Here is a 119,156-nt window from a genome sequence, read left to right as displayed (position 1 = left end):
TATGTTGTGCCAAAGGTATGATTAAGGATCTTGAGATGGGGAGATTATTCTTGAGTGTCCAGGTGGGCCCTAAATGCAATCACATGTGTTCTTACGAGCTAGGCAGAGAGAGATTTCACACAGAAGAGGAGGAGGCATTGTTGCCACAGAGGCAGAGAGTGTAGTGATGTAGCAGCAAGTCAAGGAGTGCCAGCAGCCATCAGAAGGGGGAAGAGGCAAGGAGAAGATTCTCCCCTAGAGCCTCTAGAGGGAGGGTGGCCCTGCTGACTGCATGATTCCAGGGATACTGATTTCGGACTTCTGGCCCCTAGACCTGTGAGAGAATGAATTTCTGTTGTTTTCAGCCACCAAATTTGTGGTGATTTGTTACAGCGGCCATAGAACACTAATATACCAACATTTATACTAGTAAGTATACCGATGTCCTCACTCCTGAGAAGCAGGACAGCTCTGAGGCATCTTCCACATTGTCTCCAGGAGTCTACAAAAGGGTTGAGCCCCACCTGCAGAGGTAACCTACCCATCAGCCCACTCTGTTACTGGCCTTCTCTTCCCAGTCTCACTTCCCCACTCTGCTATCAGTGGTTCCAGGTCTCTCCTTCAAGATAAACCACCTACTCTCAAATCCTTGTGTATTAGTTTCCTGGAGCTGCTGTAACAAAGTACCATAAATTGTGTGGCTTAAAACAACAGAAATTTATTCTCTCACAGTTCTGGAGGCCAGAAGTTGGAAATACAGTAAAGGTGTTGGTGCAATTGGTTCCTCTTCAGGGCTCTGAGGAAAAGTCTATTCCATGCATCTCTCCTAGCTTCTGGTGATGGCTGGCAATCCATGGCATTCTTTGGTTTGTAAATGCATCACTCCATTCTCTGCCTCCATCTTTACATAGCATTCTCCCCATGTCTCTGTGTCTTCACGTGGCCGTCTTCCCCTCATATAAGAACACTGGTTATATTGGATCAAGGACCCACTCTGATGACCATATCACAACTTAATTACATGTGCAAAGACCCTATTTCCACATAAGGTCACATTTATAGGTACTAGGGATGCGAATTTTAGTATCTTTTGTGGGGCACACAATTCAACTCATAACACCTTGACTCAGGGTCAAATTTGGGGACCCCCAACCTAAGACAATTATCACTTATGAAGCACTTTTTATATTTCCCTAAATATAATTATCTTACTTTATCCTCAATAATCTTATGAGATAAATATTGGCTCCATTTTAAAGTTAATAAATCTGAGGATTAGATATTATAGTGTAGTCAAGTCGGTGTTATATTAGGTGGGAAACGTAATAAGATGCCAGTCCCACCAGTGGGAGTGGTCTTCAAAAGAGATCAAATACCTTAAGCTTTTTTTCTCTAATCTGCAATATTATAGATCAGGAAACAATGAGGGATTTTCCTAGGGTTGTGATATATGTTCTTTTCTATTTAAGACTTTTGTTGATAAATTAAACTTCTAAGACCTGACGTTTCCTCTTTCTTTACTTGCATTGGCTGTTCAGATCCACTATTTATTCATTGCTTTCCAAAATCTGTGGGGAAGGGGAAGTAGATTCCATGCACAAAGTCATGTCCAGTTTCTGATACTCTCTTTGGCAGCAATAGTTGCTCACTCTCCTCTCTGTACCAGACTCTGCTAGGAGCTCTCTGTAAAACAATATTCCGTAAAACAAGGACACATTGTCTCAGCCTCTGTGCTAAAGCTGCTGGGAAGTATGCTGAGCAGGGAAGAGACTATAGAATGAAACTAACATCTAAGGTATCCTGTATATCATTTTCACACCTCTCACAATGCTGCCCCTGCTTATTGTAATATTTTCTACTCCATCTATCACCAAAGGTCAAGTCCTTCCCCTGGTCACAAGTCTGAAAATACTTCCACTTATGGGCATATCCACATACACTCCGAAGACCTGTTTAGGTGGCATTTATGCTTCTGATTGCTTTCCTTCATTCTCCAAGCTGACGCTGCTGATTATAATTAAAATCCTCTCGGGTGAATAAATGGATACATAACTGAACTAAGTGGATATTTATGAATAGATTGATGAGAGGTCTGGATGATCCAAAATATCTCCTCCAACATCTGTCACATCAGAAAGAAGTAAAGATCTGACCCTGAGCAGTCCCTCTCTTGGGCCCATTAGGAGCAAAATGACTTTTTAATATTCTGTTTAGGACTTTTCCAGAAAAAGAGGAATGGGTGGCTTCTGGAGGTGGCAAAAATGGGAAGTGGAGGCGGGGAAGGAGGTAAGTGAAAGAGGCTCCAAAACAGCTAGGTTTTAGACATAAGACGTGTGTATGTCATAACATGATGATAATTTCAGTAGGCATATGAGTTATCTATTTCTTTTTTTTTTTTTTTTAATTTTATTTTTGGCTGTGTTGGGTCTTCGTTTCTGTGCAAGGGCTTTCTCTAGTTTCGGCAAGCGGGGGCCACTCTTCATCACGGTGCATGGGCCTCTCACTATTGCGGCCTCTCGTTGCGGACCACAGGCTCCAGACGCGCAGGGTCAGTAGTTGTGGCTCACGGGCCTAGTTGCTCTGCGGCATGTGGGATCTTCCCAGACCAGGGCTCAAACCCGTGTCCCCTGCATTGGCAGGCAGATTCTCAACCACTGCGCCACCAGGGAAGCCCCGAGTTACCTATTTCTGCTTAACAAATTACCCTAAAATTTAACAACTTAAAACAATAATAAACATTTATTATTTCACACAGTGTCTGTGGGTCTGGAGTTTAGGAGTGGTTTATCAGGATGGTTCTGGTTCTGGAAGTTGCAATCTAGCTGTTGGTCAAGGCTGCAGTCGTATGAAGACTTTACTGAGGCTCAAGGATTGACTTCTAAGATGGCTCATTCATATGGCTCTTGGCAAGAAGCATCAGTTCCTTACTGGCTGTTGGCAGGAAGCTTCAGTTTCTCACTACCATAGGGCTGCTTGAATGTCTTCATGACACAGCAACTGGCTTCCCCCAGAGCAAGTTATCCAAGAGAGCAAGAGGAAAACTCTAATGCCTTTTTAAGATCTAGTCTTGGAAGTCATCACTTCCACTGTTCAGTTTCTTAAAAGTGAGTCACTTAATTCAGACCACTCCTAATGATAGGGGAGTTAGAGTTCACTTTTTTCTTTTTTTTTTTGGCTGCGCCGTGTGTCTTGTGGGATCTGAGTTCCCCAACCAGGGATTGAACCTGTGCCCTTAGCAGTGAAAGCGTGGATTTCTAACCACTGGACTGCCAGGGAATTCCCAGAGTTCACTTTTTTGAAGAGAAAATATAAAAAAATTTGTGGACATATTTCAAAAACATTAGTTTTGGGTTCAGTGAACATTTATTGAGCATCTTTACTGGGACCTGAGTAGGCACTGGAATTAAAACACAAGTTATTATCACCCAAGACTAAAGAAGTCAGAATTTTTATATAGATAGACAAGAGACAATTTTAGAATACAGGACATTACATGACTATGATAGGATTAATGCTGAATGCACATGTAGGTGAGATTTAAATCATGGACAGCATGAGGGACTGATTTTTCTACTGAGCAGACAATAAAGGTTATTTTGTAACCTGTAACCTGTGTAACTGCCCATTCATAAAACCTTGTAGGACCTGAACTGAGAACGAAATACCAAAGTACAGAAGTAGTAACATATTCCATCTCTTAACCCCAGACACTTAGGTCATTACTTTGTATCTACAAATAATCAATAAATATTTACTGTTTTTTTGGATTAAATTTAACTGATGAGTTAAGATGAATTCTAGGTATAAATTTATATACCCCATTTGCTTTTTGTAGATTTTGATTACTATGGCTCTTCTGGATGTTTTCTGTTACATATTTCTTTGACATGGTCAGCTCTTTTCTCTAGAATTTAGAGCAGTCACAGGGGCACAAACTAGAGGCTCATGGGCCAGACTGTGCCAGAGGAATAGTTTTGTTTGGTTAAAATTGTGTGTGCGTGTGTGATATTTTTCACTGATTTTTTAATGCCTTTAGGTGGGGCATACACTCAGTATTCAGTCTTGGTTCCCCCACAGGCCCCACTACTTCCTGTTGTCTGATATCCATCAGCCTTACTGGTCCCTAAAGACACTTGAAATGTGAGACCCATGCATCTAGATTTTAAATCTCAGGATGGCACTGCATAATATTAGTTCAGCCTATTCTTTTTTTCTTTTTTTTGAATTTTTGACTTTTATTTTATTTATTTTTTTATACAGCAGGTTTTTATTAGTTATCTATTTTATACATATTAGTGTATATATGTCAATCCCAATCTCCCAATTCATCACACCGCCACCCACCCCCCCGCCACTTTCCCCCCTTGGTGTCCATATGTTTGTTCTCTACATCTGTGTCTCTATTACTGCCCTGCAAACCAGTTCATCTGTACCATTTTTCTAGGTTCCACATATATGCATTAATATACGATATTTGTTTTTCTCTTTCTGACTTACTTCACTCTGTAGGACAGTCTCTAGACCCATCCACGTCTCTACAAATGACCCAATTTTGTTCCTTTTTATAGCGGAGTAATATTCTACTGTATATATGTACCACAACTTCTTTATCCATTCATCTGTCAATGGGCATTTAGGTTGCTTCCATGACCTGGCTATTGTAAGTAGTGCTGCAATGAACATTGGGGTGCATGTGTCTTTTTGAATTATTGTTTTCTCTGGGTATATGCCCAGTAGTGGGATTGCTGGGTCATATGGTAATTCTATTTTTAGTTTTTTAAGGAACCTCCATACTGTTCTCCATAGTGGCTGTTATCAATTTACATTCCCACCAACAGTGCAAGAGGGTTTCCTTTTCTCCACACCCTCTCCAGCATTTGTTGTTTGTAGATTTTCTGATGATGCCCCTTCTACCTGGTGTGAGGTGATACCTCATTGTAGTTTTGATTTGCATTTCTCTAATAATTAGTGATGTTGAGCAGCTTTTCATGTGCTTCTTAGCCATCTGTGTGTCTTCTTTGGAGAAGTGTCTATTTAGGTCTTCTGCCCATTTTTGGATTGGGTTGTTTGTTTTTCTAATATTGAGCTGTATGAGCTGTTTATATATTTTGGAGATTAATCCTTTGTCCATTGATTCATTTGCAAATATTTTCTCCCATTCTGAGGGTCGTCTTTTCGTCTTATTTGTAGTTTCCTTTGCTTTTCAAAAGCTTTTAAGTTTCATTAGGTCCCATTTGTATATTTTTGTTTTTATTTCCATTACTCCAGGAGGTGGATTAAAAAAGATCTTGCTGTGATTTATGTCAAAGAGTGTTCTTCCTATGTTTTCCTCTAAGAGTTTTATAGTGTCCAGTCTTACATTTAGGTCTCGAATCCATTTTGAGTTTATTTTTGTGTATGGTGTTAGGGAGTGTTATAATTTCCTTCTTTTACATGTAGCTGTCCAGTTTTCCCAGCACCACTTATTGAAGAGACTGTCTTTTCTCCACTGTATATCCTTACCTCCTTTGTCATAGATTAGTTGACCATAGGTGTGTGGGTTTATCTCTGAGCTTTCTATCCTGTTCCATTGAACTATATTTCTGTTTTTGTGCCAGTACCATATTGTCTTGATTACTGTAGCTCTGTAGTATAGTCTGAAGTCAGGGAGTCTGATTCCTCCAGCTCAATTTTTTTCCCTCAAGACCGCTTTGGCTATTCGGGTCTTTTGTGTCTGCATACAAATTTTAAGATTTTTTGTTCTACTTCTGTAAAAAATGCCACTGGTAATTTGATAGAGATTGCACTGAATCTGTAGATTGCTTTGGGTAGCATAGTCATTTTCACAATATTGATTCTCTCAATCCAAGAACATGGTATATCTCTCCATCTGTTTGTGTCATCTTTGATTTCTTTCATCAGTGCCTTATAGTTTTCTGAGTACAGGTCTTTTACCTCCTTAGGTAGGTTTATTCCTAGGTATTTTATTCTTTTTGTTGCAATGGTGAATGGGATTGTTTCCTTAATTTCTCTTTCTGATCTTTCATTGTTAGTCTATAGGAATGCAAGAGATTTCTGTGCATTAATTTTGTATCCTGCAACTTTACCAAATTCATTGATTAGCTCTAGTAGTTTTCTGGTGGCATCTTTAGGATTCTCTACGTATAGTATCATGTCATCTGCAAACAGTGACAGTTTTACTTCTTCTTTTCCAATTTGGATTCCTTTTATTTCTTTTTCTTCTCTGATTGCCATGGCTAGGACTTCCAAAACTATGTTGAATAATAGTGGCGAGAGTGGACATCCTTGTCTTGTTCCTGATCTTAGAGGAAATGCTTTCAGTTTTTCACCATTGAGAATGATATTTGCTGTGGGTTTGTTGTATATGGCCTTTATTATGTTGAGGTAGGTTCCCTCTATGCCCACTTTCTGGAGAGTTTTTATCATAAATGGGTGTTGAATTTTGTCAAAAGCTTTTTCTGCATCTATTGAGATGATCATATGGTTTTTATTCTTCAATTTGTTAACATGGTGTATCACATTGATTGATTTGCGTATACTGAAGAATCCTTGCATCCCTGGGATATATCCCACTTGATCATGGTGTATGATCCTTTTAATGTGTTGTTGGATTCTGTTTGCTAGTATTTTGTTGAGGATTTTTGCATCTATGTTCATCAGTAATATTGGTCTGTAATTTTCTTTTTGTGTAGTATCTTTGTCTGGTTTTGGTATCAGGGTGATGATGGCTTCATAGCATGAGTTTGGGAGTGTTCCTTCCTCTGCAATTTTTGGAAGAGTTTGAGAAGGATTGGTGTTAGCTCTTCTCTAAATGCTTGATAGAATTCACCCATGAAGCCATCTGGTCCTGGACTTTTGTTTGTTGGAAGATTTTTAATCACAGTTTCAATTTCATTACTTGTGATTGGTCTGTTCATATTTTCTATTTCTTCTTGGTTCAGTCTTGGAAGGTTATACCTTTCTAAGAATTTGTCCATTTCTTCCAGGTTGTCCATTTTATTGGCATAGTTGCTTGTAGTAGTCTCTTAGGATGATTTGTATTTCTGCAGTGTCCGTTGTAACTTCTCCTCTTTCATTTCTACTTTTTATTGATTTGAGTCCTCTCCCTCTTTTTCTTGATGAGTCTGGCTAAAGGTTTATCAATTTTGTTTATCTTCTCAAAGAACCAGCTTTTAGTTTTATTGATCTTTGCTATTGTTTTCTTTGTTTCTATTTCATTTATTTCTGCTCTGATCTTTATGATTTCTTTCCTTCTACTAACTTTGGGTTTTGTTTGTTCTTCTTTCTCTAGTTCCTTTAGGTGTAAGATTAGATTGTTTATTTGAGGTTTTTCTTGTGTCTTGAGGTAGGTTGTATTGCTATAAACTTCCCTCTTAGAACTGCTTTTGCTGTGTCCCATAGGTTTTGGATCATCGTGTTTTCGTTGTAATTTGTCTCTAGGTATTTTTTTATTTCCTCTTTGACTTTTTCAGTGATCTCTTATTTAGTAACGTATTGTTTAACCTCCATGTGTTTGTGTTTTTTACATGTTTTCCCTGTAATTGACTTCTAATCTCATAGCGTTGTGGTCAGAAAAGATGCTTGATATGATTTTAATTTTCTTAAATTTACCAAGGCTTGATTTGTGATCTATCCTGGAGAATGTTCCGTGTACACTTGAGAAGAAATTGTAATCTGCTGTTTTTGGATGGAATGTGCTATACATATCAATTAAATCTATCTGGTCTATTGTGTCATTTAAAGCTTGTGTTTCCTTATTAATTTTCTGTCTGGATGATCTGACCATTGGTGTAAGTGAGGTGTTAAAGTCCCCCAGTATTATTGTGTTACTGTCCATTTCCTCTTTTATAGTTGTTAGCAGTCGCCTTATGTATTGAGGTGCTCCTATGTTGGGTGCATATATATTTATAATTGTTATATCTTCTTCTTGGATTTATCCCTTGATCATTATGTAGTGTCCTTCCTTGTCTCTTGTAATATTCTTTATTTTAAAGTCTATTTTATCTGATATGAGTATTGCTACTCCAGCTATCTTTTGATTTCCGTTTGCATGGAATATCTTTTTCCATCCCTTCACTTTCAGTCTGTATGTGTCCCTAGGTCTGAAGTGGGTCTCTTGTAGACAGCATATATATGGGTCTTGTTTTTGTATCCATTCAGCAAGCCTGTGTCTTTTGACTGGAGCATTTAATCCATTCACATTTAAGGTAATTATTGATATGTATGTTCCTATGACCATTTTCTTAATTGTTTTGGGTTTGTTTATGTAGGTCCTTTCTTCTCTTGTGATTCCCACTTAGAGAAGTTCCTTTAGCATTTGTTGTAGAGCTGGTTTGGTGGTGCTGGATTCTCTTAGCTTTTGCTTGTCTGTAAAGCTTTTGATTTCTCCATCAAATCTAAATGAGATCCTTGCCAGGTAGAGTAATCTTGGTTGTAGGTTCTTCCCTTTCATCACTTTAAGTATATCATGCCACTCCCTTCTGGCTTGTAGAGTTTCTGCTGAGAAATCAGCTGTTAACCTTATGGGAGTTCCCTTGTATGTTTTTTGTCGTTTTTCCCTTGTTACTTTCAATAATTTTCTTTGTCTTTAATTTTTGCCAATTTGATTACTATGTGTCTTCACGTGTTTCTTCTTGGGTTTATCCTGCCTGGGACTCTCTGCACTTCCTGGACTTGGGTGGCTATTTCCTTTCCCATGTTAGGGAAGTTTTCGACTATAATCTCTTCAAATATTTTCTCTGGTCCTTTCTCTTCTCCTTCTGGGACCCCTATAATGCGAACGTTGTTGCATTTAATGTTGTCCCAGAGGTCTCTGAGGCTGTCTTCATTTCTTTTCATTCTTTTTTCTTTATTCTGTTCCGCAGCAGTGAATTCCACCATTCCGTCTTCCAGGTCACTTATCCGTTCTTCTGCCTCAGTTATTCTGCTACTGATTCTTTATAGTGTATTTTTCATTTCAGTTATTGTATTGTTCATCACTGTTTGTTTGTTCTTTAATTCTTCTAAGTCTTTTTTAAACATTTCTTGCATCTTCTCGATCTTTGCCTCCATTGTTTTTCTGTGGTCCTGGATCATCTTCACTATCATTATTCTGAATTCTTTTTCTGGAAGGTTGCCTATCTCCACTTCATTTAGTTGTTTTTCTGGGATTTTATCTTGTTCCTTCATCTAGTACAGAGTCCTCTGCCTTTTCATTTTGTCTATCTTTCTATGAATGTGATTTTCCTTCCATAGGCTGTAGAATTGTAGTTCTTCTTGCTTCTCCTGTAGTTCAGCCTATTCTTACTCTCCATCCCAAGGGTGAACTGTTTTCAGATCAATCACTTTTGGCTTTAGGTCAAAAGTAGTGTTTTGGTAGCCATCTCCCTTTTTAGCTTAGTATCCCCTTGCATTCTGCTAAACCCTTGTTTTCTCTCCATCTCTTTTTTCCTTTCCCTTCTATTCAGCACTCTTGGTGAATATTCCCCTTTTCCAGTTTCTCTCAATCCCCACATCCTAAATGGTATATGGAAAAAAGCATGAACATTAAGGGCAGAAAGACTTAGTTTTTACTACCTTTTAAAATGGGGGGTTTCCCGGGGCTTCCCTGGTGGCACAGTGGTTGAGAGTCTGCCTGCTAGTGCAGGGGACACGGGTTCGAGCCCTGGTCTGGGAGGATCCCACAGGCCGCGGAGCAACTGGGCCTGTGAGCCACAATTACTGAGCCTGCGCGTCTGGAGCCTGTGCTCTGCAACAAGAGAGGCCACGATAGTGAGAGGCCCGTGCACCGCGATGAAGAGTGGCCCCCACTTGCCACAACTAGAGAAAGCCCTCGCACAGAAACGAAGACCCAACGCAGCCAAAAATAAATAAATAAATAATAAAATTTAAAATGGGGGGTTTCCCTGGTGGCACAGTGGTTAAGAACCCACCTGCCAATGTAGGGGACACGGGTTCAAGCCCTGGTCCGGGAATACCCCACATGCCACAGAGCAACTAAGCCCGTGCACCCCAACTACTGAGCCTGTGCTCTAAAGCCCATGAGCCACAACTACTGAGCCCGTGTGCCACAGCTACTAAAGCCCGCATGCCTAGAGCCTGTGCTCCACAACAAGAGAAGCCACCACAACGAGAAGCCCACACACCACAGCGAAGAGTAGCCCCTGCTCAGCACAACTAGAGAAAGCCCACACGCAGCAACGAAGACCCAATGAAGCCAAAAATAAATAAATAAAAAATAAAAAAATAAAATGGGGATAACAATACTTACCTGTTAGTGAGATGGTGTATAGCACCTGGCATGCAAAAGGTGTGGTAAAATTAAGAAACAGTCCTTCCTTCTTTATGGTAAATAATTTCAAGACCTTCTGTGAGGGTATTTTCATAGTTCTTCCACTTTCTCTTTTGCAATCTTTATTCTTGTCAGTTCATTCATTTACCCTTTTATTAATTCACTTATGTAACAAATGTTAACTGGCCTCTTACTCTCTGTCAGCCAGTGTCAGGGCATGAGAATGAGAAATACCATCCCTGCCCTTGTTGGGCTTTGGTCTACCAGTGGGAAGCAGATATTAATCAAAGAACCACACAAATAAATGTAAAGTTTTCTAATTCTAAAACGTTTGGTTGTAATTAGTGCCAAAAAAAGAGAGTATACAGTGTTAAGACCTATTATATTAATAAAAGGGGGATGTGGCCTCATCAGAGAGGTCATAGGAGGCTTTTACTAAAGAAATGCTGACTGAGCTGAGATCTGAAGGAAAGAGGAATTAACTCTGTGTGTGTGTGTGTGTGTGTGTGTGTGTGTGTGTGTGGTGGTGGTGGTCGTGATTAGAATTTTTAGCAAATGGAAACAGCATATGCAAAGCCCTGTGATCCAAGGGAGCAGAGGCTTATTACTGGTCAGTTTGCTGCTCTCTTGCTTTTTCTTTTTTTCTTCTTACTTTCTGCCATTCTTTCTTTTCTTTCTTTCCTTCCTTCCCTTCTTTCTTCTTCCTTGAATGCAGAGAGTTAACACCTTCCTCAGTTCTTAACACATTATCATCATTCATCCATGCAAAAACTCTGTTACATTTTTTTTTAAGATTTTAAAAAATTTTATTTATTTATTTATTTTTGGCTGCGTTCGGTCTTCGTTGCTGCACATGGGCTTTCTCTAGTTACAGTGAGTGGGGGCTACTCTTCATTGTGCTGTGTGGGCTTCTCGTTGCGGTGGCTTCTCTTGCTGTGGAGCACGGGCTCTAGCCACGCGGGCTTCAGTAGTTGTGGCACGTGGGCTCAGTAGTTGTGCCATGCGGGCTCTAGAGCACAGGCTCAGTAGTTGTGGCGTGTGCGGGCTTAGTTTCTCTGCAGCATGTGGGATCTTCCCAGACCAGGGCTCGAACCCATGTCCCCTGCATTGGCAGGTGGATTTTTAACCACTGCACCACCAGGGAAGTCCCCTGTTACATTTTTTATTTATCAGTATACTCAGTTTTATCCCCTTTTAGCAATTCCTTTCTCTCTTCCATATGCAACCATTTTAATACAGATTTTAAAAATTCATGTTCTTGAAAAAGGCATATGTGTTTTGTATGTATGTGTTATTAACTTATGTAAATGATATTGTATTATTATTCTCATTTCTTTTTCACTTGGCACTGTTTTTAACATAGTTGTTCTGTGTATATCTGTGTATACTAATCATGCTCTGTATATATCTAATCTGTTGTTACTATTTGTTACATAGTTCTTCATCTTGGTTATTATATATTTACTCCAATTCAGGATTGTCTCCAATTCTTTTCCACCTCACACAAGAACAGCAACAACAACACTCGCACACTTTAATGAGCGTCCTCTAACATATCCTCTTAGGGACGAGTGAGAAATTCCTTTGAAGGGTATAACCAGGAGTGGAATTGCTGGATCATAGGTTATGCAAGTACTTGATTTGACAGAGTCATGCCAGCTGGATCACCAGAATAACTCAGTTATCAGAGGTTTTCTGTTTTATGGTTACCTCATCCCCACTGCTCTCCAACAGAGCATCCTAGAATCTTCTATTGAATTCTATTTTCTCCTGTATCCCTTTTATCCTTCACACATCCATTGTGAGCAAGCCACTGGGGTTCTCCTCTCCCCCAGTAGCCTAGATCCAGAGCCAGTTTATCACATTCCCCTTCAGGAATTTAGAACACACCGTTGTATACTAAAGACAATTGTCATCTTCTTAAGGAGGTTTCTGTTTACTTTTCCTAAATATTTAAAACCCTGTGCCCATAATCTGTATACTTCTCCATGATCCCCTTTCAACTCACAAATATTTCTTAGGATTATCTAATCACTAAGGTGGACTACAAGCAGGTTGGACAAAGAAATTTTTGACTTAGTCTCAAAAGAAGAAATGTAAATGGCTAATATGGGAGTGGGGTGGGGTGGGGGAAGGAGGTCCAGCTTCATTAGTAGTACTTTTCTTTCTTTTTTTTTTTTTTTTTTTTTAATAAATGTATTTATTTATTTATTTATGACTGCATTGGGTCTTCGTTGCTGCGCTTGGGCTTTCTCTAGTTGCGGCAAGTGGGGGCTACTCTTCATTGTGGTGCATGGGCTTCTCATTGCGGTGGCTTCTCTTGTTGCGGAGCATGGGCTCTAGGCACGTGGGCTTCAGTAGTTGTGGCACGTGGGCTCAGTAGTTGTGGCCCACAGGCTTAGCTGCTCCGCGGCATGTGGGACCTTCCCGGACCAGGGCTCGAACCCGTGTCCCCTGCATTGGCAGGCGGATTCTTAACCACTGTGCCACCAGGAAAGTCCAGTAGTACTTTTCAAAGAAAAGTAGTTTGAAATAATTAAGAGAAGTCCTTTTACTGATATAAAGTTGGGGAGTTTTTTAAAGAGATATTATCTATCTTTGGTGAGGTTTCAGGAAGATGGGCACTTACACACAATGCTGGTAGGGAATGTAAAACTGTACAGCCTTTTCACAAAGCAATTTGAAAATGTGTATCAAAGGACCAAATAGTGACTTCACAGTGCAGAAAACTGGAAGGCATCATCTTGACTAAGTTATTAAAGTTAATATCACAGGTATTGGGATAAACCAGTATTATGCGCCTCCTGCTACAATGCTTGAGGACACAACATCACTTAGGTAGTATTCTTACTAAAAATGTATAACCTGAATTGAATTATGAGGAAACAATGAAACCAAACCTAAACTGAGGGATCTTATAAAACAACTGGCCAATCTTCTTCAAAAGTGTCAAGGTCATTCAGAGTCAGCTACATAATTTACAGAGCCCTGGTAAAATTCAAATGTGAAATTTTCAAAATTTCTTTAAAAATGATGAAGAATTTCAAGACAACAATAACAGAGCATTAAATCAAATGTGCAGGGCAGGGCCCTGTGCAACTGGATAGTTAGCCATGAAAGACAAAGAAAGACTGAGAAACTATCCTGCATTGGAGGGGTAGAAGGAGACATGAAAACTAAAAGGAATGATTGATCCTGCACCAGATCAAGGACATTAGTGGGACATAATGCAATATTTAAGTAAGGTCTATAGATTAGGTAATAGTATGATAGCAATGTTTCATTATTTTGATAATTGTATTGTGGTTACGTTAGATATTAATATTTGGGGAATCTAAATGAAGAGCGTATGGAAATACCTTGTGCTGTTTTTGCAAATTTTTGTAAGTCTCAAATTATTTCAAAATAAGTAAAAGTACAAGATGTGGGAGATCAGTGGGCATTGGAGTACTCACTGAAATTGTCTTGAAAAATAGAGCTTATAGCTGGGTTTTGTGTACCTTTATTTATTTATTTATTTTTGGCTGCATTGGGTCTTCGTTGCTGCGGTGAGCTTTCTCAAGCTGCAGTGAGTGGGGGCTATTCTTCGTTGTGGTGCGCGGGCTTCTCATTGTGGTGGCTTCTCTTGTTGCAGAGCACGGGCTCTAGGTACGTGGGCTTCAGTAGTTGCAGCGCACGGGCTTCAGCAGTTGTGGTGCACAGGCTTAGTTGCTCCGCGGCATGTGGGATCTTCCTGGACCAGGGCTCGAACCCGTATCCCCTGCATTGGCAGGCAGATTCCTAACCACTGTGCCACCCTGGAAGTCCCAAAGCTGGGTTTTGGATAATGGATGAGAATTTAATGGATAGAAAGGAGATTTTATTGGACATAGGAAAAAAACATATAAAGGAAAGCAAAATCTTTGGCTTTCAAGTCTAATTAAAAAATAAAATGTATATTTATATGATTTCCCCTATTATTCCATTTCTGATAAATTTTCCTGAGAAAATAGCCAAAGATATGTACAGATATTTATATACAATGAATCAAATTGCACCAGTGTTTATAACAGTAAACAATTGGAAGACATCAAAATGTCCAATAATGGGGTTGGTTAAATAAGCTTTTATTTCATCCACAGATTAGGAAACAACACAGCAAATTAAATCATCTATAAAAGAGTATTCAATTAATATTGAATTTGATTAGTGCTGGGTAGAGGGATTGTGGCTTTTTAAAAGTTTTTCTGCTTATGTTTTATTGCAAAATGACTTCCTGTTATACTTTTGTTATCAACATACAGACATCACTGAAAAAAAAGAGAAATATTTAACCTACTTCAGGTCTGGCCCCAAACGTTTCTGAAAATACTAACACTTAACAAATGTTAGTGCTCCTTATAGTGAATTTATGTAAAACCTCTCATTTGATTATAGCAGTACCAACTATTTGCAGAACAGGTCATTGTTTTTGTAAGTCTGTGCATAGTCTTTAAATGTAGGCTTGTAGATGCTTTTTTCTCCAAATGTAGCTGAATGCCCTCTTGCAGCATAAAAAATGTTTGCAACTCTTGCTTCTTCAAAATTCATAGCTATGACATGTATTTGGAAGTGCTTTTCAGACTATTCTTTTAAAGAATTGCCATTTAATCAATTTAAAAATATCATAAAAAGGAGAAGTATAAAAATCCAAAAAACTCCATCATTCTCTTTTCATATCTATCCTTTTTGACCATTATCAAGCTAGAGATGCAGATTTTATATGTCATTATAATTATGATATGCAATTGTGTATCTCTACCTTTTATTTAATATTATTTTGTAAAATTTCCCCATATTTCTGTATTTCTATCATTTTAATTATCTTCATAATATTTCACTGATACACCTAGTTTTTCCTACACTTCCCATATTATTGACAATTTAAGTAATTTCTAATTTTTAACTATTAAACATTTTGTTACAGGCATCTTTGTATAGCTTTTATTTTACTCTCTTGAATTATTTCCTTTTGACAGATTCCCAGGAGTAGGATTGCAGTGCCTCTTGATATGTGGTATCAGTTTGCTTCCCCAAAGGATCAGTATGCATTTCTAGAACATCTCATCAGTCTCTTGGTTTGTGGCTGGCCCGCTGTGGTTTACCAAACAGCAGCTGCTTTGTGATCTTACTATCATTCATTCCCCACATGTCTCACCCTTCTGGTTAATCTGCAATACACATCTTCTCAATACTTGTTATCTAACTATAACCCACAACCTTAGTCCTAGTCACCTTCTCTTACCGGCTGAGGCTTTACCAGGCATGCATGGAATTTAAATTATTTGTGGAAGTTGAGGATGATTTCAGCAGCAATCCAAGTCACATAGTCACACAGAAGATTGTTTCACAGAACTTTTTTTTGGATTTTGATACCAAATTTATTCCACATCTTGTCAGCCAATTTTCAAATGGACATACCACAATTTTGTTTAGTCAGTTTGTCATCAAAGACTCAGTTTTCAGATCTGTATATAGTGAGGACAACCTATAGTTATTTTAGGTTTCACTAGTGCATACTCATACAAAACGAACCATCTTTAGGTTAAACATTCATCCGTGGACAATGAAATTGCATGTGTTTAAGAGTGTAGTTTTACTCACCCATTTATTCATGTATTCTTTTTTTTTTTTTTTAAAGGAATTCCTTTATTTTTATGGCTGTGTTGGGTCTTCGTTTCTGTGAGAGGGCTTTCTCTAGTTGTGGCAAGCGGGGGCCAATCTTCATCGCGGTGCGCGGCCCTCTCACTATCGCGGCCTCTTGTTGCAGAGCTCAGGCTCCAGACGCGCAGGCTCAGTAATTGTGGCTCACGGGCCCAGCTGCTCTGCGGCATGTGGGATCTTCCCAGACCAGGGCTCGAACTCGTGTCCCCTGCATTGGCAGGCAGATTCTCAACCACTGAGCCACCAGGGAAGCCCCATGTATTCTTTTAATAAATGTTTATTGCTACTATGTGCTTGGCACTGTGGTTGATACTATTGCTAAGAAGGTGAACAAAACAGCCGTACTCCCTCCCCTCGTAGAGCTTGTAGTGTAGTGTGTGTGTGTGTGTGTGTGTGTGTGTGTGTTTGTACAAATGCCAACCAAGTATATTTATATATATATATACATATAAAATTATAGCTGTGATACTGACTACAAAGAGAAAAGGTGCTATGAAAGCATATAACTAGAGTCTAAACAATTGGAGCGGAGATCAGAGAAGGCTTCTCTGAGGAGGTGACATTAAAACTGAGTCCTGAAAAAGCATAGGAGTTAATCAGGTTAACAAGGTGGGGAAGAGTCTTCTAGGCAGGGGGACCAACATGCACGAAGACCCTTAAGGAGAAGGGGCTGAGCACATAATTTCAGAAACATGGAAAATTTGATGTGTCTGAAAAATGATGAGTGAGGAGAAAGGAAATGAGAGATGAGATTGGAGAGGTAGATAAAAATCAGCATAACACAGACCCAGGTCATCATGGAGAACAACCTAGATATAGAAGCTTGCACAAGGAGCTTTGTAGTAACTATGACAAAAAGAAGACCAACGCAACTGAAGTTCAGGGGGTTTAGGAGAGAAGTGGGAGGGGAGACTAGACAAGTAGACAGACCATGAAGAGCTTTGTAGGCCATGAAAAAGATTTTGTCTGTGGCCTTAAGAGAATAGGAAGCCACTTACATTTGGATTAAGGAAGAGGAATCCTCCCAAAGAGTACTTAGAAGAAACAGCCAAAATGCAGGAGAAAAAAATGGAGACGATAGAGAAATGAAACCTAAGGAAAAAGTGTTTCTTTTAAAAGGCTGAAAGGTTAATATGAAGGTGACTAAAAAAGCAGGGCAGTGACATGATCAGATATGTGTTTATTAAAAAGTGCTCCGGGGCTTCCCTGGTGGCGCAGTGGTTGAGAATCTGCCTGCCAATGCAGGGGACACGGGTTCGAGGCCTGGTCTGGGAAGATCCCACATGCCGCGGAGCAACTAGGCCCGTGAGCCACAATTACTGAGCCTGCGCGTCTGGAGCCTGTGCTCCGCAACAAGAGAGGCCGCGATAGTGAGAGGCCCGCACACCACGATGAAGATTGGCCCCCACTTGCCGCAACTAGAGAAAGCCCTCGCACAGAAACGAAGACCCAACACAGCCATAAATAACTAACTAAATAAATAAATAAATAAAAATTAAAGTTCCCTCCACTCCATCATCAAAAAAAAAAAAGGTACTCCGGCGGGACTTCCCTGCCGGTCCAGTGGTTAAGACTTCGCCTTCCAATGCAGGGGGTGCGGGTTCGATTCCTGGTTGAGGAGCTAAGAACCCACATGCCTCACAGCCAAAAAACCAAAACATAAAACAGAAACAATACTGTAACAAATTCAATAAAGACTTTAAAAATGGTCCACATAAAAAAAATAAATCTTAAAAAAAAATGTACTTTGGCTGCAGCATGGGAAAATGTTTGAATGTGGCCCCAAGTGAATGTGGAGAGACCAGTTGGAGGGTAATTCTGTCACCCAGGAAAGAGATGATAGTAACTTAGTCTGGGTGGGTAGACAGAGTGTGAAGTGAGTACATTTAGAGGATATTTACATTAGATCCTTAGACCTTATCCATCTTATAGCTGAAAGTTTGTAAGGGTCTCTCAGCTGTCTAATTTCAGAAGATCTAATGTAAAACATGGTGAAATACAGTGGATAACATTGTATTATATAATTTAAAAAAAGATATTTAGGAGGGTAAAACAAACAGACTTTAGTGACTAGTTGGTACATTAGCCTTCTAAGGCTGTGATAACAAATTACCACAGATTTGGTGGTTTAAAACAACATAAATTTATTCTCTCACAATTCTGGAGACCAGAAGTCTGAAATCAAGATGTTGGCAGAGTTGGTTTCTTCTGAAGGCTCTGCAAGAGAATTCACTTCATGCCTCTCTCCTAATTGATGGCACCATCAGCAATCCTTTGTGTTCCTTTGGCTTATAGATGCCTCACTCCAATCTCTTCCTCCATCTTCACATGGCCTTCTTCCCAGTCTCCATGTCTCCACATGGAGACACTCCATGTCTTCTCTTCTTCTTTCTTTTTTTCCCCCACTATTATCACTGTTTGATTTTTTTTAATTTAAATTTTATTTTATATTGGAGTATAGTTGATTTACAATGTTGTATTAGTTTCAGGTGTACAGCTAAGTGATTCAGTTATACATATACATATATTCATTCTTTTTCAGATTCTTTTCCCATGTAGTTTATTACAGAATATTAAGTAGAGTTCCTTGTGCTATACAGTAGGTCCTTGTTGATTTATCTATTTTATATACAGTAGTTTGTATATGTTAAACCCGAACTCCTAATTTATCCCTCCCCAAAATATGGAACACTTCATGAATTTGCATGTCATCCTTGCGCACGGGCCATGCTGATCTGCTCTGTATCATTCCAATTTTAGTATATGTGCTGCCGGAGTGAGCACTCCTCTTTTTTCTTTTACAACGACATCCATCACACCTATTTATTAGCTCTGTTAGGAGAGGGAGTATGTCTAATCCAGGATTATCTCATTTTGGGAGCCTTATCTTAATTATATCTACAAAGACCTTTTTCTAAATACAGTCACATTCACAGGTACTTGCGGTTGGGACTTGTATTTATCTTTTGGGGGGACACAATTCAACCCACTACACCTGGATAAGGGGATAAGAAAGAGGGAGGTATCAAGGATGACTCTTGAGTTTTAGGTGTGTGAACTAAAGTACTGTCATTTGGTGAGATAGGGAATATTATAATAGGAGCAGATTTGGAGAAGGCAATTATGAGTTTAGACTTGGACATATTGGGATCAAGGTGACTTTGAGACTACCAAGCAGATATATTGGGTACACAGTTGACATATAGGACCTGGAGAAACTGAGTGGAGGGTGGTGGTATGTATTAAGATGGAGAATGCTGGAAGAAAACTAGGAAAGACTCATTTTAGTCATGTTATGTTTATGATGTCTAAAAATATCTCCATGTAAATATCAAGAAGGCATTTGGATTATAATGTTGGACCTGTAGATAACAAATTCAAGAGTCCTCAGTTTATAGATGATCATCTAAATCATGAGATTGCCGAGGGTAAAGGGGGTTGAATAAGAAGAAAAGAGGGTTCAGAACTATTCCATTAGGAAATTTCAGCTAAAAAGGAAGAATTCTCTCTTCCCTTGAGGAGACTGAGAAGTAGTGGCCAAAGAAGTAGGAGGAAAACTTAGTATGGCAACAATAGAATAATGAAAACTGAGGAAAAAGAGTGTTTCTTTTAAAAGGTTGAAAGCCAGGTGAAAGAATGTTTCAAAATGGAGGGAGTGATTAACAGAAAAATCAAGCAAGATGGAGACTGACATTTTTCCCTTAAATTAGGGACAGGGAAGTCATTGATGAGAGTAATGAATTGTGGACAGAAGCTAGAATGGAGTAAATTGGGGCGGGGGTGGGAGGTGACGAATGAGAAAATAGAGACATCTTTAAAACGGTATTTTTTGGATATAAACTTACAAAAAGTTATAAACATTAAAATAGTACAAGGAACACATATATCTTTCCCAGATTTGCCTACTGTTAAGATTTGAAAAAATTTTATTTAAGTATAGTTTACAATGTTGTGTTAAGCAAAGTGACTTGGTTGTCCATATATTTATTCTTTTTCACATTCTTTTCCATTATGGTTTATCACAGGATATTGAATAGAGTTCCCTGTGCTATGCAATAGGACCTTGTTGTTTATCCCACTGTTAACATTTTATCCCATTTACTTTATCCCTTGTTCTGTGTGTATGTGTGTGCATGCATAATTTTTTTTTCTAAATCATTTGAGGGTAAATTACGTATATCATGGCCTTTTATCCCAAATACTCCAGTGTACATTTCCTAAGAGCAGAAATATTTTCTAACAGAATATAGCAATTATTAATTATAAATATCAATTTTTACATTGACACCTTTACTTAATACACTGTGCTGCGACTTCCCTGGTGGCGCAGTGGTTAAGAATCTGCCTGCCAATACAAGGGGCACGGGTTCAATCCCTGGTCCGGGAAGATCCCACAGGCCGCGGAGCAACTAAGTCCGTGCACCACAACTACTGAGCCTGAGCCTGTGCTCTAGAGCCTGCGAGTCACAACTACTGAGCCCGTGCGCCTAGAGCCTATGCACCACAACAAAGAGCAGCCCCTGCTCGCTGCAACTAGAGAAAGCCCGCGGGCAGCAACAAAGACCCAACGCAGCCAAAAATAAATTAAATAAATAAATAAATTTATGGGAAAAAAAATCCACTGTGCTTATGACAATTGTGTCAGATGATCTAATAAAGTCCTTCATAGAATGTTTTCCTTTTCTCTACCTAATACAAAACCCAGTTTAGGGGCAGGTATTGCATGTACTTGTCATATTGTTATATTTAATCTCAAGCCTGTCCACAGCTTTTCTTTGTCTTCTATGATACTGCCTTTTTTTGAAGAATAGAGTCCCCCCATTTCATTTTTTAAAATAGAATTTTCCTCATTTTAAGTTCATCTGATGATTTTGTGTGATTAGACTGAGGTTGTACATCCTCGGCCACACTGTATCCTTCTCAGGGTATCACATCGGGAGGTGCACAATGTGTAAACATCTTTTTAAAGAAGCTCGCTTGTTCAGGGAAGGAGAGAGATAGGTTGTAGCTATAAGGCAGCATTTTCCAACCTTGGCTATAAATTAGAATGACTTGAGTGGCTTTTAATACAAGTGTAAGGGCTCCTCCTCCAGAGATATTGACTGAATTTGTCTTGGGTGTGGCCCAGACATCAGCATTTAAAAAAAAAACCTCCCTAAATGTTGCTGCTAATGTGCAGCTAAGTGAGAAAAAGTGTATGTGGGTGTTGATGATGGTGATTTAACATGATAGAAGGTTAAGCTTTTGAATGCTATTTGGAAATCCAGTGTAACAAGAAAAAAAATGATGACTAAAGAAAGGAGCTTTGAGGTCTTTTTTGGAGGCCTTTGTACTCTCCTTGAGTACAACTGTAGCAAAATAATAATATGGGATAGTGGTACCATTCTTCACTCTTCAATAACGAGAATTGGGTCATACACATAGAATATGACTAAATATGTGGGGTTTTTTTTAAAGGAAGGAAATTCTTTTTAAAAAATTTTTTATTTATTTTATGTTTGGCTGCGTTGGGTCTTCGTTGCTGCGCACGAGCTTTTCTCTAGCTGCGGCAAGTGGGGGCTACTCTTCGTTGCAGTGCGCAGGCTTCTCATTGCAGTGGCTTCTCTTGTTGCAGAGCACGGGCTTTAGGTGCGCGGGCTTCAGTAATTGTGGCACGTGGGCTCAGTAGTTGTGGCTCATGGGCTCTAGAGTGCAGGCTCAGTAGTTGTGGCGCATGGGCTTAGTTGCTCCGTAGCATGTGGGATCTTCCCAGACCAGGCTCAAACCCGTGTCCCTGCATTAGCAGGCAGATTCTTAACCACTGTGCCACCAGGGAAACCCTAATTACGTGTGTTTTGAGAATTTCTGTGAAAGTCAAATTTCTCAGAAATGTAAGAATCCAGGTATACCAATAGTTTTTCATATTTTAATATTATTAATATTAATTAATATTTTACAGCAGAGATTAAGAATATGCCTTCTCATCATAATGATTTCATCTGATTTATAGGACTGTACCAGGATATATTATTTATGCCTGAGTTGTAGTAACGTAATATGGTAACAAAAGTTTTTGATGTCAAACCCTTAAGGACCACAGAAAGGATATGTTACACCTTGAAAGCAGATTTTTGATTTTTTCTTTGTAAGATAGGATATGATACTACTTATCAGATAAGTCGGAAACTTTTATTGTTGAAAGTGGGACATATAACCACTAATCACTAAGAAGAACCACTAACATTGTTTATTATGCAATACATATTACTGTAGACAAAGTTACAAAATATAAATATGTGTCAATTTTGAAGTCTGCACTGATAAAATAGAAGGGTTGTATGGGCTATTATGGTTCATAAAACCTGCTTCTATTGACCGTGGGAGAGAAAGGAGTTGAACAAAATAAACAATTAGAAGAAACTGTATTTTAAAAAGAGTATGATTTCATAGAGGAAGAAATAGAGTGGTTGCTTGAAAAAAATAAGTTAACAAGTTAGGGAAGTTTTGACAGCAGGAAGAAAATTGCAAGGATAAATTCTCTAGGCATAGAGGAAAAAGGTTGAAAAGACAAACGATTGAGATTAGATTCTCTTAGCTACCCTCATCTTTACCATCGTACAACTATACTTATGTCTAGGTATCTCCTACATTAACTTAAATTTTTTTATTGGGGTCAAATTCACACAAAATAAAGCCATTTAAAAACGTGCAAATTTAGCTTTTTCCAGGCGGCGGGGACAGAGGTGGGGCTGGCGGGTCCGCGCGGCCTTGGGGCCAGAGCCCGGGTCCCCGCCCGCCCCAGCGCCCGCCGCCGGCCGGGCCCCGCGCCCTGCGCTTCCGTCCTGGGTCGCGGAGCCCGGAGGCGCACCCGGGTCCGCGGGAGAGGCGGGCGCAGAGGTCGCTTGTGTTGCGGGGGGCGGGATGCGGCGAGGTTCCGGCGCCTCCGCGGAGCATCGCGGGCCCGGGGCTGGGAGCGCCGCAGCTTGCTATGCTCTCTGCACTTTCCCAGCTCTGAAGCCTCGAGAACACGGCTAGGCAGCAGTAGTTTAATGGGGAGTTTGCCTGCTGGGAACTAGGGGCCTGCTGGGGTCTCAGCTCTTTCTTGGCTGGCCCCGGAACACGAGGTTGCCAGGCGTGTGACAGCAGCAGGTAGGAGTGAGCCGCTGGTGCAGTGATGAGCAGGAAAGGAAGGACACTGGCGGTTGGCCTGTGAACCTAGGCAAGAATGACCAGCCAACACAATCCAGACCGAGGTCCATGGGCCCAGCTCGGTCCTGTGCGGCTGGTCAGTGGAATAGACCTGCAGGTGTGGCTCTTGTCACTCTAGGACTGGCTTCAGGACAGATCCTGCTGATGAGCCCAGGGCACAGTCCTCAGTTCTCCAGGAGAGTGCGCCGGAGTGGAGCCAGGGGCGTGTGCGCGACTCAGCACGGTGGCGACGGACGTCCAGTCTGCCGGCAAGGGCACTGGGGAGCCGGGGGAAGTCATGGCCTTGGGAATCTCCTCTGCTGAAAAAGAACCTGCGGGCTTATCAAATAACTTTTGTGGGGAACATTGGTGTGTTGAAAGCAGTTCTGTGTGCTTTTGCCCCTTGGTGTGGATCAGCAGTGCTGAGGCAGCAGGCGTGACACAGAAGTGTGAGAAGAGACCGTCTGGAATCCCCAAACTCCAGGGAAACTAGAGGTGACAGCCAGCCTAGTGAAGAGGACAGGAGTTGGGGGCCGGTGGCGGTGGCAGCAGCCCAGCAGGTGCCCCTCGTCTCAGGGTCCTAATCCTGGCTCCAGCTGGGTGGTCAGGGGAGCTGCAAAGTCTTCTGGGCAAGCAGAGCCCACAGTCCTGAGCTGTTCTTCGCTGTGTTTGGGTCATCTCCCCCCATCCAAGGGGAAAAATCTAGATGAGGTTTAAGAATCAGTGCTTTAAGAATGTGGATCTCATAGTTGAAACCTTGGAACACGTGTTTTCAGCACAAGGCATTGCAGTGAACGGAAGGATTTAACGCCTTTTCAAGGAGGGTGTCTCCATATGGGCAGAACTAGAGAATAAGTGGGTCTTAAATAAACAACAACAAAAAAAAAACGTGCAATTTGGGACTTCCCTGGTGGCACAGTGGTTAAGAATCCGCCTGCCAATGCAGGGGACACGGGTTCGAGCCCTGGTCCGGGAAGATCCCACATGCCGCTGAGCAACTAAGCCCGTGCACCACAACTACTGAGCCTGCGCTCTAGAGCCCGCGGGCCACGACTACCGAGCCTGCGTGCTGCAACTACTGAAGCCTGCGCGCCTAGAGCCTGTGCTCTGCAACAAAAGAAGCCATCGCAATGAAAAGCCCGCGAACCACATTGAAGAGTAGCCCCCGCTCTCAGCAACTAGAGAACGCCCATGAGCAGCAATGAAGACCCAACGCAGCCAAAAATAAACTAAAAAAAAAAAGTGCAATTCAATGGCATTTAGTACATTCACAATGTCATGCAACCGCCACCTGTATCTTGTTCTAAAACATGTTCATCACACAAAAGAAAACCCCATATCCATGAGGCATTCCTGCCCTATTTATCCCCTTTCCTCAGCCACTGACAATCTCCAATCTGCTTTCTTTCTCTATGGATTTACCTATTCTGGACAGTTCATATAAATGGAATTATATAATATGTGACCTTTTGTGTCAGGCTTCTTTTACTTAGCATAATGTTTTTGAGATTCATCCACTTTGTAGCATGTACCGGTACTTACTTCCTTTTTATGGCTGAGTCTGTTGTGTGTATATATCACAATCTGTTTATCCACTCCTCTATTGATGGACATTTCGGTTGCTTCCATCTTTTGGTTTTTATGAATAGTATATGAATTGCAAATATTTTCTCTTTTCCTATATTAGCTTTTCCACCTGTGTCGTGGAGGTCATTTCTTCTGAAAGATCTTGATACTAAATGTATTGCTAACCATGCCCTTGCCACTTAGTCTTTACTTAGGGCCTTGAAAAATGCTCATTATAAAAGACACTTGACGTTTCTTAAACTGGGTGCTAGGTACATGGATGACCATTTTATTTACACATTTTAGTTCTCATATATAGGTTACATTCACTCTTTTGTGTGTGTATATATATTTTAAACGCTTGACAGTGCTGCTTCCTCTAATTCTCCATTCTCCTACTGCTGTCCGTTCATTGACATACTTCTAGAATGAGCTGTCTATATTTGCCATTTCATTTTATCCACAACTAGTGCCTCTTTAATCTCTCGCAATACAGCTTATTTGTCCATCCTGAAATAGCGACACCTTTGAGTCTCTGCCCCACCTCCATCTTTAGTCTTTCTTCCTAGATGATGCTACTCATGACTCACCTAGTTGCATTATGCAGATGACTCTTCAATCTGCGTCGCTAAACCGAAGCCCTAACCCAAGATTTAGAACTCTATATGCTGGATATTCTTACTTTCTTCTTATTACTTACTTATTACTTACTTATACTTATAAGTATAAATATTACTTTTTACTTTCTTTCTTATATCTACCAGATATATTTCTCCTATTAATCAAGTTATTTCCAATCCAAATCCTTATTTCTTCAAACCACATCAGTTTCAGTCTCAAGAGTTTTGTAGTAATTTGGCTGGTTCCTCCCTCTTCAGTCACTCCTTATATCGGATCAGTTATCACATCTGATTTCTACACTTCATTTCCACTCATTGATTATCACCCCATTTTAATCCATTTTCGTGGGGTGCTGGAATTATTTCAATAGCCCTCTCTGCCTGACTCTACTTCCTCTTTCTCCTTAAGTGATAATGGAAATCTTTAAGAGGGGGCGATATGATGAAACGTGGTCCTAGATAAGAAAGATAACTCTGGTAGTATTGGGGAAGATGAAGTGGAGAAGGAAGAGTTTTGACCTGAGGCCAAGAAACCCTTAATTGTGGCAATGGAGCGGTGGATATAAAAGCGTAAAGTCGACTAGCGACCAATTAGAGCTGGAAGGACTTACATCTAACATACTGTATTCTACTCCCATAAATTAAGTACGTCAAGTGAATTTTTGCTAAGCGAGCCATACCCGTGCTTCTGTAAGGACCGTCACGTTCCGCGTGGGCCAACCAGCCTCCGTCATCCAGACGCCGGATTCCAGATTGGCAGTTGGAGTGTCACGGAGCGCGTCTCTCTAGCTACCGTCTCTATGGTTCATGGAATCTCCAGGTCGGGGCTTGACCGGTCTGGCTTTTGCGCGTGCGCTAGCCCAGGCGGGTGCCCGCCCTCCCGCAACAGCCCGAATTCCCGGGAGGGAGGGGCGGGTCTGGGAACGCTGCGGCGGTAGCCGCTGCTGCCCCAGCACTCAGGGCTCTTCCCGGACCGAGCCCGTGCCGGGGAGCTTCCGCCGCCTCCTCGGGTGGCGCTCACCCGGCCCCAGATGGTGGGTCCGGAGGATGCCGGAGCCTGCTCGGGAAGAAACCCGAAGTTGCTCCCTGTGCCGGTGCCTGAGCCCGCAGGCCTGGACGGGAAGATGATTCGGGCCACGGGCGGCTTTGGCGGAGGCGCCGGCGCTGTGGAGACTCCGGAGGAGGAGGAGGAAGAGGAAGAAGAGGAGGAGGAGACGCCGCCGCCTCAGCAGCTCCTTAGGCGTTATCTCGCGGCGACCGGGGGGCAGCTGGAGCCCGGGCTGTGCTACTGTCCGCTCCCCCCCGGCCAACCCCGCGTTCTGCCGCGCTCGGCAGCCCCGCACTCGGACGCCTGCTCGCCGGACGCGGTCTCCAAGCACCGCGGCGCGGAGGCGGCGGATGCCCGCGCGGCGCGGCACGGAGGCATGACGAACGGGGACTCGGGCTTTCTGCCGGGCCCGGACTATCGCGACCTGGCCCGCGCCGGCGGCCGGGAGCCGCGCCACCGCCGCCTCCGCCCGGAGGGGCCTGGCGACGAGGGCGCGGACGGCGCGGGCAGCCCGTCCGACTGGGCCGCGCCGCTCGAGGACCCGCTGCGAAGCTGCTGCCTGGCGGCGGCGGACGCCGAGAGGCCCGAAGACGCGGGCAGCGGCTCGGGGGGCAGCCTGGCCAGCAGCGGCAGTGGCAGCGAGGACTTGGAGCAGCCGGGAGCCGGCCCCGGGGGTCCCGAGGAGGGCGCGTCGCCGGTCACCTTGGCCGAGAGGACTAGCGGAGGCGCCGGCGCCGAGTCGCGCCTCGTTTTATCCGACGTTCGCTTGAACTCTCGGAACACATTCGAGGTGAGCCGCCTCCAGAGCGCCCGCGACCACCTGCCGCCGTCGGGGCCTCCGGTGCCCTCGCCTGCCGCGGAGCAGGGCCCCGTGGGGACCTCGGCTTGGGCTCGACGGAGCGGCGGCTTCGCCGACTTCTTCGCCAGGTACAGCGCAGACTGCGCCGGGGTTCGGGGAGGGCTCGGGCCGGGAGCTGGCGTAGAGCGGCGTGGAGGCTCTCGCTGGCGTCCGGATTGAGCTTTGATTTTTCACCGGGGGAAGAGGAACTAGGTCTGCATTGTGTATCGGAGAAGTTGTGAGCGCGGGGAGCCAATCTTTCTGTTCCCCTGTCCGCTGGACGCTCTACCTGCCATTCACACCTGTTTTCTGTGTTTTCAGGCCGGCGTGCTAGTGCCTTACCTACAGTTTTCCCTCTTCCGGAAAAACAGACCACCTTCCTCGTCCCCATGTACTACAAAGGATTAGGGGCGGGTGGCGGTGCGGTGCGGTGTGTGTGTACGGGTGCGGTTGTGAAAGAGAAAGGGAAGTCATTTTGCAGAGCTATTTGCGTGGAGTCTAAACCCATTCAAGTAGTTTGGGAATTCTTAAAAGTAGAGGTGGTTGTGTTTCATAGCCTTTAACAGCTTGTTTCAGTGGCCATTATTAAAATGCCGTCAGTTTGGTGTTTAGAATTTGATCGCGGCCTTTAAAGCCAAATTACTATGGCGCTTTATGTAGAAAATCCCTCTTTACTTTTACCAGATAGGCCTCTACTTTTTTTCAGCATCTTTTTAATTTTTTATGGTGTTGTATATGTGATTTGACCTGCTATTCTTGAAATTAAATTACGGTGCTGGACACTAAAGGTTTCAGAGTGGGACTTTGATAGGGATAAATATGTCGTTAGAAAATACTCATCTTAATGTACATTAATGAAAAAGCAATTTTTGGGTCAGGTTTTGACACGCTTATTTTTTTTTAAGTCTCTAGGAAAACAGGAAAGTATTCCCAACTTGTAAAACTCTCCCTTTCAGAGTTCTTTCTCCTTTCTCTTGTGTTTTTGTTCCCTTTTCAGGGATCTTGACAAAAACCAGAAGTAAAAGAAATAAAGAATGCGACTCAAGTTTTAGAGGATTATACAGTTAGTGTGCATATTTGTAGACTCACAGGCACAGTTTTTTGATTAATATTTCTTACTCCTTTTTCTACTTTATTAACTTTTATTTTTCCTGCTTGCGTAAATTTACAAGTAAATTATGAAGTTGTTTAAATCAAGATTGGGAAATCCTAATTATGTGTTACTCATAGGACAACATATATAGTAGTGAGATCTGTATTTGTGCCTACAATTGCAAAGATATACTTAAAGCTTGTAGTGGCAATATTTTAAATGCACTTAAGGGGGCTTCCCTGGTGGTGCAGTGGTTAGGAATTCGCCTGCCAATGTAGGGGACACGGGTTCGAGCCCTGGCGGGGGGAGATCCCACATGCTGCGAAGCAGCGAAGCCGATGCGCCACAACTACCGAGTCTGCGTTCTAGAGCCCGCCAGCCACAACTACTGAGCCTGCGTGCCACAACTACTGAAGCCCGCGTGCCTAGAGCCCGTGTTCTGCAACAAGAGAAGCCACCACAATGAGAAGCCTGCACGCCATAATGAAGACCCACCGCAGCCAAAAATAATAAATAAATAAATAAAACTGCCTGACAGCTGACATCAAAACTTGACCAATAAACACCCAAAAGTTCCACAAGGTCACAAGTTAAAAAACTTAACACACCTTAAGTGCTTTTAATTAATTAATTAATTTATTTATTTATTTATTTATTTATTTTTGGCTGCGTTGGGTCTTTGTTACTGCGCGGGGACTTTCTCTAGTTGCCGTGAGCGGGGGCTACTCTTGGTTGAGGTGCGTGGGCTTCTCATTGCGGTGGCTTCTCTTGCTGTGGAGCACGGGCTCTAGGCGCACAGGCTTCAGTAGTTGTGGCACGCGAGCTCAGTAGTTGTGGCTCACGGGCTGTAGAGCGCAGGCTCAGTAGTTGTGGCACAGGGACTTAGTTGCTCCGCGGCATGTGGGATCTTCCCAGACCAGGGCTCGAACCCGTGTCCCCTGCAATGGCAGGCGGGTTCTTAGCCACTGTGCCACCAGGGAAGCCCTTTCAGGCAGTTTTACACCTGAAAGGGGCTGTGGAGAGCACTAATTCAACCAGTATACCCAGAGTACTTGCGCTGTGCCACCCACTGGGAATAGAGATGGTTTGTGCAATGGTCCCTGACTTGGAGGTGGAGTGCAGGCTAGTGGGGATTAAGTTTGAAGACAGATACATTATATATGTATTGCAATATTCAAACAATAACAAGGCAAATCTGTTATAAGAGGCTTTCACATTGACAGCAGGCAGGAATTTTTATATAATTTAGAAAATTTCTTTAACCTGTAGACTGATAGGACTTTAATTAGCATGGTAGTTGACATTCATATCATATGCTTTTCACGTGTAGCAGAGCACTGGGTAGGAAATCAGTAAACTTAGGTCCCCTGAAGTTAATTTATGTAAGCTTCGTTTTTGAGATCTGAATGTCAAGATTCTAAGCATCATTGCTTCCTTCATTTAACATTCTTGGGAAAGAGCACAATCAGACAGAGGCATAATTTTTCTCTTAACATTTAGTCAAACCCTTAACTGGATTCTGAACACCTTAAAGGCAGAGACTGTGATGTTCATTTCTGAATCTACAGTACCTAGTGCTAGTATGAAGAATCCCATTCAGATTGTGTTGAAGTGACAATTTGCATGGACTCTCCGTTTTTACTCTTCTCTAGGTAGTGTAATTTTGAACAAATCGTCCATCCCCGAAGAGAATAATCAGAAATTTCCCTTGTTCCTACAACCTAAGAGTGTTTTTTCTTCCTGTGCACAGTTGTCATTCTCAATTCTGAAACCCAGATGAGGCCTTCCTTTGGGGATATCTTGTTCTAGGATGTATTCCTGTTCTTGGTGCAGCCCCTTCCCTCACTTCATTTTTTGGTGAGGAATCTCACTGTCTAAAGAGAGTAGTTTAGTTAACTAGTAGCAGAGCTGGGATTAGAAACAGGATTTCTGATTTTCAGTCCAGGAATTTGATTATAACTTCTGTTCACCTGTGACTCTTTTCTTTCCCGCCTGATTATCTCCATCATTCCCTTCTCCTTTCCACTTCCTCTCTTTCTCTTAACTGGGCAAAAAATCTATAACAGAAATAGTTTGAAAGAATAGTTTCATGTTTGTTTTAACCTTTTACAAGTAAAGAGAGGGGACCATTTTATAGCAGTATATCTATTACTACAAAAATATGTTCAATCAAGACACATCATTGACAGGAGCTTCATTGAGTAGGGTAGAAATCATGTAGGAGAAAAAGGAATTTGGTCCAGGATGGGACAGCTCTCATCATCTCCTGCTTGCCCTCCCTTCTAGATGAGGTGAGTTCTATTTCAGTCCCTGTTGGGGGCTTGCCCTAGCTTCACACGGGTATCTCTCTGTGTTTATGGTGACTTGATTACGGGAGCCCTAGAAGTAACATTCCTTTAGATCCTTGGCCCTTTCCTGTCTATAAAAGTTTTGAAATGCTAGGTGAGTACCACTACTGCCACTGTCACCAACTTAGCAGTGAGAAGAAGATGAAAGCTAAGAAGCAAATCTCTTGTGTTTTCAGGCTAGCCTTTGTTTCTTAAAGATCTGTTTTTTTTTTTTAATTAATTATTTATTTATTTATTTATTTTTAGCTGTGTTGGGTCTTTGTTTCTGTGCGAGGACTTTCTCTAGTTGCGGCGAGCGGGGGCCACTCTTCATCGCGGTGCGCGGGCCTCTCACTATCGTGGCCTCTCTTGTTGCGGAGCACAGGCTCCAGACGCGCAGGCTCAGTAGTTGTGGCTCATGGGCCCAGTTGCTCCGTGGCATGTGGGACCTTCCCAGACCAGGGCTCGAACCCGTGTCCCCTGCATTGGCAGGCAGCTTCTCAACCACTGCGCCACCAGGGAAGCCCAAGGATCTGTTTATTACTCTGTTTTGAAAGTGAAGTAGCTTTAAACCATTTTTATGTGTCCGTTAAGCAAATTCATGTCTTAATTGTTTTCAGACTAGAGTGGTTTATTCTTTAAGTCGATACACTCTTAATAGGTGTATTTTTAAAAACCTTTTAAATAGATAGATTGGGGGTTTGGGATTGACAAGTACACTCTGCTATATTTAAAATAGATAACCAACAAGGACCTACTGTATAGCATAGGGAAATCTGCTCAATATTCTGTAGTAACCTAAATGGGAAAAGAATTTGAAAAAGGGTAGATACATGTATGTGTATAACTAAATCACTTTGCTGTACCTGAAACTAACACAACATTGTTAATCAACTATATTCTAATATAAAATAAACATTTTTAAAAAGCTGTTTAATACTTTTGAGGCTTGTTTGGATTGCACTGGCAGAGTTACTGTTGTTTAGAAACACGCAAGTATCTATCTGTGTCTCCTGGTAGTGTTGATAGTTTTTTACAAAATTTTCAAGATGAATCATAAGAATTCAGTGGCTTAAAAGGGCATAGCTAAGGTAGGGGAAAAAATACTGAAGGTTTTTTTTCTTTTATCTGAAAAGATAGACTTTATAGATTGTGGAATCTATATAGACCTTTATAGATTGATTTTATAGATTCTGGAACATAGAGATTCATGTAGCTTTCCCAGTAATTATCGACTCTGAAGCTTTCTAAACATTGTTGCACAAAATTATTTTCACGGAGCTCTTTTTATTATGAGTAGCTGAGCAGGGAAGACTAGAAAGGCTCATTTAGTGATTTCTTTTCATATATAGGCAGTCTCCAATCTCCCCAATAGGAAAATTGTTGAGAATATACTTTTTGTGATGATATTGAGAATAAAAACTTTCTAAGTTATAATTTTTCTTAAGCTTCTCAGAAACAACGAAATTTTCTCTCCTACTCAGAATTTAGTTGGTGAACACTAGTTGATGAAATCATTATTCACCTGAGCCATCATTGACCTCCGACAGATAGGGCTCCTTTATTTGTTTAACTACAGTTTTAAGACCAGTTTCTCAAAAACTCCCTTCTTTAACATCTCAATAAAGAAAAGGCAAAATATCCAACTTCTGATAAGTTTTAAGAGATTTTTATAGCTCCCCAAAACAAGCAGTTCTTTAAAACAGGTGTGGTATGATTATAAGGAGAATGAAGAAATATCTTGCTGTAAACATTGAATTTTTGTTACTACAAGAGATTGTAAAAATAAAGGCTAAAGTATTTGTCTCATTAATGAAACTCTCTTGGACATTACTTATATATTAATAACTGTATATTAATATAATTACAGTGTTTAAAATTTTAGAAAAGCTGGAAAGAATGTGTAATCAGTTGCTCTAGAATAAAAATAAGGGTCCTTTAGGATTTTAGTGTTGTGAAGCTACCCATTATAATATTAGATTGAGGAGCTAATGGCTGAAGAGTCTTTTGTATCTTTCCCCTGTTTCTGACCCTTTTTCCCCTCTCAGATCCAGTATTTTCTTAAAGAAACCAACCAACCGCAAGACCCTAGATATCTGTACTAAACAATTGGCAATTCAGCATTGGTTCAAGGACTTCATGGTTAGAGATGTGATCATCTGAATATAAATTAGCTAGAAAGTACTGGGAAACTCCAATTTTTGGGGACTAAGTTAGTTTTAATCGCCCAAACATATTATTTTGTTTTTGTTTTTGTTTTTGTTTTTAATTTATTTATTTATTTATTTTTGGCTGCGTTGGGTCTTCATTGCTGCGTGCAGGCTTTCTCTAGTTGCGGCGAGCGGGGGCTACTCTTTGTTGCGGTGCGCGGGCTTCTCATTGCGGTGGCTTCTTGTTGCGGAGCACGGGCTCCAGGCACGCGGGCTTCAGTAGTTGTGGCTCGTGGGCTCTAGAGTGCAGGCTCAGTAGTTGTGGCGCACGGGCTTAGCTGCTCTGCGGCATGTGGGACCTTCCCAGACCAGGGCTCGAACCGGTGTCCCCTGTGTTGGCAGGCGGATTCTTAACCTCTGCGCCACCAGGGAAGTCCCCAAACATATTATTTCGAAGTGCTAAGCTAAATTAACATTTTAACACTAAGCCCCAATAAGCAAAGCAGGCTATTGTTCTAATATTAACTTGGAGTTAACTTGTTCGGTAGAAATTTTCTGAACTGTTCAAAATGGGCATAGAGATTTACTTTTTATTTTTTAAAATACTTTTTGTTTAAGAATAGTTTTATATTTACAGAAAAGTTGCAAAAGTACTACAGAGAGTTCTGGCATACCCCTCACCCAGTTCCCCTGTTGGCAGCATCACATAACTGTGGTACATTTGTCACAACTTTTATTTGCTAGCCATCACCTAGTAAGGTGGTATTAATTTAGTATTGGAAATGAGTTAGACATGGTAATGAGTTGTTCTTCAGGTGATCTAGAGCAATGGTTTTTAAAGCTTTTCAGTTCAGACTATTTGGAGCAACATTTACTAGATTTAACAACCAGTAACTATTTGTTGTATAAGTTTTTTGGTTTTTTTGGTTTTTTTACATTTTATTTCTTTCTTTTTGGTTGCGTTGCGTCTTTGTTGCTGCGCGCGGGCTTTCTCTAGTTGCTGTGAGCGGGGGCTACTCTTCCTTGCGGTGCGCGGGCTTCTCATTGCGGTGGCTTCTCTTGTTGTGGAGCAGGGGCTCTAGGCACGTGGGCTCAGTAGTTGTGGCTCACGGGCTCTAGAGCGCAGGCTCAGTAGTTGTGGCGCACCGGCTTAGTTGCTCCACGGCGTGTGGGATCTTCCCGGACCAGGGCTCGAACCCGTGTACCCTGCATTGGCAGGCAGATTCTTAACCACTGTGCCACCAGGGAAGCCCTATAAGTTTTTTTTGATTTTTGAAATATTCCTGTGACCTAAAGGGTAAGGTTTATTTTTTTATTTTATACTCATTTGCCCAGAGTCAGATAGTTAATTAATTTAAAAAAATCAGAACTAGACATAGATATGATTGCCAGGGTTTGGAGCTAATACATTGATTTCTGTGAATTATAAGAAGTTTATGAACAAAAACATAGCTTTCGGTGTAGTGAAAATACTGTTGTCTTGAGAAATAAGAAACTTGGCTTTTGTCCTAGGTAGTGTCTTTTCTTCTACCATTAAATAATTGTGTGATCTTGGGCAAATCATTAAATTTCTAGACTTCAGTTTACCCATCTGTGAAATTAGGAGATTCAGAGTCCCTTTCAGCTCCAATACACTGTGATATTGCACAATTCTCTTGCATTCACTGTTGTACACCTCAAATATTTGTTGGCTAAATACTACAAATGTGAACCAAGTTAAAGAGGATGCTTAAAAAAACAGCATGTTTTTTCATCTGTAAAATGAGAAGGTTGCCAGAGATAGAAATATCCCCTTCAACTCTAGATTCTACCTTGAACATTTTCTTCGGTAAAGGTCTAACTCTGCCTCAGAGTAATCATGCTAAACATCAGTGATCTTTGTTTAGTTTCCCATATGCAGAGAGGACAGACCAGCAACTCTCATTTTTTTTCTTTAGAAAATTCTAGATTTTTTTTTTCTTTAAAATTTCTTTGGAGTAGGAATAGGGTAATAAGTAAATTCTAGTTAATCAATGAACTGGAATTTGAGACTTCTAACTTCCAGACCATGAGTTATTTCTCAAAGTTTGCCAGTGTTCCACTTCGGAGGACTGTTCCTAGCCTTTGTTGTACTTCAAAATCACCTAAAAGCACATTAAAAAAAAATTGGATTCTCCAGAATCCACAACCCCTACTTAGTTGGACTCAGGGGACTTGCTTTTGGCAGGTGGCATCTTCAAACTGTAGGATATAATGTAGTGGTTAAAGATGCTGGTTGTGGAGTTGGACTGCCTGGCTTTAAATAAGCTTACTAGCTGTGTAATTATGGACAGTTACTTGACCTCTCTGGACCTTAGGCAACTCATCCATAAAATGGGAGTAATAGTGATACCTATCTCATGGGATTGTCATGAGGGTTAAATAAGATAATATACTAAGGGCCTTGTATTTATTATCTGGTATATAGTGAGGATTCAAATGTTATTCATACCACGGATGACCTCCACAGTCCCTTCCCCAACTTCATCACTGAAATCAACTGGTTTAAAGAAAGGGAGAGACTGGAATGAATTTTTTGTGTACTCCCTGAAGAAACATTGCACAGTTTGTGTAGCAGATTTTAAAATAATTTGTGTTGGGATTGGATGGGTGTCAAAATGGATTCTGGTGTAGTGATATAAAATTTCCAGAAGTAGTGAAGCTTCACCTAAAAAGCAGATCTGAGAAGAAACTGAAAGGAGAGAATGTTGAGAAAGATTAAAAATGTTTGCATCTTTTATTGTATTAAGGAACTTTTACGACAGGTAGAGACAACTTTGTAAGTTTAAATTCATGAAATGTTTAACTTGGCTTACTCATACATTTCATACTTAGTATTTTGTGGTAGGAAAGCTTTGAGGAAAAGTGAAAACATTTGGAGATTTTGAGGTGATACAGTTGTTACCCATCTATGAATGTATTATTCAGAAAGGGAAAGCCAGTCCTTTCTGAGGCGGCTTATTTATTCCTAGGAACCCTGTTAGCTACACTAAATGTTGTCCCCAGGGAGTGGTGGTTGCTAGTTGCTTAGACCCTAGGATGGTAATCATTAAACGTTAGTGTTAAAAATCACCTGTGGTGTGGGCTGTGGGGGGGGCGTTAGGAATGCACATTCCTTGAGCCCCCTTTTTGATTTAGTAGGTCTTGGGTGGGGCCCGGTACGAATCCAGATATTTAACAAAGATTCTCAAGTGATTCTGATGCAGGTGGTTCCCACACTAGAATTAATGAAATACATTTGACCCTTGAAAAACAGGGGTTTAACTGCGTGGGTCCACTTATATGTGGATTTTTTTCAAGAGTAAATACTACAGTCCTACACCGTCCTCTGTTGATTGACTCCCTGGATGCAGAACCACAGGTAAGGAGGGCAGACTGTAAAATTATACTGGGATTTTTGTCTGTGTGGAGGGTAGGTCCCCATAGTCCCTGCGTTGTTCAAGTATCAGCTGAAATTATTGATAGGCAGGTCTCCTCAGGTAATAACTGAAAGAAGGTACAACATAACATTTATAGTTTAGATTGCTTTATTGATTTAAAATTGGGTCATGTTTAGGTACTATGTAATTGATGAGTATAAATAGAGATATAGTAGAGAACAGGTATAAAAACAAATGTAGAAGTATTTTGCTAACTTTCACTAGGTTAAGAAACTGTCTCTGCCTAATTAAATCTTAGTTTCCTTTTTATTAGTGGGAAAGGTCTTTTACTTTCATTTTATGTAGTTTAGATAGCCATGCTTACATGTTCTGTGAAAAACTTTAACTCACAAAACCTTACTCAGGTCTCTTCAACATGGAGTCATAACTTTACTTCTCCTTATTTATAGTTTATCAAAAAGGGTATTAGTTTTCTGTCCTTCTGCTGGGTAGTTGTAATTCTTCTCCATGCGTTTAAGAAAAAATCCTGCATGTTGTACATGGCTTATTCCCCTCCAGAATTTGCTGCTTCAGCCTTTCTTGCACTTCTTATTTCTGTGGCCAAAACAAGAAAGAGGAAAAACCATGTGACTGTCTGGGTTTTCAGCAGGCTCTTTCCTGCAATTAAGAGAAGTTTACCTAGGAAACCAAGCTATAAGTTACGTTCCTACTTAGAGCTAGTTTGAGAGTAAACTTGGTAATGCGTTTAATTTACCTTTGAATTTTGCTTTTCAGTTTCTTTTTAATATGAATTTTACTTTGGGATACATTTCTTGGTTAAAAAATACTTCCTTCTGCCTGTCTCTAACCTCACACAGATTAAAACATTTTAGGTTTGGAACTGAACATGATAGTTTCGAAATCAAATTCTGTGCTGTGTTCTCATATTTTCCCCAATACTGTAATATACAACTACCCATCATACACTGGGCATTATTTAGAATTTCCAAATCTGGTTTTCATCTAGACTGTTTGTAGTCATTTTCTAGTCAAGGACGGGAAATACTTTTCTGTTGCTGTCCCAGGGAAAAGTTATTCAAAGACTATAACAGTTTATTAGTTTTTGTTGTCATTATTAGAAAAACATAAAATGCTCATTACCTGCTTTCTAAAAGCAGGACAGGGAATATAAAATAAAACTAAAGATAAATACTTTGTTTCTGTACTATACCAGTTAAGGTGGTAAGAAAGAAGATAAAATTGGGAGGGTGTGAAGGTTCTGTTAGAGAATGAGTTTGAAGAGGTTTGTATAGAGAAAAATTGCTGGAGAGAATAAATGTTAGCTGGAAGTTAGCTCTGTACTTTGGCCTGTGGGCTTCAGAGTATTGCCACAGATTATTTACATATTTATTTTTCTATTCTGCTTACTTCAATGCCTTTGTGGATGTTTCTGGCAACTTCTTAAAGATAGCTGCTGTGCCTCTTCTTCTTAACTTCCCTAATATCCCCATCCCCTCATGGCTTCTTAACAGGTTATATCGTGCAACAGAAATATTTTTTAATGACAGGTTGTGTATATCAGGTTTAATTTAGACTTTAAAAGTTTAGGTTGTTAGTATGATAGATTTATGTATTGAAAAGTACATGTATCAAAGTGTAAGATAAATGCAATATACAATATTACAGAATGTATTCTTACTTGAGTTCAAGTGCTAAAAGGCAAACTTCTCCTACAAGCACCATGGTAAATCTAGCAAACAATTTAAATGTCTCACCCATGAGAAGAAAATTGTTCATTATCAGGAAGATATATTGTGTAGAAATTTAAGTTTTGAAGTAAGTTATTAAAGTTTAAAATCAGGAAAAGGTCTCAATTGAATAAGTAGTTTCTGTGTTTTTGAAAAGTGATAAAATTTAAGTTGCTTTTTTTCTTACATGGTCCTTGACACTCCTCACCCCACCCCTGCTGAATTGACTTTTTAACTTCATTGGTGCTACCTAAAATTAGTACCAATGGGTGTTGGGTGTTGTTTGGAAAACAAAAGGTTTGTTGTGATTCTTAATTGGGTGTTGAGCACCAGAATTTGTTATCTAAAGACTAATAAAATAAAGCTTTTGATACACAGTTATTATATAGGGTAACCAGCACGATAACTGCACATATAACTAGAGGGTGACGTCCATCTTTGTGATATACTTCCAGAAGCACATTAATGCTGTTGAGGATACAGTACTAGGACAGGGATTAACTTTCAAAATTGGTTATACTAATAAAATAACTGAGAATTATACTGCATGAAGAAAAAATTTTAGAACATAACCACTATAAAATGTTCTTGATTAAAATAATAACTAGCTACGCATTTTAATGAAGAGGTAAGATTGTTTTGCTCTTGTATGAGACCACCAAAATCTTTTGATTTAGTTGTCCATTTGATGGAAACATCATAACACCCAGTGGAAAAAAAGACAGTAGTTACCTTGGTCAGGAGAGGTATTTCAACTATGCTGCTGGAAGATAGGTTCTATCATGTATACCTTCAATTCAGGAAGTACTTCTAGGTCAGAGGAGCAAAATGTCAACAAAACAAAAATAACAACAACAACCCTAGCGCTAAGTGTCTGCCTCTTTATTGTTAGAGAGTTTAGGCACCTAATAGATGTGGTTTAGCCTCTGCTTCAATTTTTTCACTAACAAGGAGCTCAATTTCCTCAATGCAGCCTATTGAGAGTATTAATTGTTAGAAGTTTCTTTATGTCAGAGCACAGTGTATCTCTTTGTAATGTTCCTGGTCCTAATTTGCCCTTTAAAGCCACAAAGAACAAGTCAGTTCTTTTACATAATTACAATTCATAAGATTGCTACTGAATCTTTTTTTGTTTTTGGACCCTCCCAGCTAAGCATATACAATTCTTATGAGTTAGTTTACGATTTTCTTACCATTTATTATTTCAACAGATGCCATTGAGCCCTATTTTTTTAATATATATATATGTGTGTGTGTGTGTGTATATATATATATATATATATATATATATATATGGCATTAAGGAAATTAGATTAAAAATATTTTATTAACAAACTTAAGATAGGAGAGTCATATAAATCAGTACTTAACCATATTACCTGATTAGTGTTATAAAAGAAAATGCAAGGGTACCTTAGCAGCACTGAAGAAGGAGTGATTAACTTTGGGATGAGATGTTAGGGAACTCTTCACAGTAGATGAGACATGAATGCTTGGGGTTTTTTTGTTGTTGTTTTTTTAATACCAATGAGGAGGGTTTGGATTGGAATGAGGGTGAAGCCAGTATAGGCATACAACAGCATAGGCAGAATTATACATGAAATAGCACAGCACTTTTGGAACTGTAGAGACTTACAAGTATGACCTCACCTTAGGGCTGGTGAGGTAGAGTGTCAAAAACCGAGGCACAAAGGTTGGGGCTAAATTATGAAGGAGTTTGTGTGACAGAACTAAGCATTTTGAATTGGTTCTGTGAGAGGTGGCAGTCCGTAGGACCTTTGATGGGTTGGTTTTTTTGTGTGTTTTTTTTTTAATTTTTTATTTATAGTTTTTATTTTTGGCTGTGTTGGGTCTTCGTTTCTGTGCGAGGGCTTTCTCTAGTTGTGGCAAGCGGGGGCCACTCTTCATCGCGGTGCGCGGGCCTCTCACTATCGCGGCCTCTCTTGTTGCGGAGCACAGGCTCCAGACACGCAGGCTCAGTAGTTGTGGCTCACGGGCCTAGTTGCTCTGCGGCATGTGGGATCTTCCCAGACCAGAGCTCAAACCCGTGTCCCCTGCATTAGCAGGCACATTCTCAACCACTGCGTCACCAGGGAAGCCCTGAAATGTCTTTTTTGCTCTTTTGTCTTTGCAAAGAGACATAGAACCATATATATGAACCATATATATGGAGCCATATATAGGAACACAAAGATTTATTGGATTAAAAACTTTTTAAAAAGTACGAGAACTTACATAGTCAAATGATTGGAACCTTTGTAGTGATCACTCTGGGAGTAATAGTATCATTTCTCAAAGTATTTTTGGTACCTTTCTCTGAGGGATGTTTCTGTTGGAGAGAAATCAGTTGGGCCAACGTTAAGATAGGACTGAAGAATTGAACGTTGGAGGGGAGTCACAGCTGAAATACATTAGGAAGCCAACTAAGCAAGTTCACTTGTATGTTAACTATAGTAAGTACTCTAATATTCTAGATGTAAGAGATTCATGCCCAGGCAAATTATTTAGACACATAATGTGTAAATAGTAGAGGTTTGTGTAAACAAGCATAAATTATTTCACCTCTGGTACTCTTCTGAAGCATTAAATAAAGTCAGTGACTTGGGGGTCTGTCACCCTTGAATTTGGTCATCTTTGAGTAGGTATAGCTGTATCAATTTTGGTGAAGCCTACAGCTCTTTTTAACAGGGTGTTTGCAAAACAGTCCATATTTAAAGGACTAACTTATATAGGTTGTGGTAAAATCCATAATACAGCATCTGTAACCGACAGTGTTATAATATAAAAGAAATGTTGAACTTTATAAGTATTGCCTTAATGCTGTTGACAGTTTTGAAGTATACTTTTTCCACTTGTGAAGTAAGTATTTTCTTTTGCTTTCCTAATTAGTGAAACAAATTACGTATTTTCTCCTATTCTGTGGCTTGTCTTTATACTTTCTTGATAGTGTCATTTGATGTACAAAAGTAGAAATGTTTTGTTTTTTTTAACATCTTTATTGGAGTATAATTGCTTTACATTGTTGTGTTAGTTGCTGCTGTATAACAAAGTGAGTCAGCTCTATGTATACATATATCCCCATATTAGAAATGTTTTAAATTTGGTATATTACAGTTCTAAGTATGTGTAACCAACTTAGTTTTTACTATAAAAGGTAAGATGTATGTGGCTATCCAGAGCATAGAGGCAAGAAAGTAGGGAATGTGTGAAAAAGAGTACAGTTTGGCTAATATGTTAGAGTTAATTAGTTTTAAGGAACAGAAGCCAACTTAAGCTACCTTAAGTGAAGGAGGGTTTATTGTAGGCATGTAATAGGCACCTTGTGCACATTCTGAAGATAGAAAATAAAGTATACCCGGGCTACAGAGTACCTGGAATAATGGTTTCTCTGCCTTTCGGGGGATGCTTGGTTTTTCTCATCTCTATTCTGCCTCTTGGTTGTTCAGTGCATGGTTTCTACCTGCAAAAGCCCTTTACAGCTGTCCCAACTGCACATGATTTATCAGTTCAGGCATTTACCATCATTTGACTCGATCTCTAAGTCTTCTGTTTAAAAATCCTGGGAATCTGATTGTCTCAGCCTACATATGAATTTGTCCATGTTTTATCAGCAGTCCAATTTAATTAGTACTGAGTGAGGGTCAAGACCATGAGATACAAATATGGCCACTTTGGGCTACTGCTTCAGTCAGGGTTGGGGCAAAGGCAGTGTCGAAGTGGGGAGTGGGTTGCAGGTATGCTAAAGCCACATGTATTTCTCCTAGTTGTAAAAAGGGTAGTAGGAAATAATGTTGGAAAAATAATTTGGGTCCAAATTGTAAAGAGTCTTTAATGCTAGGATAAAAAATTAAAACTTTTCCATGGATATTAGAGAGGGTTAAGGATTTGGGGGCAAGAAATGAGATGCTCTATTCTTTTCTGCTTGTGCTTTGAAGTTTATTCTAGCCATAATAAGATATATGTCATTCTCCTCCTCTAATTTTCTGTTTGTCTGAATCCTCCCTTGTTCATTCAGCAAGAATATTTGAGCACAGACTGTATAGCCGGAAAAGAAGGAGCTAGAATAAAGCCTTTCTGGTAAAGCCAGCGATGATCACATTGCAAACATATATGCTTACGATGTTGATACTAGCAGGGAGCGTGAGATGAGGGAAGCAATATTTATTCCTCTGGCACTGAATCTGGCTTGTAAGTCCATCTTCAGGCTCATTTCAGTGCTTTACAAAGGTTGCCAGTGGAGGGAGGGGTAACGACAAAGAGGTAACATGATGGAGTTTTTTCAGGGTGATCCAAGTGTTCATTACCTCGACTGTGGTGGTAGTTACACAAATCTATACATGTGGTAAAACTTGTAGGACTGAATGCCAAAATAAAGACAGCCAATTTTTATTGTGTTAGTTTAAAAAGTAAAAATTTACTGAGTGTTTAAATACCTTATATGCAGGGTATTGTGAAAGTTAAACAAATCCTGTTCTCAATGCACTTACAGTTTAAAAGTAGCATTCAGATCAGTATTTAAGGTAGAAAGTGAAAAGTATGAGAGAATGATTTATAGAAGAAGTGGCTTATGGGGAGAAAGGTTCATAGAAATAATAGCTCCCCAGACTGCACTCTTCCATTAGACTAGTGTTATAGACTGAATGTTTGTGTCCCCCCTAAAATTCATATGTTGAAACCTGATCCCCAGCGTGATACTATTTGGAGGTGGAGCCTGTGGCAGGTGCTTATTAGGTCATGAGTGTGGAGACCTCATGAATGGGATTAATGCCCTTATAAAAGAGGCCCAGTGAGCTCTCTTGTGCCTTCTGCTGTGTGAGGACACAGTGAAAAGACTACGGTCTGTGAACCAGGAAGCCGTCTCTCAGCAGACAGTGAATCTGCCAGTGCCTTGATCTTAAACTTCCCCAGCCTCCATAACTGTGAGAAAGATGTTTCTTTTGTTTATAAACCAGCAAATCTATGTGTTTTTTTGTTGTTGTTGTTATAGCAGGCATGAAGGGATAAGACAGCTAATTTGAGGACAGCAGTTATTTTTTTCTCTGTAGCCCCCAAATTAGCAGACTTTCGTTTATGTGTGCAAGCACAGCACTAGGATACAATGGTGAACACAGAGCTCACAGTCTAATGCATTGGCAACATCATAGAGCTCACATTCTAATGCAGAAAATGACAACTAGATAAATTTTCAGAATTGTTTTGGCTATTCTACTTCCTTTGCCTTGCTACATCAATTTTAGAATCAGCTTATCTATATTTACAGATAATCTTTGTTAATTAACTTGGGGAGACTTAACATCTTTACTGTGTTGAATCTTCCATACCTGGAACACAGTATATTTCTCTGTTTATAATTTTGGTCTTTTTTTATTTCCTTTATCAGAGTTTTGTAGCTTTCAGCATACACATCCTGCTCATGTTTTCTTAGATTCATATCTAAATATTTAATATTTTTTGGAGCTATTGTAAATAATATATTTTTTTAAATTTCAGTTTCTAATTATTCACTGCTAGTACTATATAGAAATATGATTGATTTTTGTTTTCCTTATATCCTGTAACCCTGGTAAACTTACTTACTAGCTCTGGGAGCTTTTCTGTGGATTCTATGGGATTGCTTATGTAGACAATAGTGTTGTCTGCAAATAGCGAAAATTTAATTTTTCCCTTTCCAATCTGTAACACTTATTTTTCTTCCCTTACTGTACTGGCTAGGAATTTCATTATGATTTTGAGGGGAGTGATGAGAGCAGACATTCTTGTTTCCAATCTTCAACACATTTGGTCTTTCACATTTAAGTATGATGTTGGCCGTAGGTTATTTTTGTAGATGCCCTTAACTAGGCCAGAGAACTTCTATTCCTAGTTTTCTGTTTATTTTTTTTAATCAAGAATGGATTTAGGATATTATTAAATGCATAAGTTGATATGATCATGTGTTTTTTCTTCTTTAGACTGTTAAGATGGTGAATTACATTGATTTTTTTTTTAAACGTCTTAATTGGAATATAATTGCTTTACAATGGTGTGTTCATTGATTGACTTTTGAGTATTGAATGAGCCTTGCATTCTTGAAATACATCCCACTTGGTCTTTACATATTGTCACTTTTGATTTTTTTTCACTTAAAAAAATAATAACTTTTTTGAGATATAATTCACATACCATACAACTCATCCATTTAAAGTGTACAACTCAGTGAATTTTACTCAATTCACAGTTGCGCAACCATCACCACAATTTTAGAACATTTTTATCACCCCCCCCAAAACTGTGTATTGATTATGAAGATTAAATACATGAAAAGATATCTTTTATTGTAAACAAAAACACTAACATAGTTTTATTTATATGAGAGGCATTAGTGGATAAGTATTCACACGTGGCTAATTTTATTCATCATTATCTGTTATCTTGCTTTTCTTTCCCAACTTTCTCTCTTTTTTTATTTTTTGGTCACGCTGTGCAGCTTGCAGGGTCTTAATTCCCTGACCAGGGATTGAACCCAGGGCTATGGCAGTGAGAGCGCCGGTTCCTAACCGCTGAATTACCAGGGAAGTCCCCCAAACTTTCTCTTAGAGGTTAAAAGATGTCTTACCCCCTGGTGACTGGAATATTTTGCTCATATTTTGCTGATGTTGTTCCTTGTTACTGCTCATGTTCTCCTAAAAGTTCTTAACTGTATCCTTCCTCTTTTGTTCTAGTGGTTTCTGTCTTTCCTCTGAATGTCTTAGGTACTACACTAGGCTTAAAGCAACGGAGTTCCTCTTCATGAGGCCTTTGATACATGATGTAATTTGTATGTAGCAGAAAAGCAAGAATATTTTTATAATTACCTTTCCCCCCCTTAATTGTATTCAATTGTGTTTTCCCATGCAAGAAAAGAATAAAAAGATTTCTATCAGTAAGATATTGCCTGAAACTTATTTACTAAAAGAAATAAGATATACCATAAGGTAACTTGCTGACATGAACACAGGAGAAAGAAGAAAATAATTTATGTATTTGAACTGTTTAAATGAATATCAAGAAGCATTTTGGCAACGTGTAGGATGAAAGAGAATAGGCATAGTTGTGAAGCTCTTGTGTCTTGATTGTTTTGTGGAGGACATGAACAAGATAAGTGTGATTAAAAAGAAGAGGAACTGTGTGAAGAGATCTGGCTCCAACACTTACTATTGATGTGACCTTGGGAAGTGGCTCGTGAACCTTTCTTGAGAGTGGTGGGGTGGCACACTGAATACTTGGAGCATTTGATGAAAGCTATAGACAGTTGCCCAAGAAAAATGTTCGTGAGTACATCATTTACTTCAAATTGTGCATACAGTTTGAGGAGGCTCATGGACCTCCTCTACCCTGTTCATGTAGGTTCATTGATTCTTTTTTTTTTTTTTTTTGGCTGCGTTGGGTTTTCCTTGCTGCGCATGGGCTTTCTCTAGTTGCGGCGAGCAGGGGCTACTCTTTGTTGTGGTGCGCAGGCTTTTCATTGCAGTGGCTTCTAGTTGCAGAGCACAGGCTCTAGGCGCACGGGCTTCAGTAGTTGTGGTACGTGGGCTCAGTAGTTGTGGCGCACGGGCTCTAGAGCGCAGGCTCAGTTGTGGCGCACGGGCTTAGTTGCTCTGCGGCATGTGGGATCTTCTCGGACCAGGGCTCGAACCCATGTCACCTGCACTGGCAGGCGGATTCTTAACCACTGCACCACCAGGGAAGTCCCAGGTTCACTGATTCTTGATGACGAACCTTTGACCTGGTTACAGTTGAGGCCCCTGGCAGCTCAGTACTTAAAAAAAATTATAACCTTACTTTCAGCATTGAAATTCTGGGGTTTTTTGACAAAGAATAAATTATACTGAATTCTGTCCTTTTCTGATAGTCCTGATCTATGGCAATACTTAGGTTAATTAAGCAGTGTGTATTAAATAAAATTCTCTATTATTTTTTGATTTTTAGGGTTTGTAATAATGACAAAGACAAAATCCATAAATGACCCGAAAAAGAAAATTCTTGGAATTAATAAAAAAGCCTATCTGGCAAAAAACAAAACAAAGCAAAAAAACCACTTTTTTTTTTTTCTTTTTGGAATTTTGTCAGCTGAAAGTCTTTTTCAAGTGAAAAATGATTGAGGTTTGGAAAGAATGTAAGTAATCTTCATGCCAGATCTTTAATCCAAAATACTCAAGGGTAGACAAAGTACTGCGTTTTAAAGAGACAGTACTTATACTTCTTTGAATTAATTATGTAGTCACTGTGGCATTCCATGTTCACTAGATAATGTTTTCTTTTTGGCCTTCTGTTATACTTTGGGGAAACTTAAGTACAAAGTCCAGGAAGCTGCTGTGTTTTCAGAGGTCCAACTTCTGCTGAGACAGAGTTTGAAGATCAGATTATGATTTCTAGTTTTTCAAGCTGATTTTACCCTCTTGATTAAAGTTGAATTTTTTCCTGTTTGGAAAAGTATTCTAACCCCTTTTTAATGTACAACTACATTTAAGTGATGATTAGAATTTATCTAATGAATCTAAAATGTTAAAATAGTTATATATATGTAAATGTTAGGCAAAAACAGTGTTTTTTGTTTTGTTTTGTTTTGTTAGAGGTGACAATATTATTGGCAGTAAGAAGGTTCAGGATTCGGTAGTCAGAGTTTTCTGTAGCTGTGTTAGATTCCACAATCTGAGAAAATATGGAGTTTACATGTCTTTTACTCAGATATATAAGTAGGTTTGCCAATTCTTAAAGACCCGAGTACTGGAGATTCTACTTTAGAAATGATGAGCAGAGAACTTACATGGTGTGAATAAGTTTTGCCCCTTTTTGGTTAGCTTTATCCTTTAATAAGGTGTAGTATGCAAGTGGTCTGACTCTTTTATATCATCTGTAACTCTTTCAGTGCGGTAAAAGAAATGAAGAAATCTTAGAAAAATGAAACAGACACAGATAAGTGAAGCAAGTATTAACAATCAAGAGCCATTCATCAACCTTTATTATAAAAACCACTAAAGAGAAGGCTTGGCCTTTTTTTTTCCTTCCTCTTTCTCTTCTAATCCCCGCATCAGTTTTTTCTTGGTGTGTCTCTTTTTTTCTTTATGTTTTCAGCAATAGAGAAACATTGAACTGCTGTTTCTCAGCTGGTGCAACAGATTTTCTCAATTTCTTTTTGTTATGAAGAGTGGACACAAGTTAGTGGAGAGAATGGAAGATAGTGTGTTTGTATCTCTATGTGTGTAGATGGTTGTGTATGTGAACATAGTGTTGATTGGAGTGGAGAGTGACTTTAATGGGGGAAAGATGGATTACCACTACCATTCCCTATTCCTTATATATACTGACAAAATGTGTCACAGAATGAAAAAAAAAAAAAAACCGAACAAGAAAACATAGTTTTTAATATTTCCAGTATATCTGAAGCAATAAGACACCTTTCAACTTATAAAAATTTGACTTTTGGGGTTTGGGGAGAACACCTGTTTATCAGCCCATCTGGGTTTGGAATCAGTTGAGAAAAAGATATGGACACAGACAAATAGGACCTCAAAACATCATACTCATGAAATCTGGGTTGAAAGACATGCCTTTGGGTGCAGTGTGCCTCCTGATTCTTCAGCTGAATTAAATGTATCCAGCTAGTCTCTAGCACAGCAGGCCTTTCCTGTGGAGGTGGGGGGCAGAGGGGTGCAGAGGAAATGACCTGCGTATTAGAAAAGTAGAGCAGACTGTATCTTCTCTGCTGTTTGGCAGCAATGTCTGTCACCAGAATTTTATCCCCTCAACTGGGGATGGATAAGGGGGAAAAGAGAAGCTAGGAGTGTCCCTCTGCCCTGCCCTTCCCCTGAAACGTGAAACGGACAGAATGAATGACTCTCTCTCAACACTGCCGTGTAAATCTCATTCATACAGTCCAGCTCTACCTCCAGAATTCAAGAGAAAGAATTGTCCTCTTTCAGGTGTGGGTGCTTGAACACATTTAGTTTGTTTTGCAAAGAAACCTTTAGTGTTGCTTTAAATTTAAGACCTTTGACTGTCTTGGGGGGTGGGGGATAGGAAAAAGGGGTGGACGAGGGAGGGAGAGAGAGAGAGAGAGAGAGAGAGAGAGAGAGAGAGAGACTCTTTGGTTTGAAAAGGTGATGGTGAGGAATCTAGTCCTGCATATTTATTTGTATTGGGACCTCAACTTTCCCAGTCCCCTGATGGTGGATTAGGAGGGACAAAGGATTGGGCATGAGAAGGAGGACAGAGTATGGCACATTTTTAGTCTATTTATGTACCTTTTCATTGTGTTTTCCCCTTCAGATTTAATAAAGTGGTATTTCTCTTTGTAGGCTAACGAGTAGAAGCCCATTTGATCTGTAATGCTGTTTTAAGATAATTCTGTGTATTTGTAACAATATTTAAAATTTTTCATTGCAGATGTATATGCCATTTAGCTACATTATAAATAGTTTTTGTGGCAAGGGATAACCTGAAAACCCAATCCAAAATTTCTTAGTGGCATAAGAAATTAATGTGAAACATTATCTGATGGCCTTTCTTTGCAATTGGATACCTGTGGGTTCGTATTTCTTTTATGGAAATCTCTTATAATAACCAAAGTTACTGGATATGTAAATATAAGGTATTTAGCTTTGGTTTGTTTTTATGACTTAATGAGAGTTTAAACTTCATTCTGAACTTATCATCATTGTAATATTGTGCTATAATACATACTGGAACCACACTTTTTATTGTGGAGGCCATCTATTTGTTTTTTGCTTTTTTCCTTTGTATCCCTGCCAGTCATAGCAAGATTCTTCAGAAACTACATCCATTGAAAGACCTACTGTTGTTTGATTTAAGTAGTTAGTATTCCTTGATTTTAACTTTGGAAGTCCAAAATATTCTTGTAAATTAATTTTGCACATAAACACATACATACATGCATAACTTTTTTTTTAACGATGCAGAATAATTTCTAAGAGTCTTTACTCAAAAATTTGTGTATATTTGGCATTTTGGCTATGATTTTATTTATTTATTTATTTATTTATTTATTTATTTATAGCTGCGTTGGGTCTTCATTGCTGTGCGCGGTCTTTCTCTAGTTGCAGCGAGCAGGGGCTACTCTTTGTTGCGGTGTGCGGGCTTCTCATTGCGGTGGCTTTTCTTGTTGCAGAGCACGGGCTCTAGGCACTTGGGCTTCAGTAATTGTGGCATGTGGGCTCAGTAGTTGTGGCTTGCAGGCTCTAGAGCACAGGCTCAGTAGTTGTGGCGCACGGGCTTAGTTGCTCCGCGGCATGTGAGATCTTCCCGGACCAGGGCTCAAACCTGTGGCCCCTGCATTGGCAGGCGGATTCTTAACCACTGCGCCACCAGGGAAGCCCCTTGGTTGTGATTTTTAAAGAGTTCTGTTCTGTAACTTATAGAGGTATAATGTACAGTATTGATATGTATAGCCTCTAGTTTTTCAAATGAGAATGTGTTTGGTAGTGATTACAGTATCTAATATACTACCTATGAGTGTCTTACTATCCTGCTCACCCCTAAGATGTAGCAACTGTCCTGAATTCCCTTGGTGTTTTAAGGAATAATTTTTGCCACATTATTTTTGTTATTATTTTATTGTTTTTGAGCTTTATAAAAATGATATACTGTGTGAACTCTGCATCTTGTCCCGTCCCCCACCCCCACCGCCCGGCCCTTGTTTTTAAACTCAGCATTGTTTTTAAGATTCGTCTATGTTGATGGATTTAGCTTTGGTTCATTTTCACTGTGGAATAATATTACATTTACTAATACAGCACAACTTAAGTTTTCTATTCTTCTGTCAGTGGGTCTTTGAATTGTTAAAAAGGTTTTTGCTCTTTTGAACAGTGTTGCCTTGAATGTTCTTTTATATGTCTTCTAGTGCACTGTCCAGAACTTTCTGTAGAGTCTGTAGCTAGAAGTATAATCCTAGATTGTAGTGTAGTGTATGCAATTGGAACAAATGTGATTACATCAACGTAAATTCCTCGCAGTGTTCCTTTCCATCTAAATTTGGTATTATCAGATTTCTTAGTTTTTGCCAGTCCAGCGTACATAAAATGTTATTCTGGTTTTGGTTTGTGAGCTCACTTATTACCAGTGAGGCTCAATATCTTTCGATAAGTTTCTTTATTTGTTGTTTGTTTTCCCTCTTTGTGCAATAGCTTTTATCTGTTTTTCTGTTAGTTTGTCTTTTATGAAAATGATTAGTTGGAGTTCTTTATATTTTCAGTATACCAATCGTTTGTCATTTATGTGTTTTGGAGTTTCTCCTCCAAAGTTGTATACTTTCTCTATAGTGCCTTTGAACAGAAGTCCTTAATTTTAATGTTGGTGATTTTTATCCAGTTTTTAAAAATGATTAGTGCTTTTTGGTCTTGCTTTTAGATTCTTCTCTACTGTGAGATTATAAAAATATTCTCCTGTATTTCTAAAACTTCTAGATGTTTGCTATAACTATTTAATCCATTGAAAACTGACTCTTATGTGTGGTAGGTGGTAGGGATCCAGTTTCCTTTTCCCCACATTGATAGCCAAAGGACCCAGCACCACTTATTAAATGATCTATCCTTTGCTCACTGATCTGCATTACTGCCTGTTTCCATTTATGCTTGGGTGTGTTTCTGAGTTGTGTATTCTTTTTTCCATTGATCAGTTTCTTTATCCCTGGGCCAATACCATGCTATCTTAAAAATGATAGTCTTAATAAATTTGAATATCTGGTAGGGTAAGTCAGCCTTACCCTTTTCTTCTTCAAAGTGTCTTGGCTATTTTTGGCCATTTAGTCTTTAATATAAATTTTAAAGTTGTTTTTTCAAGTTCTTCAAATACCTTGTTGGACTTATGATGGGGATTGCATGGAATCTATAGATAAATTTGGGGAGAATTGATAGTTTTATGATAGCATCTTCCTTTCTATAAATATAAGCTGTCTATTTGATTAGGTCTTTTAAAAATGTGTTTCAGGATGATTGTATCTTTTCTCCGTAAAGGTCTTAGAAAACTTCAGTTAGACTTATTCCCAGATACTTTATATTTTGTTGCTATTGTATCTCCTTGGACTTTTTCATTCCTAGCTGTTGTTGATGGATACAAAGTCAAAATTGGTTTGTTTTTTTTAAATTGAAGTTTGGTTGATTTACAGTGCTGTGCCAATCTCTGCTGTACAGCACAGTAACTCAGTTGTACACATAGAGACGTTCTTATTTTTAACATTCTTTGCCATTATGCTTTATCCCAGGAGATTAGATATAGTTCCCTGCGCTATACAGTAGGACCTTGTTGTTTATCCATTCTAAATGTAATAGTTTGCATCTACCAACGCCAAATTCCCAGTCCATCCCTCTCCCTCCCCTCCTCCCCTTTGGCAACCTCAAGTCTGTTCTCCGTGTCTGTGAGTCTGTTTCATAGATAGGTTCATTTGTGCCATATTTTAGATTCCACACATAAGTGATATCATATAGTATTTGTCTTTCTCTTTCTGACTGACTTCACTGAGTATGATAATCTCTAGCTGCGTCCATTGGGTTTTGTTTTTTGATCTTACAGCTAACCATTTGCTAAACTAATTTGATGGTAGATTCTTGAGTCTTTAATACAAACTTTCATGTTTTCGTGAATGATGATTTTTGCTCTTCTTTTCCAATCCTTATACCTTTTATTTCTCTTTCTTGCTTATTGCACTAAGATTTTCAGGACAGTGTTGAATAGAAGTGGGGATAGTGGCATCCTTGTCTTATTCCTGATTTCAAAAGAATATGTTTCTGGCATTTTATTAAGAATGACATTTACTGTAGGTTTTTAGTAGGTGTCCTTTATTAAGTTAAGGAAGTTCTAGGTCTTTTACAAAAGTTTCTATCATGAATGAAATATTTAATTTTACCATTTTTTTTCAGCTGCATTTATTGAGGTTATCATACAGTTTTTCTCTCTTTTCTGTTTATGTATTGAAGAACATTTAAGACCTTGTAATGTTTGACTACCTTTGCATTCCTGAGGCAAATCCAACCTAGTCATGATGTATTTATCTGTGTTATACAAGATTATATTTAGTTTGCCAATATTTTGTTTAGGACTTTTGTTTCTATGTTCATGAGTTAGATTATTCTGTAATTTTACTCTCTTAAGCTATTCTTGTCTGTGTTTGCCATTGGCTTTACAAATTTAATTAAGGATTGTTCTCTCTTATTCACTAAAATATTTTATACAATATTGGTGCAATATCTATCTTAAAAATTTGGTAGAACTTTCATGTAAAGCTTTTCATGCCTGATTTTTTGGGGGGGAGGTAGGGGGTTTTAACTATTGTTTCAGTTTTTCAAATAGTTTGGGACTACTGATATTTTCTATTTCTTCTGAGTCTGTTTTGGTAAGTCATATTTTTCCATAAACCTGTCCATTTTATCAGAATGTCCTAAATTATTGGCAAAGAGTTGTTCATAGTATTCTCTTGCCTTTAAAATTTTTACTGTAGGGCTTCCCTTGTGGCACAGGGGTTGGGAATCCGCCTGCCAATGCAGGGGACACAGGTTCGAGCCCTGGTCCGGGAAGATCCCACATGCCGCAGAGCAACTAAGCCCGTGCACCACAACTACTGAGCCTGCACTCTAGAGCCTGTGAGCCACAACTACTGAGCCCGCATGCTGCAACTGCTGAAGCCCGCGTGCCTAGAGCCCGTGCTCTGCAACAAGAGAAGCCACCACAGTGAGAAACCTGCGCACCGCAACAAAGAGTAGCCCCCGCTCGCTGCAACTAGAGAAAGACCGCGCACAGCAATGAAGACCCAACACAGCCAAAAAAAAAAAAAAAAAAATTTTTTTTTTTTTTTTTTTACTGTATCTGATTTTATACCTTTTTCTTTGTTCCTAATTTATTTCTGTTGTCTTTTTTGGGCTAAATCTCCTGGAAATTTTGTCTTTTTTACTGAACTTGACAGAAGACCAACTTTTGGCAGTGTTAATACTCTGTTTGATTGTTAGTCTAATAGTCTTTTAATTAGTAGCTTTGTAGGAGTATAGTTTACATACCATAAAATTCACCCATTAAGTGTACAATTCAATATTTATCATTGAATTTTTACAGTCGTGCAGCTATCACCACAGTACAACAGTGTAGTTGTAGAACATTTCCATCACACCAGAGAGATCCTTTGTGTCCATTTGCAGTCAATTCCCATTCTCATCCCCACTGATCTACTTTCTGTCTCTATAGATTAACCATTTCTGCACAGTTCATATAAATAGAATTATACAGCATACAGTCTTATACATCTGACTTCTTTCATTGAGCACAATATTTTTGAGTTCATCCACGTTGTAGCATGTACCAGTCGTCCCGTTCCTTTTTATTGCCGAATAGTGTTTCATTACCTGGATATATCACATTTTGTTTATACATTCAGTAGTTAATGGATATTAGCTTGTCTTCACATTTTGGCTATTATGAATAATGCTGCAGTTAACATTCCTGTGCAAGCCTTTGTGCGGATTTATGTTTTCATTTCTCTTGGGTAGATACCTAGGAGTGGAATTGTTTGGTTGTATGGTAAATTTATGTTTAACTTAAAAAAAAAACAAAACCCTGCCAAATTGTTTTCCAAAATGGCTGCACCATTTAACATTCTCACCAGCAGAGTATAAGGGTTGTTTTTCTTCGTACTTCATATTGTCTGTGTTTTTTTATTATAGCCATTTTTGAGGTATGAAGTGGTATCTCGTGGTTTTGATTTGCATTTCCCTGATGACTAATGATGTTGAACAACTTTTCATGTGACTTACTAGCTTTTAAATTATCTTCTTTGGTAAACTGTCTATTCAGATCTCTTTCCATTTTTTAACTGGCTTGTTTGTCTTATGGAGCTGTAAGAGTTCTTTATACTGTCTGGACAGAAGTTTTTTCTCAGATATATGTGGTGCAAATATTTTCTCTCAATCTTTGGCTTATCTTGTTACTTTCTTAATGATGCCTTTTTAAATTGTAAAATATACAACTTATCATTTTAACCATATTTTAATGTACAACTGTGCAATTCAGTGGCATTAAGTACACTCACAGTGTGTACATCTATGACCATTATCCATTTCCAGAACTATTCATCATCCCACACAGATACCCATTAAGCAAGAACTCCTCATTCTCCCTTTTTTCCCAGCCCCTGGTAACTTCTATTCTACTTTCTCTTGCTCTGAATTTGCCTATTCTAGATATACTACATAAGTGGAATTATATAATATTAGTTCCTTTTTATCTGGCTTATTTCATTTAGTGCAATGTTTTCAAGGTTCATTCATACATGTATCAGAACTTCATTTCTTTTTATGGCTGAATAATATTCTATTGTATGCTGTATTATTTTGCTGGGGCTGCCATAAAAACATACAGAGATTGGGTGGCTTAAACAACAGAAATTTTATTTCTTATAGTTCTGGAGGCTGAAAGTCTAAGATCAAAGTGTCTGAAGGTTTAGTTTTCTCTGGGGCCTTCCTACTAAGTTGTGAATGGCTGCCTTCTCTCTGTGTCCTCACATGACCTTGTTTTGTTTGCTGTACCTCCCTGGTGTTTCTTCCTCTTTTTTAAGTACACCAATCAGATTGGAAGAGGCTACCCATATGATCTCATTAAAACTTAATTACTGGGCTTCCCTGGTGGTGCAATGGTTAAGAATCCACCTGCCAACGCAGGAGACATGGGTTCGAGCCCTGGTCCAGGAAGATCCCACATGCAGTGGAGCAGCTAAGCCCGTGGGCCACAACTACTGAGCCTGTGCTCTAGAACCCACGAGCCGCAACTACTGAAGCCTGTGTGCCTAGAGCCTGTGCTCTGCAACAAGAGAAGCCACTGCAATGAGAAGCCCACGCACCGCAACAAAGAGTAGCCCCCGCTCGCCGCAACTAGAGAAAACCCACGCACAGCAACAAAGACCCAATGCAGCCAAAAATAAATAAAATAAAATAAATTAATTAAAAAAATAATAATAGAATAAAACTTAATTACTTCTTTAAAGGCCATATCTCAAAATGCAGTCACCTTCTAAAGAACTGAGAGTTAAGAGTTTCAACATATGAATTTTGGGGAGACAGAATTCAGTCCATAACATAAGTATATGCCACATTTTGTTTATTCAGTTATCTGTTGATGGGCACTTGGGTTATTTTCACTTTTTGTCTACTGTGAATAATGCAGCAATGGACATGGGTGTACATGTTTTTGTTTGAACACCTGTTTTCAGTTCTTCTGGGTCTATACCTAGTAGTAGAATTGCTGGGTCATGTAGAAATTCTGTGTTTAACATTTTGAGCAACTGCAGAAATGTTTTCCATAGTGGCTGCACCGTTTTATATGCCCACCAGGGGTTCCGTTTTCCTGAATCCTTGCAGCACCTTTTTTTTTTTTTTTGCTGCACCATGCGGCATGGGGGATCTTAGTTCCCCAACCAGAGATTGAACCCGTGCCCCCTCCAGTGGAGTCTTAACCACTGGACCGCCAGGGAAGTCCCTAATTGTGGTTTTGATTTGCATTTTCCTAATGACTGATAAATACACTCAATAGAGTATTTTTTCAAGTGTGTTTAATGGCCACTTATAGATTTTCTTTGGAGAAATGTCTATTCAAGTCCTTTGCCCATTTTTTAATTGGATTTTCTTTTTTTTTAAGTTGTAAGAGCTCTTTGGATATTCTGGATACTAGACCCTTATCCAGTATATGATTTGCAATTATTTTCTCCTGTTCTGTGAGTTGTCTTTTCACTCTCTTATGGTGTCCTCTGATGCACAAAATTTTTAATTTTAATGAAGTCCAATTTATTTTTTTCTTTTGTTGCCTGTGCTTTTGGTACCATGCTTAAATAAGAAATCATTGCTGAATCCAAGGTAATGAGGAGTTGCCTATACATTTTCTTCTAAGAATTTTACAGTTTTGGCACTTAAATTTAGTTCTTTGATACATTTTGAGATAATTTTTGTTTATAAGGTAAGGATCCAACTTCATTCTTTTGCATGTGGATATCCAGTTTTCTCAGCACCATTTCTTCGAAGACTGTCATTTCCCCATTAAATTGCCTTGGCACCCTTGTTGACAATCAGTTGACCACATTTGTGAGAGTTTATTTCTGTGTTATTTTATTCCGTTATTCTGTATGTCTGTCCTTTTGCCAGTACCACAAGGTTTTGAATACTGTAGCTTTGTAGTAAGTTTTGAAATCAAGAAATGTGAGTACTCCAAATTTGTGTTCCTTTTAAAGATTGTTTTGACTATTTGAGATCCATTGATATTCTTTATAAATTTTAGGATGGGTTTTTCTATGTTTGCAAAAAATGCTATTGGGATTTTGATAGGTATTATACTGAATCTGTATATTGCTTTGAGTAGTAGTGTCAGCTTAACAATATAAAGTCTTCCAGTCTATGAACATGGGATGCTTTCCATTTTTTTAGGTCTTGTTCAGTTTCTTTTTAAAGGGTTTTATAGTTTCTGGTGTACAAATCTTTCACTTCCTTGGTTAAATTTAATACTAAGTATTTTATTCTTTTTGATGCTATTGTAAAAGGAATTGTTTTCTTAATTTCTTTTTTGGGTTGTTCATGCTAGTGTATAGAAACACAACCCTATCTTGTGTGTTTCTGCAACCTTGCTGAATTCACAAATTAGCTCTTAACAGTTTTTTGATGTGAATTCTTTAAGATTTTCTACATATAAGATCATGTCATCTGTGAAAAGAGATAACTTTACATCTTCCTTTCCAATTCGGTTGCCTTTTATTCTTTTTTTGCATGATTGCTCTATTATTATGTTGAGTAGAATTGGCAAAAGTGGACATCCCTGCCTTGTTCTTGATCTTAGGGGAAAAGCTTTCAGTCCTTCATCACTGTGTATGATGATAGCTGTGGATTTTTTATATATGGTCTTCAGCATGTTGAGGAAGTTCCCTCCTATTCCTGGTTTATTGAGTGTTTTTGTCATGAAAGAGTGTCAGATTTTGTCACATGTTTTTTCTACGTCAATGGAGATGATCATATGGTTTTACCCATTATTCTATTACTATGATGAATTACCTTGATTAATTTTAATATGTTGAGCTACCCTTGCATTCTGGGGATAAGTCCCACTTGGTCATGGTGTATAATCCTTATAATAGCTGCTGAATTCTGTATGTTGGTATTTGGTGAGGATTTTTGAGGAATTTGTTCTGTAGTTTTCTTTTTTCTAGTGTCTGTATGGCTTTGTATCAGGGTGATGCTGACCTCATAGAATGAGTTAGGAAGTGTTCTCTGCTCTTTAGTTTTTTTTTTTTGGGTTTTTTGTTTCTGTTTTTGTTTTTTTTTGGAGGGATTCCCTTAAAGTTAACGAGAAAATGAGTCCACTTTTACCATACTGTTTTCAGATCGTACTGAAGGTATTAGCTAGCACAATGACAACATTAGATTGAAAGACTTGTAAAGAGTAAAACCTTTTATTTGCAGGTAATATGACTATGTTCCCGTATAATCCATGAGAATAAATGGAAAGTAAGATAATTCAATAAAGTAATAGGATATAAAGTTAAAATACAAAAGTTAATAGCTATTATATGTACAGCAACCATTAGTAGATATATGGAAGAGAAAGTACCATTTTTCAATATCAATAGAAATAAAATACTAGAAATAAACATAGCAAGAATATACGGGGCTTCCCTGGTGGCGCAGTGGTTAAGAATCCACCTGCCAATGCAGGGGACATGGTTTCAAGCCCTGATCCGGGAAGATCCCACCTGCCGTGGAGCAACTAAGCCCGTGCACCACAACTACTGAGCCTGCACTCTAGAGCCCGCGAGCCACAACTACTGAGCCCTTGTGCCTAGAGCCTGTGCTCCACAACAAGAGAAGCCACCGCAATGAGAAGCCCGCACACCGCAATGAAGAGTAGCTCCTGCTCCTGCAGCTATAGAAAAGCCCATGGGCAGCAACGAAGATCCAACGCAGCCAAAATAATAAAATAAATTTTAAAAAAAAAAGAATATACAAAAGATGAGTGGGAAAAACATTAAAACAATCTTGAAGGAGCTGTTGGGGAGGAAGAAATTTTCCTCTACCTTTCTGAATTCCTTTGGCTGATCTAAGAATTAAATTGACATAAGAGATTAACAGAAAATCAAACAAAAATTTAATAATATGTATACATGGGAGAGACCCAGGAAAACTGAGTAACTCCTCTCCTCTTCAGTTTTTTAGAAGAGTTTGAGAAAAATTGGTATTCTTCTTTCAGTATTTGTTAGATTTCACCAGTGAAGCCATCTGGTCCTCAGCTTTTCTTTGTTAGGAGGCTTTTGATTGTTGAGTCAATCTCCTTACTTATAAGTCTATTTAGATTTTCTGTTTCTTGAGTCAGTTTTGGTAGTATGTGTATATTTCTAGGAATTTTTCCATTTCACCTAAGTTATTTGATTTGTTTGTGAACAGTTGTTCATAGTATTCATATATACTACTTATTCGTAGTAATGTCCCACTTTCATTTCTGCTTTTAGCAATTTGAATCTTCTCTTTTTTTCTTAGTCAATCTAGCTAAAAGTTTGTCAACTTTGTTGATCTTTGCAAAGAACTTGCTTAAAATTTTTTCCTATTGTTTTTCAATTCTCTATTTCATTTTATCCACTCTGAACCTTATTATTTCCTTCCTTCTGCTAGCTTTAAGTTTAGTTTGCTCTTCTTTTTCTAGTTTTTTTCTGGGGTGCAGTTAGATTATTGATATGAGGTATGGCTCTTTTTATTTTTTTTATAAATTTATTTATTTATTTTTGGCTGTGTTGGGTCTTCGTTTCTGTGCGAGGGCTTTCTCTAGTTGCGGAGAGCGGGGGCCACTCGTCATCGCGGTGCGCAGGCCTTTCATTGTCGCGGCCTCTCTTGTTGCGGAGCAAGGGCTCCAGACACGCAGGCTCAGTAGTTGTGGCTCATGGGCCTAGTTGCTCCGCGGCATGTGGGACCTTCCCAGACCAGGGCTCGAACCCGTGTCCCCTGCATTGGCAGGCAGATTCTCAACCACTGCGCCACCAGGGAAGCCCATGGCTCTTTTTAAATGTAGGTGTTCACAACTATAAAATTTCCTCTTAACATTGCCTTTGCTGTATCTTGTAAGTTTTGCTATGTTGTATTTCCATTTCAGTTCATCTCAGGTGTTTTCTAATTTATGATTTCTTCATTGACCTATTGGTTATTTAAGACTGTGTTGTTTAGGGACTTCCCTGGCAGTCCACTGGTTAAGACTCTGCCTTCCAATGCAGGAGGCGTGGGTTTGATTCCCTGGTCGGGGAACTAAGATCCCACATGCTGCAGGGTGTGGCCAAAATCTGGAAAAAAAAAAAAAAAAAAGACTATGTTGTTTAATTTCCACATATTTGTGAATTTTCCAGTTTTCTTCCTGTTATTGATTTATAGTTTCATTTTATTCTGGTTGGAAAAGATACTTTGTGTGATTTTAATTTTTTAAAACTTACTATAGTATTTGTGCATTAACATATAGTTCATCCTGGAAAATATTCCATGTGTCCTTGAGAATGTGTATTTTATTGTTGTTGAGTGGGATGCTCTGTGTATACCTGTTAGGCCTAATTGATTTATAATGTTTAAGTCTTCTATTTCCTTTTTGGTCTGTCTGGTTGTTTTATTATTGAAAGTAGGGTACTGAAGTCTCCAGTTATTATTGTAGAACTGTCTGTTTCTTCCTTCAGTATCGTCAATTTTTCTTCATATATTTTGGAGCTCTGTTGTTAGGTGTGCATATATTTATAATAGCTGCATCTTCTTACTGGATTAAACTTTTCTTCCCCCAACATATAATGTTCTCTTTTGCCTCTTGTAACCTTTTTGACTTAACATCTATTTTGTATGACAATAATATAGCCACTCCAGCTCTCTTCTGGTTACTATTTGCTTTCAATATAATTTTCCATCCTTTTACTTTCAACCTCTTTGTATTTTTTTATCTAAAATGAATCTCTTCTACAAGACAACATATAGTGTTTTTAATCCAGTCTGCCAGTCACTCTCCTTTTAATAGGAGAGTTTAATCAATTTATATTTAAATTCATTGTTGATGAGAAAGGATTTACTTCTGCCATTTAGCTGTTTGTTTTCTGTATGTCTTATACAGTTTTATGTTCCTCAATTTCTCCATTATCACTTTTTGTATTTAGTTGAGTTTTTAATTTTTTAATATATTTATTTATTTATTTATTTATTTTATTTTTGGCTGTGTTGGGTCTTTGTTGCTGTGCTCAGGCTTTCTCTAGTTGCAGCGAGCGGGGACTACTCTGTTGCGGTGCACGGGCTTCTCATTGCGGTAGCTTCTCTTGTTGCAGAGCACAGGCTCTAGGCACGTGGGCTTCAGTAGTTGTGGCTCGTGGGCTCTAGAGCACAGGCTCAGTAGTTGTGGCACAGGGGCTTAGTTGCTCCGCGGCATGTGGGATCTTCCTGGACCAGAGCTCAAACCCATGTCCCCTTCATTGGCAGGCAGATTCTTAACCACTGCGCCCACCAGGGAAGCCCTAGTTGAGTTTTTTTAGTATACCATTTTGATTCCCTTCTTTTATGTATATTTTGAAGTTATTAGTGGTAACTTTAGGGGTTACAATTAACATCTTAAACTTAAGACAACCTAGTTTGAATAATACCAAATTCATTTCATTAGCATATAAGCTAGTTTCATTAGTGTACAAACACTATGCTACTGTACATCTCTGTTCCTTCTTTTTTATATTGTTATTGTCAGAGATTACATTGTGTGCCCAACAACATAAATTTGTAAAGGTTATTTTATTCATTTACCTCTTAAATCACATAGGAAAAATGTGGAGTTACAGACAAAAAAGTACAATAATACTGGTTTTGACATTTACCTATGTAGTTAATTTTACCAATGTTATTTCTTCTTATGGCTTTGAGTTACTTTTCATTTCACTCTGAAGAACTCCTAACATTTCTTGTAGGGCAGATCTGTTAGGAATGAACTCCCTTAACTTTTGTTTATCTAGAAATATCTTCATTTCTCCTTCATTCTTGAAGGATAGATTTGCTGCCTATAGAATTCTCAGTTGATAGTTTTTTTCCTTTCAGAACTTTATGTCAGCCTGACACCTTCTGGCTCCCATGGTGTCTGATGAGAAATTGGGTGTTAATCTTATTGAGGATACCTTGTTTTTGATAGTCGCTTCTCTCTTGATGCTTTCAAAATTCTCCCTTTGTCTTTTGACAGTTTGACCATAATGTGTCTCAGTGTATAGCTCCTTGAGTTTATTCTGCTTGGAGTTTGTTGAGCTTCTTGGTTGTGTAGATTTGTATCTTTCATCATATTTGAGAAGTTTTTAGCCATTATTTCTTCAAAATTTTTTCTGCTCCTTTGTTTTTCTCTTTTGCTTCTGGGACTCTTATATTACATGACTCTGCTCATTTTTATTCATTCTTTTTTCTTTGTGCTCCTGAATTCAATTAAGAATAATTGATAAGTTCAATAAGTTCAGTTGTCTTATCTTCATGTTTGCTGATCTTTTCTTCTGCTTGCTGTAATCTGATGTTGAACTCCTATAGTGAATTTTTAATTTTATTCTACTTTTCAGCTCCAGAATTTGTTTGGTTCCTTTGTATAATTGTCTCTTTAATGATATTCTCATTTTGTTCTACATTTCCCTCCTTGATTTCCTTTATTTCTTTGTTCATGGTTTCCTTCAGCTCATCAAGAATATTTATGACAGCTGATTTAACATCTTAGACTAGTAATCTCATTGTCTCAGCTTCCTCGGGAATGGTTTTTGCCAAATTCTTTTTCCTGTGAATTGTCCATACTTTGCTGTTTCTTACTATGTATTGTTATTTTTTTTGTTGAGACCTAGACATTCTAAGTATTATAATGTGGTAACTACGTAAATCTGTTCTCTCACTTCTCAGTGATTGCTGATTTTTGCTCATTAAGGGCTGGAGTCATCTGTTTGTGTTATTTCCAAACTGTTTTTGCAAAGTGTGTAATCCTTATTGTGTGTGGTTGCAAGTTTCTGTTCTGTTATTGCTGCAGTTAGCTGGTGACCTGACAAAGATTTCCTTAAATGTCTGGATCAAAAAAAGGGACAAGAAGAGTTCTCTTTTAATATTCTGATAGATACCACCAATGGAAGCTACTGCTGCCTGTTCCAGAAACTTGCTCCTGGAGCCAGTGGGCTGCTATCCCCACTGCTACAGGAGGGAGGAGCTGAGGAATGGGGGATGGTAGTTGGTTCACACATGCTGTTCACTTAGGAAAGATCAACAGCCTCTCCTTTCACGCACTCTCTTGGTGGTTGTAAGTGTCTGATAAGGTTCTGTAGCTCTAAAATGGTTGATTCCAATTGCTATTTCTGTCTCAGTTTTTACTTTGGTGGAGGGACTGAATTCTAGATCTTTCTACTGCTTTATTTTGCATCAGTGGTATCTTTTGATGTGCAAATGTTTAGGTTTAAGCTCGATGTCACATTCAAGAATTCTTTGCATAAACCATGGTGACAAAGTTTTTCTCCTGTGTTTAGCATGGTTGGATGGCAAAGCTTTGGTGTGTAGGCAGGCCATATAGAGGCTTGTGGAGGAAGCATGGCTTGATGAGAACCGTCTGGGGAGTACAAATGAGCCGTGTGGGGCTTACAGAGGGAATTGGTGCATCAGTGCTGGCAGGAAGCCTTTGGGTGCCAGTTTACATATTAATAAGACTGCAGGAAAGCCATCTGCAGGTTGAGTTGCTGAGGCTGTAAGTTTGCTCAGGGACTTAATGTTCTGGGCACGTGACTGAGCAGAATTCTACTGGATATCCTCATACCCAAACCACTAACCCACTCTGCATCAGCTGGAAGCCACAGGAGAGCAGAGGCCCTTTCTTCTGTGGTGTCCCTTCAGTGCCCTCTATCGAGTAAGCTTAACAGCTTCATGTTTATTTTAAAAGGAGAAATGCTCAAAGGAATTCCATGTTGTCACAGAGCATATATTGCAAGGTGAATATAGAGCTACAAGGCAATAAATTGATGAGCAGCACATAAGATATCAAATAGTGTTTAAATTAATAGGCCATCGTTTGAGGCTTGAAATTTTACTATAAATATACCAGTCCTCAGTATAATCATTATTGAAAACCTCCAACTTAGAGATCTTATAAAATAGAGAATTGAGTCGCTATATGTGGTCTCAGAGATGAAACCTCTGGAGTATCCTAAGCAGAAATTACTCTAAATTGTCATCAGTTCACTTCCATTGCACACCCAAGGAAATGAGAGTGTTTCTTTAATTTATTATTGACTAACCCATATTCTTTTGTAGGAGTCCATTGATACCTTTCTAAACTTGAAGAATAGCCTTAACGTTACGCGTTAAAAGCTTACCCCCTTCTTATCACAATAATGTACTTTTAAGAACAGATATATTTGTATGATATTTTGAAAACCTGAGTTATTTGGGCTTTCAAATACTTTGTGACTGTTTGTAACTGTATGTGAAAATTTTAAATTTTCTTAATGAATATTTATATCACAGCTTATATGAAGGCTTTATATTCAGTTGGATTCATTGTACCTTTCTGATTGGTCCATGGTGCCCTGGCATGCTGTATTGATGTATACATATTTTGAATATCATTCCTGCTTACATGTGCAATAGATACTTAATTTGGTTGGTAAGGGAATGGAGATAATAGGTAAAATCCTTGATCCTTGTGCAGATTCTTTTTTTTTTTTTTTTTTAGATTTTCAGTGAGAGATAGTTTCTTACTAGGTTACATATTGACTCTTTTGCAGTAAGCTTTTCTTGTGCATACCTGTCCTAGGAAAAACAATTTGCATATACATATATTATAGGAATAGAGGCTCAGTAGGTACCCTTTTATTTCAAGCAATAACAAATTATTGCTGAGAATAATTAAATAGTATTTTCCCCAAAGATTGTATTACTTAATCCTTTACCTGTTTTATATGAGTTCTCTTTAACTTTTTTGTCCTCAGATTCTTGACTTTTATTGTCAAGTATATGTATAGTCAATTCTAGTACACTTTGTAGCTAACTCAAAGCAAATATTTACATTTTATTTATAGCTGTCATTTTTCTCCCAATTTGTTTATCTCTGTAATATCTCTGTTGATGATTCTTCTAATATTTCTTTATAAGCCAGGTAGTCTTAAGTGAGTCTTGTTAGTCTAATAGTCAGTAGTATAAGTAGTAGAAATAATTTCATTTAAAAGTATTTTGTATTTGTCTTGAGGATAAGCGTACTTTAAAAATTATTATTAAGTAGTTCCCTGGTTACCAGAAACACAATTCATGTAACTTTTCTGTGTTTCAGAAACCTTTTTCCGAAAAGGACAAAGGAACTCAAGTCAGTTGTACATAGTGCTCCTGGTTGGAAATTATTTGGTAAAGTCCCTCCCAGAGAGAATCTTCAGAAAACTTCCAAAATCATTCAGCAGGTAAGTACTAATGTAGCCATGTGGTTTGTCTTGCTTTTCAGATATTCTTTTCTAGATAATTAACCTTATTCTACTTTCATTCCTTTTTTTTTTAACATGTAAAATTTTGGGACTATAGATATTTGTAGTAACTTTAAATTTTTTTTAAAGCATGACATATTTTCAGTTATCTTTTATAGTTGTGAAAATTCTTTACAGTCATAGAACATTGATTTTGTTTCCTAGTTATTCCTTGGATAGCTTTTTTTTTTTTCCTTAGCAAACCATTGTCACCACAGACTTTGACTTCTAGCTGAACATGGTAGCATTTGCCAGAGGCACAGATTTTATGGATAATGGGTAGTTGTGAACTGATAAAGCAGCATAAAGTGAAAACTGAGTAGATTTTGAGGTCGAATTCTTTCCTTGGTCACTTTTCTGGTTTTCTGTCTTAACCAAGGACTTTGTGAGACGGGTGGGTATATAGTCTGTTTCTAGTAATTTAGGAGCCAGTTCTTCTGTTATCTGTTTTAATATGCATATTCTTGAGTTCTTAAGAATTTCAGATCTTGTTTGACTCCTGAGCTTGTGCTTCTCAGTACTAGGAGATAAGTGAGACTGGAATGCAGTGAGACTATATCAATTTGTAGCATTTTTAATTTTAGAGAAGCTGTTTCTCAGAAGATAAAATAATAAATTTCCTATTTCTCTCCTTCCAGTTGTAATTTATCAAATTTAGCACATCCAGCATTTATAAAAATAATCACATTAAAGCAACAATCATCATTCAAATTGGAAAAAATGCCTTCCTTTAAGTATTTAATAGTGTTCTTTTTATTGCTCGAAAGAAAAACTGTTTTCCCAAGTAAATGAGAACATAATTTTTAGATCTTTAAAAGCATTTGTTATAGTTAATTTTATTTACAAGTAATTAAAATAGTGACCAGTTTATATGTTGCTGAGACTTAAAACTGTAGTGCTGTGATTCCCAAGCTGTGTGCCTAGGGCACCCCATGTGCTGCAGCTAACGCAGGGGGGAACCATGGCAAACTCAGTGACGCTACACATCTGCTGGATATGGTGCAGACTGATAGCTTGAGGTAGTACACAATTTCAACATTAAATGGCAATATATTATTTTCTGTGGCATCGTATCCTTGTGAATCTGGTTTTTCCAAGTTTGCTATGATAAAAATCAGATACTGTGCAAAAATCAGTGTGGAACAGGAAATGAAGGTGATGGTGTCCAATCTGATTTCAAGGTTTGTGAAATTGTACAGTGCACAAAAGGCACACATGCCCAATTAGTAATTAATTGTGGTTATTTAAGAATGCAGTAAAACGTTTTTCTTCTAATTTATGTGTACTATTTTTTCAAGTGGCTACTAAGTGCTAGGACATAAATCTTTACTTAGTTGTTGGACATAGCTACTTAGTAAACAGAATGTTTAAGGATTTCTGTTGGTTTAGGGGGCACCAAGAAAAAATTACTGAGACACTAAGGTTACTGTTAATCCAAGAAAGTTTGGGCATCTTTGCTATCTGGACATCTTAAATTTTAACTCTTTTTTCGTGAAGTCTTTCAGAAGACCAAGTTTGCCCTCTAGAGGCAAAAACAGTGGTCTTGCTATTGAAGGTTTGTATTCTTGACTTTATGATAGTTTACCTGAAATATGCTTGTGCATATACTTTAATATCTTTATGTAAACTAACATTCTGTGATATTTTCTTACCATAGAACTCTAAATAAATTACTAGTGGATAATTATCTGTTTACCGATATGTCTGTGCCTTTAATCTGCTGTTTTCATTTTGGAAAGCCAAGGCCTCACCTCCTCTCTCCTTTTTATATATATGTTGTTTGAAAATTTGATTAGTGGTCAGGAAAAAACAACTCTTATTTTCATATGGGAAGAAGGAGTGAGTTGAAATGCAGTTTCTATCCTCTGTGCCTTTTCTGACCTTTTACACATGATGTTTTCTCCCAGCTGCTTCTTTTAATATTTGAGTTTTCCATTTGTGTGTAGGTGCTAATGTGTATTTTGGTGCCTTTTTCATGGTTCTGTTTGTTTTTGGGGGGCTGTGATGGATAGCGAAGTCATTGTTCCTCTGACTGTTTTCCATGTTCAAAAATATGTATCTCTTTCACCATGTGATGGAATATGTTTCTGCCTCTCCTTTTCTGCTTTCTCTTTCCCTACTGTTTGTGTCCTTTACTCCCCGTTTGTCTCACTTTGCTGTTCTCTTCACTGCAATTGTCATTTTAAAAGTGGGCATGATTTTCTTTTATTGGTAATGGTAAAGTTATAACTTTCTGTCTCTGTTCCCACTTGAAAACATTTTTTTACAGCCCTGATTTCTAAACTCTGTAAAATATTATCAATATAAAACTACATTTGAGATCCTTGACCATCTATCTACTCCTTTCAAATGTGTGTTATATGTTTGGAATCAGAAATTTAAAATGATGTTAAGAGTAAAGCCGTGAAGAGTGTTAAGACACATCTGTCATGTTTTAGGATAAGGTCTTAAGCTATAGAAAATGAAGATAACTCGTATTCCAGTGTAAAACTGCCTGAAACAGTGAGGCAGTGCTAGAAGTACTAAGGAAAAAATAGATTCCTTTGACCTTCCTAAAGATGCCTCACTTGCTTATTGAATGGCAAAACAGTAAAATTTGTTAGAATATTAGAGTAGTAGTAGTATTTTATAGGATAATTATTTTATTAAGCAAATATTCAGAAAGTAGTTGCCATGTTCTTAAGGATGAGTATATGTTTGGGGGCCAGAATTTTTTTCTAGTGGAAAGACACCTATAAGATTATAAACCAAACTATAGAGTAAAGTAGTGTTTGACTTACAGTCTTTTTCCTCTATTGTTAATTGCACAAATAACATGATTATGTTCTCTATAAAATATAAAACATTATAGGGTGATATGTCTCATTTTACTTTCCCTTCATATTTTTAGGCCTTTTAAAATTCAATTTTTGTATGGAAAACACAATTATTTTCATGTGTGTATATTTTTACATATATGGTGTTATTTTTTTCCATGAACAAAATGTTACTATATATAAATTTTTTTTGCCTTACTTTATGTGTTTTGTACCTATGGATTTTCAGATATATGAAGTTCAAAAGTGAAAGATACTTGTAGGTTAAATATTTTTTAAAGTTTTATTCTTGTAAATTTTATTAAAGGTCTGATCAGTTTTAGTGCTTTCCATGTTAACAGTAAAGAAACATAAAAATCATTTTAGAGTAATAACAAAGTCAGACCGACCCAAGTTTGGCATTTAACTTGACAGTCAATTCCCAAATCACATGAATATTCATAATATTATTTTATGAGGATTATCACATGTGTTCTCTTGCAGGTGTGAAATTCCTGCTTGTGGCCATTTGAACCAGTTGGTGAGCCATGTTAAAAATTGCATCTATTAATTATAAATAGTATTTCAGTTATATTGTAGTTCAGTTGATCTAAGTTTTTGGTTTTTCTAAATTAATAGGCTGAAGTTGGAATACAGCTACGTAGTTTGTCTTATGACCTCCAAACTGCAAGTGAGAATTATTTCAAATGCGCCATGTTATGTATAATTGTAACATGATTGCATACTAGATTGAGTATACTCTATTTATGTCAAACTGACAGTCTTTCAGTAGAAAGTGATTTTTTTGGCACTGTTTTTATATTGGCATCTTTTTCATTATGAGGAAATTAGATTGGAGTACTTAGATGATATTTCATGTTTTTCATCACTCATGTCTTTTTCTGAGTGATGTTTTAGTTGAGTGGTTGAATCACTTTCAGATATCTTTTGGCAGGCAAGGAAAAAAGTTTTAAGGCACTAACTGATTTCTTAATCTGAGCATTTCAAATTGTCTAAAAGTAGGATAGGTCACGCTGCTCAATTAAGCCTTTGATTTTGAAATTGTTAACTTCAGGAACAAGAGCGCTGTGGAAAGGACTAGAATACATGTGCTTTGTGAGCAGTAAATATATAACACTTTGCAAGTGTAGAGCTTAATTTTCTGGTTACTGACTTTATTGGTGTATGTAGCATTAAGATACTTGAAAACAGTTTGTTGGTTTTAGTTATGCTTAAATATGGATACCTTTGGTGTAAAATTTGAGTGAGCACTGCAATAAATGAACTACTTCCTTCATTGTTGTTAAATTGTGGAGGGGCTGGACTAAGTTCAGAATTTGTTTTTGATAACTCCTTAAAACTGTTACACACTTGCATGTTTTTTCACCTTTATTTACCTAATGTATTGTCACCTTGAATTTATAACAGCTCTGGGCCTGTGCTTCGGGGAGAGGGGAGAAGTATGAGCCTTAAGAAAGAAGGTTAAATTAGGTAAAGAAAACGAAAAGAATAAAGCACTAACCCCTTTAGGAAGAGTGTTCTCACTGTCCACTGAAACTCAAAAGTTCAGTCACTCTGTATACACATCAGGCTATTTTGGCTTTTACATTGTCTTTAAAAGAGAAGCTCCTATTCTATTCTTTCTTCTCTCCAGACCCCATATTTTACTTCAAGAAGCTGTTCAAAGACTCCTGCCACCCTCCGTTTGAACCGATAGACTGATCTTTTCTCACATTCCCTCCTAGTACACCTTCTTTCTGGTGAATCCCTTTAGATACAGAGCTCAAGGCATCAGAATGTGGTAGGATATCATTCTGTGACCATCTTACTCTGTGACCTCGTGTTAGCAAGCTCTAAACCTTTTCTCTAGTAGAACTTGAAGGACAAAATTCTTTAATTGGTCCTAGATTCTTCTCGAAGATTGTCTGGCTTTCATTTCAATGAATGTGTAATTTATTCAACATACATTGACTGTGAATAATACCATAAGCATGGTTTCAGGTTCTTGGGAAATAGATAAATATAAGTCCTAGCCTTTCAGTTATTCTAGTATAACTGTAGGAAGGAGGGGGAAGGTTCATATGTGGTTTTAATATAGTGTAGTGAGTGCTGTAATACAGTTGTGAACCAAAGTACGAGAGTAGAGATGAAAGAGTGATTAATTCTGCTCAGGATGACATGCAGTTTCTGTGTTATGAAGTATACTAGTAGGAGTTGACCAGGTAGACAAGATGGGGAAAGCCATTCCAGATAGAGAAAATTGAATGAACAAGCAGGAATGCACCAGACTTGTTTAGCTCAATTTTAGGTCAGTATTTCAGGGAAGTAGGGTAGATGGTGAAGGTCATTAGCCACAAGGTTAGAAAGTTGGGTTTTAACCAAAATACTTCTAAATAAGGCACTGAGACATCAAATTCATATACTGGAAAAATTCTGGAAGCATTGTAGAAGTTAAATTAGAAAAGAGTGGGTTTGCAAACAAGGACATTAAGATTTATTGTAGTAGTCTATGATTCTGGTTCTCAAACATAGTGGATTACGTAGGGAAAGTGTTAAAAATACAGATCCCTCAGCTCTTTACTTTGAGTTCTTAATGTCAGTTTTGTGTTTTTCAATTCTTGTGTTGCTGGTTGTTTCTTTTTCAAATCTGCTATATCACTTTTTGCAGTTTACAGTTCCCTGCTGAAATTTCAAGCTTGGCCTTTATCTCCTTAAACATAGTAAGTATAGTTTTTATAGCCTGTGTCTCATAATTCCAATGTCTGGAAATTCTATAGGTCTGTTTATATTGAATATTGATTCTGCTAGTTTTTGTTAGCAGATGCTATTTTATCTCTGTGTGTGCCTGGTTACCTTTGCTTGGGTGCTGGATATAATATTTGAAACATCATATGTAGAAAACAATTTGAAGTACATCTTGGTTACTGCCAAGTTTTATCAACAGTGAATAAAGCTGCTATAAACATCTGTATGTAAGTATTTTTGTGGGTGTAAGTTTTCACTTCTTTTGGGTAAATACCAAGGAGGCTGGTTGCTGAATCATATGGTATTTTAATTTTGTAAGAAACAGCCAAACTGTCTTCCAAAGTGACTGTACCATTTTGCATTCCCACCAGCAATGAATGAGCATTCCTGTTGTTCCACATCTTCACCAGTATTTGGTGTTGTCAGTGTTTCGAATTTTGACCATTCTAATAGGTGTGTAGTGGTATCTGATTGTTTTAATTTGTAATTCTGAATGAACATTAATTAGAACATATTTTCATATGTTTACTTGTCATCTGTATATCTTATTTAGTGAGGTGTCTTTTCTGATCTTTTGCCATTTTTAATTGAATCATTCATTTTCTTATAATAATAAAAACAGAACTCAATAGAGTTTTAAGAGTTCTTTGTATATTTAGTATAACAGTCCTTTACCAGATGTATCTTTTGCAAGTATTTCCTCCCAGTCCATATCTGGTTTTCTCATTCTCTTGACAGTGTCTTTCACAGAGTAGAGGTTTTTAATTTTTATCAAGCCCTGCTTCTCAATTATTTCTTTCATGGATTGTGCCTTTGGTGTTGTATCTAAATAAAGTCATCACCATACCAAAAGTAATCTAGGTTTTCTCCTGTCTTCTATAGTTTTATAGTTTTTTGTTTTACATTTAGGTCTGTAATCCATTTTGAGTTAATATCTGTGAAGAGTGTAAGTTCTATGTCTAGATCCATTTTTTTGCATGTGGATGTCCACTTGCTCCACGCCATTTGTTGAAAAGACTACCTTTGCTCCATTTTATTGCCTCTGCTCCTTTGTCAAAGATCAGTTGACTGTGTTTATGTGGAACTGTTTCTGGGCTGTCTGTCCTGTTCCATTGACTTATTTGTCTAGTCTTTTGTCAACACTGCTCTGTATTGATTACTGTAGCTTTATAGTAAGTCTTGAAGTCGGGTAGTGTCAGTCCTCCAACTTTATTCTTCTTCTTCAATACGGAGTTTGCTATTCTGGGTCTTTTGCCTCTACATATAAACTTAAGACTCACTTTGTCAATATCCACAAAGTTACTTGCTGGGATTTGGATTGGGATTGAGTTAAATTTGTAGATCAAGTTTGGAAGAACTGACATCTTGGTAATACTGACTCTTCCTATCCATGAACATGGACTGTCTCTTCCTTTAGTTAGTTCTTCTTTGGTATCTTTTATCTGAGTTTCGTAATTTTCCTCATGTAGATATTGTATATATTTTGTCAGATTTGTATCTAAGTATTTCATTTTGGGGGATGCTAATGGAAATATTAATGTGTTTTAAATTTGAAATTCCATTTATTTATAGCTGGTATATAGGAAAGCAATTGACTTTCCTAATATCCTGCAACCTTGCTGTAATTGCTTATTAGTTACAGGAATTTTTTTGACTGTTCTTTCAGATTTTCTACACAGACAAGTCATGGCATCTGAAAACAAAAACAGTTTTATTGTTTTCTTTTCCAATCAGTATTCCTTGTGTTTCCTTGTCTTGTCTTGTTGCATTAGCTAGGACTTCCCATACAATGTTGACAAGCAGTGGTGGGAGGGGACATCCTTGCCTTGTTCCTGATTGTAGAAAACTTCGAGTTTCTCACCATTAGATATAATATTAGCTATAGGTATTTTGTAGATGTTCTTTATCAAGTTGAGAAATACCCTTATATTCCTTCTTTAATGAGGGTTTTTGTCAATGAATGAGTTTAATTTTGTCAAATGCTTTTTCTGTATTGATATGATCTTGTGATTTTTCTTTCTTAGCTTATTGATGTGATGGATTACATTAATTGATTGTCAGATGTTGAGCCAGCCTTGCATACATGGGATAAATCCCACTTGGTCATGGTTTATAATCCTTTTTATACATTATTTGATTCGATTTGCAAATATTTCATTGAGGATGTTTGCAGCTATGTTTCTGAGAGGTATTGTTCTGTAGTTTTCTTTTAATGTCTTTGCCTGTTTTAATATTAGGGTAATGCTGGCTTCATTGATTAAATTAGGAAGTATTCTTCTGCTTCTATCTTCTGGAAGAGATCATAGGGAATTGGTATAATTTCTTCCTTAAATGTTTCTTAAAATTCACTGGTGAAGCCATCTGAGCCAAACTGCTTTCTCTTTTGGAAGGTAATTAATCATCAACACAATTCCTTTCCTTTCCTCCTTCCTTCTTTCCCTTCTTCCTTCCCTCCCTCTCTCCCTCCCTTTCTCCCTTCTTCCTTTCATTTTTTCCAGCTTTATTGGGGGTATAATTGTTGATTCAATTTTTTAAATAGATAACAGGACTGTTCAGATTGTCTCTTTCTTCTGTGAGTTTTAACAGATTGTGTCTTTAAGGAATTTATCCATTTCATCTAAGTTATCAAATTTATGGGCATCTGATTGTTCATAATATTACTTTAACATACATCAGATCTGTAGTGAGGTCCCCTCTTTCATTTATGATATTTGTAGTTTGTGTCTGCTTTCCTTCTCCCTCTCTCCTTCCCTTCCTCCCTCCATCCTAGAGTTTGTAATATGCATTTACAGCTAATCTAAGCCCACTTTAAAATAACATTTACCACTTCATGTGTAGTGCAAGTACTTTATAATAACAAAATACTCCTAATTCCTTCCTTCCATCCCTTGTGTCTTTGCTGTCATTCATTTCACTTATACATGAGCATGCTCTCACACATACACACACACACAAACATATGTAACTGAATATATCGTTATTATTTTGAACAAACTGTTATCTGCTGGATCAGTTAAGAATAATAAAAATAAAATTTTTATTCTACCTTCATGTATTTCTTTCTGATGCTCTTTCTTTCTAGATGTAGGTAAAAGCTTCTGATGTGTCATTTTCCCTCTCTCTGAAGAGCTTCTTTTAGTAGATCTTGCAAGGCAGATCTATTGGCAACAAATTCTCTCAATTTTTTGTTTGTTTGGAAAAGTCTTTTTTTCTTCTTTTTTTTTGAAGGATAATTTCATAGGGTACAGAATTTGAGGGTTTTGCCTTTTTTCCCTCAACACTTTAAATATTTCTCTGTACTCTCTCCTTGCTTGTATGGTTTCTGAGAAGTTGAATGTAATTGTTATCTTTGCTTTTGTATAGGGAAGGAATTTTTTTCACCTCTGGCTTCTTTCAAGAATGTTTTTTCAATCTTTGATTTTCTGCAGTTTAAATATGATATGCCTACGTATAGTTATTTGGGCATGTTTCCTGCCAAATTTTGTGTTCTGCACTTCATGATCTGTGGTTTGGTGTTGACATTAATGTATAGAAATTCCTGGTTATCATTCCTTCAAATATTGCTTCTACTCCATTTTCTCTCTAGTTGCTCGCTGCAACTAGAGAAAGCCCACACGCAGCAATGAAGACCCAACGCAGCCAAAAATAAATAAAATTAAATCTTTAAAAAAAGAAAGTTCCTTTTCCCCTCCTACTGCTTGAAGCACAAGGAGATTTTTCTCTGACATGCACTGTGAGTACCTGATAGAGTTCCTGGAGGTAAAACTTGCAAAAGTATGTGGTTCTGGGATCTCTTGGAGTCTTAGCGCTCAGACCTGTCAACGTTGAGCCTCTCAATTACAGTTCAGGTTTGTCAATTACAGTTCAGGTTTTCCTACCCTGGCATTGATTCCCACAGAGGTTTCTTCGTAGGTTTCTGCTCTGATAAGTTGTGATTCTCTATATCCACCTGTCTATTTCTCTAATTTTGGGGCATCAGTTTGCCCTGTGACCTCATTTCTCTGAGGAATCTAAGAAGAGTTGTTGATTTTTTTAGTTTGTTCAGCTTTTTACTTATTGGAATGGGTTGGCAACTTTTAAGCTTCTTGCATGCTGGAGCAGAAAACAGAAGTTGAAATACTAATACTTTGTTGAGGATTTTTGCTTCCATTTTCATTTGAGATATTGGTCTGTAATTTTCTTTTAATATCTTTGTCTGATTTTGGTATTGGGATAATGCTGAAATCATTGAATGAATTGAGAGTTTTTTCTTCGTCTCCATTCTAAAAGAATTTGTGTAGAATTTGTATTTTTTTTCCTTAAATGCTTGATGAAACTTGGCAGTGAAATTATCTAAGCCAAGATTTCTCAACCTCAGCGCTATTGATATTTTAGGTCTTGTAATTTTTGTTCTTGGGGGCCTTTCCTGTGCAGTGAAGGATTTAGCAGCATCCCTGGCCTCTGCCCAGTAGATGCCAGTAGCATCCCCTCACAGTTGTGGCAACCAAAAATGTCTCTAGATGTTGCCACATATTCCCTGGGGCCAAAGTCTACCCCAATTGAGAATTACTGACATAAACCATGTATGCAGGGGAGACTTCCCTGGTGGTCCAGTGGTTAAGACTCCACGCTCCTAATGCAGGTGGCCCAATTTCGATCCCTGATCAGGGAAGTAGATCCCGCATGCCACAATGAAGATCCTGAAGATCCCATGTGCTGCAACTGAAAAAAAAAAAAAAGATACTGCATGCTACCACGAAGCTCCTGCCTGCCACAACTAAGACCCGGCGTAGCCAAATAAATAAATAAATATTTTAAAAAAAAACAAGTATGCAGGGGTTTTCGTTGTTATTGTTGAATAGCTTTTTAATTATAAATTTAATATTTTAATTGATATAGGCGTATGACATTTTCTATTTTTTCTTTTTTTTTCCCACATCTTTATTGGAGTATAATTGCTTTACAATGTTGTGTTAGTTTCTGCTATACAACAAAGTGCATCAACTCTATGTATACATATATCCCCATATCCCCTCCCTCTTGAGCCTCCTTCCCACCCTCCCTATCCCAGCCCTCTAGGTCGTCACAAAGCGTCAAGTTGATCTGCCTGTGCTATGCAGCAGCTTCCCACTAACCAATCCATTTCACATTTGATAGTGTATATATGTCAATGCTGCTCTCTCACTTCGTCCCAGCTTCCCATTCCCCACCCTGCATCCTCAAGTCTGTTCTCTACATCTGCATCTTTATTCCTGCCCTGCCACTAGGTTCATCAGTACTGTTTTTTTAGATTCCATATATCTGCGTTAGCATACGGTATTTGTTTTTCTCTTTCTGACTTACTTCACTCTGTATGACAGACTCTAGGTCCATCCACCTCACTACAAGTAACTCAATTTTGTTCCTTTTTATGGCTGAATAATATTCCATTGTATATATGTGCCACATCTTCTTTATCCACTCATCTGTCGATGGACATTTAGGTTGTTTGCATGTCCTGGCTATTGTAAACTGTGCTACAATGAACATTGTGGTACATGTGTATCTTTTTGAATTATGGTTTTCTCTGGGTATATGCCCAGGAGTGCGATTGCTGGGTCATATGGTAGTTCTATTTTTAGTTTTTTAAGGAACCTCCATAGTGTTCTCCATAGTGGCTGTCAATTTACATTCCCACCAACAGTGCAGGAGGGTTCCCTTTTCTCTACACCCTCTCCAGCATTTATTGTTTCTAGATTTGTTGATGATGGCCATTCTGACCCATGTGAGGTGATACCTCATTGTGGTTTTGATTTGCATTTCTCTAATGTTTAGTGATGTTGAGCATCTTTTCATGTGTTTGTTGGCCATCTGTATGTCTTCTTTGGAGAAATGTCTATTTAGGTCTTCTGCCCATTTTTGGATTGGGTTGTCTGTTTTTTGATATTGAGCTGCATGAGCTGCTTGTATATTTTGGAGATTAATCCTTTGTCAGTTGCTTCGTTTGCAAATATTTTCTCCCATTCTGAGGGTAGTCTTTTCATCTTGTTTATGGTTTCCTTTGCTGTGCAAAAGCTTTTAAGTTTCATTAGGTCCCATTTGTTTATTTTTGTTTTTATTTCCATTTCTCTAGGAGGTGGGTCAGAAAAGATCTTGCTGTGATTTATGTCATAGAGTGTTCTGCCTATGTTTTTGTTTTTGTTTTTTAATTTTATTTATTTATTTATTTGTATATTTTTATTTTTGGCTGTGTTGGGTCTTTGTTTCTGTGTGAGGGCTTTCTCCAGTTGCGGCAAACGGGGGCCACTCTTCATCGTGGTGCGCGGGCCTCTCACTGTCGCGGCCTCTCTTGTTGCGGAGCACAAGCTCCAGACGCGCAGGCTCAGTAGTTGTGGCTCACGGGCCTAGTTGCTCCACGGCATGTGGGATCTTCCCAGACTAGGGCTCGAACCCGTGTCCCCTGCATTGGCAGGCAGATTCTCAACCACTGCGCCACCAGGGAAGCCCTCTGCCTATGTTTTCCTCCAAGAGTTTTATAGGGTCTGGCCTTACATTTAGGTCTTTAACCCATTTTGAGTTTATTTTTGTTTCTATTTTTTCTTGAGTCAGACTTGGTTAACTTATGTCTTTTAAGAGATTTTTACATTTCACCTCTGTTGTTGGACTTATTGGAAAAAAAATTGTTAATAATATTCTCTTTTTATCCTTTTAATGTCTACTGGTTATGTGATAATGGATACAGATTATCTCTCATACATTCCTGATTTTAGTAATTTGTCTTTTTTTCTTGATCAGTTTTGCCAGAAGTTATCAGTTTTACTGATCTTTAAAAACGTGTACCTCTTTTGTTTCACTGATTTTTACCTCTTTCTCTGTTTCTGTCGCATTTATTTTTGCTCTTTATTATTTACTTTCCTCTTGGTTCGAATTTGTTTTTTCTAGATTTTTAAGATGGATCATTGATTTTAGACCTTTTATCTTTTTAATATGTGGATTAAGCTATACATTTCCCTCTAACTATGCTTTAGCTGCATTTTACAAGTTTCAGAATTTTCATTTTCATTCGATTCAAAATGTTTTCTCTGTTATTTCTTTTGTCATGATTCTTTGGAAATGTGTTGTTTTAATTTTCAAATATTTTAGAATTTTCCCAGATGTTTCTGTAGATAATTTCTAATTTAATTCCATTATGCTCATACAGTATACATTATGAAATTTTAGTCTTTTTCAATATATTGAGACTTGTTTTATGTCCTAGATATAGCTTGTCTTAGGGAATGTTCCTTGTGTCCTTGAAAAGAATGTGTATGTTCTGCTGATGTTGGGTTAGTGTTGTATAAATGTCAGTTAGGTCATGTTAGATGATAGTGTTGTTCAAGTCTTGTATAATTTTGCTGATTTTCTATTTGTTCTGTGAATTACTGAGAGAGGAGTAATAAAATGTCCACCATAATCTACTTGGCTATTTCTCCTTTTGCTCTTTTTTTTCTCTTTTTGTTTTGAAGCTTCGTATTTATGTCTTCTAGATGAATCGACCTTTTTACCATTAATGTAATGTCTTTTTTGCCCTGGTAATGGTTCTTATTATGAAGTTTTTGTCTAACTTTAATTTAGCCACTGAAGCTTGCTTTCACTTAGTGTTTACATGATATTTATTCTTCTATCCATTTACTTTTTATCCATCTTCATAGTTAAAGTGGTTTTTTTTGTATGTAGCATATATTTGGGTCTATGTAGGCAGTCTAATACTCTCTTCTTTTTAAATGGAGTGTCATTTATTGGTATGACTTGTTTTAAATTTACTATCTTGCTACTTCTTTTCAAATTGTCCCATCTGGTCTTTGTTTCTTTTTATCTCATTTCCTGCCCTCTTTTGGATTAAATGAGTTTTTTAGTACTCCATTTTAACTCCACTGTTAGCTTATTCAATATACCTTTGTTTTAGTTTTTCAGTGGTTGTTCTTGGCCAACAGTTCTCAAACGTTTTATTTTTACAACTGCTTTGGATTCTGGGTATGAAGGATCTCAAAGAGTTCTTGTTTATGGGGATTGTCTGTCAATTACTGCTGTACCCAGAATTAAAACTGAAAGAATGAAATATTTATTAATTCACTTAAAAAGTGAAATTGGCCATCCCTTCTCCCCTCCCCCCCCCTTTTTTTTTTAAACTGTGAGTGCATGTCATGAAGAACACAGTGATTAGTAGTACAGTTTGGTGTCTCTGCCTTGATTTGTGCTAAGGCATCAACAGTTTTATTCAATAATGCTTTAGCAAAATTAGTGCTAATGTCAACACATTGACAAACTATTAGCACTATTAGGACTATAGTTTTGACTTTGCAAACCTCATGAAACCATCTCTGGGACACTGTTGAGAACTGCTGCAGTAGGGCTTATGATATTTATCTTTATCACAATCTATGCTCAAATAATGTTATACCACTTTGAGCATAATGTAATAACCTTACAACAGTATACTGCCTTTCTCTCCCTTCTGATTTTGTGCTGTAAGCCCCTCAGTACACTGGTATTATTTTTGCTTTAAGTAGTCAGATATCCTTTTAAAAATGACTTATATATTTTTGTCTCTTATTTATGTCTTTTCTAAAATGTTTTCCATATTTACTATTTTTGGTGCTTTTTATTTCTTTGTGTAGATTCATGTTTTCATATGATGTATTCTTTCTGCCTGAAAGATTTCCTTTAAAATATAGAGCAGGTCCACTGACAACAGATTCTCTCAGGTTTTGTTTGTCTGAAAACATTTCTATTGTGCTTTTATTTTTCAAAGATACATATTTTTTTTGGTATAGGGTCCTAAATCAACAGGCTTTTTCCCCCATTATTTTATTATTTTTTTTCTTCCAGCAATTTAAAGGTTTTTCCATTGTCTTCTGACTTGCATAGTTTCAGGTGAGTCTGAACATTCATGTCTCTCCTGAATATCCTGTGTAATCAGTGAAGACTTTCCATTCTGGTTGGTGGGAATATGAATACTTCTCAGCCGTGGGTGAGCTCTGGAAACTGTTTTGCTTACCACTCCACAGTAATTGTTCTTTCCCCGGAAGTTGTTTTTTGCCCAGCCTTGTAGTATTTCACCTTACATATGTGCAGTTTGGTATTCAGCTGAAGACTCAAGAGGACTCCTGTGCAGATTTCTGGAGCTCTTTCTCAATGGAGTGCTTTTCTGCTACTCTGGCCCACAAATTCTGGCCCCCCTTGACCATTCCAACTAACAGCCAGGCTTTCTTCAAGTTTTCCCTTCCTGCCCTGGATGTCCAGAACTGCCCCCATGCATACTAATGGGATGATCGATAGGCTCACCTTGTTTGTTACCCCTTTGGGATCCCAGAGGTTGTTTTCAGCAAGAAAGTTGGTATGAATTACCCAGTCCACCAAGTGGGAATCTACCTATCTTTCTTTTTTTTTTTTTTTTTTTTTTTTTTTTAATTTTTTTTTTTTAATTAATTAATTTATTTTTATTTTTGGCTGTGTTGGGTCTTCCTTTCTGTGCGAGGGCTTTCTCTAGATGCAGCGAGCGGGGGCCACTCTTCATCGCGGTGCGCGGGCCTCTCACTATCGCAGCCTCTCTTGTTGCGGAGCACAGGCTCCAGACGCGCAGGCTCAGTAGTTGTGGCTCACGGGCCCAGTTGCTCCACGGCATGTGGGATCTTCCCAGACCAGGGCTCGAACCCATGTCCCCTGCATTGGCAGGCAGATTCTCAACCACTGCGCCACCAGGGAAGCCCTCTACCTATCTTTCTGAAGAATTTTTTTGTCCAACATGTATATATTAGTTTTAGGAATGTAGATGAAAACCAAATACTTACTTGTTTCTAATTACATATTCAATTCACATACATAATAATATATTAAGAAATAGTGTCTTTTTATTCAGATCTGTTTGCATACATCTTTGATGTCAGTACGTTCAGCATCACTGACCACTTTTGCGGTCTTTAACCCCAGAGCACATCATCTTCACTTTCCTCAAAGTTGTAGGAGATACAGTGCTTTTTAAGTGTATTATCTTGTTACTAAAATTTTGTCTCAAGCCACAAGTTTCCAGATGCATTACATTTTTTCTTTTATTTGTTCTATAAGTATAAAAATTATGATCTCTACAACCTGATCTCTTACTATATTGTTCTTTAAGGTAATGTTTAAAAGGCTCTTTATGATAGTTTGCAATTGAATGGTTATACCTCCGGGAATCCTTCATTACTTTGTGTCCATTTTCTTCCTTTCCTTCTCCAATTTAACAAAGCCACAACAAAAAAACCTATTAAAAAAAAAAAATCACCTTCCAGGGGCTTCCCTGGTGGCGCAGTGGGTAAGAATCTGCCTGCCAATACAGGGCACGTGGGTTCGAGCCCTGGTCCAGGAAGATCCCACATGCCACGGAGCAACCAAGCCCGTGCACCACACTACTGAGCCTGTGCTCTAGAGCCTGCAAGCCACAACTAGTGAGCCCACGTGCCACAACTACTGAAGCCCACGTGCCTAGAGCCCATGCTCTGCAACAAGAAGTCACAGCAGTGAGAAGCCTGCGCAGCGCAACGAAGAGTAGCCCCCACTTGCCACAACTAGAGAAAGCCTGTGCGCAGCAATGAAGACCCAATGCAGCCTAAAATAAATAAATTTATTTTAAAAAATTATTTTAAAAAAAAAATCACCTTCCAAACTAGTGTTGACTGAGATAGTTTGAAGATAATGCACCTTCTCCAAATAGTGCTTTGCTGTTCAAATTAATAGAAAGCACCCGTAAAATTAGATGTTGTTAAGCAAATGTGCTTTCTCTTTTCTAAGAGATTATTTTGAGGAAAAACATCGTTTTCGTTTATGTGAATCCAGTATTTCTTTGCCTTGGAATTGTAAGTAATTTTTTCTACTTTATGCTTGTGGAGATGACAGCAATTGCCTACCATCTTTTGATCAGACTTAGAATTAATTGCCTGTTTGACTCAAATTTTCTTACAGTAACTAGAATAAATTATCCTACAGATATTTGCCAGCCTGCCCCTAGCGCTGGTTTCATCTTCTATTCTAGTTACCCCAGTTAAAGTAAACATTCCATAGAACAATATTTTGAGTGAAAGATGAAGAATAAGTTAAATTAAAAAAATAAACAGGCTTCATTACAATACCCCATAAAAATACGTTCCCTAAGTTAAAAGAAAAACTAAATGCCTCTTAACCTTTGGTAGGTAGCTCCCAACAACTCATGAAAATAAGTCAGTTAAAACTGACCTTTGAAAAAAAAAAAAGAAAAAAAAAACTGACCTTTGGAATTCCCTGGCAGTCCAGAGGTTAGTACTGTGCGCTTTCACTGCCGAGGGCCTGGGTTCAATCTCTGGTTGGGAAACTAAGACCACACATGCCGCGCGACATGGCCAAAAAAAAAAAAAAACAACCAAACAACAACAACTGACCTTTGTTGGCAGGAAATGAGGTAGATCGATGTGATATTTTCAAACGGTGATTTGCTATAGCTAGCATTATTTACTGATTTCCTTGGACTATGATATTTCCAATTGCTTTTTAATATTATAAAGTTTCTTCATAACTTATAAAATTATCAATTTTTTGTTCCTTATTAAACTTCTATGGAAGGAATATACAGGGGATTTTTATGACATGACCCACATGGATTTAAAGTGAAAATGACTTCAGGAATTTCTCCCATGAGATATTATTTGGTTGTATTTTTAAATGAAGTCTTATTATGTATATCAACTACTTATCAATAACTTGAACACTATTTTCTCTCTCTATTGCCTTCGACTCATTTAAGAATTATGTGATTTTCCTCACCTATAGGGATAAGCCCTAATTAACTTTAACTCATTGATATTTTCAGGTCATTGTGATTGCATGTTGAATGGGGTGTTTCCTGGGACCTTCCAGGAAAGATGCTTTCTTTGTATTTTGTGAGAGTTATTATTAGAAGAGCAACTAGAGGATCTTTGAAAGTTATGAGGATGTGACAGCTGGCTTTGCTACAATCATTTCTCTGAGCAGCAAGCCAACCTCCAGATGAAGCCCACACATGGAGGAGGGCATAGCTGAGAGAGTAGTAGAGAAGTGGAGTCTCTGATTGGTGCTGTGAGCCTCTTGGTCAAATAGAGACCACAGTTAGCTAAATATATGGAATATTAGTCCTGTGGTCTGATACATTTGCCTAAATGTATTTGATATCACTTTGTGATTATTTTTGAAAGTACTGATATTTAATATTTTACTATTTCTAATATAATTTGTAATTTTAATCATGTTAAAAGAGCATCTTAAGTTATTTGGCAAATATTTAAGTCATTAAATATGTATAAATCTATCCTACTTTCAGATAAGTATGGATTGATGTCATGTTTTAAGCTTTTAAAATAATTATTCTCTAGAAATTTAAAGCATTTTTATGCTAAGCATCTGTGATAGGAAATACTAGAATACAACTTCTTTCCTCTCTCATGTGAAAAATATTTGAGTGACAATTCTGTATAAAGCTCATTTGTAAGGTAGATACATAAATAAATGATATTTATGTACTTGCTTTTGTCTTGCCTTTCATGTTAAATGTGTACTTATTTAGTTAATTTTTAATAAAAGACTTTTCATTTTTTGTTCAGACTTTCAGTGGCTCTCCATTTTGTTCATCATGAATTCCAAATATTTTTGCCCGTGAAAGGCCCCATAATTTAGCCTATACTTTATTTCTCATCCTTTTTCATATTCAGTGAGATTAATGTGTTTCCCTAATCCATGCCTTTGCTTGCTCCCCCTGGCATGTTCTGTCCAATCCTTTCTGTCTATGTAATTAATACCTATCATTTTTGCCCCAGTTCTGATCCCAACTCTTCAGTAAAATCTTTGTGAGTTATCCACCGTGACTATAAAATGATCTCTCTTACAAACTACTTTATTTCTTGTAAGAAAAGTCAAACAGTACTGAATAATTTAAAGTAAGACAAATGCACTTCATTTCTAGTCTAACCCTCCAGAGGAAAACCCCTTATAGTTCAAATTCCTTGATATTTTTCTATGTAAACTTGAGCATATATGACTTATTTGGTTATCACTTCTTTTGACTGCCATATCGGAGAGTACAGTTCTATAGGCTTAATCATATTTGTTTGATTTTTCTTTTGGCAAGAATACTTCAAGAATGATGCTATGTACTTCATATTGCATCAGGAAACACATACTATCTGGTGGTCTTTTAAAATAATGTTTAGATGGATCAGTGATTGAGGTATTGTTAGCTTGATCTTCCCACTTTAAAGTTCTCCATCAGCCTCTCACTGAATGGTTTCATCTGTCTCATTATTTTAAATTGTCATAGATAGTTACTTGACTGTCTGCTAATACATAGTAAGATAGTAGATCGTTAAAAGGCCAAGCTCTGGAGCCTACCCTTCCTGCAATTTATGACCTTTGGCAAGTGACTGCACATCTTTGTGCCTCAGTTTCCTCTACTGTGAGTTAGGTGCCTCACAAGGTTGTTTCAAGGATTAAATGTGTTAAGTGTTTAAAACAATGCATGGTACATTGTGACAGTAAATGCTAGCTGTTATTAATATATTGATTTAGAAGTTTTGGGGGGGTGGTGGGATGAATTGGGAGATTGGGATTGACATATATACACTAATATGTATAAAATAGATAACTAATAAGAACCTGCTGTATAAAAAAATAAATAAAATTCAAAAAGAAAAAAGTTTTATTTTGCTATCTATGTACTGGCATTTGTTTGCATGGAACATGCTTTATTGGATAGTATTCATTGCATTCTATCTGGCAGTGAGACCTGGTCACATTGTAGGAAGACAAAGTGCTGTTTACGTGATAACAAACCTCATATGTATTTAGCATCTATGGTTTTTAATAAGAAAAACATTAGCAGAAACAGGGATTTGTTACACTTGAGTTTGTAATGAAGAAAAGAAACATTGATCATAATTACATGTGTATCCTAGATATTAGGAAAGAAAATTTCGAAAGAGAAAAAGAAATGAGTGACCCCATGGCTTTTGACACTGAAAGGCTATGCAGTTCTTTGAAATGGGAATTAATAAAAATGAAAGTACACAGTTCTAAATAATTTGAGAAGAAGTCTCTAAAAATCCAATGCAGTCATGCAAAGGAACTCTCAGATTAACAGCATAGATTTAGTAGGTGGAAGGAGAGATGTAAAACTAAAGACAGTTATAAAACAATAGTACAAACCATTATAAACAGTGGCAGGAACCATAAAGTAAGCTTGAAGTTTATAGAAAATGACTAAGACAACATAAACTGTTTTTTAACGTGATATCAAATAAGATGAATCTTCAACAAGATTATCAGATTTTTAAGAGGGATGGAATCATCAGTTCATATTTTGCAACTGTCAGATTCAGTAGGGAGAAACAGTCTTTGAGTTAGAAGAGATAACAATATTAAAAGAATTATAGGCCATGGTAGGAAAGCAGCTAGTTAGTAAGTGAAACATTTGACCACTTTAAGTGCATTTAATTTTCTTCATTTAAATTAATGTCTTCTCTAGAAGCCAGTGGGCTCGCAGATCTCATGAAATCACTGAGTAATCTTTGAGAATGTCATGGCAAATATATTCGTTATCTGGAGGTGATCAAACACTAGCTTGACTTTTTTTTTAGAACGGGGAAAATGTGGGTTCTGGAAATTACAAACCATAATCTTGTTACTGATCTTTTGCAAATTTCTAGAAATAAATTTCAGAAGCTTGTGAACATTTATGAAAAAAATGCTCAAATGTGGAAATTTAAATGTGTTCACCAAAAACATATCATGTTAAATTAACTTCACTTCTTTTAAGAGAATTATCAATTCAGTTGAATGAGAAAAATACTGTAGTAATAGTCTTTTAATTTTAGTGAAGTATTTGACAGTCTTTGGCTGTATTTTTGGATAAGATATGTTGGTGAATTATTGTTTCAATTTAGAGTAAGTAGGTAGATTTATAGTAGTTAGATTCAGAGTAGGTTGAAATCCAAAACCAGTGTTTGATTAGAGGTTCAGTGTCACCCTTGAGAGAAATCTTCAGAGCATTGCAGCAGGATTACCTATTTCTTGTGTCAACATTTCCATCATTGATCTTGGCTGAAGGTTTAGAAAGTAGGCTTATCTGCTGTAGATTATTAAAAGCTGGACTTGGATAACTGATACCATAGAAAGTAAGCAGGAATATCTTTCTAAAACCTTAGCTAATTAATCTAGTACATTTTATATCTTCCTCTCTTTTAACATACTTTCATACTTTACATATAATATAAATTCATAGTTTATATTGCTTCAGGGGGAAAAAAGTGACTTTTTTTGTTTACCTGATCTTTTTACCAAATTAATGTATGAATTGTGTATATTCCTTATTATAGCATAATATCTTTAATGATACAGATTTAATAATGCAAACTGCAAATTGGAAAAGTTAGTTGCTGCATATGTATATTTTTGTCTACTCTAGGAATATGAAGCACGAACAGGGAGAACCTGTAAACCACCACCTCAGTCTTCAAGACGAAAGAATTTTGAATTTGAGCCACTCTCTACCACTGCCCTGATTCTTGAGGATCGACCATCGTAAGTATTTTAGTGATCATCAGGCACACTGTTTGAATTTTAAACTTTAATTTTTCTTATTACTATTTCATTTAAAAGATACCAAGAAATTAGTTAAAGAAATGAGTTTGTTAGAGAAAATTATTTTTAATCCCAGAGATGAATCCTAACACTAATAGGGAAAAATTGTTGATCTCCAAGCTTTATGCATATTTTCTAGAATCTCTGTGACCCAGTGTATGAAACATAAAATCTTGGCTTTTTATATCTGTTCCTATTTCAACCTTCCTCTGCCTTATCTTTTTTTTTTTAATTGAAACATAGTTGATGTACAGTATTGTTTCAGGGGGAAAAAAAGTGACGTTTTTGTCTACCTCATCTTTTTACCAAATTAAAGTATGAATTGTATATATTCTGTATTATAGCATAATATCTTTAATGATACAGATTTAATAATACAAACTGAAAATTGGAAAAGTCGCTGCATAAGTATATTTTTGTCTACTCATACTACTACATAATGATTTGACATTTACATACATTGTGAAATGATCACAGTAAGTCTAGTAACCATCCCTCCTGATACAAAGTTATTGCAATATTATTGACCATATTCCTTATTCTGTATATTCCATCGCTGTGACTTATTTATTATATAACTGGAGGTTTGTTCTGCTTAATCCTTTTCACTTATTTTGCCAATACACACCCCCCGCCTTATCGTCACATGATAGAGCAGTTATTTTTCCTTTCTTGACATTTAATATGCACTTATGATGTATTTGTCCTTTTTGCCTTTTATGCCAGGCAACTACTGACTGTCAACCAGTTGGTTTACTGTTAAGAATATATTCTTTTTTTAAGTATTTATTTATTTATTTAGCTGCGTCGGGTCTTAGTTGCGGCACGTGTGATCTTTTGTTGCAGCACGCAGGTTCTTCATTGTGGCATGCGGGCTCCAGAGCGCACGGGCTTGGTAGTTGCAGTGCGCGGGCTCTCTAGTTGTGGTGCACAGGCTTACTTGCCCTACGGCATGTGGGATCTTAATTCCCTGACCAGGGATCGAACCTGTATCCCTTGCATTGGAAGGTGGATTCTTTTTTTTTTTTTTTTATAATTTTCTCATTTGTTTATTATCTATCTCCCCATTAGATTATAGGCTCCATGAATATTGGGACTATATGTATATGATCACCAAAGATGAACAAAGATAGTAACATGATAGGTAGCATGATCTTTTTTTTTTTATTTTTTTTAATTATTATTTATTTTATTTATGGCTGTGTTGGGTCTTCGTTTCTCTGCGAGGGCTTTCTCTAGTTGTGGCAAGCGGGGGCCACTCTTCATTGCGGTGCGCGGGCCTCTCACTATCGCGGCCTCTCTTGTTGCGGAGCACAGGCTCCAGACGCGCAGGCTCAGTAACTGTGGCTCACGGGCCCAGTTGCTCCGCGGCATGTGGGATCTTCCCAGACCAGGGCTCGAACCCGTGTCCCCTGCATTGGCAGGCAGATTCTCAACCACTGCGCCACCAGGGAAGCCCCGTGGATTCTTTTTTTAAAAAATAAATTTATTTATTTATTTATTTTTGGCTGCATCGGGTCTTTGTTGCTGCGTGCCAGCTTTCTCTAGTTGAGGCGAGCCGGGGCTACTCTTCATTGCGGTATGCGGGTTTCTCATTATGGTGGCTTCTCTTGTTGCGGAGTATGGGCTCTAGATGCGGGAGCTTGAATAGTTGTGGCACACAGGCTTAGTTGCTCCGCGGCCTGTGGGATCTTCCCGGACCAGGGATCGAACCTGTGTCCCCTGCATTGGCAGGCAGATTCTTAACCACTGTGCCACCAGGGAAGTTCCTGGAAGGCGGATTCTTTACCACTGGACCACCAGGGAAGTCCCTCACCTACATAATTCTTTAAGAATAAGGCTTTTTCCTTTCTTTCATGTCTTTGTTGACTTCTTCAGCCTTCAGTGAATTCTTTTACTTTCTGAATGCTTTTAAGACTTTCCGTTATGTGATTTTCATAAATTAGATTATGGTTGCTTTGGTGTGGTTTTCTCATGTTCCATCTGTTTGGGGTTCATTGAGCTTAATGTGTCTGTGCATTTATAGTTTTGTGTCGATTTTGGAAAAATTTTAGCCTTCGTTTCTTCAACAGTTTTTTGTTCTGCCCTCCCTCCTTTCTTCTGAGATGTCCATTAAACATGTTACTTGATATTTTTCCATGTCCCATAGCTCATTTGTGTTTTTGGAGGGGTATTCTTTCTCTCTGTTTCATTTTGTATAGTTTTATATTATTATATCTTAAAGTTCACTTATATTTTTTTCTTCTGCAGTATATAATTTGCTGTCAATCCCATTTTTTGAATTTATCATTTTAGAAATTTTCATCTGTAAACATTTGATTTGGATCTTAAGTTTCTCTTATCATGCTCCTGCTTTCTTCTGCCTTCTTGAGTATGTTTATAACAGCAGTTTTATCGTCCTTGATTTATAATCCTGTTATCTGACATTTCTGCACTATTTCTGCTGATTGATTTTTCTTCTCAATATAGTGTATTTTCCTGATTCTTTACATCCCTGGTAACTTTTATTGGATACCAGCTGTTGTATTTTTACATGGTTGGATATTGGACTTTCTTGTATTACTTTAAATATTTTTTTGGTTTGGTATGCAATTAAGTTATTTGGAATTGGTTTGATCCTTTTGATATAAGCATTGTTAGAGTGCTTCCAGAACAGCCTTTAGGGCTAATTTATCCTTACTACTGAGGCAATACCCTAAGGACTCTATCTGATACCCTGTCTATTAGGAGGTCTTTCTACTTTGACAGGTCAGTCCAGTGTGATTTTCAGATTGTTCTGCCTATTTCTTGTGTTTCTTTCCCTGGCCACCATAGTTTAATCACACGCGTGCATAGATCAGTGTTCAGGCAAAGCCTCTGCAGCTCCCTTCTCTCTGGTACTCTGTTATGCAAATTCTGTCTGTCTTGGACTCCCCAACTTCAAACTCTATTTCCTCAACTCAGCAAGACCGGTGGGCTCTGTTTTGGCACTCTCTCCTACCACTGAGACCTGGAGACAGGCTGTAAGGTCAGGCACTTGCAGGGTTTCCTTGTTTATTTCCTTTCTCATAAGGACCACTGTCTTGTGCTGCCTGTTGTCCAATTATCTTAAAAAATGTTGTTTAATATATTTAACTCATTTTTCTAATTAATTAAGACAAGAGGATAAACCTGACTCTCTTTTTCCATTATGGCCTGAAGCAGAAATCTTAACCTTTATTCCTCCCTGCTACAACATACCTGAGGAATCTGACTAACTCAAGAAGAGAAGAAGTAGAATGTGTAATTTGAAAGTTTGTCACATACCTTTTCCACCTAGCCTGTTGAAAATAATTTAAAAATCTAATTCCAAAAACTGGACCTTATTATGACATTTAGATATGGTAATATTCAAATGTGTTTCTTCTTGTGTAGTCATGTATCTAAATCACTGCCTCTGTGAAGCCTTTGATTTTATAAACCAAAATATGGTATATGCAAGTAACTGATTATCAAATTTTTATTCAGAATGGTATCTTAAAACTCTAGTAAAGTGGAAAGCATTTTGTTATAAAAATATACCTGCACTTACATTATGATCTAGGAATTCTGCTCTTAGGTATTTACCAAGAGAAATGAATGTAGATAGCCACACTTGAATATTTATAGTAGTTTTTATTCATAGTAGCACCTAACTGGAAACAGTCTAAATGTCCATCCACATAGATAAATGGAACATTATTCACCAATTAAAAGGAATACATTACTAATACACAGAACAATGTGGATGAATATCAAAAATATGCTGAGCCATAAAAAGAAACGAAATTGAGTTATTTGTAGTGAGGTGGATGGACCTAGAGTCTGTCATACAGAGTGAAGTAAGTCAGAAAGAGAAAAACAAATACCATATGCTAACACATATATATGGAATCTAAAAAGAAAAAAAAATGGTCATGAAGAACCTAGGGGCAAGACGGGAATAAAGACACAGACCTACTGGAGAATGGACTTGAGGACATGGGGAGGGGGAAGGGTAGGCTGGGACAAAGTGAGAGAGTGGTAGTGTATATATGGACATACATACACTACCAAATGTAAAATAGATAGCTAGTGGGAAGCAGTCACATAGCACAGGGAGATCAGCTTGGTGCTTTGTGACCAGCTAGAAGGGTGGGATAGGGAACGTGGGAGGGAGGGTGACACAGAGGAAAGAGATATGGGGATATATGTATATGTATAACTGATTCGCTTTGTTATAAAGCAGAAACTAACACACCATTGTAAAGCAATTATACTCCAATAAAAACGTAAAAAAAAAAAAAATATATATATATATATATATATATATATATATATATATATATATGCTGAGCAAAAGAAGTCAGGTACAAAAGAATCTATACAAAATTCTTTAAAGGCAGCTGACTAATCTGTAGTGATAGAAATCAGATATGTGATTGCTTAAGGTAGGAGGTAGGTAAGTATTAAGTGTAAAGGGGTCAAAAAGAAACTTTCTGGAATGATAGGAACTTTCTATATCTTGATTGGTGTGTTGTTTGCGCAGGTATATAAATTTGTCAAAACTCAACAAACAGTACTCTTAAAATATGTTTTTCCGTTTTGTTGTGTGAAATTATACCTCAAAAACGTTGACTAGGGATTTCCCTGGTGGTCCAGTGGTTAAGACTCCGCGCTCCCAATGCAGGGGGCCTGGGTTCGATCCCTGGTCAGGGAAATAGATCCCTCAGGCTGCAACTAAGACCTGACCCAGCCAAATAAATAAATAAATATTTTTTTTAAAAAGTCGACTAAAAAAAAAAAACTATAGTAAGTGGGTTTAACAAATAACCTAGGATTATTGGCTAAAATTGGACATGTTTAAATGATATATAAACAAATATATATGATATATAAATTTATATACACACATATGTATAACAAATATTAGCAACCTGGATTCTGATTCTTTTCTAAGATGCAGAGTTCTTTTCAACCTTAGACTTTCTTAATGTATGAAATGTGAAGGTTGGGTTAGAAATTCTTTGTATCCAGCTATAAAAAGAAAAGAAGTCAATAAACTTAAGTTAGTCTTTTAAAAGTTGATGTAAAACTTGTTTTTCCTCAGAAATCTTCCTGCCAAATCTGTGGAAGAAGCTTTACGTCACCGACAAGAATATGATGAGATGGTGGCTGAGGCTAAAAAACGAGGTATAAAATTTAACTCCAAATGGTATATTTAATTTATTGGTATCAATAGGAAATTAATTTCAGTAGGATGGAAGATGGTGAAATTGACCAAGCCTGTCTTTAAGATGATGCTGATTTCTTATTTTTCTAACTAAATTTGTTCTTAAAGAGAAATAAAATATCATTCTAGAATCACAGTTTTTCTGTAAGTACTTTTACAAAACTATTATGAGGAGAAAGGCAGCAGACTATCTATGAGAGACTCTGTAATTGTGTCATAAACCTGGGACTACTAGTATCTTAATTTATAAATGAAGATATTATTCATGAATCTATTCATGAAATAATTTTTACTTGTTTAAAACAGAAATTAAAGAAGCACATAAAAGAAAAAAAATAATGAAAGAACGATTTAAGCAGGAAGAAAATATTGCAAGTGCAATGGTAATTTGGATCAATGAAATACTACCCAACTGGGAAGTAATGTAAGTAAGCAGACTTTTCCTGAATTTCAGTCTGTCTCCAAAGATCTCGTTTCCAATTTTGTATTTTTATGACTTCCAGCATGTATCTTATGTTTTGACTAAATTATACTATTAACCAATGTTTGAAAATTTTCATGCTTATCTCTGTGCTTTGCTTTTGTAAATCCCTCAGTCTCTAATGCCTACTTCCCTTACTGACCACCCTCTGTGCCTGTCAGAATTTTACCTATCATTTGAGTCCCATCTGAAATATTAGTTGATCCATGAAACTTCTAATTTGCTCAGTTACCATATTTTCTTAATTCTAACATACCATCTATTGCAAGATGCACTATTGATGTAATAGCAGGTTTTTTGGCAAAGAAAATGTTAAATATGTACATTCATTGTAATATGCACTTATTAAATGTTAAATATTAAAGTGACTTCTAATATGCTTCTCTCATAATCAAGATAGTAAGATACATATGATCTTTCCCTTCTGTAATGTCTCATTATACTTTGAGACTAATACACTTCTTGCCTTACTTTGCCTTTTATTTTTTGACAGTATTTTTATACATACCTTATTTTTCCTCTAGACTGGACGGTAGGAGATGTCTTCTGCAATGCCTAGTGTAGGATGTGCATTGGGAATTTGTTGAATATTGTCACAGTGTGACAGATACTATATTAGGCTCTTTATACAAGTAATCACATTTGATTCTTATAACCTTTACTCCCATTTATTTTATAGGGAAGCTCAAAGTCAGAGAGGTTAAGTGATTTGCCCAGGGTTGTACAATTAATGAACGGTTAACCAGATTTGAACTCAAGTCTATCTGATTTTAAAGCCCACACTTCTTTCAGTAGACTGTGCTGCCTCTCAAAGACTAGGGCTTTACACATAGTAAATATGTTGTGATTTTGTTTTTGGTACTGAATTGACAATGCATTTTTATGTTCCTTTTATCTTCTTTTTTCATAATTGTCCCCATATTTCTGATTCTCTCATTGTATCCTTAGTATAAGCGGCAGTTGTAGAAGGCAGTTCCCTTTAAATTGCTATATATTTTTAGGCTTTTTTTGCCTACATACATGAACCCAAGAAAAGAGTGCATCACATACTTAACTCTCTATGTTCTGAAAAATCATTAAGTCACTTGGTCATAGACTAGATAAACCATCATGCAACTAGTGTTTTTGGTATAAAATGTAACTTTCTCCTTTTTTTCTCCCCCTTTAATTCTAGGCGTAGTACAAGAAGAGTTCGAGAATTGTGGTGGCAGGGATTGCCCCCTAGCGTCCGTGGGAAAGTTTGGAGTCTAGCTGTAGGAAATGAACTAAATATCACTCCTGGTTTGTATTCTATATTCAGTTACTCCCACACATGCAAACAGCCATCTTCAGCCTTCCAAAGCAGATTAGTAGATTGGTCATTTGAAAAGGCCATATATGGCCATATACCATATATGTCATTTTAAGAGCATGCTTCATTCCCTACCCCCTTCTAAAACCTGGTAAGATTTAATAAGTAAGTTACTATATTTCATATTATATAAATAAGGTTTGTGGGTTTTCCTTTAGTTTACAACCATCAATAATAATCTTGACATCTAAATATCTTAACTGTAGGTAACTTCAAAAACTTCTGGGTCTAGGTAACAATAGGTGAATAAACATATACAAGGAAAAATAAAATAGCTGTGGAAAAGTTTCCTCTTTTTTCAAAAAGCCATAAATATTGAGGGAAAGCTAGAAATTTCTTTTCCTATCTTTCTACCCAAACCAGTCATTTTGAATATTTTATTTAAAAATTTTAAAGTTTAAAAAACAAAAAGAAGTAAGATTCTCATTGTTTTTATTTTCTTAAATTTCTTAAAACCTTGATGCATAGGAGTAAAATGTAGATAGGAGTAAAATGTAGTGTAGTTTTGATGAACTAAAAAAAATTACATACAATAAGGATATTATCAGTAGGGTAAAATAATTAGTAATAAAAGATACTAAATGGTCTGAGTGATAATGATAATGCCAGATAAAGGTACCACAGAAAGACTTAGGGACTCTAGTATAATAATATGAATAATACATTGTTACTTAAAATTTTTTATTTACATATTTATTGAAAAAAAGTCAAACAATAGTAAAGTACAAACTGCATATTTCGTCCCCCTCTTCCACCCAAACTTCTGCTCTTGATCCTACTCTAGGTACCAGTTAGCAATTTGGTGTATGTTCTTCCAGATCTTTTTCCTATGCACATAAAAAAGTGTACATCTACATATGATAATTTTTAAGCCTTCTCTTTTTCTTCCTTTTATTTTTTTTTTCCCACAAACCATCCAAACATCCCTCTATGTCAGTGCATAAAAGGGGCACTTATATGTACTGTAGCTGCACTGTATTCCACGGTTTGGCTGTAGTATAATTTATTTAACCATTTTCCTAGTGATCGCTAAATCAAAGACATATATATTAAAACAACATCGGGACTTCCCTGGTGGTCCAGTGGTTAAGACTCCAAGGTTCCAGTATATGGGGTGCAGGTTCAATCCCTGGTCAGGGAACTAAAATCCCACATGCGTGCGGTGCAGCCAAAAAATAAAAAAAAATAAAAAAAATCAAGGTACCTGTTTTTTTTACTCCTCAAAAGTGATTAAAATTAATGAAAATTACCCACATAGAGTATGACTGAAAATAATTTAGAAATATTTACCAAAAGCATCAAAAAATGTAACCTTTGATGCATTAATTCCAGTTCTAACACTTTAAGTAAATAAATAATCAGGACTGGTTTCAAAAGCTTTTCTACAAGGATATTCATTACAGCAATCAGCATTATATATAGTTGTACAGAATTTATAACAAAAATCTAAATGTTTATCTTTAGTCTTAAAAGTGATGCCAACTTTGAATAGCATGATCATGTATGGTTTATAAAATTGATTTTCACAAAAATCCTATAATGAACATGTCATTTTAACTTGACTTTTTTTTTAATTAAAAAATTAGAATTTAGAGCAAGAATTGAGTTTTAAATTAAGCCTAGAAAAGGTATTGTATTGGTTAAAGTCTTAGGAATCAGTTTTGCATATAGGTGAGATGAAGAAGTATTGGTGGCTATTTGAAGTTTTGTTTGCAGTTTTGGGGTTTTTTTTGAGAACTTTGGCTTTACACTTTTAGGTATCCTGACAACTTAGACATTAAAACGTTGGTTAAGTTGGTATTAATCTTTTGTGATTCTCTAATCAAAAAGTTATTTTTTAAGCTTGAAATTTGTACGGTTTGTAAAATAACTGGGTCATTTATTTTCAAAGTCATTTTAGCTTCTCTCTACTAAACAGTTATGTATTCAGGAGTGAAATGGGTACTCATTCTCTTCTTTTTCATTAGTGGTGGGAAGAAAGCTAAATTTCAGTGGAAGTAAATTTAGTTTTGATAACTTTGTTTACTTTTAGGGGCTCTAATAGTTTGACTCTTTTCCTGTTGTATTTGTTTTAATCATGAAATTTATAACCATTAGAGAATAGTAACTAAGAATAGGGGTTCTAAAGTCAGTCAAATGTGGTTCAAATCTTGGTTCCACTATGTATTAGGTTTGTGACCTTGGGCAAATTACTTAACATCTAGAGGTCTTAGTTTTCTTCATCTGTAAATGGGGATAAGATAATCAGCTATCTCAAAGTAGTGTTCTAACAGCTATTTGTGATGATGAATATCAAATTATAGTGAAAGTGAAATTTACTGAGAATGCATACAGTATCATTACTGTCAGAAAACAAGAAAGTGAAACATACACTGATCTCAAAGTATTCTCTGCTCAAATCCAAGATACTTCTTTAGTCTGCTTCAAGCTCTACGTTTGTACATACAGAATAAAATGTGTGACATGCCCAGTCAAGCATGGAATTGAACTGAGATGCAGGTCATCTTATTATAGATGAGCACTGTAACTCTTCCCTGAAGAGATATCTTTTTTTTTTTTTTAAGGAATTCCTTTATTTTATTTTATTTTTATTTATTTATTTATTTATTTATTTATTTATTTATTTATTTATTTATTTATTTTTAGCTGTGTTGGGTCTTCGTTTCTGTGCAAGGGCTTTCTCTAGTTTCGGCAAGCGGGGGCCACTCTTCATCGTGGTGCACGGGCCTCTCACTATCGCGGCCTCTCTTGTTGCGGAGCACAGGCTCCAGACGCGCAGGCTCAGTAGTTGTGGCTCACGGGCCTAGTTGCTCCACAGCATGTGGGATCTTCCCAGACCAGGGCTCGAACCCGTGTCCCCTGCATTGGCAGGCAGATTCTCAACCACTGCGCCACCAGGGAAGCCCCAAGAGATATCTTTTGATGTTTGGAAATGCATTGCTACATTTTTATTATTGGATCAATTTTGTGACTTTCAAAAGTGATGTATTTATTTGGTGAGCCTTTCTTTTTCCAAGACAGTTTTGAAGTTTGAGTAGAACAGTGAAACTGGAATTCCTAGCTTGGAATCAGTTTGAAATGAAAAAGTGCAAACCTCAGTTTAAGAATTGAAAAAAAATTATATATCTAAATTTTAAGATTATATCTACGTCTTATATCAAAACATTGATGGAGTTGGGCACAAATAATAGAAATTTTAAGTTTTTTGTTCTTTTTAAAATCCTTCTTTCCAAACCATGAATAGTAACAAGAAGTGAACAGAAGGGAGAAGGGATCAGAATAGTAAGAGTCTATTTGAAATGTAAAAGTCAGCAATTTTATAATGATCTGGTTCTTGTTAGTATATATATTGGGTTAGCCAAAAGATTCGTTCGTTTTTATCTGTAAGATGGCTCGTAGCACTTAGTTGTCTTTAACTTCATTCAAAACACTTTTGTTAGATTGTATGTGACAGCTGTCATATCAGCGTGCATTTTAAAAAAGACTTATCAAAATTGGTGAATTTTTGTGTAGCCATTTTAATATTGAAGATGGAAGAAAAAAACCAACATTTTCAGCATATTATGCTTTATTATTTCAAGAAAGGTAAAAATGCAACCGAAATGGCAAAAAGAGATTTGTGCAGTGTATGGAGAAGGTGCTTTGATTGATCGAACGTGTCAAAAGTTGTTTGTGAAGTTTCGTGCTGGAGATTTCTCGCTGGACGATGCTCCACGGTCAGGTAGACCAGTTGAAGTTGATAGCAATCAAACTGAGACATTAATTGAGAACAATCGAATGTTATACCACAAGGGAGATAGCCAACATACTCAAAAAATCCAAATCAAGTGTTGAAAATCATTTGCACCAGTTTGGTTATGTGAATCACTTTAATGTTTGGTTTCCACATACGTTAAGCTAAAAAAAAAAAACCTTGACCGTATTTCCACATGCGATTCTCTACTGAAACGTAATGAAAATGTTATGTTTTTAAAACAAATTGTGGGGGTTTCCTGGTGGCGCAGCGGTTAAGAATCCGCCTGCCAATGCAGGGGACACAAGTTCGTGCCCTGGTCTGGAAAGATCCCACATGCTGCAGAGCAGCTAAGCCCGTACGCCACAACTACTGAGCCTGTGCTCTAGAGCCTGTGAGCTACAGCTACTAAAGCCCGTGCTCTGCAACAAGAGAAGCCACCGCAATGAGAAGCCCACGCACCGCGACGAAGAGTAGCCCCCGCTCACCACAACTAAAGAAAGCCCACACAGCAACGAAGACCCAGCCATACATACATACATACATACATACATACATAATAAAGTTCCCTTTAAAACAAATTGTGACAGGCGATGAAAAGTGGATACCATACAATAATGTAGAACAGAAAAGATCATGGGGCAAGTGAAATGAACTATCACCAACCACACCAAAGGCCGGTCTTCATCCAAAGAAGGGGATGTTGTGTATATGGTGGGATTGGAAGGGAGTCCTCCATTATGTGCTTCTTCTGGAAAACGAAACGATTAACTCCAGCAAGTACTGCTCCCAATTAGACCAACTGAAAGTGGTACTCAGCGAAAAGCGTCCAGAATTAGTCAACAGAAAACGCATAGTCTTCCATCAGGCTAATGCTAGACCGCATGTTTCTTTGATGACCAGGCAAAAACTGTTACAGCTTGGCTGGGAAGTTCTGATTCATCCGCTGTATTCACCAGACATTGCACCTTTGGATTTCCATTTATTTCGGTCTTTACAAAATTCTCTTAATGGAAAAAATTTCAATTCCCAAGGCTGTAAAAGGCACCTGGAACAGTTCTTTGCTCAAAAAGATAAAAAGTTTTGGGAAGATGGAATTATGAAGATGCCTGAAAAATGGCAGAAGGTAGTGGAACAAAAGGGTGAATACATTGTTCAATAGAGTTCTTGATGAAAATGAAAAATGTGTCTTTTATTTTTACTTAAAAACCAAAGGCACTTTTTGGCCAACCCAGTATTATGTATACTTACTATGGTACAGTCATACATTGGGATACTGTGCAGTTGTTAAAAAAAACCCGCAAACCTAAAGTAGATTTATTCTACTAATATGGACCAACTTCCAATGTGATAAAGCAAGATGCAAATCAATGCATGTAATATGTTGCCACTTTTTTTTAAAGGAAAATATATATGTATATGCTTGTGTTTGCATATTTTTATCTTTAGAGTTTTGGTAAGCACAAAGTGCATTGGAGGGAAGGAAATTTATTTTTCACTCTGTACTGTTTTGTACTGTTTGAATTTTTTAGAAAATCACATTCATATATTACCTTTAAAAACAAATACATTTTTTATTTTTATATTTTAATTAAAAATAAATTTTTGGCCGTGCCGTGCAGCTTGTGGTATCTTAGTCCCCCAACCAGGGATTGAACCCACACCCTCAGCAGTGAAAGTGCCAAGTTCTAACCAATGGACCACCAGGGAATTCCCTAAATACATTTTTTAAAAAAGATTAATTGAAGTAAAAAATGTTCTTGGTATTTTGGGCAATATATAAACGTTGTTATTTGGCAAGAAGTACTTTTTGCTGTTTTGTCATGGAAATTTACTATTTTTATGTATTTTTAAATATCTATAATAGAAAGTAGAAACAATTAAAATTTAAGAATTGAGAAAATTTTTCAATTTCTTTTGTTCTTGAAGTTTTAATGAGATGCTGTTTATGGAAGCACAGAGTGGTAGTCTCAAAAAGTGATTGGGCAATTAAAGTAAAAAGATAGGGGTTGAGATTTTTGTATGTAGCCCTTCTGGCGAAATTTGTGAAGTTTGGTAGCTTTGGATAGCTTAGGTAGCCTTAGATAGCAATATCATAATGGAGAAACCAGTTTCAAGAGAGAAGGAAAGCAAGAAGTAGCATTTGCATTTACTGAGGGTCTGTAAGGTGTCAGGAGCTGTATGTAAATTATTTAATCATCAGTAACCCCATGAGTAGGTGGTGTTTTTCTCCAGTTTACAGATGAAGAAAGCCAAGTTCCAGAGTGATCAAGTACCTTTCTTGAAGTCCCACAGGTAGTAAGTGGCAGAGCTGGAATTTGAATCTAGATCTGACTGACTCCAAGAAAATCATGTCTCTGCTATTCTACAGTGATACTTCTTCAGCAGAAGCATCTCTTCCTGCCTCTTAACATTCATTCTATATTGTAGCTATTTGGATGACCACTCTGTGCAGTATTTTCTTTGCTATCTTTCTGGTTGAGTAATGAATAGTTTTGATAGAATCAGGTACTTCAATTTGCCACATTTTTGATGCCTGCTACATAAGAAAAATCTGACCTTATAATAGGATTTTTTCTCTTTATTTTTAAGTAAGAGTAAAAATAGAAAATAAGAGAATAAATTTCTTTCCTATTATTTATGAATTTTTGTTCTTTTTTTCCCCCAGAACTTTATGAAATCTTCCTCTCAAGAGCAAAGGAACGGTGGAAAAGCTTCAGTGAAACAAATTCAGAGAATGATGTAGAAGGTGTGATTTTTTTTGTTGTGGTTAATAAAAATTTCTCAAAATCCAGTCGCTGAGATACTAGTGTGATTTTTACAATGTATCAGGAACTGTAGTAATTCTTCACATACATTATCTCCTTTAATGTTATAACCCTTTAAGTAGATGGTATTATACTGAATGATATAAGAGGAAACTGAGGCTCAGAGTATTTAACTTGGGAACAGTGAAGCTGTAATGTAAACCCAGGTTGTTGGACCCCAGAGTCCAGGATTTAATCATAACAGTAAGACTAATGGGGTGCAGTATTTTTAGGCCAACTCTTAACTTAAAGATAGATGATCTGCACACCTCACTTGTGACCTGTTGTCTCCCCTGACTCTCACTGACTTTCATTCACTCCCTAATGTATTATTTATAATTCTTATTGTGCCTTAACCTTTGTTCATTTAATTCACGCATAGACCTCATCTTTCCCTCCACTCTCATCAGTTTTTCTCCTGATCATTTTGGCGAAAACAGGAACACTTTTTTTTCCTGTCATCATAGTTTATTAAATTTAGGTAAATTTATTTAAATATTTCTTGTCCTTGAATAATGGGGAGCTGTTTATCTGCCAGTCACTTTTCTTTCTACTTCATAGGAAGCAAATTTTTCTCTTCCCTATAAGTAAAACTCTAAAAATGAGCATGGTTTAGGGTAGAGAAATGGTGCATATCTCATAGTGGTTTTCATGAGTATGTAAACAACTCTTAAATTCCTTGAATACTCTTTTTTCTAATTTAGAAAAGTGAACAGTATGGTGGGGAAAATTGACTAAACAAGGTTAGAAAGAAGATTTGATTTGCAGAAGGGTTCGTGTAAGTATCATCCCAAGACCTGTTAGCTATGTCAGCTATTTGTGGGAAACTAAAAGTGCAAGGAAGAAGATGTAAGAAGTTTTAATTGGCAGGGCCTCAACCTGAGTTTTAAACTCACTTTTATGAAATATTGGAAGCGTAAGAATTAAAATTATGAGCATTTACTTCAGAGACATTTTCTCATGATTAATAAATGGTAAAAGTTATATTTTAGTAGAAATTAAATGTAAATGAAGAATTGCTTCAATCAGAAGAACTGTTTAAATTACTGATTTCTTATTTCCTGGGTGTTTATAATTTGTAGTTGTCATTAAACTTTTTTGGCCATTATCTTTTCAAATATTACTTCTGCCTCATCTTTCCTCTCCTTCTAGGACTTCAATTACGTGTATGTTAGACCATTTAACAGTGTCCCATAAGTCTCTTATACTATTTTTTTAAATTTGTTTTCTTTCTGTGTGTCAGTTTAGATGATTTTTGTAATCAAGTTCATGAACCCTCTCTTCTTTTATATCCAGTCTATTAAATATATCCTATTTATCCAATATATATCTTTAATTTCAGAAATTACACTTTATAATTCTAGAATGTCTACCTGGTTCTTTTTATAGATTCTATTTTTCTGGGGAAATTCTTTATCTTTCCATCCCACACATTTCCTCAATCATTTTCTCTATTTTCTTTAACATATTTATAGCAGTTAATATTCTTGTTTAATTCCATTCCTGGATCATCTGCAGGTCTGCTTCTATTGGCTGGTTTTTCCCTTAATTATACGTCATATTTTCCTGATTCTTTGCATATCTTAAAAATTTAAATTGTATGTCAGTTATTATAAATAAAAAAGGTATAAATTGAAGCTGGTGTTTCCCCTCAGAGGAATTATGCTCTTTTCTGTTAGGCCATTGGGTTATTGCCTCAATTCAGTCAGTAACTGAGCTAGGTTGGGCAAGATTCCAGCTTTAGATAGACTTAGTTAATCTTGGGTTTCAAATTTGTTGATAGGAAGAACTGTCCTATTTTGACTACAGGCTCCCCTCTTCAATGAGACATTCTCCCAAGGGCCATGTGCTTATGAGTGATTTCATTATGTCTTTCCAGCTTGGCCTTCTGTACTACACTAGCACTCAGCAAAAGTCCCACAGGGTAAAACCAAATATACATTCAGGCCCCTCCAGATCCTTTCTGTCACATCAGTCTTATATGGCCATGAAAAGCTCTTCTGGTTTCTCTTTCCCTAAGCAGAGTACCTTTGTCTATGGAGGCTCAATCCTGAGCCCATTCTGAGACTTGGCAGATGCCCCTAGGAAGAAAAATGGCCACTGGTATCCACTCACCTAGGAAAGGGAAGGCTCGTCTCTTTCTGGGATTTAAATCCTTTAGACCGCTTTCCTGGCCCTCAGCAGTGAGAACATGGAGTCCTAACCACTGGACCACCCGAGAATTCCCTCTTATGCCTTTTTTAAAACAAGTGGTATTTGAAATTCGTCCTTTTTCCTAGTTTTTATTGTGGGAGCAGTAGTCTTCCCCTACCTTCTATGAAACCTAGAAGCAGAAATCTTTCACCATAAAACTTTCTGATAGGGCTTCCCTGGTGGCGCAGTGGTTGAGAATCTGCCTGCCAATGCAGGGGACACGGGTTCGAGCCCTGGTCTGCGAGGATCCCACATGCCGCGGAGAAACTGGGCCTGTGAGCCGCAACTACTGAGCCTGCGCGTCTGGAGCCTGTGCTCCGCAACACGAGAGGCCACGATAGTGAGAGGCCCGCGCACCGCGATGAAGAGTGGCCCCCGCTTGCCGCAACTAGGGAAAGCCCTCGCGCAGAAACGAAGACCCAACACAGCCATAAATAAATAAAAATAAATTAAAAAAAAAAAAAAACCAACTTTCTGATAAATGTATAGATACTTTCTTCATATTAGAGGCTCTAAGTTCCAGCAAAAGCTATATGGCATTTCTTTAAATTTCTTAATTATTCAGCTTTTAACTTTCCTTAAGTAACATATATGCTGTGTGATCATTCTGTGTTGGTAAGATTGAACTTGGTATAGTCAAGTAATCATTTCAATTTTATCTAACTGGCAAATGCAGGTGTATCTGTTGCTGATCGGGAGGCCAGTCTGGAATTAATTAAGTTGGACATATCCCGTACATTTCCATCTCTCTACATCTTTCAGAAGGTAAGGGTTTCTAACCAGCTTGTAACAACTTTTTTTTTTTAATCCAAGAGAACAAATTCTCTAAATGCATAGCTATTATTTTTTAAAAGGCAAAACTATAAAAATTGTAGACCTTTATATAAAAAATGTAAAACTAGTAGGAAAATAGTAAAGGCATTTCTGTTATTTTATTCCACTGATTGAATGCATTGCAGTTAGCATAGCACATAAAGGTACTTGATGAGTTTCCACTGAAGTGAATTTCTTTGTTTTACTTTCTATTCTGTAAAATATTTAAATTTTAACATTTTTGCCTAGTAAATTGTTAAAAGATAAAGAAGTTTGTTCCAAAACTTTAACATTTTTCAGAATTATAGTACTATCGAAATAGGAAGAAACAGTTTATTTTTTGTGCAGAGGCTGTTATGAAGTTGTTTATATTTTATGAGGAGAGAAATGATTACATTTTATATATCTATATGACTCAAGTCTTTATTCATGGAATTCTTCTATCTTTATATTGATAAAATGAGATTAAAAATTTTACCATTAAGATTAAAATTATTAGTAAACTTAATTTCGTGTAGCTTGATGGTTTTCTCTTGCTGAAACTGTATTATAGCAAATGAAAGAATCTATTTTCATTATAATTTTATTGTACCAAATTTAGACATCTTTAAAATTGCACGCAAACTACATAGCTTGTATCCATCCATCAAGTGAGTTTATTTGGCTTTTTTGGTTTTTCATAATTTTTTTTATTCATACTTTAGAAAACATCTTTGTGGAGTGATAAAGTATACTGACTAAAACCAGTCATTTAGGAAATGTAAAGTTTATTAACATGTTTTTTGAGAATTAACTTAGAGACAATTATTTGTATAGCTTGACATTTCATTTTTCTCTCCTCTAAGGGTGGCCCATATCATGATGTCTTACATAGTATATTAGGGGCATATACATGTTACAGACCTGATGTTGGTTATGTAAGTATTTGTTTCAGTCTGTTTTTTGAATATAAACATTTTATCTCTCTTATCTCATAGTATCTTATGTTGTATTAGCTCCCAAATGTCGGTATCTTTATGTTTTTTTTTCTTGGTCATATTAACTTACCCGGAGAGGAATCTTCCCATCTCCTACCAGAGGCTTATGAGACTGATAGCCAGCTTTCTCGGAGAGCAGCTGGGGATTTTTACCATTCAATTTGTAAACTTTTATTTATTGTTCCTGCTGTGGTGCCTTCTCGCCTTCTCCCTAACTCTCCTTTTCCTGACTGTCCCTTCAGAGATAAACCTCTTATGTTCTGCTGGGTTGAGGGAAAGGTAGATAGATACCTGTCCATACAGGATAGAGGAGGGGATTTGCTCCTTTCACAGATTTTCAGCCAATCCTAGTTTTAGCCCTACCTTTCAATTTTAGAGGAACCTGATAACTTCACTTCCTGAGCTTTCCAGATTTTGTGGCTGAATTGGCTTGCTGCTTATTGGCTTCCTCCTCTGCACATATTTTAGTTTCAACATTCTCCATTTAGTTAAATTAAAATTTCTAAAATGCTGTTGACATCTTTTATCTACTGTTTATATTACTTTCCATTCTTTTCGTCCTCCTAAGTTAATATTTATCGTTTTATTTACTGTTATTTTAGTTGGATTTGGGAGGAAACAAAGAAAACTGTATGTTCAATTTGTCATGTTTAACTAGAAATCATTAAACCTTCATCTTCTTGCCTTTGTCTTAAAAAGAAGAATTTTAGAGATCTCACAATAGGGTGGCTGTGTGGTACAATTTACCCTATTTTGTTGCATGTTCATTTGTATATTTGTTTATTGATCCACTTAACAAATATTTATTGTGTGCTTATTGCTATATGCCGGGCTTTGTTCTAGGCATTTTGTTCACCTCAGTGAACAAAAGAAAGATTCTTCCCTTTTTGATGCTTATAATTTAGAAGGAAGAGACAGACAATAAATAACAACAAATAAATCATATGTTACATTAAAAGGTGATAAGTGCTATGGAAAAAGTATGGCGTGGGTTGAGGGGGAGTGAAGGTTTGGGTATGGGGCAGGTTGTAGTATTAAAGGATATGTCCATATGAAGGAAGTAAAATTTGAACAGAGAAACCCTCTTGCTCATGTGTTCTGTAATAGAACTGGAAAGACATTATGTAACCCCTTCACATTTTTAAGTTGACATTCATTTAAATTTTTTTATTGTAAGTTTAATTGTAAAGGATTTAATTTTTAGCACTTGTTAAATATTGGTATTTTAAAATAAAATTCATGCTTCTTTTAAAAAGTGTAGCCAGTAGGATTTTAACACTATAATGAGTTTATATATGTCATTATCATTTAAAGAAAAATATATGAACAAGTTCTTCGTTAATACTCTACAGAATACACAGATTTATTGGCTCATTGGATTTATGTAAAATGACCACCTTAGAACCTAACTGGTGATGACAAGCCTCACTGGCAAGCCAGTCAGTCAAATCAGACTTGTTTTATAATATGTGATAAGAGTAGTATAAACTATATTGGAATACATATTTCATGATGTGGTTTGATAAAATAGGTTTTTAACTGCATTAATGAATAATACATACTTAATCTATAAGTAAATCACACAGAAGTTTTATCTGTGGAATTTCTTCAGTATATCTTGTAAAAAGTTGGTAATGGTTCACATTCCAGTTATATTTAAAATAACCAAGGACACCAATCTGTATTGCTCTTTTATTTGTTCTCCTGGTCTCTCTGTGTAAGTCTGTTATACAAATCTCTATCAGAAGTGCTCTGTAAACTGTTTTTTTAATGAAAGAATGAATATTTTTACAACAGCAGTTTCCAATTACTTATCTGCTAAAAAATGTGCAATAGCTGCTCATAACTCACAAGCAAACATCTGTATAGCTTAGCCTTTTACTGAAGACCTTTCATAATTTGTAAATGCATCCTACTTTTTCTAATTTTTCCCATTAATCCCATTATAAATCGCTTGCTCCAACTGTACTGACCCTATATGTCTTTGCTGACGTGTCTTTTCCATCTTAGAATGGTTTTTCCTCATTTTTCCAGCTGCTCTTCCGGGAATCCAGCCCCACTATCCTAACCCCCATAGTCTCTTCTTTCTTGGAATTTCAGTGGCACTTCTCATAGATCTCTTTTGTTCGTAGTTCTTCACTTTCTACCTCAGACAGATGTGTTATAACAATGAAGACAGTCACCTAATTTTCATTAAATTTTGTGAGTTTATACTCTGAAATACTTCAGACTGAGAGAAAATGAAAACTAGGTAGGATACTGAGATAGACTTTTGTAGCAAGTAAAAGCTGATACTTTTTTCTTTTTTCCAAAATTTTCCCTAATACTTTTTAAACCACATGAGCAAGAAAGAAAAGTAAAATTAGGGAGATTTCATAATTTTTAGTGGTTCTCTGTATTTACCTTTGTTGGAAGATAAAAAGAAATTTTAAAACTTGGTTAATTCTACTTTGTAATGTCACTTTGTAATTTTTCAGGAATACAATACAATAAAATAAACTGTATAGATTTATTATTGTAAGCACATTTTGATTAATTTCTTTTCCTTTGAAGGTCCAAGGGATGTCCTTCATAGCAGCAGTTCTCATTCTCAATTTGGAAGAGGCAGATGCCTTCATTGCATTTGCAAATCTCCTGAATAAGCCATGCCAGTTAGCCTTTTTTCGTGTGGATCACAGCATGGTATGGACATTTGGAATGAATTGTGTTTTTCTTTGACTGTCAGTTTCTATAGTCTGAATGCCCTTTTAGAGTGAAAAACAGTAATTAGAAGACTAAGATAATCTGATCTAAAATAAGCTTTTCATTGAATTATTATAGTTCTATGAATGCTTGATGAAAAGACTCAGAGGTGTTAAGCAAGATTTTCTATTACGATTAAGGATTTATTTTCTCTATTTCTAGAGTATACTCTTAAATAATTTTGTTGAAATTTCTATCTTTAGATGTTGAGATATTTTGCAACGTTTGAAGTATTTTTTGAAGAAAATCTCTCCAAACTGTTTCTTCATTTCAAATCTTACAGTCTTACACCAGACATATACTTGATAGACTGGTAAGTCATAACATATGTAAAATATAATTATTAAAAGGAAACAAAGTGTAACTTTTTGCCTAGAGTAAATTTCATGCACAGGATCATACATATAAAAAACTCTTCGCTTGCATGTAGAGAAACTCTCACATTTTTGTGGGGAGGCATTTGATTAAGAGCATGGACTCTGGGTTGAAATCAGAATCCCTCAGTTTGTGTTTCAGTTTCCTAACTATAAAATGGGAATAATAATATCTATATCTTGAGTTGTACTGAGAGTGTTTTGCATGGATTATCTCATTCAATGCCTGGTACATAGTAAGCTCTCAGAAAGAGTTAGTTGCTGTTCCTTTAATATTCTTAACACCAAGGGTTTATGATAGTTATGATAGTGTTTCTTTATCGAGGGCTTTGTTTTTTTCCAAGGCCTTATCCAGCTTTCTGACCGAGTAATGATGCCTTATTTAGGTGCTAATGTCTTTTTTTCAACTTTACAATTCTAGCTCTTCTGTTTTAAGTTGGAAATTTTGCCTAGGACTCTGGTGAGCAGTAAAATCGATTACAGAGAGAGGGGTGAAATTTGCCCAAGAGATGGAGCATTTGATCTTAAGATAGACTGTTAGGAGTACATGTGAAATATTTAAACCTTAAATCCTAATCATTAAACATCAGTGGGTTTCATATAAATGATATTGTTTTAGTATGGAAAAATAAATTAATAATGGCATTGATCAAATATCTTTCCAGTTGTTTGAGGTTTCTTTTATTTAGGCTTTAAAAAAAAACTAAGTTATTTTTCAGTGTATTCTCTTCCATTCCCATTAGGAACATTAGAATTCCTTTGAGTAGGACCCAAGATCATGGGGAGAAGGGTTTTATAATATGAGACGCAAGGGACCAAGATCAAATCTGTAAATCTGTAAAGAAGGGGGAAAAAACTCCTCAACTGTCCCTCTTAAGGACTGTGAGCATGAGGCACAGCAGGATCACAGTTGATAAAGGGAGCGGGATGGAATTAGTACTGAGTAGTACTGTATGCTAGAAATTCCCTAGGCACTACTGGTACCCTTCCTCATTTTGAACAGTGAATTAGTATTCTCTGTACTACCAAGAGTATGTTTTTTGTTATGCAATTAAATATATGTTTATAACTTAAGAAGTAGACACGGATTTTTGTTTCACTGCCTCTGTTGAGCGTATAACATATGAATCCCAGGATCAGTGGTGCAAGAAAAAAGAGGAATAAATGAGTGACAGTGCTAAAGGGAATTTTTTTCATTTTTTAGCGGGAGAGCCTTTAGTTCCCTTGTTCACGCACGTTTCATCAGCAGTACCTCAGATAAACACTGTGTAAAAATGTGTACCTTCTTTGCCAAGGCAACATCAAGAGAAGTTCTCTAGCACCTATTCTCCCTCCTTCCTCAACCAGAGTGCTACCCCAGGGTACCACTGGATAAAGACTTACATGATCAAACATTATCAGAAAGGATGTGAAAAACCATTTTGGTGATTCTATTGGAGGGTATACATGCTCCAAAAGAAGTAGTAAGTAAAGTTTGGTGAAGGGAAAACAAAAGAGTGGATGTTTGTGGAAAGAGAAAAGAGGAAAGTCAGAATTTATGGTTTTGTATTTAGATTACTAAAAGATGGTACTTGGTTTCCTCATACAGTAGTAAGAAGTAACTTTTATTGAGCATTTCTTATGTGCCTGGCACTATTCAAAATACTTTACATTTATTAACTCCTTTAATTTTCAAAACAATTCTGAGAATTAGGTAATTTTATTTTGTTTACTAATGAGGAAACTGAGGCACAGCAAGGATGAGTATCTTACTCAAGGTAACACAACCAGTAAGTTGCAAATCTAAGTTTCAGACTCAGGTGTTCTGATTTCAGAGCCCATACCCTTAACCATGAGGTTATTCTGCCACTCTAGTTTGTATTAGGCCATATCTCAATGTAAGGTTGTAAATTCACATACTTTTGTTATTTATTACTTCATTTCCAACTACTCACGTTCTTTGAGCGAAGGAGCCATATCTTATTTGCCTTTTTCACCCTAGTTAAGCACTGTTCTTTTTATATATAGATACTTAATGAGTGAATGAATAAATGAATGAAAAATTCCAATGACTTTTTCCCCCTAATTTTAGGATCTTCACACTATATAGCAAATCACTACCACTTGATCTGGCCTGTCGAGTCTGGGATGTATTTTGCAGAGATGGGGAGGAATTTTTATTTAGGACTGGATTAGGAATCCTCCGATTATATGAAGATATTCTCCTACAGATGGACTTTATTCATATAGCACAGTTTCTAACTAAATTGCCAGAAGATATCACATCAGAAAAGCTGTTCACCTGTATTGCAGCCATTCAAATGCAGAATAGTACCAAAAAATGGACTCAGGTAGAGTGACATTTTCCTACTTGTAATAGATGTATAAAAACAGTTTATTTCTTGTAAAAAAAAAAAAAAAAAGTCTTGTATTTCTCAAATGTTAGTGCTTAAATTTTTAAAAAACTTACAAAAATAATTTTTGACTTTGAAAAAAAAAAATGAATTGCTCCGCTTTCACCTCTCCAGACTTATGGCTTTATCTTTATGTAAGTCCAGTAATATTTTATGAATTTAGTGAAGTACAGCCTACAATAGTCATGTATTTGCCAGGGCAATTGTATAATTACCTTGGTATTTCAGATAGACAACAATTGTTTTAAATACCTGATGTGTACTAAGGGTTTGCAATAAAAAGAATATAATGTATGATCCTGACTTTTTAGATGCTTAGTCTTGTTAGGGAAGCAAATATATTGGCAGTCGAAAGTTAAATGACATAAAAAATAGTGTTAACACTTGCTCCATGAATGATAGCCAGTAGGCATTATAAGCTCTCAAGTTTTATTGCTTATGAAAATGAAAATATAAGAATATTGGTCCAGAGGATGTTTTGTTACCTAACAGTAATTTTATAATATTTGGCAAGTGATGAAAACTGGAATCTAACTATATATCATAAAGTTGGGTTGAAACAAACAAGAGGATTTGAGAATGGCAGTCTTTCAGGGGACAGAGTTATGTATACTAAAGCTTTTTCATGTTAATAAACTATAGTTTTTAAAATCTCTTTAATCTGCATGGTAGTTTTTTTGAGGATTAATGTTTACTTTATATAATTTCCAGGTCTTTGCATCTGTGATGAAGGATATTAAAGAAGGAGACAAGAATAATAGTCCAGCTCTGAAAAGCTAATCTTCAAAATTAACAGACTAATTGCAATATTAAAAAAATGTTTTTGATAAAAGTATTTTGTTTCCTATGTAAAAAGCATGGAAGAAAATGTTGAAGAAAACTAAAAGAATCAAGACTTGGAAAACCACTGATTTTGAATTCCATGGCTGAAGTAAATGAGTACTTATTGACAGTATTAATAAAAAAGTATTTTATAGGGAGAGCCATTTTACAAAGAAAAAAGTTTAAATGGCTAGTTCATACTCCGTAATTTGGAGTGAACAGTTTAATGCAATAAATTTTTTTAACAGCTTTGGAGATAGTTCAAATTTTTACATCTTTTCTTTTTTAACATTTAGCATAAAGGAGGAGCATAACAATTAGCACTTTGGAGGTCAGAACAGGATTGTTAAATACTACTTTAACTTCCAAAATACTATTGGAAATAAACACCTGAGTACAGATATTATCTCCAGTTCCAAACTTTTGAAGATATTATAGACCAAGAATAAGCAATGTTGATTATAAATTATTTACGTCACTGAAGTAGTTTATCTTCACTCACAGGTTGGGGCAAATTTAGGTTATCTGGGAACTGGAAATATTGGTAGGAGATTGTTTAGCATTTGTGTAGGTGTTTTTCCACAGTATCATGTCTATTTGTTTTTGAAAGGAAATTGTTTCATTTTCTCAAGGAATTCCTATCACTCAGAGCATTTTATCCTCTCTGTTTCTAGTCTAAGAAATTGTTCATCTAGTAATTTAAGAAAGCTAACTGGTAGAAGGAAATTTCTTTGCACTTTAATGGACTGAAGGCTTTTTGGGGGGAGTAAGTCCATAAATATAAATGAGGTTTTTCACTGGTAAGAGTAAAAAGTAATGAATTTTGAGAGTTCTTAATTAGAGTGCTACTTGGCAAGACTTTAAATATGTTAGTTAAAATTCTTTCATTGTAGAAACAAAATTTGTTAATTCCAGTTTGAAATTGGAAATCTTAATATGTAGCCAAGTCCATGACTTGTAAAACACTGTGTATAATTTTCTAATCAAAGGAAATAAGAGTAAAAGGTAAAATTAATTTTTTTCTAATGAGTAACTTTGATGATATAGTGGATAAAGGAATGATTAATTATTGGTAAATTGCCATTAAATTTATTATAATATGTTTAATTCTTAAACCTAAAGTAAATCACTTGAATATCATGAGTGATATCTATATAAAAAGGTATTTGGTTAATAATTAGATTTATAATGTGCTTTTATGTTGCAATTTGGTTTGAAACAACAATTAAGCACACTATTTCTGTTAGTGGTATATAGTCTTCAAACTAACAAGCCTGAGAACCTTGTTAGTGTAGCGCCTGCCTCTTTAGGAGTATGGGACCAGACGGTACCTATGTATTTTTACCCCATGGGTCATTCTAGCCTAGGGACCACTAATGGAACCCTCAGAAGTTAACTCCTCTCCAAGGAGCTTGCTTAGTGGAAACTAGTAGTGTAATAAAATATTGAGGGAGTACCCAGGGTCTTAACAGGTTTTAGAATGACATTTTAACTCTGGTAACTACTTCCTTGGTATTGGTGGCCCTGATAAAGGGAATGTAACCCCTGGCAGTAATCTCATTGAGGTTATACTACCTGCCTAAACTTAATCTTACTTTTGTGTATTTGTTTCCAGAGTTGGACCTAAGTTACTGTATTTCTTTTTCTCATTTTTATTATTGTACAGTTTCTTTTACCTTTCAAGTATAAATGTGTATATAAAATGTAAATACAAGGAATTTATTAAAAACCACTATTAACAATTACTGTGTAAATAAAACTCGTAAACAGAGTAATTACTTGAAATGAGTCTTCATTATTTTGGGGATATTTAACTACATGTGGAGATAAAAAGGGAATAAACTTTTTTGCCAAATTTCTCTTCCTGGGATGCACTGGGCCTTTAGCCTCTTGAGACTGACAGTACTGGCAGCTAAAATATTGTTACTGTCTTTGCCCTTGAACCTCTTATACAGGCAGTATGGAGTTACTCATTATTCGCATGGTCAGTTGTATGACAGTTTTTTTGGTTAAAGTATATTTTCAATTAAAAAATAACTTTCCTAAAAGCCTCAAGGTAATGTGAAATTTAATATGGTGTTTTATTTGTTTGTCTACTTAATCAGTATTTCTCACTTCATTGTCCTTTTAGCGCAGGTCTACATTGTATTATTTAAATGCTACTGGAAGACTCCAGCAACTAGCATAGTTTTCTAAAGTCAGAGAACATAGTCATAGTTTTTGCTGATTTCTTTTGCAGTGATGACCTTCATATAATGTTGTTGGTTTGAGTATATATATTTTTAATTGAAGTATAGTTGATTTACAATGTTTGTTAGTTTCTGGTGTAGAGCAAGGTGATTCAATTCAGTTATACATACATACACATATATATTTTTTTTTCATATTCTTTTCCATTATAGCTTGTTACAAGATACTGAATATAGTTCCCTGTGCTATACAGCAGGTCCTTGTTGTTTATCTGTTTTATATATAGTAGTTTATATCTGCTAATCCCAAACTCCTAATTTATCCCCCACGCCCACCCCCTGGCTTTTCCTCTTTGGTAACCACAAGTCTGTTCTCTATGTCTGTGAGTCTGTTTCTGTTTTGTAAATAAGTTCATTTGTGTCATATTTTAGATTCCACATATAAGTGGTATCATACAGTATTTGTCTTTCTCTTTCTGACTTCACGTAGTATGATAATTTCTAGGTCCATCCACGTTGCTGCAAATGGCATTATTTCATTCTTTTTTATGTCTGAGTAGTATTCCACTGTGTATATATACCACATCTTTATCCATTCACATGTTGATGGACATTTAGGTTGCTTCCATGTCTTGGCTATTGTGAATAGTGCTGCTATGAACATTGGGGTGCATGTATCTTTTCAAATTAGAGTTTTCTCCAGATCTATGTCCAGGAGTGGGATTGCCGGATCATGTGGTAACTCTGTTTTTAGTTTTTTAAGGAACCTCCATACTGTTTTCCAGAGTGGCTGTACCAATTTACATTCCCACCAACAGTGTAGGAGGGTTCCCTTTTCTCCACACCCTCTCCAGCATTTATTATTTGTAGACTTTTTTTTTTTTTTTTGGCCACACTGTGTGGCATGTGGGATCTTAGTTCCCCAACCAGGGATCGAACCCGTTCCCCCAAGTGGAAGTGCAGATTCTTAACCACTGGACTGCCCGGGAAGTCCCCTATTTGTAGACTTTTTGATGATGATGGTCATTCTGACTGGTGTGAGGTGATACCTCATTGTAGTTTTGATTTGCATTTCTCTAATGATTAGTGATGTTGAGCATCTTTTCATGTGCCTTTTGGCCATCTGTATGTCTTCTTTGGAGAAATGTCTCTTTAGATCTTCTGCCCATTTTTTGGTTTGGTTGCTTGTTTTTTTGTTATTGAGTTGTATGAGATGTTTGTATATTTTGGAAATTAAGCCCTTGTAGGTCGAATCGTTTGCAAATATCTTCTCCCAGTCTGTAGGTTGTCTTTTTGTTTTGGTAATGGTTTCCTTTGCTGTGCTAAAGCTTATAAGTTTTGATTAGGTCCCATTTGTTTATTTTTGCTTTTATTTCTAGTGCCTTGGGAGACTGACCTAAGAAAACACTGGTACCATTTATGTCAGAGAATGTTTTGCCTATGTTCTCTTCTATGAGTTTTATGGTATCATGTCTTATATTTAAGTATTCAAGCTATTTTGAGTTTATTTTTGTGTATGGTGTGAGGGTGTTTTCTAACTTCATTGATTTGCATGCAGCTGTCCAACTTTCCCAATGCCACTTGTTGAAGAGACTGTCTTTTCTCCATTGTATATTCTTGCTTCCTTTGTCAAAGATTGACCATAGTTGTATGGGTTTATTTCTGGGCTCTCTATTCTGTTCCATTGATCCATGTGTCTGTTTTTGTGCCAATACCATGCTGTTTTGATTACTGTAGCCTTGTAGTGTTGTCTGAAGTCTGGGACTTTGCCTCCAGCTTTGTTTGTTTTCCTCAGGATTGCTTTGGCAATTCTGTGTCTTTTATGGTTCCATATAAATTTTAGGATTATTTGTTCTCATTCTGTGAAAAATGTCATGGGTAATTTGATAGAGATCTCATTAAAACTGTAGATTGCTTTGGGTAGTATGGCCATTTTAACTATATGAATTCTTCCAATCCAAGAGCATGGGATATCTTTCTGTTTCTTTGATCATCTTCAGTTTCCTTTATCAGTGTTTTATAGTTCTCAGCATATAAGTCTTTCACCTCCTTGGTCAGGTTTATTCCTAAGTATTTTATTTTATTTTTTTGATGAGATTTTAAAAGAGATTTTTTGTTTACTTTCCCTTTCTGATATTTCATTGTTATTGTAAAGAAACACAACAGATTTGGTCTGAGTATATTTTTTCACTCTACAAAAGTTAGGTAGCATTGGCAAAAGGGCATTGAGATTTTCAGAGCTTCTGACTTTAGGATAACAGCTTTCACTGTAGCTTAGGAACTAAGGCTATTTTTATCTAGAACAGTCAACTTTTTAGAGTCTGCATTGTTGGAGGGTATAATACTAAAGCATATAATCATGGAATAATTTGTCTTAAAATGCCATATGGTTTATTATGATTTTTCATTTCCTATTTTTGTTTGGATAAGGTAAAATTATTTTGTATTTCATGAGCATATTCAGACAGCAGAGATTGGTATAAAAGAGGCAAAAATCATGTGAGGTAGCAATGGAAAATCAGATTTTAATTTGCCACGATTGTTTTATAGTTTATCTGACATATATAGTGTCAGAAAACAAAGTCTTACCTCTGGGGGGGAAAGTGATTTTTGTATTGAATTCATATTATTTTGATTTTGTCGAAGCAGTGTCCAAAATATGAATTTCCAAATGTAGTGTCAGGGAGGAAGAAATTTTCCTATACCCTTCTAAGTTTTTCTGGCAGGTTTAAGAATTAAATTGACATGAGACACATTAACAGATTAACAGGAGAAGACAAGAGTTTAATAACATGTATTGTGAGAGAGAACCAGGAAAACTGAGTAACTCACCAAAATGACTGAAACGCTCACCTTATATACTGTCTTCAGCTGAAAACAAAAGAGGATGTTGGGGGTAGTGGTTTGAGACTTCAAAGGGGGAGGCAATGCATGTGGAGATGAAAAGCAAATGTTTGGTAAACAAACGTTTGCTGGGCCTTGCAGTACACTGAGTGGACTCTGATCTCTAGGCCCTGCCCAGTGTTCCCCACCTCACCTAGCCCATATTCTTAGCTCTATTCCAGAACAGGCCCTTTGTCAAAATTCTTTTTGGCAGTAAAGGGGGCAGTAACAAGAAAAACTTGCTGAGTCTTCTGTTTCTTAAAAATAATCAGGCTAAATTAATCCTCATGCCAAAGAGACACATTTTGGGGTGACAAATTTTGCTTCTCTACAGTGGTAAAACCATTAATTTGGACTTCACTGTTTCACAACATGTAAAAATGAAAAATAATTTTTAAAAAGATTTTTAAAAAATTTTTTTTAATTTCAGGGAAATTAGCCACTTCAGGGAGAGAAGATAGCCTTGCCCTTTAAAAATATTGTTTGCTAGAAATGCAAATCAAAACTACAATGAGGTGTGAATGGCCATCATCAAAAAGTCTACATATAATAAATGCTGGAGAAGGTGTGGAGAAGAGGGAACCCTCCTACACTGTTGGTGGGAATGTAAATTGATATAACTGCTATGGAGAACAGTATGGAGGTTCCTTAAAAAACTAAAAATAGAATTACCATGTGATCCAGCAATCCCACTCCTGGCCATATATTCAGAAAAGATGAAAACTCTAATTTGAAAAGATACATGCACTCCAATGTTCATAGCAGCCCTATTTACAATGGCCAAGACATGGAAGCAACCTAAATGTCCATAGACAGATGAATGGATAAAGAAGATGTGGAATATGTATACAATGGAATATTACTCAGCCATAAAAAAAGAATGAAATAATGCCATTTGTAGCAACATGGATGGACCTAGAGATTATCATACTAAGTGAAATAAATCAGAGAAATACAAATACATGATATCACTTATATGTGGAATCTAAAAGAAGTGATACAAATGAACTTATTTACAAAACAGAAATAGACTCACAGACATAGTAAACAAACTTATGGTTACCAAAGGGGGAAGGGGGGAGGATAAATTAGGAGTTTGGGATTAACAGATACACACTACTATATATAAAATGGATAAACAACTAGGACCTACTGTATAGCATGGGGAACTATAGTGAATATCTTATAATCTATAATGGAAAAGAATCTGAAAAAATATATATATATACATATATATGTATAACTGAATCATTTTGTTGTACATCTGAAACTAACACAACACTGTAAATCAACTATACTTCAATAAAAAACATATTGCTTATTTACTAACAGTGTAATTGCAGAAGAAGTGACCTACTTGGTACTTTGAATGAATGCAGGAGCACTCGTTAAGCCCTGATTATGTGCCAAGCACTGCCTCTTAATATTTTGATAGGCTACGTAAAGTTACAAGGCTTGGGAAGTTAGCAAAACTGCATTTCTTTATAAACATTCTACCATTCATATTGATCTTCTCTTGGTTCCAATTAATGAGGTTTTATTTTGTGCATTTTATTCTGTGAGTTGGGTTTATTTTCTAAAATACTCCAAGAAGGAAATTTGGCTTTACAAAAAGTGCATTGGGGGCTTCCCTGGTGGCACAGTGGTTAGGAATCCGCCTGCCAATGTAGGGGACACAGGTTCGAGCCCTGGTCCGGGAAGATCCCACATGCCACGGAGCAACTAAGCCCATGCGCCACAACTACTGAGTCTGTGCTCTAGAGCCTGCGAGCCACAACTACTGAGCCCGTGTGCCACAACTACTGAAGCCCGTGCGCCTAGAGCCCGTGCTCCACAACAAGAGAAGCCACCACAATGGGAAGCCCACGCACTGCAGCGAACAGTAGCCCCCGCTCGCCGCAACTAGAGAAAGCCCACATGCAGCAAGGAAAACCCAACACAGCCAAAATATAAATACATTAAATAAATAAATAAATTTTAAAAAGTGTTCTGGGCTTCCCTGGTGGCGCAGTGGTTAAGAATCCGCCTGCCAATGAAGGGGACACGGTTTTGAACCCTGATCCGGGAAGATCCCACATGCCACAGAGCAACTAAGCCCGTGCGCCACAACTACTGAGTCTGCACTCTGGAGCCCGTGTACTACAACTACTGAAGCCCGCGTGCCTAGAGCCCATGCTCCGCAACAAGAGAAGCCACCGCACTGCAACGAAGAGTAGCCCCTGCTCACCGCAACTAGAGAAGAAAGCCCACATGCTCAACGAAGACCCAACGCAGCTGAAAATAAATAAATAAAAATTTTTAAAAAGTGTCTCATTCTTTGACCGTTTAAGTAAACAGTACTTCCATTATTTTATTTAAGGTAAAATGACATGTACTATTGCAAAATATTTGGAAAAATCATTTTTGTAATAAAAGTGTAAATGATCAACTAATATAGACGTGAAGGAGTATATAAAATTGATAACAATGGGGTATATACGTTTGTTCTCATTTTTCATCTTCATGTACAACACTATACAAAATGGTATTATAAAAGCAGAAAGTGAAGCCTCAAATGTTTTTGGTCTAAGCAGTATTGATAATATTGTAAGTACATGATGTATTCTGATTATCAAATAAATCCCAAGGCTTTTAATTTTAGCTTCTATATTCTTTAAAAACTTTGAAAGGGAAGTATTAACTTGATTAAAACTTTTGTAGATTGTAAAATGCTTTGAATGCCTGTGTTTGGGCTTTAAAGTGTGAAAATAAATTGGAAAGTGTTTGAATGATAGGGTTTGTTTTATTCTTAATTTATACCAAGTGATTTTAAATAAATTGTGTATGCAGTAAATTTGTCATAACTTAGTGGTAATAGTTCTTCTGATTTGATTTTTAAAGCCACTTATGTGAGCCCTTGAAAAAGTAAACAATTCTCATCACACTTTTTTTTTCTTTTTTTTTTTATTATTTATTTATTTATTTTTGGCTGTGTTGGGTCTTCGTTTCTGTGCAAGGGCTTTCTCTAGTTTCGGCAAGCGGGGGCCACTCTTCATCGCGGTGCGTGGGTCTCTCACTGTCGCGGCCTCTGTTGTTGCGCAGCACAGGCTCCAGAAGCGCAGGCTCAGTAGTTGTGGCTCACGGGCCCAGTTACTCCGTGGCATGTGGGATCTTCCCAGACCAGGGCTCGAACCCGCGTCCCCTGAATTGGCAAGCAGACGCTCAACCACTGCGCCACCAGGGAAGCCCCTCATCACACTTTTAATTAGACTGCATGTTTTATGATCTTTTAAACATGCGAATCAAATCCTATTATTCCTTACTCAGGAGCCTCTAGTGACATTCCTCATAATAAAAATCCAAATTTTTATTACAAGTTCCTATTTGCTGCTCTCCAAGTTCCTATTTATTCTAGTTTCTATTTCTACAATTTCAACTGCCACTCAACCGTATTAACTTCACTGTGGACCTAATTTCCACAAGTTCCTATTTATTCTAATCTCTGCTATCTCTACAATTTCAACTGCCTCTCAACCTTATTAACTTCACTGTGGACCTAATTTCTCAATCTCCCAATTTCCTATCTACCTAAGGGCTTTTACTCTTGCTTTTCCTTTGGAAATATTCTTTGCCTAAGTCTTCGTATGGTTTATATTATCTTCTCATTTAGGTCTCTACTTAATGTCAGTTTACTCAGAGTCGGAATGTTCTCTACCCATGCTCTGTCAGTATCATGACTTTACTCTACTTCATATTTCTTTATAGTTATCTATTACTTACCACTAGCTAACATTATTTTATATAGTTGTCTATTGTTTCCACTACAGTGTAAACTCTGAGTTCAGAAACATTGTCTTTTATTACCTCTGAATTGCTAGTGCCCAAAATAGCGCTTGGCACTACACATGATAGATATGGATGAATAGATTGTTTTTATTTTGGACCATTCCTAGTGAACCTACCTTTCATTTATAATATTTTTATTAGATTATACAATTAGTTAGAAACTCAGATTATTTCTGGTTCACTCAGAAAGTTCAACACTTAAAGATTGGGTAGAGGAGAATGAACTAGTAGACGTCAGAAATAGGAATATCAGGAGAGTGTGGGGGTCAGGAAAAACAAGGGCCAAGTGTGTTTCCGTAAAGAAGTGATCAATAGTGTCAGGTGTCAATGAGGTTGAGATGAGGACTGAGAGATGTCCATTAAATTTGACCATGCGTTTCATTGATTTCCTTAGTTACTTTGGTGTGTGTTCAAGTATTTAAGTACTAATGGAAAATATTCAGTAGAGGTTTAAGAAATAAAGAGTGAATGGGGTAATGTATAATCTAAGATTCCTGATTAGGCTGCAGGGAGATGGATCCAGAGCATATCATGAGAGAAAGGGGAAAAGGTGTCAGATGCAGGTAGGTTTGTAAGTTTGGTGTTGGGAATCTGAAAGGGGAGTTCTGTCTTGTAGCTATTGTTTACTTTGTGAGGTAGGCAGGAAGTGGGGCCATATAAGCAAGAGGGAGCAGTGGTTTTATTTTTTGACTGTTTTGTTTCACTTCTTTGATTGGGTGGATGGTGAAGCCATTAAGAAATCTAGAGGATGGCATTTTGTGGCTCATCTGGACAGTCTACCTCTGATTTTTTTGTGCCACACCCTCTTGTCAACTCTGCTTCAATCATACTGGTCCTCTTCTGATAC

General features: G+C 37.2%; 1 protein-coding gene and 1 non-coding gene across 6 annotated transcripts; one reads left to right on the top strand and one right to left on the bottom strand.

Moving 5' to 3' along the window:
• Positions 1–18,608: 18,608 nt before the first annotated feature.
• Positions 18,609–18,715, bottom strand: LOC132351348 (U6 spliceosomal RNA). Its single transcript, XR_009498287.1, has one exon. It is a non-coding gene; the product is annotated as a U6 spliceosomal RNA (small nuclear RNA).
• A 7,444-nt stretch (positions 18,716–26,159) lies between these two features.
• TBC1D12 (TBC1 domain family member 12) lies at positions 26,160–111,166 on the top strand. 5 transcript variants are annotated; one of them, XM_059900835.1, is made up of 14 exons: positions 27,129–27,259; positions 64,179–64,302; positions 67,662–67,698; positions 85,342–85,457; positions 90,604–90,686; positions 91,033–91,150; positions 92,382–92,488; positions 98,960–99,040; positions 101,968–102,056; positions 102,950–103,021; positions 105,635–105,763; positions 106,027–106,136; positions 108,269–108,527; positions 109,302–111,166. In XM_059900835.1, exons 5-14 carry the CDS (start codon positions 90,662–90,664, stop codon positions 109,368–109,370), a joined length of 1,059 nt encoding a protein of 352 aa, XP_059756818.1. In that variant the 5' UTR covers positions 27,129–27,259; positions 64,179–64,302; positions 67,662–67,698; positions 85,342–85,457; positions 90,604–90,661; the 3' UTR covers positions 109,371–111,166. The 5 variants fall into 5 exon arrangements, with proteins under 5 accessions (XP_059756816.1, XP_059756815.1, XP_059756818.1 ...); XM_059900832.1 differs by lacking the exon at positions 67,662–67,698 and having other exon boundaries at positions 26,162–27,259; XM_059900834.1 differs by lacking the exons at positions 27,129–27,259; positions 67,662–67,698 and adding an exon at positions 36,019–36,119.
• The last annotated feature ends 7,990 nt before the right edge of the window (positions 111,167–119,156 follow it).

This window comes from Balaenoptera ricei, chromosome 16 (assembly GCF_028023285.1).
Source record: "Balaenoptera ricei isolate mBalRic1 chromosome 16, mBalRic1.hap2, whole genome shotgun sequence".
NCBI classification, from domain to species: domain Eukaryota; kingdom Metazoa; phylum Chordata; class Mammalia; order Artiodactyla; family Balaenopteridae; genus Balaenoptera; species Balaenoptera ricei.
The sequence above is the reverse complement of the archived record's forward strand: the minus strand, read 5'-3'. Positions and strand labels throughout refer to the sequence as shown.

Coding starts and splice junctions, on each gene's coding strand:
- TBC1D12 (XM_059900832.1), top strand. CDS start 26,316: ATGGTGGGTCCGGAGGATGCCGGAGCCTGCTCGGGAAGAAACCCGAAG. Junction 92,489..98,959: donor TGAACTAAATATCACTCCTG/GTTTGTATTCTA, acceptor TTTTTCCCCCAG/AACTTTATGAAATCTTCCTC. Junction 105,764..106,026: donor TTCGTGTGGATCACAGCATG/GTATGGACATTT, acceptor TTCTATCTTTAG/ATGTTGAGATATTTTGCAAC.